The sequence below is a fragment of the Canis lupus genome, chromosome 20 (genome assembly GCF_048164855.1).
Source record: "Canis lupus baileyi chromosome 20, mCanLup2.hap1, whole genome shotgun sequence".
Lineage (NCBI taxonomy): Eukaryota > Metazoa > Chordata > Mammalia > Carnivora > Canidae > Canis > Canis lupus.
This window is the reverse complement of record NC_132857.1, coordinates 27,481,595-27,600,880: the sequence shown is the minus strand read 5'-3', so window position 1 is coordinate 27,600,880 and position 119,286 is coordinate 27,481,595. Positions and strand designations below refer to the sequence as shown.

Below are 119,286 nucleotides of genomic sequence, written 5' to 3'. Positions count from 1 at the left end.
AATAAGAGGGCAACATTTAATTTTCCAAAGGGGCAGAAGGAACATCAGCTCCGGACAGCTGTGTGCAGCCTCCTGAACACAATGCACAGTGACCTAGAGCTGCTGGAGGTGAGGTGGGGAATCCAGCTGTGACCCAGGGACCCCAATACCCTGCCCAAATCAAGTCTGCTTTAAAACTCACCCTGGCCTGGGGAGGCCGGGGGGTATTTTGTGCAGACTTCCCCAGTAAGGACTCATTCTTGCCAGGAGCGGGGGGCTGGCACAGTGCTATGCCTAGAGGTGTCTGCCTCTGCTTGCAGCTACTTGACCCTCTTTATGGCTGAGGCCTGGGGAATCTCCCTTCATAAGCCTGAAGGCAGCAGCCCAGACACGGAGGGCAGAGCTGCCCTGAGTGAAGCCCCTGGGCATCCTTACCCAGATAACAATCCTCTACCAAGTAGTAAATCATCGTGGAGGCTGCTCTTTATCCGGAACTACTGGGTACTAGGCACAGTAGACGAGTCATTTCCAATCCTGCTGGCAAGCCTGTGGAGCAGACTATCATACCCATTTTGTGGAATAGAAACCCAAGGTTCAGAGGAGTGAAAAGAAGGTTCACGTCTGTTCCACCCACAACAGTAGGGTGGATAAATCCTGAACAAAAGCCTGCCCGATGTGCACCCTCATCCCTTGTAGCCTGAGTCTCTGGGCCCAGGATGGAGGCGGCCGGGTGAGCCAAGCTCCTCTCACTCTTATGAAAGTCAGAATTCTGATCCTGGGCTGGCTGGCTTCAGAGTCCAGCCCTTACTCACCCCGTACTTACGTCAGATGCCAAGGCTGAGTGCGGAGCTGTGAGACAGTCGCAAGGGACCCCGCCTCAGCGCCAGCCACGGCCTCTGCGGCCAGACTGGGATGTGGGTGCAGCGTGTTCAAGAGAAAGCTGAACCCATCTGTGCTTGGCTGGGGGTCCTGTCTTGTGACAACCTCATTGTCCCAACGGGGAGCCTGAGGCCGAGAGAGAGAGAGAGAGAGAGAGAGAGAGAGAGAGAGAGAGAGAGAGAGAAAAGGCCCAGCAATGGCTGCCCCTCCTGTGAGCTCTGAGAACCGAGCAGTGGGCCCGGAGGAACGGCCCCTCCAGGGAAGCTGTTGTGTCAGCTTTGCACTGGCCCGGAGAGCTGACAGGGAGCCCCCTGCTTAGCCAGGAAAACTTGTATTCCTAGAATTCTCTTAGGAGGAACAAGTTTCCTAGTTGCTTCAGGATTTTACTTCATTTTCAGCTTTAAGTGCGAAGCCCCAAGGCCGTAGGTGATTTTCTCATGTCTCAGACTCAAGTTCGGAAGCGCCACTGATTCTAAAAGTCAAATCGCTTCCAAGAACCAGGGACATTTGGGAACGGGATGGTGTGCAGACTCTGCCCACCCTGCCCCGGGCGCGGCCTCGACCTCCGGGGTGTTGGGCCCTCCTGTCACCCCGAGAAACTGGCAGAAACCCCAGCACTAAAGGCAGTCGTGGATTTGAGGGGAGGCTGCGGCAGAGCCAGGGCCCGGCTCATTGGGTCCTGGACGCCGCAGCCCAGGTTCCCCGCGTCCGGCCGCAGATTGCACGTGGGGATGGGGGGAATGGGGGGGGATGGGGGGGATGGGGGGGATAGGGAGGGATAGGGGGATGGGGGGATAGGGTGGGATAGGGAGGGATGGGGGGGATAGGGAGGGATAGGGAGGGATGGGTGGATGGGGGGGATAGGGAGGGATGGGAGGGATGGGTGGATGGGGGGGATAGGGAGGGATGGGAGGGATGGGGGGATGGGGGGATAGGGAGGGATGGGGGGATAGGGAGGGATACGGAGGGGTGGGGGGATGGGGGGGATAGGGAGGGATAGGGAGGGATAGGGGGGTATACGGAGGGATAGGGAGGGCTGCTTGCTGGGGGGCAGGGCCCAGCCCGGAGGGTCTTCAGAGTTCCCGGAGAAGCATCTGCAGGCTCCGGGACTATCTTTTGTTCTCGGAATAGCCACTTCTCACATTCTTTAATGTGTGATCTCTGACTTAAGGTTGAAGAGGAAGGAAAGAACACGGTAGGACGCGATGGTCACAGAAACAAGTCTTTGCACTTCTGCGCTGGGGAAGTGCAAGCCGCGATACGATTTCGGCTTCGGGGAAGGAATGGAATTTCTTTTGAATCTCACAGAGCCTCAGAAGCCAGCGCAAGCTCGTCCTCCCTACGCGCCGGTCGCGCTCGGAATCTGAGAACCAGGAGATCAACCGGCAACGTTCCTCCCCCTCCCCCTCCCCCTCCCCCGCCGCGCCCCGCCCCGCCCCGCCCCGCCGCGCCCCGGGGCTGCAGTCCCGGGGAAGGCCGCGCGGGGGCAGCACAGCGGCCGGCCGGCGCCCCGCCGGGGACGCTTGGAGACCCGGGGCCGCCCGCCCTCGCGCGGGGGGGGGGGGGGGGGGGCAGCGCGGGTTCTCGGACCTCCCCCGGGGACGGCTCCGATTCCCACGTCGCGGGGGAGGCCGGCGTTTTGTTCAGGGCCCGCTCGCAAAGGGGACTTTGGATTGCGTGGGCCGCTGTCAGGCCCTGAGCCCAGCGGGGTGCGGAGCCCGGGGCGGGGCAGGGGCGCCGGGGGAGGCAGCGCGCGGCCCCTGCGGTCTGACCCGGGCGCCCTCCTCCGCGGGGCCCTTTCCTCCTGGGGGCCCGCGCCCGCCCCCCGAGCGCCTCCCTCGGCCCGGGCCTCGCGGGGAGCCCTACCCCCGTCCAGGCTCCGCCGCTGGAGCCCTCCTGCCCCGCGCACCTGTCCCGGTGCAGGGTGTGCACGGCGGCCTCTGCGAGCTGCCCGCTTCCTCCTGCCCAGCCCTACACGCAGGCCTGCCGGTGTCTTCAGGGCCCCCGTCTTGTGGGCAGAAGGACTCAGGCTTGAGGAGGCCAGAGGGCAATGGAGAGGCCTGTGCCCCCACCCACCTCCACCCGGGGTGCGCAGGCGGCGCGGAGGGCGCCCCGACAGCCATCTCCATGCCTGTGCCGGGCCCCTGGGCAGTGCTGGGAAGGCCGAGCACAGCCAGCCCTGAGCAGGACCCTGCAGCTGTCTTCCCTCCAGCCCCTCCTCACTGCGCTCTCTTCTGCCGACTTTGAGGCTTCCTTATGCGACCTTTGGTTCCCCGGTGGGAGTATAGATTTGTGAGAATCTGAGCGATTCAGATGGAAAGACCGAATAGCCCCGATCTTCCACCTGCCACCCGGAGCAGAGGTTTGTGACCTAGTTGTGGCCCTGTACAGCCCCTGCCCTCCTGGGCCCGCTGACTGTCTGCCCTGGCTGACCAGTCACGCCAGGCCCCTTGTGGAAGGGGGGGCAGGCCTGACAGTGTGTGTGGGGGGGGGGCGGGGGGGCAGGCCTGGCAGTGTGTCTGCTTAGCCTGTTGCCTGGTGTGGACTCCTTGTCCAGCAGTGGAGGCTCTGTCCTGGGGTCCTTCCTCACCTGGACCACAGAAGGAGCAGGGAGGCCCTCCTTCCTCCTTGGGTGCATTCCTGCTCTTGGGGTTATTGGCAGTGCCTGAGCCAGGCAGGGTGGGTTCTGCCAGCTTGGTGAGGTGTGGCTGGGCATAGTGTTATCCTGAGGGCATCGTCCTCATTCTTACGCTCAGCACTTCTGCTAAGGGACACACCTTTAGAAATTCCAGAGCAAAGTCGAACCTGGCAAAGCCTGTGTCGCAGGGAGGGGTGAAGTGAAGAGTCAGGGTTGTGTCAGTGTAGAGTCCAGCCCCCACTGGTGACTGCATCCCTGATTTGTGCTCTTGTGTGTCCTGCCCAAGCCAGCTGGGTGGAGGGGCCGCCAGGGAAGGTGGTGAGTGTACTTTAGAAAGATGTACTACTGCTAGGAATAATGATCCTAGGGGGGATAGTGGCTCTTTTGAGAGTTAAAGGGTGCAGGTTGAGATGAGTCACCAGGATCATGGGTGCTTGCGGCCTCTGCCCTCCCACCCCCGCCCCCAGCCCTGGTTCCCTGCAGCCACGTGGGACAGGACCTGGGGTGAAGGAGGATCTGTGCAGAGGCCTTTGGCCTTGCAGGGCTGAGGTGGGGGGGAATTGGCACCCTCCAGGCAGCCTCGTGCATAGCTTACGTGAGTGAGCTGTGCCTCTTCCTCTGCCTTTCTGCATTTAGCTGGGCCCCCCCTCGCTGAGGGGCCTACCCAGCACCTCCTTCTCTAACACTCACCCAGTGTGTTCTTCCCGTTGGGTTGCGGTGGCCCTTGCTGGGAGATAGTGGCCTGTGCTCTTCCTTATCTGGCTTGGCTCTTTTTAACTTGATTCATCTTGACTGTTATTAAAGATTTGCCATCTTGTTAGATTAAAGTTGGCATAACAAGTCAGTTGAGTTTTCTGACAGAAGCTGCTTTCCTGGGCAGAGCCACGTGGCCTTTTATGGGGTCAGGGCCCTGAGCACAGAAATCGGGGCTACTGGTGGCTTTACGGAGAAGGCTGAGGTTTTAGAGAGAGCCCACCTGTGTGGCCTGCCTGCCCCCATGGCACTGTGGGGAGAGGGCCGTTTGTCCTGGAGACCAGGCCGTGAGCCTACCTGGCCATGGCACTGCCTCTTGGCTGTGCAGTGGTGCCTCTCTTTTTGTTCTTAACATTCATTTCTCTCTCTTTCCTTCTTTTTACTACCCTCCTTTAAAAAGAGCTTTTGATGGAAATTAGACTCAGGCCTAGCCAGGCTCTGGCCAGATCACTCTCTAAGGCCACAGAGCCATGTGGGAGGAGGCATGACCAGAGGGTGAACTGAGACGTCTCCTGACAGGCGAGGCCAGGAGAGGCCACACCTCAGATGAGGACGACTGGGAAAGAGCGCCTGCACCGTGATGCTTACCTTCCATGTCCTGGCCCACCTGGGGACTGGGTGAGGGCTTCCTTGGAGGTATTTGGCTCCTGACTTGGGCTTTAGGGTCACTTGGGATTGGGACACCCTGTGCCAATCAGGCTGGTCCCTCACCAGGGCTGGGGGCCTAAAGAGAATCTCGGGCTCAGCAGTATGCAAACAGAGTCAATCAAGTAGGGCTGTTAGGAGCAAGGGGTACTTGTTCACACCCCTCTCTATCTACCTGGCTGTGTGGCCCAAGGCAAATTAACTTCTCTGGGCCTTGAAGTCCTCATCCATCAAAGGAGGATACTAATAGGACCTACTTTATAAGGTTGTGAGCCCATACGTATCAAGGGCTAAAGATGCTGCTGACCTGTAATGAGCACTGTGTTAAGTATTATCACAGCCATTCAGATCCTCCTGGGGGCCAGGCCCAGTGCCCGTCTCCTCTGTGCTGTCATTTACTTGGTTCTCCCAGCTGCTCTAGGGGCATCATTCCCCCATTTCACAGATGGGGAAGGTGAGGCTTAGCCAAGGTGCCATTGTCCCCTGCCTGGCAAGAGTCTTGGCTGAGGGCAGACTTCACTGTCCAGCTTCTGGGCAGCTCAGCCCGTGGGGACCTGGGAACCAGGTTCCCTCAGGTTTTCCCTGGGCTGGCTTGACTCTCCCTGGCCTGGCAGGGTTTGGGACTTATGTGTTCCCACCTGGGGCCCTCCTGCTTGTGTCCCTAAGACACTGATTCCCGTCACACAGCCTTCAAATCCCTATGTTACAGGGAGAACAGTTCTTGAAATATGTTAATACATGTGTCTCATTTGCATCTCATGGTCAGGACTTCTCCCTCTGCTGTTGGAGGCATCTGTGTGCCTCAGGTGGTTTGGGCCTGCAAGAGTGAGTATTCGGTTTCAGACTTCCACACTGAAGCTTTCTGAGTTTGCACTTGGCCAGTAGGCTTGAAAGGCAGACTTTGTTGAGAGACAAGGATTTTCTAAATCTTTTATCTTCTGACATTTTCAAGACAGAGTGGGGATTCTTGAGTAGAGAGATGTCCATAAGGGCCTCATCTCTTTGTAACTGCTGGGTGTAGTCAGCTACGCAGGGCAACCTGTGCCAACAGGGTGGAGCCCCAGCAGGATCAAATATGGTGGGCTGCAGGCTTGAGGACAGCGCGTAGCCCGTTTCCTTTCCTAAGCTGTCTTGGTTTTTTTGTGGCCAAGGTGGGGCCTAGAGGCCCCTGATGCCTCAAGTGGAGATGTAGAACCTGACAGACCTGGGCTAGGCAGGAGGCTCCATGTGGACCTCTGTGGGCAGGCTCTTCCTGTGATGGCCAGGACTGGGGGCTGCGGCAAGACCTCTGCCCATGCTTGCCCAGAAGGCTCCACCAGCCTCCTCACGCGACAGTGGCTGACATGCCCGGCAGCTATTTTGCAGCTTGTGAATCTTGCCTACCCTCTTGCTTTGGGGTTTCTTGAGGAATTTTGAATTCTGAAAGACCAAATGTTTATTTGAGCCATGCAAGTAGAGACTAGGCTGTCAGAAGAGAGGATTTAAGGATTACTCTTAGAGACAAAAACAGAAGCACTTACAGAATTTGCTTTAAAATGCCCTATTGGTGAGCACCTGGGTGTCTTGATTAAGCATCTGCCTTAGGCTCAAGTCATGATCCCAGGTTCTGGGATCAAGATACATGTTGTGAGGTGGGCTCCCTGCTCCATGGGGAGTCTGCTTTTCCCTCTCCCTTTCCCCTCTCCCCTGCTTGTTCTCTCTCTGTCAAATATATAAGTGAAATCTAAAAAAAAGATTAGAAAAATGAAATAGAATGCCCTAGTGGTGATGGGGTACATATGTGGCATGATGGGCATGGACTGCTAATTGTGGATGCTGGGTAAGAGCAGGTGAAGATTCGCTATGCTACTCTCTACTTCTGTGTGAATCTAAACTTTTCACAAACCAAAGCTAAGAAATAAAGGCCTAACAATCATTGGATTGGAAGGGAGTGACTAGATGGGCAAAATCGGGTTTTGTCTGTTGCACATTGCGGTGATGCTCTTAGGCAGACCAGAGCAGATGGGGAAATAAGCAGTGTCTCAGCTTCTGGTCCAGACAAGGTGGTATGGGTGCATTTCTCCATGCTCCTCTCTGCTAAGTATAGCTACAAATCTTGGAAATGGCACAACAGACAAGCAAAGGAGAGCTCTGAAAGGTGGAAGAGGAAGGCACACTGAGGTGAGACAGCGGCAGGGCTGCTCATGAGCCCTCTTGACAAAAGAAGGGCCTGGTGTTCCCCAGCCCCTAAGCCAGCCATGTAAGGAGGCCTGCTGGGCTTGTTCTTCTGCCCGCAGTGATGCTGAAAGCAGGTAAGCAGGAAAGGTCATCTGGGAGATGAATGACATCACATGGCCAGGGCATGTGTTCTCTGTCTCTGCTGAGCCTGACACTCCCCTACTCTCCCCAGAAACAATGACACCAGCAAGAGGTCTCCACCTCCATGAGTGCCCAGCCTAGGAAGTCCCTTTATCCCTGTGGGAAGGAAAATCCCTCCACTACCTAGAAGCATCAATTGGCTAGGCCGATTGATGGGGTTTTTAAGGGACAGGGGCAATCTCCTCTGTCCCTTAAACACCAGCAGGGATCAGTGGGAACCCCAGTAGCACTGGGCCAACCAAGCAGACCAAAATAGTTCCATAAGCTCTGAAAATTATATTCTCATTGGAAACACAGACCTCAAAGGTAAGCCAGGACCTGTGTGCTGAACCTAAACTGGCAACTGACTGCTAAAATTAAATGTTTATCTGTATACTCAGTCTCCAAACATAGTAGTCAAGGATACAATAGAAAGTCACCCCTTATATCAAGAACCAGGGAGATCACAACTTGAATATGAAAAGAAAGCTAATTAATGCCAACACAGAGATGAATCAGATGCTGGAATTATCTGGCAACAGTTTTATTTTATTTTATTTCTGAAGATTTATTTATTTATTTTAGGGGGGAGTGAGTGTGCATGAGAGAGGGAAGGGACAGAGGGAGAGGGAGAGGGTGAATCTCAAGCAGATTCCATGCTCAGCACAGAGCCTGATGCAGGCTTGATCTTATGACCCTCAGATCATGACCTGAGCCAAAATAATGAGTTGGATGCTTAACCAACTGAGCCACACAGGCACCCCTTTGACAGGGGTTTTAAAGTAGCCATGATAAAAATACTTCTACAAATAATAACAGATTCTCTTGAAACAAATCAAAAAAATTGAAAATCTTAGCAAATAGAAGTTATAAAAAACATTCATGAAAAATACAATAATGGAAAATTTAAAAAGCCCACTGAATGGACTCAGTAGTAGAGTGGAGGTGACAGAGAATAGGAAATCCAGAACTTGACAGCTGAACAACAAAATTGACCCAATCTGAACCATGGAGAGAAAATTGAAACAAAAACAAAAACACAAAAACAAAGTCAGAAACAAAGCCTCAGGGATCTGTGGGATGAAAACAAAAGATCCAACGTGCGTCATGTATCACTAGAGTCTCACTGATGAGAGAGAGGGACTGAAAGAGTATTTGGAGAAATGATGGATGAAACATACTATACTGTATTTGGTAGAATGTGTAAACACACACATTCAAGAAACTGAGTGAGCCCCAAATATGATAAGCCCAAGGAAATTTATGTCAAAACATCATAATTAAACTTGTGAAAATGAATGACAAAGAAAAAATTCTTAATGGCAGTCAAGGAGAGCCTTGTCTTCAACCTCGTCTTCTTTTCCTTTGCTTTTATCTGAGACTCCTCTTTTAAGAAGATTTCCCCTTATCAGAGAAAGACAAACAAAGAAATGGACTCTTAACTGTAGAGAACACACTGATGGATGAAATAGGTGATGGGGATTAAGGAGGGCACTTGTGTTGAGCACCGGGTGATTTATGGATTTGTTGAATCACAATCCCATACACTGAACCTAATAAACCATACTGAAATTAAAATAAAAACTGAATAAAAAATTCTCCTTATCATTTTGGTGGGTCTTTTGACTTAAAAAAACATTATTTCTCAACTATGTAAATACAAGTGACTAGGAAAATTAAGCATGTTATACAATAAAACAGATAAAAATCACTGTGATTCTATAAAGACATACAGATGGCCAACACACATGAAAAGATGCTCAACATCACTGGTTATCAGGGAAATGCAAATCAAACCACAATGAGATGTCAACTCACAACTGTCAGAAAGGCTAGTATCACAAAGACAAGATATAACAAGTGTTGGCGAGGACGTGGAGAAACGGGAACCCTTGTGCACTGCTGATGGGAATTGATAAATTGGTGCAGCCACTATGGAAAACAGTGTGGAGGATCCTCAAAAAACTAAACATAGAAATACCATATGATACAGTAATTCTATTACACTACTGTAATTACCCAAAGAAAATAAAAATGCTAATTTGAAAAGATATATGCACCATTTTTGTGCATATATATTTATTATAGCATTATTTACAATAGCTGAGATATGGAAACAAGCTAAATGTCCATTGGCGGATGAGTAGATAAAGAAGTGGTATAAATATACAGTGAAATATTACTCAGACATAAAGAAGAATGAGATCTCACCATTTTTGGCCACAGCCACATGGATGTCAGGTTTTATGCCAAGTGAAACAAATCAGACAGAGAAAGACAAATACCATATGATTTCATTTACATATGGAATCTAAAAAATAAAATGAATGAACTAGAAACAGACCATGAATACAGAGAACAAATTGGTGACTGCCAGAAGTGAGGGGTGGGGAGATGGGCAAAACAGGTGAAGGGGATTAAGAGATATAAACTTATGGCAAAAAAAAAAATTATTGCAATCCTACCACCCAGGAGATACTATCATTAATATTCAAATATTTGTATTTCCAGATATTTTTCTGTGTATATAAATGCATATGAACAAACATTACAGTTAAAAGGAATCATAGAATACATATAATTCTGTAATCTACTTCTTCCATTTTATTTATTTATTTATTTTTTATTAAAAATTTTAAAATTTATTTATTTATTTATTTATTTTTAATAAATTAATTTTTTTATTGGTGTTCTATTTACCAACATACAGAATAACACCCAGTGCTCATCCCGTACTTCTTCCATTTTAAAACATGTTATGAATGCCTTTTCTTGTCAAGAAATGGCCAAGTATATCATTGTTTTTAATGACTATATAGAAATCCATTGGATGAACATGCCATAATTTAAATAATCAAAAATGTTGTAAATTTAGGTTACCAGTTGTAAATAATACTGTGATAAACATTTGTGTATGTTTATCTTTGTGCACTCATCTGATTATTGCATTAGGGTAAATTCAGAAATTTTGAATTTTGGAATCAAAGTGTATGTGAGGTTCAAAGCTTTTGATACATATTGTCAAGTTGTTCTTCAAAAATATTTGCCAATGAATAGGTCTGCTAGCAATGTATGAGAATATGAATTTCCAGGAATACCAGGTCCCTGCCTTCATCATTGTGTGCTCCCCTGCGGTTCCAGTCTTTCCTGTTAGCATTCTCAGTGTGCTTGCCATGTTTTCCTCTCAGGAGTCTTTGACTTACTGATTCATCTGCCTGAAATATTTTTTTCCCAGACATCCAGATGGCCTTCATTTTCTTTAGGTCTCTGCTCAGATACCATTTGATTAGAATTGCTTTCCCTGTTCATCTTATGTAAAAGAGACATCTCCCTTCCCCACTACTTCCTAGCTCCCTTTCTTTTCCTTATCTTCTTCATCCCTTACACTTACTACCCTATCTTACCCACTCTAGGTTCTAATGTTCTAAGGGCAGAGACTGTCAATTCATTTCTGGATTCCAACTCCTGGGATGTATATAGATCTTACATGTAGAAAATGTTGAATAGATATTTATTGAATGAAAGACTAATATTATTTTAAAATTATAGTGAGTTGGTAGGTGAAAAATGATATCTCACTTGTTAAAATTTGCATTTATTCAATTACTAAATAAAATGAATAGTTTTCTCTCTTTTTTTTTGCCATTTGTTTTCTTCTTTTGCAAATTACCCATATGTTTCCTTAGTTTATTTTTCTATTGAGGTGTTCATCTTTTTTATTTTTGATAGTTCTTTAACTATTAATAGTATTAACCTCCTATGTATCATAGATCTCAGAAATAATTTCTCACAGATTTTCATTTATTTTTTAAATTTTTTGTCTTATATAAATTCTAATTTTCTGTTTAGTCAAATCCATCTATTTTTCTTTATGTTTTCTTATATTGGTGTTGTGTTTAGACCATATTTCCACATCACTGGACTATGAAAGTCATCTTAAAAATTCTTTTGGCACCTTTATTATATCTTGTTAATATTTAAATGTTACATCTATCTAGAATTCATATTATTATAATATATAAGACAGTGATAATTTTAAGAAAATTATGTGTCAATTTTCTCAATGTTTATTAAGTAATTCATCTTAACAGTGAGAGCAAGTTGTTAAGGTACAAAATTACAGTTTAAAGAAACCTACTGGAGAACTAAGGTTATAAGGAAACTTATATGTACCAAGTTCCAGAAAGTGGAAGAAGTCCATAACTACTTCCATCTTTGGTGCAGTGGGGAAGTGGAAAGAAACCTGTCTTAATTGGGAATAAGAAGGAAATAACCAGATACATAGAAACAGAAGAGAATGATAAATAGAAAATAGAAGACAAATAAGTGGGATAAGAACAAAACAACACCTGGTCTGGTAGAGTGGATTAGAATCCTGATAAGCTCAATCATAGCAGGTCTGCACCCATTTACCAAGTAAAGCTGCACTAAACCCCAAATATAGCTCCACCCTCCACAGCAGTGGCTTGGCAGAGAGGGGAAGTTCCTTTACTGGGAAGTAAGTATCATTAACTTTGTTTCAATGATTGTTTTACAAAGTCTAGTACACCACAACCCAAACCAAATCAAAGCAAAAAAGTGATGATACATATAGAGAAACAACCCATGTTCAAGAGAAGAAGCAATCAATAGAGGCAGACCCAGAGATGGCCCAGATGTTAGAATTCTCAGAAAGCGATTTTGATATAGTTATGATACACCTAATAATGGATCCACTAGGAAAGATAGTTTGTGCACACATATGGGGAATTTCAACAGAGATAGAGGAACGATATTGAATAACCAAATGGAAATTCCAGAAATAAAAGATACTTTATCAAAAATGCAAAATATATTGGCTGACCTTATGAATAGTAATGAAAATAGTCAGTGAACTTGAAGACTAAGGTTACAAGGTAAAGAGAAAAATGTCCAAACTGAAATACAAAGAGAAAGGAATATAAAAATTAGAAGAGCATATACCAAGACTTGTATCAATATCAAATGGTCGAATATATGTGCAAGTGGAACATCAGAAGGAGGGGTGGTAGAATTTGAGGAAGAATTAATATTTAGCATACATAATAGATAATTTACTAACACTGATGAAAGATGTCAACTCACTGATGCAAGAATCTGAGTGAATCTCAAGCAGTATAAACACAAATAAAACCATACCTTGACATGTCATAGGCAAGCTACTAAAACCGAAAGATAAAGATTAAACCTTAACTGCCACCAGAGAAAAAAGACATTTTTTATTCAGAGGAACAAGGAATGAAAAATAATTTACACTGACTCTTTATCAGAATCAATGGAGGGCAGATGACAGTGGAAAAACAAATCCTGCAATAAAAACACAAAAACAAAAATAAACCTTTCCACTGATAAATCATTTGCAAATATCTTCTCCCATTCTGTAGGTTGTCTTTTAGTTTTGTTGACTGTTTATTTTGCTGTGCAAAAGCTTCTTATCTTGATGAAGTCCCAATAGTTCATTTTTGCTTTTGTTTCTCTTGTCTTCATGGATGTATCTTGCAAGAAGTTATTGTGGACTAGTATCCAAGATCTATAAAGAACTTATTAAACTCAACAGCAAAGAAACAAACAATCCAATCATGGAATGGGCAAAAGACATGAACAGAAATCTCACAGAGGAAGACATAGACATGGCCAACAAGCACATGAGAAAATGCTCTGCATCACTGGCCATCAGGAAAATACAAATCAAAACCACAATGAGATACCACCTCACACCAGTGAGAATGGGGAAAATTAACAAGACAGGAAACAACCAATGTTGGAGAGGATGTGGAGAAAGGGGAACCGTCTTGCACTGTTGGTGGGAATGTGAACTGGTGCAGCCACTCCGGAAAACTGTGTGGAGGTTCCTCAAAGAGTTAAACATAGATCTACCTTACGACCCAGCAATTGCACTGCTGGGGATTTATCCCAAAGATACAGATGCAGTGAAATGCCGGGACACCTGCACCCCGATGTTTCTAGCAGCAATGTCCACAATAGCCAAACTGTGGAAGGAGCTTTGTTGTCCATCGAAAGATGAATGGATAAAGATGTGGTCTATGTATACAATGGAATATTCCTCAGCCATTAGAAACGACAAATACCCACCATTTGCTTCGATGTGGATGGAACTGGAGAGTATTATGCTGAGTGAAATACTTCAATCGGAGAAGGACAAACATTATATGTTCTCATTCATTTGGGGAATATAAAAAATAGTGAAAGGGAATAAAGAGGAAAGGAGAAAAAATGAGTGGGAAATATCAGAAAGAGAGACAGAACATGAGAGACTCCTAACTCTGGGAAACGAACAAGGGGTGGTGGAAAGGGAGGTGGGGGGGTGACTGGGTGACGGACACTGAGGGGGGCACTTGATGGGATGAGCACTGGGTGTTATGCCATATGTTGGCAAATTCAACTCCAATTAAAAAAAAACAAAAGAAAAAAACCTTTCCACTCCAGGTCATACAGACATTAAAGAGATAATGAGGGCTATGATGAGTCCATGACAATAAACTCAATAACTTCAAAAGAATACACAAACTTCTTGAAAGTTGCAAATTACTAAACCTCACAGTAGAATAAAAAGTCTAAATTGCCCTGTGTCTTTCAAAGATATTGAACTTGTAACTAAAAGCCTTTCTACAAAGAAAACTCCAGGCCCAATGGCTTCTCCAGGAAATCTATCAAACATTTAAGGAAGAACTAATACTAACTTGACAAAACTCTTTGAAGGAAATAGAGGATGAGAGAATTCTTTTCAACTCATTTTATGAGACCAGCTTATAGCCCTGATACCAAAACTGAGAAGAAAATTATAGACTAGTTAGAGACTAATACCCCTCTTAGACACATATGCAAAATTTCTTAACAAAATACTAGCAAATTGAAATCAGTAATACATAGAATACACAGAAAGAATAATATATAATATGAAGTAGGATTTATCCCAGAGATGAGAAGTTCATCTACTATTCCAAAATAAATCAATGAAATTTACCACCATACAACAGGGAATGAAGAAAACTAGACAACTAAAGGAGAAAAAGCATATCATTATCTCAATAAATGCAGAAAAAGCTTTTGATAAAATTCAACGTATATTCATGATAAAAAAAAAAAAACCTCAGCCAGAAATAGAAGAGAATATCTTCAGTCTTTTTTTTTTTAAGATTTTATTTATTTATTCATGACAGACACACAGAGAGGGAGAGAGAGAGGCAGAGACACAGGCGAGGGAGAAGCAGGCTCCATGCAGGGAGCCCAATGTGGGACTTGATCCTGGGTCTCCAAGATCTGGCCCTGGGCTGAAGGCAGCGCTAAATTGCTGAGCCACCCGGGCTACCCTATCTTCAGTCTTATAAAGGAGGTATACAAAAACCTATAAAAGTGAGATTAAAAATACCTTAAAAAATAACATTAAAAATCTGTGAATAAATCTGATAAAAGATGAGCAAGACTTCCATACTGAAAATTGCACAAACATTGTTAAGAGAAATGAATTAAGAGCCAAGTTATTGGAGAGCTATACCATGTTCATGGATTGGAGTTCATAGTATTGAGAAAATGTCAATGTTCTTCAAATTGGCTTGTAGATTCAACACAATCCCAAACAAAATTCCAACAGTCTTTTTGAAGAAAAATAATTCTTAAATTTATATGGAAAGGTAAAAAATATAGAACAGCCAAAACACTTTGAAAAACAGCAAAATGGTGGAGGTGCACTATCTAGTTTTAAGACTTGCAATAAAGCTACAGTAATCAAGATGAAAAAGCAGTGCCACAAACATAGACAAATGGATGCATGGTACAGAACAGAGTTACAAAATAAACCTACACAGTGTGGCCAGTTGATTTGAAAAAAATCTCCCCCATTCTCTCATGCCCCAGCTGCTGGTGACCACTTTTCCACTTGCTGTTGTTATCAGTTGGCTTTTTTTTTTTTTTTAAGTATACCATGTATAAATGATTTCATGCAGTATTTGTATTTATGCATCTGGCTTATTTCACTTATAATGGTAGGATTTCTCTCTTTTTAAAGGTCTAATAATATTCAATTGTATGTGTGTGTTATATATGTGTGTGTGTATGTATAATATTTTTGTTATTCATCTGTCAGTGGATATTTAGGCAGTTTCCATATCTTGGCTATTGTAAATAATGCTGCAATGAACATGGGAGTACATATGTCTCTTCCTTTCAATTGATCTTTGATCAAAGAACCAAGTTAATTCAAAGGAGAAATGGGGGCAGCCCCGGTGGCCCAGCGGTTTAGTGCTGCCTTCAGCCCAGGGCATGATCCTGGAGACCCAGGATCGAGTCCCATGTCAGGCTCCCTGTATGGAGCCTGCTGCTTCCTCTGCCTGTGTCTCTGCCTCTCTCTCTCTCTCTGTGTCTCTCATGAATAAATAAATAAATTTACAAAAAAACCCAAACAAACAAAAGGGAAAGGAAAGCTTTTAAAATAAATGGTGCTAAAACAAACTAGATATCTGTACCAAAAATAAACTTAATACCACACAGAAAGTAATTCAAGATGGATCATTCATCTAAATGTTAACCTATAAATTAACCACAAGTCTTTTAGAAGAAGATATAGGAGAATATTTGCAATTTTGGGAAAGACAAAAGCACTGACCAAATTAGCATGAAAAAAAACCAAACCATAAATCAAAGAATAATAACTGGACATCATCAAAAGCAACATTTATACTCATCAAAAGATACTATAAAAGACAAAATGAGCAGAAGCCACAAATGAGGAGAACATATTCATAATGCAGATATCCGAAAAGGGATTCATATTCACAATATGCAAAGAATTCCTAAAATCATTAATAGCAACTCAACTAAAAATGAGCAAAATAGGGGTTCCTGGGTGGCTCAGTTGGTTGAGCATCTGACTCTTTGTTTTGGCTCAGTCGTGATCTGAGATCAAGCCCTGAGGTCAAGCCCTGAGATCAAGCCCCTTGTCAAGCTCTATGCTCAGCAGGTAGTCTGCTTGAGAATTCTTTCCCTCTCCCTGTGCCCTTCTCCCCCTGCACCACCCCCTGCTTGCAAGTGCTCTCTCTGTCTTGCAAACAAACAAATAAATCTTTTAAAAAAAGAGCAAAATACTTGTAGACAATTCACAAAAGAAGGTGTATAAATGGCCAATAAGCATGTAAAGAGATATTCAACATTCATAGTCATCAGTGAGAACCACTATGTATCTACTAGATTAGCTGTTAAATTAATCAATTAAAATTAATTAAAACTAAGACAACTGACAATATTAGGTGTAGAGCCTCTGGAACTCTCATACCTTGTTGGTGGGGATGTAAAATAGGACAGCAATTCCTTGTAAAGCTAAACATGCACATATCCTATAACCTGGAAATTCCACTCCTAGGTATTTATTTACACAAGAGTCCTTAAAAAAGCTTGTGCATCAGTGTGCACTGCAGCTTTATTCAAATAACCAAACATTGGACATATCTCAAACCCACGCATATGTGAATGAATGAAACAATTTTGATATATTCAAATAATGGAATACTACTTAGCAATAAAATAAATTGTTGATACATAGCTATGTGGTCGTAGCTCCAAAATATTATGCTGCATGAAAGAAACCAGATACAAAGGAGTTCATGCTGTGTGTTTCACTGATATATTTAACAAGCAAAACTAATCTCTGATGATAGAAATCAGAATAGTGACTGATTCTAAATAAGTGGGGGCAATTGACAGAAAGATAGCATGGGGAAACTTTCTGGGTGATGAAAATATTCTAGATCTTGATTTGGGTGTTTGTAAACTCAAAATTTTTGAACTGAAAGGTGAAGATCTATTCTTTTTTGATGTATATAAATGGTATCAATTAAAAGGAACAGTAGTGTAGAGGGAAATTTATATCTATGTATTCAATTTTTTTGCTGTTACCAATATGACACTTTTTTCTACCATATTTTCTAACTGGTCAAAGCAATTTTATAGTCAAAGTTGGGCAAACTTTTAGCACTTCCCATAGAATTTCCTTGATGTCAAAACTTGATGAAGTCAGCACTTGTGTGTGCATTTGCACACATGAACGCACACATGCACACAACCATAGACCAAGTATACTTGAAGTAAATGTGAGTACACTAATGCAAAATTAATGCTTAATTCTTAATTAATTAATTTAATATCAAAATTAAATCTAGCATCACTACAGCATGACAAAATATGATGGATTCCAGGAATTCAAGGAGAAAAAGTACATGATTATCGTAAAGCACACAAGGTCAACTGTCAACAAAGATGACAGAGGGTGGGAAGGAGACTTTGGGTACCTGAGGGTCTCCTACTATGCTGGGTGTTGGCTCCAGAGGGTGAAGCCTCTCTGTGGGTGTGGCCTCCTCAGGCACTGTGGAGCAGCTATGGGGAGTTAGCAGATGCTTGATAAGCCCTGATTAGACAAAACAATGGCATCAATAACATGCTAGACCTCCACAGCCTTTGTCAATGGCACAGTGATGTCTACCCTCTCCTCATTTCTTCCTTTTGAAAGACTCTCCTCGTACTAGTGAACAGTGTTTGAACTCAGCCACTTCAAGCAAGGGCTTTACTTGGTTTAGCCCATTAGCTCCACAGAGCCTCCTTGCCAGATAGGTGCTGTGGCACTCTCCTTCTCCTGGGCACAGATGGTTGGGGTTGACGTCTACATGGTCAGCAGTGTTGTGGTCACTCACTCTGGCCACGTCCTCTTCCCTGTCTGGTGGTGTTTGGTGGCAACTTCACTCCTCAGAGCCATGGGAATCCCTGGGAAAACCTCACTGAGAAGAAAGTTGGGGAAGAGCACCTAAGTAGTCTATGTGGTCAGACAAGAGATTTTCTAACTGGTCAAAACAATTTTATAGTCAAAGTTGGGCAAACTTTTAGCACTTCCCATAGAATTTCCTTGATGTCAAAACTTGATGAAATGGAAATAATGTTGACTAAGCCCTAGCCCGGTGGGCTCTGTGCTTTGCATCCTTGGCAGCAGAGTACCCTCATGGCAGCTTTAGGAGGGAGATCTTCTGTTGCCTTGGGGAGTGACTGGCTTACACACACAGGTGGTGACTGGACTATTGCTTGAGACTGTGGGCTGTGGACAGTTGAGGACTGTCCTGGTATGAGGGGAGCAGGGCACCCAACTCTGACCCTGCTGAGCTTCCCAAGGCACCTCCTGGGTGGGCCTCAGAACTTAGCTGCATGTGAGCATCAGTATGTGTGGGATGACAGTCACCAGGCCTGTCCTGCTGGCCCAGGCCTGTGTGCTCCAGGCCCCCCTCACTCCCTGCTGGGGACAGAGCCTGGAGGTGGCAGGCAAGTGCCGCTCTTCCTTTCACCACAGGGAAAGCAGCACAGGGCCTGAGTTTTATTGCTAGCCCAACCTCTTGCTAGAGGATGGTCTTGACAACTCACTTAATCTCTATCTGCCTCAATTTTCTTACTAAATGAGGACAGCACCGGGTAACACTTTAGTGCTTTATACATGCCAGGTGCGGTTCTAATGGCATCTCACAAAAACGCTCCATGGTAACGAATGTTTCTAGCTCCATTTTACAGATGAGGAAACAGGCTCAGAGAAGTCAGGTTCTTTGGCCAAGGTCGCCCAGCTACACTATGCTGGCCTCTCTGCTTCTGTACTCCACCAGATGTCTGAGAGTAAGTCTCTCTATCCTCCTCCCTCAGCCCCTCTTACAGATTGGGATGGGGGTGCTGGGGAGGACAGGTATGCTTCCTCTGTGGAGAAAAGGACAGGCTGCCTAGGGAAAGGGGCTGGTGACCTCCATACCGTTTGCGGAGCACTCATGGTACCACACCATGCTGCTCTTCCCAGGCCAAAGGCACCTACCAAACACCAGTTCCAACTCCAAGGAGGCCAATATCCACGTTTTCACTCCACCAGTGTTCCTCTCTTCTTGTTGACTATTTCCTTCTATCTACCCCTCTCTGGAGGCATTACTCCTCTCTGTCAGCCCAGAGCTGCCTCTGCCTCTGCCTCTTCTGTTCCTCCTGCCCTGGACAGGGTCCCTCAGCATCACCAGCCCCAGCATCCCGTGCTGGAGGCACAGCCCCCAGTCCTTGGAATTTCCCCCAGGCACCCAGATTTGTAGCTATGGCCATGAATAACTGTCTTCATTGCTCTCAGTTGTTAAAAGTTAATCCAATCCGTTACCACCTGAATACCATGAAATTTATATTAAAAAATGGAAATAGAAAGGATTTGGAACTTTAGTGGATCGAAGCATGCAAATGTAGAAGTTGTAATGTGTTTTCTAACACAGACTTTTAGCATTTTCAGCAAGTACATTGTCTCCTTGAATTCCAATGGCTCTGTCTTGGCTCTTGATACTGCTCGTCTGAGCTTCTGAGCTTCGTTAAAACGTTAAAACTCGAACTGTTGGGGCAGCCCAGGTGGCTTCAGCCCAGGGCATGATCCTGGAGACCTGGGATCAAGTTCCACGTCAGGCTCCCTGCATGGAGCCTGCTTCTCCCTCTGCCTGTGTCTCTGCCTCTCTCCCTCTCTCTCTCTCTCTGTGTGTCTCTCATGAATAAATAAATAAAATCTTAAAAAAAAAAAAAACCCTGTTATTTGGTGAGCCAATGGGTCATCACTTAATTCCATGCAGGTTTCATGCTCCTACACATCTCAAAATAGCCTTGGGTTTTATAGTCAGATTCCACAGAAGGCTGTGGCCTGGACACAAGGTTAGCATGGACAGCTGTTCCTACCACCAGTGATGTTTATGGGTCAGCTTTTGGAACTTTCTCGTAGTGGTTTTTAGTATCATGCCCGGAATCAGCAAAACCTTGTGTCTTTGAGCCAATTCTGGTGGAATTTTTGACAAGCCTGGAGTATTAACTATTTATAAAATTTTATGACTTCCAGCTAAGCACAAGTTCACCAGCTAACAGCCAACAGTGGACTTCTTACCAGAGACTTTATCTTAAGTTCCCTTTTGTGTAGTCATTGGATATATATATATGGTTCATACTTCAGTGGTAATTATAAACATGGTTGAAGAGTGTGCTTTATTAAGCTGGCTAAACATTATCTCCTATTGTTTTACTTTTAATGACATTTAAAAAATTTCTTTAGCAGGATCCTAAATTCACCTTATGTTAAGAAACTTCTTGCCTGACCCCTGTTGCCATATAGGAGTCTTCTGGAAGGAAGTGCCCTTAAGAGGAGAAGAAGGGTGTCTCTGGGAGTCAGAGAGGGAGTAAAGCATGTGCGGGAGATTATGGAGGATAGCATGCACCTTGGCCTCCAGGACTGGTTGTCAAAGTGCACAGCTTTAAATGTCATGCCAACCTTGGAACCTCTGAGGAGCACCATATGTTCAGTGCCTCAAAGATTCCATGTGTAGGCTATAGGGCATGACGAACACATCCCAGGGATCACTGTGGAATCTTGGATATTGAAGGAGTGGGAGAATAGTTTGAAAGATTCCTCCTGGAAGTTTGATGTGGCCCCCATGCCTCTTCCCTCTATCCAAATCAGCAGAAGGAGCTATAGTATGTGTGCCAGGGGTCAGAACCGGGGGGGCTTGTGGAACAATATTGATTGCCTACACTTAATACTCTTCCCTCTCATCTTTCTTTGCTAAAGGAGTCATAATGTTGTCTAGGTCAGAGATGTGTCAAGTTTCAGGTGACACACTCTTTCACAGCCTCCCTGAGGCTGGTGGTGGATATAAATCGTGGTTCCCACCAGTGAAGTTAAGACTTCAGCAGGTGTGATAATGTTGGTGGAGGAGGTGGCCGTGAAGGTGTGGTGGTGGTCATGATTTTGGTGATGGTGGTGGTTGTGGTGGGTGATTTTGGTGGTGTTGATGGTGGTGATAGTGATGGTGTTGATGTCATTGGTGGTGAGAGTGATGATGGTGGTGGAGATGGTGGTGTTTTGGTGATGGTAGTGATAGTGATGGTAGTGATGGTGATGGTGGTGTTCTGGAGAAGCAGGTGTAGATTAGCTGGCTCTTCACCCTTCACATTTCTTTCCCCCCCTTCCTCCCTCAGTCACAAAATATCTAGAGTGGTAGTAGCCATCCTGTAACCATGATGCAGTAAAGATGAAAATTAAAAATGGTTTACTAAGGGAAGCCAAGTGATGGGGCAGGAGTCTGGACCAAAGATGCCACAGTTGAACAGTTGAACCAGTGTAAACAGAAGCCCTCCTCTGAACTTGTGGTCATATGAGAAAAATCATCCTGGTTGACCTGACCACTGTTGGTGAGCTGGGTTTTCTGTTACTTGTAGTCAAACACAATACTGACAGAGGAACCCTTCTGGAAAATGAGAAATGCCTGATGTCAACACATGCAGCATTTAACATTTTATTTGAGCACCTTTGTTCCTCTCTTTTTACACAATACTTTGTTATTATAATTCTTATTTCTTTCTTCATGTGTTCAGTAATTTTATACTTGTTATAATAATTATTAACTAATTCCATTATTTGAAGTATTTAGAGGCCCAATGCTCTGTTGTTTCTTTTGAGTCTTGCTCCTGATCTCCCACTTCCTCAACTATTTTGTAATTTTGGGAAGCAAGCTTTTCCACGGTGCTTCTTTGTGACCTGGATTAAGGGAATTGACATTTACTTCTGTCAGATGTCCGTGGGGAGTGAGCAGCTCAAGAATACTTTTAATATTGATTTTTTTGGTGTGTGTGGTGCCTAGGCCATGAAGTACAATAAACACTAAGCCTATGTGATATGAGTCTTGAATTTACAAATTCTCAGGTATCATTTTCCCTCACTTTGAGCAAAAACATATAAGCATACCTATTATCCCTCTTTGCAAGGTGCAGTCTGCTCTTTCACCAAATATGGAGTGACATGAGGTGCCACTGTGTGCAGGGATCTCAGCCACAACTTGGCACTCTGTGTGCCCACAAGTTCTGCACATGTATAGTCATGAACCCAAGTCCTAAGTTGCATAAGCAGACCCCATTGCCCTCCTATCCATGCCAGGCATCTGAAGTAAGCCTCTGGTTTCCATAATTTTTTCCATTTTGGGTCCCTGGTATTTACCCTCATTTCTCTTTGCACTCAGCTCTGCATTTAAGCAGGTGTTTATTATATTTTACCCAGCATCTAACACAACCCCAGGTCAGGCTTTTTGGGCACAAGAGTTAGTTAGGTTTTTAGAATGTCTTCTGGGCTGCTATTTATACCATCCCTGTACTGCTTCCTCAGGAGTGAGAACCTGAGGCCCCATCCCCACCCCCGCCAAGAGATAATGAAGAGTGAGCTCCCTAAAGACTGGACTGGGTCTGATTTTTTCACCAATTTATCACTAGCACTAGCTCAATGCATGGCACATAGGGAATGCTCAGTAATTTTGTGGTTGAATTTTGAATCAGGAATTGGTAATTCAACTATTGCACATTCATATGTGCCTTGTTAAGCCACATGAAAATTATTTCATAGACAAATATTTAATAAAGTGGGAAAATGTTTTTGACATATTTTTAGTAACAAAACCAAACCAAAAGGCAGCATAGGTTGCCTTGACAGCTTAAATGTGCAGTTTAAGTCCCATTTGAAAAAGTGAAATGGTAGAAAGAAAACACAAGAGGACATAATGAAAAGTATTAAAAGAGGTTGTCTGCTACAGCATGATTATAGACAGTTTTTGCTTTCATATTTTTCCAAGTTTTTAAAGTAGAGAATATGCATGACTTTCATAGTAGAACTTATTATAAAGGTGGCAGATAGGCCAGTAGTTGTTACAGTGACACTGTGCCAGGTCTGGATCACCTCCAGCGTTGACTGCCCCTGGGAAGACCTGGTCTCCCCCTGTTCTCTACACTCAGTTCTGCCAGCAACTCCCAACATCTCCCCTTACATACTTCTAGTCTGGTCCTGCTCAGGAATTGGGGCTTATAGGGGAAAATATTACAGAAGAAATGAGAGCAAGGACAACATTACTAATGATAGTTAACATATATAATGCACACCCTATGCCAGGCACATATATACTCACTTGTAGGTATTATTAATTTAGTCCTCATGATATATTAGCCCAATTTTATAAATGAGATGAACGAGGCAGATATATGTTATAATAAACCATTTATCTACAAATAAACTGTTTTCAAATATATTATTGTAGCAGTTTGCAAAGGCTGAGTTTGCTGCTGTAACAAACATTCCCCAAATTCTCCATTATACTACATGGCCATCATGCATCAGCTGGGGACTGATGATCTTTACTTAAGGACCCAGGCTCTATCTCTTGTTCTGTTATTGTCAAAGCAGGACAAAAGGGATGTGAAACTACTGTGAATTGTGTCTCAAAACTTCCTCTACTGCTCCCTGGCCACAGTAAGTCACATGGCCATGCCTAACTCCAAGAGGCCAGGATATGACTTTCTGCCATGTTATTGGAAAAAAGAACCAGATGGGTTGGAGAATGGCATTAATAACTACTATGGTCATTACACTGACCCTCATAAAATCTGATGATGTTTCTTCCATTTTAGATTAGAATGGTGAGGTACTTTCTAAAAGAACCCAGACAGATGGTGAGTGGGGATGGGCCCCGTGCCCAAGATCTAAGATCCTAGAGCCTGAGACTATCCCAGTGCATGAGTCACTATGAGATGGGCCCTGCCATTTCAAAAAAGGAGGTCCCAAAGAGGCCATTTTTTTTCTAGTGAAGATCTTTTACAGCCCAGAGGGGATGAAAGGGTTCAGTAGTGCTAGAACGCTGTCACCTAGTTCCATTCTCTTTTGGTTGTTTGAGCTGGGTGAGCACCTAACCCTCAGAACCTCAGTCTCCTCATCTGTAAAATAAACCATCATGACCACTCCCACTTTTACAGGTTCTTGTGAGGATAAAACTAGATAAAAGAGCACATGTAGCATTCTGGTCCCTGGCATGTGTGGTCACTCATGAGCATGTTTCTTTTCTTCACCCACTCACACAAGTTATTTGCTTATATATCCCTCAATTTTTCCACTTATGTCACAGAATTATTAATAGTGGCCTTACTTTTGTCATGGCAGTTGTGATATAATGTAAGTGTAAAAGTGTTTTAAAAAGCTGAAAGCACTTTAGAAAATGCAAATTTAAAAAAAGTGCTCATGATAAATGTAAATGTGTTGAACTTTTAGAAGATGTATCTTAATTAGAGAGTCTAACATTTTTTAAAAATAGGGACCAAAGTTGGGCCAAGCTGGGCTGATATTTTTGCCACCAGTACTAAATGGAGCTGGAGGCAGTCACTCCATTTAGAGTGTGTGTGTGTGTGTGTGTGTGTGTGTGTGTGTGTGGTTCTCTGATAAGACCTAGGAAAGCACTGCTATTCCCCTGTGATGAGCAGAGCACTGGGCTTTCAAGGGATAATCATTATCCATCAGCAGCTTCCCCCAGTTGGGGCAGTCCCTGCAGGAGGGAGAAAAGGAAGCCAGATTGCCCAGGATGGAGGGCTGTATATGAGTTGAGGGGGTGGTGAAGAGGAGTGAGCAGAACAAGGGTTGAGGGGGTGGGTAGTGTGGCCAGTGGGTTTGGGGCTATGGCACTTAGCCTGTTTGCTCCCTCTGGAAGGAAACCTGTGGGGGTGGTGGGGGTCCCTGGCCAGTGCTCTGGATGGTGAGGTGGCTTCTCATTACCCAAGGATGAGCCAGCTGAGTGCACACAATTACCATTCTTTCTCCCAGGAGCTCACATTGGGACCTTCTTGACACCTCATTTCCCTCCTGTCCTCAGTATATGCAGTCTCAGTGGCTGGGACAATGGACACTTGGGACCTTTAGGTGGTGCCCATGTCACCTGGATTCCCTTCCCTGCTAGTGTCACATGTCTATGACCATGAAGATAGATGAGGGACTGACTGGTGGAGTGAGCCCTGGCTGTGATATGTGGACCCCACACAGGGGGTGGGTACCCCAAGCCTCAGCACTCTGGTACAAGACCAGCCTCAGATCACAGGAGAAGATCATTAGGGTCCAGTGAAGCAACTCTAGCTACAGTAGGGCTGGGACCCCAAGAGAAGATGCCACACTGGTGTTTATGCACTCCAACAGTTTCAAGCCATGTATAGGGTTATGCCCTGCTAGGTGAAGACGGTTACAAACCCCAAACTATACCCTACAAAGCCCAGGTTCAGAGAAGTAGCCTGCTCAAGGCTGTAGCAGTGTGGACCTGGGTGCTGTGATCCATCCATCCATCCATCCATCCATCCATCCATCCATCCATCATCTCATTCAATAAAGCATTTAGGAGAATCCAATCTTCTCTGGATGCTGGGGATCTAATGCTGAACAAAACAGCTGTGGTTCCTGTCCTCAAAAATTCACAGTCTGGTAAGGTAGTGGTAGGGTGGATGAGCACTCAACACCTCATGGTAGACATACGTGACTGTTTGTAATTGGGGTGGTGCTGTGAGGCTGAGTGGGAGGGTGTAAGAAGTATGGTTCAGGCATCAGACATGACCAGGGTGGAGGGGGCAGGGGGTTCTTGAGCAGCTGGCCAGTGGGGGTGGTGTGAGGTTGGGACCAGTAACAGACTGTAGGAGGCTGTGGGCACAGGGGGCAGGGCAGGGCCACACCTGAGCAATGGAAGGAAGCCCACATGGCAGAGGGAGCATTGGGGAGTGGGGGGAAGTAGGGAGGCTGAGGCCTACACGTTGTGTTCTGTGAGAACAGGACCCCTTCTTGAGAAGCTGTGCCCCTGAGAGTGTTGCAAGGGAGCAACAAGGGAGCTGCCCAACTTGGCACCCATCCATTTGTTCTTCAACTGAGAGGGATAATTATAATGCTGAGTAACAACCTGCCAGGGCGGGCCCCCTGAAGACTGTCATGCTGTGTAGGATCTGCATGCACTGAGATCTTCTGGCTCCATGGGGTGAGGGAAAGAGAGGAGGCAAGTGCGTGCTGGCTCAGTTATCCGCAGACATTGAGATGCCATTGGGGTTCGGGTCCCAGGCATTCACACAGCAATGAATGGAGCCTCCTGCAAGGAGGACGTGCATGTACAAGTCAATGAGCAGCCAGTTGTGGTGATGATCAGTGGTGGGTGGCCCCATGTCACAGCTCAGGGGCAAGGTCTGGGATGGTGTGTTGTCAGAGTCTTGCGGGGCAAAGCTTGGCATCTTCAAACCTCATGGGCAGCCACAGGATCACCTGGGGAGGGGGGCTGGGGGTGTCCCCAAGCTGCGGTAGTCCAGCATGGGGTGACTGGTGGAATCAAAACCAGACCTCTCTTCTCCACATCTGCCAGTGTTTCCCACTGGCTGAAGGTGACAGGAAGCCAGAGGGCAAAGGAGCCCACAGAGGCCACCCAGTGTGTGGAGGAGGCTTGATCAGAGGGCCGGCAGCTGGCTGGCCAACATGTCTTGGAAGGGGGGAGTGTCTTTACACTCAAGTTTCTGCTTGGTCCTCTTCCCCTTGCCAACCTGCTTTCTCTCAGCATGAGGTCTGTTGGGTGGACTCTTGGCATCTGTATTTACCATTTGGGGCCAGGAGGAGAGAGAATTGGAAAGAGCGGCTCTGGGTGGGTGTCTGGCCTGTTCCAGAGAGCCCCAGCTGGAGGAGGCAGGGGTGTGTGTGGTTGCTGTGGCTGGTGGGGTCCCTGTCAGAGAAGAGGCCTTCTGTGGGCTCAGGACGAGTGCCTGTCATCCTTGGTGGGTCTGGGCCAATTCACAGGGCATCATCTAGGCTGCCAAACCCTCACCTGGGTCTCTGCCTGCCCTATGCCAGGCCACAATCCCTGGCTTCTGCTGGCTGTGGGGAAAGCCAGATCCTTTTAGGACCAGAAAGGCCCATCAGTGGGGTCCAGAGGCAGACAGGAAAGAGGCCAGCACTCTTTCAGTACCACCCTGTTGCCACTGCCTCCTTCCTTGGCTTTTCCTGTTTTTGTTTTTCCCCAAGAATATTTTGACACGAACCTGCCATAAATGTGGATCACCCTTGACCTCAAGCCAATATTCTGTAAGGGTGGGCCTTCCCAGAGCCAGCATTCCCCTGGCATGCGTGTCAGGTGGGGTCTGAGGCTGATGGAAGCAGCCCTGGGCAGGGAGGCCAGGTGACACGGGCTGTATTTGTTGAGCATCTGCATCCATAAAGTGTGTGGGGCTCCTCGTACATGTTGTTTCGTTGAGTTCTCACCACTACCCCGTGTTATACGTCCAACAACTAAAATTGAGCACTGACAGAATTTTCCAAAAGTTCAATGAGTAGGTGGTAAGCAGGGCTGGAATCCATGGGCAGGTGTGTGTGTGTGTGTGTGTGTGTGTGTCACAATGGCTGCCTAACCCTGTCCCTGAAAGCCCATAGAGATGGACCCCTAGGTGAGTGTTCCCCTGGAGGGCATCCAGATGCACGCACACACACTCCTCCGTACGCTCTCATACGTGCCCATGACTCCCCATGCCCTCCACACACCACGTCAGGCTGTTTCCTGAGCCCACGGGTCCCTGGATGCTGACTTGGCTGTGGCAGGGAGTGGGGATTGGAGCCCAGAGGTAAAGAGAGATTTTTCCTAATTCGAACCATGTCCAAGCCATTGTCTGCGGATGCAGCCCTGAGGCCACCACATCTTTCACAGACAGTGTCTTGCCAAGAAAAAGAGGAGCCTCCGCCAGCAGCCAAGAAAGGGGAAATAGCAGGGGAGCTGCAAGGCGAGGCAGGCCTGGCTTCGGCGGGCCTCCAGCAGGGGCTCCTGACGCAGCAGTGTCTGGCGGCCAGGGAGCCTGTGGGGCTGGCGGGCGACAGCCTCCTGCCCACAGTGGGCACAGCCCTCGCCCCCACCCCGGGTTCACCATCTTCCTGGCCAGCCGGGGAGCTGTGCTGATGCACACCTTCGAAGCTTCTTTCCTTCTTTTCTTTCTTTTAAAAACAATTGTTCTGATTTTGTGAACAGGCGGAGTGTCCACATGGCTCAGGTGCCAAGAGTAAAAGGCGTTCGTAAAAGGCATTTGCCCCACTCCATACCTGTCTACCTTTCTACGGCAGCCAGTTTCACATGTTTCTTGCATGTCCTTCCAGAGACCTTTTCTGCATATTCAAGCAAATAGGTGTATAAATTCCCCCTTCCCCTGATTGTGCCAAAAAAGGCAGCACACTCTACAAACTATTCTTCACGTCACTGTCTTCACTCAACATTGTCATGGAGGAGCCCACTCTGTGTCGGGGCATGGGAGATTCTTTCTGAGGTTTTGAAGTTCCATCATAATTCATGCTATGGAGGAATCATAGTCTACTTAACCAATGATGCATCTGTTTTCTAAGTTCCTGTGCACAGCTCCCACCATGTGCCTAGCTCTGTGGCCAGGTCCAGAAGGAGGCAGGAGGCAGGAGAGGCCCTTGGTTATTACGCCCACGAAGGAGAGCAGGGCTTGCTACTGTCCCTCTACTCTGATGACCATATGGAGAGAAGACTCCATGTTCACGTGGGCCAGGTCTGAGAGAGGACGCAGACCACAGGGGAACTACCGTGGGTGAGGCTGGAGGGTTGTTCTTATCCACCCTCCTAAGAGCAACTGTGGTCATGGTGGCAAAGGAATGTTCTGATAGCATGTTTGTAATTTTAACAAATTACATATATATTTTTTTAAGTATTGTCACACAGTGTTACATTGGTTTCAGGTATTCAAGTTCTCTGCACTTTAACCAAGTACATTTTAAAATATAAGGTACATGTATAATGCCCACCCTTGAGACCTCCCTGCCTCTGTGGGGTTGCAACTATCCCTGCCTTGCCCCTCCATGCCCAGGTCTGTGTGAGTACTTCATGGTGGCCGCAAAGGCCACACTACAGGTTTTAATTCCACTGCTTGTCCTTCTCCAACAAAGTTATCAGGATTTGGGGGACTATTTCATGACCCCCCTGTGCCCCTGACTGAAAACCAGCCATCCTGTAGCTCAGTTCTAGAACACTCTGTTTTCTAAAGCAGGGGAAAGGGAGCAAACCAAGAAGTACTGAGCATGTATGTACTGGGTGCCAGAGTGAAGGGGAAATAAGGGCTGAATTATAGGGTGAAGTCAGTGGTATGTTGGTATTCAGAAATCATCTCATGAAATCTGACAGTTACTGAAAGTGGGTAGCAAATTTGAAATTAAATTTCTTGGTGGTCAAAGAAGTTCAACTTAGAAAACAGACTTGTGGATATATGCATTCTTGATATATGACAAAACTGGCAAAGCAGTAGGAAAGGAAAAGTTTTGTTTTTTTTTTTTTTAATAAGCAGTGCTGGGATAAATGAGTGTCTAAGTGGAAAAAAAACCCAACTTTGCCCTCCCCGCCACCTCCCCAATCTCACCAGACTCTATGCGGATTTGGATTTAAATAGGAATGGAAAAACAACACAGAAGGTAGTATAGGTGTAACAGTCAGGGTTCAATTAAAGAAGCAGAACCAGTAGGAGACGGTGTGTGTATGTGTGTGTGTGTGTGTGTGTGTGTGTGTGTGTGTGGTCTGTGTGTGTGTGTATTTAATCCATGGCTTACACAGTGGCAGGACTTGGCTAAACAAGGCTGAAGTCTACAGCACAGGCTGTCAGGAAGGAAGACTCATTGGCTGTTGGAGTCTGGCTAGCGGAATGGTTAAGTCCTTTGAGAAAGGCCTTTCCATTGGTTGAGTCAGGTCCATCCAGGATAGATTAGTCTCACTTTTGATTATCTTAAAGTCAATTGACTTGGAAATTTAATCATATGTGTGAAATCCCTTCCTGGCAGTATGTGGGAGTATGTGGGGCAGTATGTGTGCTCCATGGTTGTTGCCTCCTTTCTGTCCTCTGGCTCTCAGGAAAGAATGTCCCTTGTCACCCTGTAGGCACCCTATCTGAAAGCATAACTAGAAAGGACATTCTGGTGACTGCAGTTCAGCCAAATCAAATTTGACACATCAAAAAGCCATCACAATAAGAAAATAGCTTATAGCTTTGGGGTGAGGAGAGACTTTTAAAGTAGTATATAAAAAGCACAAACCATAAAGAGAAAGTCTAATACACTGGGCTACGTTAAAATGAAGAATGTCTGTTCATTAAAGATATAATTAAGGATGTGCAAAAGCAAGCTAAGAGTGGGAGAAGATATTTGAAGCACATATAACTGACAAGGGGCTCTTTTCCAGAATATATAAGGAACTTTTACAAATCAACAGGAAAACACAAACACTACAGCAGGAAATTGGGGAAGAGAATTGGATAGTTCACAAAAGAGTTCATCCAAGTGGCCAGCAGACACATGAAAAGTCAACCTCATTAGTCAGAGAAATATAAATTAAAACCACAATGAAATACCTCTAGTGGTTTGAAAATATACACAAATTCTCCAATATTCCTCTTTTGAATAGGTGGACCTTAATTCCCTTCCCCTTGAGTGTGGGCTGGACTTTAGGCAACTCACTTTGAATGACTAGGACATGGCAAAAGCAATGGTGTGTCAGCTCCGGCACCAGGTCATAAGGGACAACGTGGCCCCTCTCTCTTTCTCTTGGCTCGAAGCCTGATGTTGTATCAAGAGGACGGTCCAGAAGCCCGGTGGAGAGGCACACGTAGTGAGGAGCTGTGGACTTTGCCGTGTCGTGAATGCGTCATCCTAGAAGCACATCCTCCAGCCCCAGCCAGGCCTTTGGATGAGTGCAGCCCTGGCTAACATCTTGACTGCAACCTAGAAAGAGACGTGAGCCAGAGTTGCCCAGATAGGTACACCCCTCCTGACTTCCTTTCTGACCCACAGAAACCTTGACGTTTGCTGTTTTAAGGTGACTTGTTATGCAGATAGGTACCTAATAGAGCACCTTTATCCACCAGAATGGTTAACATTTCAAAGATGGATAACTCCAAGTGTTGATGAGAATGTGGAGAAACTGGAACTCACACCCTGCTCCTAGGATCAATTGGTACAAGCATTTTGGAAAAGACTTTAGTGTTGCGTCTTTTTCTACTGTTTTTCACATAATTGATGGCCTCCATTTCCAATGCCCCATCCCCAATGATCCAGCAATTTCACTTACAAGAATACATCCAACAACATTCCTGATAGGATTTGTAATCGCCCCAAACAGGAGGTTGACCCAAAGTCAACTTGCAGTTTGTTCATACAACAGGATACTGCAAGCTATGAAAATTAATAAATTGTGGCTGTAGGCAATGACATGAATGGATCTCATAAGGATAACTTTGGGCAAAGGAAGCCCGACACAAAGAATACAAATTGTGTAATTTCACTTAAATGGAGCTCCTTTGGCGAGGTAGAGGGGCCCCAGAGACTTCTGGGGAGTCAGTAATGCTTTCTTTCTTCATCTGGGTCATGGTTATATGGGTGTTCACTACACTACCTGCACATGTTTTTGTTTTGTGTCTTTTTCTGTGTGAATGTACCCTTTAAAAAGGATTTTAAAAACCCCTACAAGAGAACAGCATAATAACAACAAAACCCTGCTTTTATGGGCCTGCTTTAATAGCCCTCAGCACGGTTCAGCAGATAGTCCTGATGGGCCAAACCACACAGTCAGGTGTAAGGCTCTCTGGTGGCTGTGAGCTCCAGGAATACATGGAATGTGTGTTCTCTGGGCAATCCTCTGTGAATAATATTCCTTCAATTAAAGCTGGAGAACAAAGTTTGAGGTATGTTCTCTGGCAAGGGCCTGAAGCACTGCTCCTCAGCCTGGCTGACCAGAGGCTGGTGCACCCACTTTAGAGACTGAATGGTACCCTGGGAGAGCTGACATCCTCTTAAGATGGCCAGGGAGTCTCAGCCTACTTTTCTTCTCTATCCATATGACCTCCTGCCCTTGATGGGCAAGGGGAGAATGGTTGGGGGCGGAGGGGACTTACACTGGACATTGCTGAAGCTGGAGTTACCAATTGCCCCAAGGCCAAGGAAACATTCCAACATGTAAACCCCATCCTGTATTTAAACGGTGTAGCCATCCCTTTTGAGAATAAGGCTATGGAATGAGCTGAGGTGACTCTACCGCCCCTAATGGAAGAGGCCAGAGGCCAATGTACCCACTTATGGAAGCAGCACAAGCTGCTCAGGCCCAGGGCCAGCCACTGCTTATGCCAGATGGGTGTCTGACCACAGGGCTGGCCAGTGACCTATGCAGGGTGAGGATGGTAGTTCATGAGCCAATCCGATGAGTCCCTCTTCAGTCCCTGCCTTCTAGAGCCAGAGGGGGAGCAGCTCTGAGGCAGCAAGACCAAGGAAATTTGGGCAAGAGCTTGGGACTTTGCTCCTTCTCAGAAGTTGGGGGCATCTCTGGTCCTTCATGCAGTTTTTCCAGGCTGTCTCTGGTCCCTGTGGTCCAGATCTCACCCCTATCCCTGCTTCAAGAGAAAGCCAAATGCCTTCCTGGCAGGACAGTAAGGCAGCGAGTGAGGTAGCCTCACAGAGCATCAGATTGGAAGCTTTTGTATGCAAGAAACAGAAAATCTGTCTCGAATTGGCTGAAACAATAAAGATTGTCAAAAAAAGATGAAGTTATATGGTATATTAAGTCACATACCATAAAATTCACCATTTTAAAGTCTATGATTCAGTGGTATATTCACAGAATTGTGCAATCATCCCCACTAAGCGCAGAACATTTCCGTACCCCCAAAAGAAACTCTGTACTGGGATGCCCGGATAGCTCAGTGGTTGAGTGTCTGCCTTTGGCTCGCGTCATGATCCCGGAGTCCTGGACTTGAGCCCTCATCGGGCTCCCCACAAGGAGCCTGCTTCTCCCTCTGCCTGTGTCTCTGCCTCTCTCTGTGTCTCTCATGAATAAATACATAAAATTAAAAAAAAAAAAACCCAAATCCTGTACTGTCCACAACCCATTCCTAGCTTCCCCGCACCACTAGCAGCTATAAATCTACTTCCTTTTTCTTTGGATCACCTATTCTGGATGTTTCATATAAAATGGAAGACTTCTGTCTGGCTTCATTCACTTAACAATAGATTTTCAAGGTTCATACGTGCCGTAGCCTTTGTAAGTACCTTGTTCTTTATTCCACTGAGCATAGATGTATGAGTTTATTTCTGAAATATCAGTTTTGTTCTATTACTCTCTGTCTCTATCCTTATGCCAATACCATACTGTTTTGATTATTGTAACTTTTTACTCAGTTTTGAAATTGGGAAGTGAGAACCATCCAAATTTGTCCTTTTTCTAGATTGTTTTGGTTATTCTCAATCCCTTGCCTTTTTATTTATTTATTTTTATTTTTAAAGATTTATTTATTTATTTGGGAAGGAAGGGGCAGAGAGAGAAGGAGAGAGAATCCAAGCAGACACCACACTGAGCCGGGACTGATGTGGGACTTGATCTCACAACTCTGACATTGTGACCTGAGCTAAAACCAAGAGTCAGATGTTTAACTGACTGTGACACTCAGGCGCCCCTCCCTTGCATTTTTATATGAGTTTTAGGATCAGCTTGTCCAATTTTGGTAGGGATTGCACCGAATATTGACATTTTAATGATATTAAATCTTCCAATCCTTGGATGCCAGGTGTCTTTCCATTCACTTGGATCTTCTTTATTTCCTTTCAATGATGTTTTGTAGTTTTCTGTGTGTAAGTCTTACACATTTGTTAAATTTATTCCTAAGTATTTTCTTACATTTTTTATTCTATTGTTAATAGGATTGGTTTATTACCTTCATTTTTGGATTTTTTGTTGCTAATGTAGAAAAACAACTGACTTTTGTAAGTTGATCTTGTGAAACTTTGTTGGACTCACTTATTAGCTGTAATTGTGTGTGTGTGTGTATGTGTGTGTGTATTCCTTTGGTTATTGTATGCACAAGAGCATGTCATCTGCAAGTAGTTTTACTTCTTCTTTTCCTATATGGAAACATTTTGTTTAACTTTCTTGCCTAGTTGCCCTGGCTAGAACCTTAGTACAGTGTTGATTGGAAGGGCCTCCTTTTGAAAGAAGCTTTAGTGGAAGCCCTGCCCAAGACCTTCTACCTACATACCAGCAGCCCAAATTAGTCACATGGTCACTTCTATCACAAGGGACACTGAGAAGCATAGTTTTTCTTATGGGCACATTGGTGTGTAAACAAAACAAAACAAAACAAAACAAAACAAAACCAAGTTTCTTTTATTAAGAGCAATAGAGGAAAGAATGGATATTTTTGCAGGCAACCAGTGATTCCTCACATTGTGTCCTATAAGTAAAATGCAAGAATTCTTGCTTAATTTTTCTGATTCTTCTGTACTTAACTCTATGGCTAGTCTCATTTCTTTTTTTTTTTTTTAAGATTTTATTTATTTATTTATGAAAGACACAGAGAGGGAGAGAGAGAGGCAGAGACACAGGCAGAGGGAGAAGCAGGCTCCATGCAGGGAGCCGGACATGGAACTCCACCCCGGGTCTCCAGGATCACGCCCTGGGCTGAAGGCGGCGCTAAACCGCTGAGCCACCGGGGCTCCCCACCAGTCTCATTTCAAACTGACTTCTGCATGGTTAACAAAAGGACTTGTGCAGTTCAGGCCTCACGCCTGTGCAGTTACATGATCTAGAGCTAGAGAAAGCACCTTATCTCATGATTTCTGCCAGAGTATCCTGAGATTGGCTTGATTGGATGAATTTAGGTTCCATGCTCATACCTGAACTAGTCACTGAGGTCAGTGGATTGAACATGCTGTTTGGACCAGCCTATATGCCCCTTTCATGTTCTAGAGCTGAGGGCAAACTGAGATATTGGTCCTTCTATATCCACTCTGCTCCTGAGAGTCTGGTGTTGGCTTTTTCAGAGGTACATTAGTGTTATTTCTGATTGTGTGTCTAGGATTCATGGGTTCTCACACTTGCCCTCCAGGTTTTGGTGGCTGTGAGCCATGGAGTCAGGCAGGCCAGGCTTCCTTCTAGCCATAAGCTTGGGCTCCCTTGTGCTGGCCTCACTTTTCGCTTCTTCCTTGCAGTGGGGGAAGATGGCTTTCAGCTGCTCCAGGCTTACCTCCTCCCAGCTAGCCCCACAAGGAGAGAGTGTGGGGGCAGAGATGAATCCTGGCTCCACTGTCTGCCAGCCGGGTGACTTTGGACACATGACTTAGCCTCTCTACACCTTTGTTTTCTCCATTATAATACATGTTACGGGTGGGTGCTGCTTCTCTTTTGGGGGTTGGGAAAAATGAATGGGATGGGTTGTGTAAAAGATACTTGGCACGTTTTAAAGTCAGTAGATAGGGTGACAATGACAAAGATGAAAGTGAGGCAGTGTCAGACATCCGCTGTTCACTCATTCACTCTCAGCCCCAAGAGCTGCTAATTCCTTCTGCTCACTGATCTGTTTTCTCATTTCCTCATTGCTGACTGTGCTCCAGCAAGTGAAAATGGAACTTTTAATTACTGATCCTCAAAATCGAGGACCTTCACGCTGCTCGGGCAAGGAGGGCATTTAATTGTGTTCACCTGGGACAGTCAGGACCTCGTTCCTTATTCCACTGAGCATAGATGTGTGGGTTTATTTCTGAAATCTCAATTCTGTCCTATCAATCTCTCTGTATGTCCTTATGCCAGTATTATACAGTTTTGAATATTGTAGCTTTTACTCAGTTTTGAAATTGGGAATTGTAAGTCACCCAGATTGGTCAGGTGGGCTCCAGGGATGAGGCCTGGCTTTGTTGTAGCCCGTGAGCTTGGGCTCCCTTGTGCGGGCCTCCCTTCTAGTTTTCTCCATGAGCAGGAGAAGATGGCTCTCAGCTGCTCTGGGCTTACCTCCTCCCAGCTAGCCCCACAAGGAGAGAGAGGGTGGGGGTGTCCCAGGACAGGGGAGAGCGTTGTGCAGCTGGGGGGTCATGCCCTTCAGTGGTGCTAGAAGTGGGTGATGGGAGCACTTTCTCAGTCTAGCATGTACAACAAACAAGGACCGGTCATCTGGTTCCCCTGGGACAGGAAACCTGGCAGCTTGGAGATTCTAGATGAATGATCAAAAGGAATTTATACTTCAGAGCCACGGTCTTCTGCATAGGGTGCCCCTCAGGGCATGTCGTGGCTTCATCCTCTGAGCCTTCCTCCCCTGATCATGCTCCAGATGCCTGGAGGTCCAGCCGCAGAGGCCCTGGGCTGTTTCACACCTTTGTCATTGCCATCACCTACCCTGGGGCACTTGTTTATGCTCATGGGCATGGGACATTCTTGCCACTCTTTCACAGCCTGGCACATGTTCCCTCCTGAACACTCCCTCATATTGCCATTTGACCATAGGGATGACCAGTGTCTCCCTTGGGCCCTGCTGTCAGCACCCCGTGGCCCTGCGTATCCTCAGAGCCTCAGAGCTTCCCTGTCTGCCCACTAGTTCAAGGGCAGGGCAGCCTTATTCTTCTCTGGGTTCCCAACTCCTAGACCAGGGCTGGGCCAGTGGAGATGCTGGGAAACACAGTGGGCAGTGGCAAGATCAGAATGGTCACAGGGCCCACTAGGCCTTGGGCTTGACAGCTCTCCTACAGGTTAGTTTTGGGGTCACTGTACAAACTCACATATGATCTGTTTGGTTTAATCTGGCTACCTTCTGGAGGGGTCTTTCCCCTGTGAATCATTCTTCAACCCTCAGGCTTTCTGCTGCTCTATTTGTGTTCCTGCTCAGCAGCCCCACTGGCCAGGGGGCCTGGGGTCCACTGCGAGGAATGTGGCTCAGCAGTCAGGGCAGTGGTGCTGAGAGGCTAATCGCAGCCCATTCCATCAGAAACCCGGTCTCCTTGACAATGGAACCAGACTTCCCCACTACCCTGGCCCCTCCAGACCCTGTGGCCCCGATCTCCTGCTCAGCCTTCTCCTGAACCTTCACTTCTGCATCTTCTACCAGGGTCTCCCCAGTGACGGTGGAGCTTCCAGAAGGCAGGACCAGGTCCTCCACCTCCTGGGTCCCCATTCTCCCTAATGCCATCCTCTGCATGTTGTTTGGTTAGGGGTGACCTCAGGGAAAAAGAGCTTCAACTCCCTCTGTTCTGACTTCAGTCGGTACTTCCTAATTGATGAAGTTCTTCTTTACAGCTTATATTTCAAGTCAGGCAAATGACCCAGCGGGCAAAACATCCCCCAATGGGCCCCCAAACTACCCCGAGACAGTGATGAACCTGAGCTTCAACTGCTAGGTTTATGTAAGAAATGTTTGCAATGCTGGAGATCGTCTTAGGGACACCAGTCCACTATCGTCCTGGTGTTGGCCTCCCTGAAATAAATTCCTTTCTTTTTCACCACTCTCTCTCTCTGTGGATTTTGTCCTTAATGAGTGGCTGGTCTGTGTGGGACTCCTAGAGCCCAGTTACATTAGGATCCTTTTGTGTTCTTAAAGTTTACTGAGGACCCCAGAGAGTTCCTGCCTCTGTGCCCCCCCCCCCCACGTGGTGTGCTGCGTTGGGGCCATCTCTTGCCAAAGGGACTCATTGCTGGGCTGCCTGGCTGTTTAACATTTCCCAGCACATTGCAGTTTTGCCTGTCTATGTTCTGTCCCACAGTTTAAAATTGAGAACTTTGTAAAACAGAAATATACAATATACATTTCATTAGCTATGAGTGTGAGGATGTATTATATGTCAGTGACCTCTGGAAAACTGGATATATTCATGAGAGGATGAGAGTAAAAAAGGCAGATAATGTCTTGGCATTATTTTGAAAATAATTTGGGGCGCCTGGGTGGCTCAGTTAGTTAGGCACCTGCCTTTGGCTCAGGTCATGGTCTCAGGGTCCTGGGATAGAGCCCTGTGTCCTCTTCTCCCTCTGTCCATCTCCCCCCCACACCCCTGCTCATACTCAAGCTTGTTCTCTCTCTCATCTCTCTCAAATAAATAAAATCTTAAAAGAAAAGACAACTAAACACCTTTAAAAAAAAAGTAATTTTGACCTCCGAATTCCCCTGGGAAGGCCCTGTGTCCAGGAGATCCCAGGTCACATCACAAATTTACAATACCATGGACAGCTGTCTCTCTTGTGGAGTGAATGTTTGTGTTCCGCCACCCGGAGTGGCCAGGGTCCCGACTCCCTGTGAGGTGGCATGCCCTCCGCTCAGCCTTGTCGGGCATCCTCGTAAGGGGAGCGCAGAGTAGATGGAGCCGTATCCAGACCAGATGCCGGGGTGCTTCTCTTTAGGCTGGAGATTCCAGCGTGTGCACATATCCGCGGAGAGTCGTCACACGGGACCGAGGGGAGTGACAGAACGAAAATAAAAGCCATTTTTATTTGTACCACTGACATCAGACTCAGAGGCGACCTTAGACACCAGGTTTCCCTGTCGCCTCCCTGGGCAATGGTGGAGGGTGCAGGGGGGTCTCAGGGCTGGTGGAGGGGCCAGAGATAGGATGCTGTCCTGTCGGCTGTCCTGTGTTCTGTGTCCTGTCTGCTGTCCCCTGTCTCCTGTCCATCCTGTCCTGCTTGCCATCCCCTGAATACTTTGGGGGGTACACACCTGCCTGCCACAGGTAGTTCAGCCTTGTCTCAGGTACATAATTTATCTTATAGATGGGTTCCTCCTTACCCCCAATGCCAGACCAGTTTCTGGCACGTTTATCAGAGAGACATGTTTTTAGTGGGTGAGGGTTTTTTCCCACCAGTCTCTGACTTCTATCTCAGGGTCGATGTCAGGGAGGGCCTCTGGATGAGCTGAATTCAGAGCAGCCCTTAAGGAAAAAGCAGGAATTTGCTAGGTGTCAGATGTTGGGGCCTGACTAGGATTCCCTCCCCATCCCCTTGCACCTGCTTCTTGGGTCAGGAGGCTGACCTGGGTGGGGGTCTTTCCTGAAGACCATGCCCTGAGGTGGGGTCCCTGATAGCTGCATGATCAGGAGTGACAGGGGTCAGTCAGCCTTCCTCCTTGGAACAGGCAGGTGTGGAGTGTGCAGAGGAAAACTCTCAGCTAGACTGGGGCCGGGGTAGGAGTTCTATCCCATCTCTGGGAGGGGTGGGGGCTGGGCCAGGCTTCCCAGCCCTACTCTGAGCCCTGGAGGCCTGGGGAAGCAGGCAGAGGCTGAGACAGGGGTGCATTTTTTGAATTCCAGGCATGTCTGCTTCCTTTCCAGGCTGGGCTTCGCCTAGAAGCCAGGAGCTGTGCAGACTTTGGCTCTGGGCTCCTGGTTAGTCCCAACCCCAAGGATGGTGTGGGTGGGTCTTTCCCAAATGTTGCCAGATGAAACCCTCTCCACCCTGTCAGGCCTCCCAATCCCCTACATTTTTCTGCTGGGGGGGTGGGGTGGGGGTGGGGCAGCGGCCCCCTCCTCTAGCCTCTTCCAGACCCTGGTGCTGGACTTAGCCCCAAGGCACATGGTTACCAGAAAAAAGCCACAGAGAATGACATCAGTTAATTTAGGGATCAAAATATCATAGGGAGTTCTTTTAAAAGAGGTTTATGGGGGCCTTGTGTAACCATTGAAATGTTAAATGTAAACATTTTTTTTTTAAAGCTCATTTTACCTTATTCTTCACTTCTGGTTATGATAACTCCTGTGCAAAGATGATATGTATGCATGTGTGATGTGACTGACCAAGCTGGACATCTGGCTCTTGTGATATAATCACAGGAAGGGTCTCTTTTGAAAAGACAAATCTGCCAGCTTGTCCATTTGCCTGTGCATCCTGCGAGTCTTGGCACCTGGTTGGTGGCCTGGTGCTCCTCCTTCCTGCTGTTGGGGGCGCAGGGACCTCCTCTCCGCTGGTCACCTGCCCATGCTGCTGACCCCTCTTTCAAGGGTTTGGGCTGTTAAGGGCAGCTGCTTTCCACTTTCCTGCATTTTTCTTGCAAGGTTTGCAATTTCCATCTGCAAAATGTCTGTCGGGTATGTGCATTGCCTGGAGAGGCTGGTGTTAAGACACCACGGACATCCAGTCACCCGCAAGCAGTCCCAAGAAGTCATTTATGAGAGGGCTTTCCTGCACTGTGACCTTGGCTTTTCCATCCCCACCTACGTGGAAATAGGTGCTGGAGACTTGGATAAAGAGGGTCTGGGACCTGCGGCTCCTCCAGATTCCATGATCTCCACCCTCCTTGCCTGGCCAGACTGGTGCCCAGGCTGGAATGCTGCTCCCGAGCACTCCCCCCCCGCCCCGCCTTCAGGCCAGCAAGAGAGGCCCAGTCCCCACTTGAATGTGACTGCTCTCCACTGGAGCTGTCCCCAGGCAGCCCCCTCCCTGCGGGAACCTGATGTCCCCACCTGTCCGCAGGCCTGATGATGGCTGTCTGCAGCTGAAATTGAGCTTGCATTTCAAGTCAGGTCCTGCCCACTCTAGCCAGGGTGCAGGTCTTCAGGGAGGCTGCTATGAGTTCCCTGCAGAGTGGTGGGCCTATCTGCTGTGGCCTTCCACTGGGCTTCAGACTGCTGCCTGTGTGACCCTGCCCTGGCACAACCCTGCACGTCCAGGGTTCCTAGACACTGGGTGACATCCCATTCCCTCCTCCAGCAGCCCTTTTGGCCTTGGCTGGACCTACAGCTTGGTAACTGTGGGATACTGCTTGGCCACACCTCCCTGGCCAGCTCCATGAGTTCTTCCTGCCAGCCTTGCCTGGGGGTCCCTCAGGTTCATCCCTCTACTGGAAGGGGGCATTTGGTAACTGTACCAGCTATCTATTACTATGTAATAAGCCACCCGAAGATTAAGTAGTTTAGAAATAACAATATTTTGTCTTCCTTGTGAATCTTCAATTTGGGCTGCTCATAGCATCAGGAAGGTTTCCAAGATGGGCACTCCCATGGCCTGCTGGTCCTGGTTATCAGCTGGAAGCTTGGCTTTAAACCTCCAAATGAACATGGGTCATACTAACAACAGCTAAAAACGGTTTGAATGAAGAGTGTAGGAAGGAAGAAAAAAGGTATTTTGGTGAAAAGTTTTTGATATCAGGAAGGAGGTATTTTTTACCAAGCTCCCTGCTCTCCACCAACTGTCTGGTTCATTCACATGATCCCCCCCGACATCTGCCGGGCACCATCCCTGGCCATACAGTGTTGGGGATACACTCACATTCCTTCAGTGCTGGTAGTGAGGCAGATGGATGAGTGTCCCTCACAGGACTGGAGGGAGGGTGCTGTAGGTCCTACCTAGGGTAAGGTCACAGAGGAGAGGTTCCGGCTGGGTCTGCAAGAAGGCACAGGTACCTGTAGTACTTGCAGTGGTCAGGCTGTTTGGAACTTGAGGGGGAGGGTGGTTCAGGCTCGGAGAAGGTAAAGCTGCTTGGCTAGGGAGGTGGCTGAGGCTTTCCCTCAGGGTTGCCTGTCCTTAGCAGGGGAGAAGCTGGAGAGAACTGAAGGTGCTCTTGCTGGCCTACACTGTAGGTGATGATTTAGGAGAATTGTAAGGCAGCCGGGTCTGGGCTATGAGTCAGAGGCTGTCATGGGTAAGTAACGATGCAGTAGGTGCCAGAGGAGCCACAGCTCCTCTCCAGGGCATGGAAGATGCTCTCCTCATGGGGAAGCTATGAGGGGAGACCAGCTTGAGAATCTTTCTCCTGTGAGGGGAAGCCCAGAGTCTGGGCTCAGGTTCGGCTCAGAGGCCTTGCTGCTCCGGGGCCAGCCCCACCTTGGCTTCCACCCACCAGCTTTGTCACCCTGACACCCATGCAGTGCTTGGACTGGCCAAGCTGTTCCAGATGCTCTTTGCAGATAATGCTCCCACTCCGTGGAATGCTCTTTCCCAATTTGTCCCTATGACCTGTTCAGGTGTCTCCTTCCTTCTGAGATGGAGGGGATCCTACGCTATCCTCCTGGCCTGGCAGTGCCTACTGCCCCCTCTGCCACACATCCTGGTGTCCCAGCTCCATTGCTCAGACCCCTGGTCTTAGGAGCCACCACTGACTCATTTGGAAGCACTTCTTTGCATGAGCACAGAGTGTTCTGGAAACTGGAGCCAGCCAGAACTGAGATGGGCCTCCAGGTTTCCTGACTCCCACCCCACCCTGCCTGCAGTGTGCACTCCCCTCTGCCCTTGACACCTTTACTTTGCTTTTTTCCCATTTGTAGTTTGGACCTTGACCATGGGGACCAGGCCTCAAGGTTCTGTATCTGAGTCATACCTATTGAGTCATACCTATTCTGCTGACAGAGACCCCAAATTTTGCCGATTGCTGGAGTCCACATGCCTGGGACCTCCTGAAGGGACATTAATTAACATTTGGAAGGATTGCAGGGGCCCCTTGTGGAAAGGTGCTATGTGTAGGAGATATTCTTTTAAAAACTGATTATAGATCCCCTCCTGAGACCTCGTAATTAGGCAACTGTTGCTGTACTTGAGTAGCTGCAACTTTAAGATCCAACTAGATTGCAATTAAGTCGAGCCTCCTGGAATCAGATGGGCCTTACTTTGCAATTGGGGAGAGAATTCCACCCGTAGCAACTCATTACAGGAATGTGCTTGGATTCCAGGAACTCTGCCAAATTATTTTTTTCTATAATTCAAATGTGGTTTTAATCTTCCTCCTTGCAATTTCCTCTCAGGTGAATGGAAATGTCTTCTCGTCTCTTTACACTTCTCTGGTATTTAATTGATCAAACATCTTGTAGCCAAAGCCACATGTGGGTGTTTCTGTTTGAAGTCTTGATTCAGCCCCTGTCCCAGAAGCAGACTCAGAGGGGACATGTGTGGGGAAACCCAGTGGCAGGGTGGGTGGCGGGAAGAGGGGAGCCAGAACCAGGCAACTAACCCAGGGCTGGCAGGAACTGACCCAATGCCCCCAGTTCCTCTTTCTGGGCCCACTTGGACTTCATTTCTGAGCCTCTTTTGTAGGAAAGATGGGTCATGTGACTGTGTTGGGCCAATGAAACAAGGGGTGAGCCAACCTTCAGATTTGGTAGAATCATATCCTATAGGCTTCTCCACACTGTCACTGACCAGCACAATGTAGGGGTTCAGGTGAAGACCCTAAAGACCCTTGAAGACAGTGCCCCTACTAAATGGCAGGAACTGGCCAGCAGAGCCACAGGCCAGAGCATCTGCACTGGTTTTTGCATCAGTAAAAATAAGCTTTTTTGTGTCAAGCCAGATTTTTCAGTTGTGAGAGCGTCCAGCATTAACAACCCTTAACCCGTGGAGACTCGATTTTCTCACCTACAAAATGGAAAGAATGACACTTTCCCCAGACCACACCACAGAGCTGCTGAAAACGCAGACAATGGATGAACAAATACTTTGAAATAGGGAAGTGTCCTCAAAGATGGGACTGTGGGAAGCCCTTAGAGTTCACGGGTCACATTTACATGCTGTGCTTTTGCTTCAAAATGATGCTGTCTGTGGGGGTGGTAGACTGGCTACACAGAGATGGGGCCCGAGGTTGGGGTGGGCAGAAGGCATAAGCCTGGGCAGCTGAAGCCCCAGGGTATGTGGAGATGGACATAATTGGTGTCCCACGGTGGCGGGGGTCTGGCCCCTGTTCTCCCAGGTGCCGCCCTGCCTTTCCAAGTGCCAGCCATCCCAAGAACTGTGGCCTTACTGTTTGGGAAGCTCGGTGATGGGAATTTCTGCAGGGGGCCCTGCCCTTAGAACCCCCTGGTGAGGGGACAGTGCAGCCCTGAAGCTTCCCTCGGCCCACCTTACCAGCTGTAGGACACCTTGTTGAGGACAATTTGAGAAGAGTCTGGCCCCCGGGTTCATCTGGCTTCTCTCCCTGTGCACTCGCCTGGTCTCCAGCCCAGTAGCCCCCTCCTTAGCTTCCCTGTAAGGTACTCCGCCTTGCCTGTTGAGGTGGCTACAGTTCCCCAGTTCTCACTGCACCCCTTCTTGGTGCCTCTTGGGCCTCTGGCTGGTTTCCTTCCTTGGGCCCTGAGTTTCATGGAGCGTGATCGAGGTGCAGGGAAGGCAGAGCCCACAGCTGATGTCCCTTCCTGCTCCCTGCAGCATCCCAGGGCACTGCCCACCAGGCTGGTTTGTTCTCCATTCTCAGATTGCCCACATGGCCTTGCGTCTCAGAGTCCCATTTTCCTCATTTCCTGTGTTACTGATAGAGCTTTGCAGGGGTCACACAAGCATCTAATGAGACTGCGTATGAAAGCGCCTGGCACAGGAGTGCCCGCCAGTACTGGCCCTGCTGTGTGCACACTCTGCTCCTCCCACCTCCTTGGGAGCTGGACCTACCGCCTGAAGCCTCATTCTGCAGTCAAGGAGAAAGCCTCCGAGAGGTGCAGGGTGAGAGCCACGGGCATACAGGGTCAGTTACCCCACCAGCATTCAGCTCTCAGTGCCTGCTGTTGGGTGAAGGAGTGAGTGTGGGTCACGGTCAACACTACGTCCAGTGGCCGATGCACTGTTGACACATCGACAGGACTGAGGCCCCCGCTTGGTGCCACTGATCTGTCCACCCATCTGGGAGGCTGGGAGCGCCAAAGAGATGGGTGCCTTTGGGATTCTGGGCTGTTCCCAAAGGCTGCACGTAGCCAGTGGGAGATGGCCTGGGTTCAGAAGCCCTGGGTTCACTAGGAGGCTGTGAGAGCACAGAGGCAGGATGGGGGCCTTTCAGAAGCTTCTCCCCTCCCCCTGGATTCTCAGTGGCTGTTGAAGGTGAGTGTCCTGCCCAGGAAGGTTGTGAGCAGGAAGAAGAACAGGGCAGGGAGGGACTTCCTCAGCCTCCTGAAGAGGTTACAACCCCCTTGTTGGGGGAGGTCAGGATCTTCAGTAGGGGCAATGAGCCGTGGACACAGGGAGGCCCTTCCAGATTTCTGACTGTCCAGAACCAGCGTAAGAACAATGTGTTTGTCTCCTTGGGCTGCCAGAACTCAATATCAGAGACTGCGTGTCTTAAACAGAAGACATTTTTTTCTCACAGTTTTCAAGGCTGAAGTTTGAGGTCAGGGTGCTGGCAGGGTGGGCTTCCGGTGAGGAGCCTTCCTGGCTTACAGGTAGCTGCCCTCTTACTGTGTCTTCTCATAGTAGGGGCGAGAATGAGAAAGGGAGAGGGGGAGGGTGAGGGGGAGAGGAAGATGGAGGGAGAGGGAGAGAGGGGGGCGGAGAGGAGGGAGGGATGAGGGAGAGAAGGAGATAGAGAGGATTCTCTGGTATCTCTTCTCATAAGGGCACTAATCCTATCAGACCACGTTCCTACCTTTATGACTTCATTTAACCTTAATTTCACGGCCCTGTGCTTAAGTACAGTCACTCTGGGGGTTAGGAATTTGGGGGGCACACATTTCAGTCAGTAGCCAATGGTGGCAGTTTCATGAACATAGGAAAATGGAAGCTTTACGAGTCACTTCTGGGCTTCGATGGTTCCCTGCCTGTGATCGCCACATTGGGGTCCAGAGATCTGGTTTCGGATTCCGGCTCCACCCTAAACAACCATGTGTACGTGGCCACAGTTTAGCCCCGTCGGTGCCTGTGGCAGGCATTGCTCATGCACCACAGAGCACTTCATCTGAACTGACTGGCAGGCTCGGCCTCCTTTTCAACAGACCGTTCCAGGCGGTTCTGGTCAACGAGTGCAGGCGGCTGGGGACTTAGAAACGACCTTTTTGTCTTGTGTTAAATCAAGCATGAGTTTGCTCAGGGCAGTGCAGGGGCTTCTTATCTCCGTGCCCTGCAGGCCCAGCCCTTTGCCTGGAAAGGGGTAGGCCCAGCAGAAGCTCTGGTGAGTGACCAGGTGGGGGCTGCTCAAGCTTCTTATCTTGCACACGGTGGGGGTGCAGCCTATCTTGCTGCCCCGAATTGTAGGGAGAGTCCCAGGCAGAGATGAAGGAGCAGATGTTCACTGTAGCAGCTGCTTCAAGCGCAGAGACTCAGATGGGGCTCCGTGTCTGTTTGCTTAAGGGCAGACTGTTCCTGTGTCCAGTGGTGACCATGGCTTCATGGGGTCTCACCATGAGCCAGATCCTGCTTGGGCCCTTTCCTCATTTCTCCTGCTGTACAAGGTACATGTTACTGTTATTCCTATGTACAGATTGGGAGACTGGGGTGCAGGCAGGTCAGACTACGTGCCAGGTTCATGAAAGGAGGTAAGAGCGAAGGCAAAGAGGTGAGGGGCACCCAGACTCTCTGAGCAACTGGCGAGGATGCTGGTATGTCCACCTAGTCCAGAGCCTGGGGGCCAGGCTGTCTGGAGCTTGAGGGTGGTAGGGGAAAGAGGAAGAGGGTGCACAACTGCTGCTGGAGGTGGGGGTTGGCAACGGGAGGGGGATTGGATGTTGGCAACCAGCCAGGGCTGAGTTTCTGGGCTGTGATTGGAATACTGCTGTGGTTTCTCTAGGGGAGGTTTGTGCCTGCTCTAGTGCAACATCATTGTTCCTGCAACAAGAAGGGCTTTTTATGTGGGTTCCCTGGGAAATTAGACATGTCCAGGCTCTCCGCTGCATGTCGACATTCCCCACAGGCTGGTGGGAGATGCCTGAGCGATTCTTAGCACTTGAGAGCACATTGCCTAAAAACAAAACAAAACGAAACGAAACGAAACGAAGCGAAGCGAAGCAAAGCAAAGCAAAGCAAAGCAAAGCAAAACAAAGCTTGTTGTTTTCTTTTATTTCTTCAATTAAAAAGTTGAGACTTTGCAGAGACTTTGGACACATACAGATGAGAATAAGGAGCCAGCGAAGTGGTTGGTAAGCCCGCCAACCCGAGGTGCATGCAGGGGAGCATCCTCTGCTTCCAGGGCACTGGTTCTCCATCCTCCCCGAGCCGGCCTTTCTGGAGCACCTGGCAGGGCTGCCTCGAGCTGAGCTGACGGTGGGAAAGGGCTGCTGGCAGGACCCAGGCGGGCGGCATTGTCTCGCGTCCCTCCCACCCTGTAAATCCTCAGTCAGAGCCTGGAGTGTCCTGTGAGAAGATTGATGGGGACTCTGCCCCTGTCAGCCATTCCTGCCCTGGGATACCTGTGATTTAAGTCCCTCAACAGCCTGGGGGAGCCTCCGAAACTTTCCCTTGCAAAATAGATGCCATTCCTGACCTGGAGAAGGAGGAATGTGGAGGATTTGGGGTCACCCCCAAGGCCAGAGATGGCAGAGGCCAGAACCTGCCCGGATCTGCTTGGAGGGGGGCATTTCTGCATAGTGAAACATTTATCTTCTTATAGCCACCTAGTCACCCGGTAGAGAGGGTCAGGGGGCACGAAGGGACTCCCTGTAAACATTTGGGGGGATGAGCACCACCTTCTCAGAGAAGTCACACCTCGCCTTGGCCCCCTGGTCCCCTGGCCTCCTGTCTGGGCTGTGCGGTTTTGGAAGAACTTCCTGGACTTTCAAAGAATGAAAATGTGAACATTGGAAATAGCTCTGCTGATCTCCACCGAGGAGATGTGAATCAATGGGCTTATGCTAAACAAGTGGCTGGGGTACAAAAAAAGAGTCGAGTCATTGGAGTCTGAAGACTGCTTTCTGAAGAAAGCAGAAATGGGAGACTGTCGCTTCCCGTAGCCTCTCTGAGCCTCTGTCCTATCTGTAAGATGCGAATGACAACCACGCTACCTTTGTATGGGAGCCCATCAGAGGCTTTCAGTGACCAGGAGCTGATATTATCTGTGCCTCATGGGCAGATGTAGGATCTCTAATGATCTTAGGAGCCCTTCTGAAGGGAAGGAATTCTCAGTCCTGCCAGAAGGATGAGGAAAACTGGAGAGGTTGAGCAGCCTTGAGGTCCCATGGTCAGGCTTGAACACAAGTCCAGTTACCTAAAGCCCTTCTGGCCTCCTCACAATCTATTATTACTTCTCTGCATCACATCCAGGATCGTGCTGTCCTGTGCGTGGGGCAGCAGCTGCCCCTGGTGAGCTGGCCTCCCAGATGGCCCTCCAGTGACCCTGCCTCCAGGCTGACCCTGCATGAGGACAAGCGCCTCTGTCCCCGCTCAGCTCCTTCAAGCAGCCAGGTCTCACCTGCTCACGCCTCTTCCATGATGGGGCCACAGGGTCCTGTCACCAAGTGTCTGTCGTCCATCAAGCTCACTGTCCTCTTCTCTCCCTCCTCTTCACCCCTTCCCTGACCTGACTGTCCCGAGAGCAGCTGTCCTCACTGGTGGGTGGGTGGGCTGCCCTTCAGGGCATGTTTTTCTTCCCTCCCCTAGACACCTTTCATCCTGCAGTGAGATAGTCCAGGGCTTGTGTTTCAGGAAGTAGTAGCCTGTTGCAGATCACAGCTCCTTGGGGCTGGGGACCTTATCTGGTGGTGGCAGAGGCCCAGGCACAGTGGCAGCCACTTCCCCTGGCCTTCTCCACAATGGTTGTGGCCACCCTGGGGACAGCTGCAGGATGCTCCCCACCCCCTCAGAACCTGGCATGCTGGGGGCCACAGACAAGCTCTCAGTCTGGTGGGGCAGGAGATCCAGAAAGTTCCTCACTCTGCCTTGTTGAGATTCCTCCTCGGCCTGTGGCTGCATGTGGCTGCCCATCCATGTGTGGGGAGAGGAGTGCTTTGCTTTCTGTTGGCTCTGGGAACTTTAAAAAAATTATCTCTTAAAGTAAAATATTTGGTGCATGCAAGGGAATATCTAAGGCATGACCATGACACTAATAGGAAAATCTATACCCAGGCATGCTCTGTTGCCTGATTGTCACCAGCATAGGAGAAGCAGCTGGTGGAAAACCTGGGTGTTGGTCCATCAGACATGGCTTTGAACCGTCTTTACTATCTTTACCATTTATTACCTGCTAAACCTTGGGAAGTTCATGGATGCCCAGACCTCAGTGTGTCCAGCTGAAAAATGGGCAGACAAAAGGTTCAGGGTGTCTTGGAGGACTGTGTCCTGAGACTTGCAAAGCTTTTTCTTTATTTCTCTTCCTTCTGAGCATCGAGGTGCATCAGGTGTGGGGGTTGGGAATGACATGAGATCTGTCCTCCAAGTGTCCATGCTGCCCTGCACCAGGGTCATCACCCTGGCCTGAGTCATGTCCCTGTCTCGGGGCACCTCGGATACCTACTGCTGCAGGGAGGGCTACGTAGAATCTGCAGGGGCTCCTGGTGTGCTGGGTGGCTGGAACCCACTCAGCTGGTGCCTGGTGACAGGTGGCCCGGTGTTCTCTCTGTGTGATGGTCCAGGACATCCTGGGGCAGGGCCTGTGGGATGCGCCACCTTTGCAGACACTGCTCACAGGCCGTGTCCTTCGGGGTGTCCCCTGGCTGAGTAATGCCATCCTCTAGAGCCCGTTGGCTGTGCCTTCTCCCTGGATTCTGTCCCCTTGCAGCCATCTCCTTGCTCCTCAGGGGCTTGACGCCACTTGCCTAGCTATAAATCACACACATCTAGTGATTTTGTGAAAATTTATGAACTCCTCCTTTGGCTGTGAACACACAACTTCTTTTTCCCTCCTTTTGAGCTGTGAGACTGGCAGCTTCGTTAATTCCTGGGATGATGTCGGCAGAACCTGTTGAGATAATTGAAAACCCAAACATGTGGATAAGAAATGGGAGAAGTGTCACCAAGGCATGTCTGTGGCAGTTCTTTGGGATGCAGCGTGTGGGCGGATGGGGGTAGAGCCGGTCTGGGGAAGTGTGTGCTGCTCAGCTTCCCTGTGCCTGGTTGGGATCTTCCCAGGTGTCCCTGGGCCTGGTTGGGGTCTTCCCAGATGTCTCTGAGCCTGGCCAGGGTCTTCCCAGCTGTACCTGTGCCTGGTTGGGGCCTTCCCAGATGTTCCTGGGCCTGGCCGGGGTCTTCCCAGCTGTGCTGAGGCCTGGTTAGGATCTTCCCAGCTGTCTCTGAGCTTGGTGGGTGTCTTCCCAGCTGCCCCTGGGCCTGAGAGCCAGGGTGAGGGGCAGGTCCTGGCTTGACCACCCACCATTCTGCTGTAGACCATGTGTTCTTACTCCGAGCACTTCACCTCTTTGCACGTCCTTCCCTTGCCTGTGTGGTATCCATCCATACCTAACTGTGCCATGAGCTTATGTGAGAGAAATGATGGCCACAGGCAGGACACTGTGGTCTGGGTTGCTGTTTGAATATATTTTTCTTTGTCCTCTGGGGGCAAGGTTGGGAAGGCCTGGGAAGGAAGAACCCCTTGTGCATGGGGCCTCCTGCCGGATCCGGTAATGACGCCAGGACCGGGGACCACGAGCACTCTGCCCTTCTCACTCCGCCTGGATCGCTCACCCCCACCACGTCCTTTTGGTTTCATGGGCTTCTTTGGCTGCAACCCCTGATTGTCACTTGAGCTATATCATTTTTCCATTTGCATCTTGTGTCCTCGTGCCAGGAGAGGCCTGGGGTGGATGGGGCAGGACAGGGTTTTTCTGCTCACCCGGTCTCCTAGCATGTTCAGCAGCCTCCCTGCATGCGGCTATTGCTCAGTAAACATTTATTGCCTTGGTGTCAGAGGATGAGCCCATTCCCTTCAACATCATCCACTGAGGGCTCCCCGGGTGTGCAGGGGCCCCTCCCGAGGCCGAGGGTCACTCCCTCCCTACATGGTCTCTGCCAGTCTGCTGGTGCTGCCTACCTGCCTCCATGAGACCCTGTCTGTGGGACCACACAGACCCAGGGACAGGGCAGGCCTCTGTGTGGGGAACACCTTTCAGGCTCTTCTTCAGACTTGTGTTTCCCACTGTCTCCAGCATTTCCTCCTGGGCTGGCTTCTTTCAGCCCTCCATGGCAGCCCCATGGGTGTCTCAGTTTCAAACTGGGGCACGTCCTTCCCCCAGGCTAACATCGTGGCTCCCATGGCTCTTGAGCTGAAGTCTGTGCTTTCTTGGAAGCCTTGACAGGCATGCATTTACTCCATTCTAGTGCTTTCTGCTCCAGTCCAGTGAGTTGAGCCAGGTGCCCCTCCTTCCTCTGATCCTTCCCTCACACCCGCCTCTTCCTGAATGCTCTCTAACCTGCAGACCCCTCTCCAACGCCACCGTCTCTGGGTACCGTCTCCTGTTCCCTGAGCAGGCCGCCCGCCCCCTCTCTGGGACCGGCTATGTGGGCACAGACTCCACCACAGCACAGTACACGCAGGCACAGCTCCTCATTGTCTGGTCTCTCTCCACGGGCCTCTGGGTGACTTGAGGCATCCAGCATCCCTGGAGCACGGTGTGGAGTTGATGGGCCTGCTTGCTGGACCAACGAATGGCCTGGCCTTTTGTTCCCTTCCAGGCTGCAGCAGGAGCTCAGGGCTCCTATCCAACTGTTAGATCTTCTACTGAAGATGCAACCGTGTAGCTATGCTGAGTGTGGGCGGGAGCAGGAAGTGCACAACCAGAGGCAATTAGGGAGGGGAAGACCAAGTGGTCTGGGGTTGCAAGGCTCTGACATGTGCAGAGGATACCTGAGGCTGCCTTGGCTTGGTGTGATGGTTGGAGAGGTATGTGTGCTAAGTAAACAGCAGGTCCACTCAAACCTACTAGCAGGTGGGTGGGTGCCACCCTGTCTGTCTCCCTGCCATCCCCGGGGGAAGACTAACCTGTATCCCTGGCTCAGGCCACAGCCTTCCTTCCCAGAGATGCTGGGCATCTGCGAGAGAGGGAGTGCTGCCATGGCCCTCTGGGCCCTGCTTTGGACAGGCAGACAGACCCTGAGTCCCATGGGGAAGCCTATTCTAGGAAAGGGGACAGGATTTGGACCTGGTTTTGCCCTTTGTCACTTCTGAAGACTTTCCTTTAGACCACGCTGCACCTGGCTCATGGGGAGCTGCCTCTGAGCCGGGGTGCCAGTGTCACTCCCATGCTGAAGCAGACCCTCGGTGGGGGCAGGGAGGCACAGCTGCCAGCGGCCAGCCCTTGCCTCTGTGAGAGCCCTGTGCGGGTTGTGCAGCCTGGTGGCCCTGTCCCATCCAGGCTAGTGGGACAGGAAGAGAGCCCTCTCATCCCAGGGGCAGGGCCAGGAGGAGTGGGGAAAGAGATGGGGCAGGGGTCAGCACGCTAGCCAAGGACGTTAGAGAGCCGCTGGTATGGGGTGGGAGGCCGGGGATGGCCAGCTTTTACAGTTCACCCAGCTGACTCTGTTTCTCCATGCCATGCAGATTTTCTCATTTTCACCCCAGACTCTTTCTTCTTTTCCCTCTCACCGTGTTGATCGGGCCTAGATTGTGGCATCTGGTAGCCCTGGTCCAGGGCCGAGGGAGGGCTGGGCACAGGCACCACAGGCCCAGGAAGGCCCATAAATAAATCATGGCGACACACTTTCCATCTTGAGGAATTTGGAAGAAAAACAGATGGTTGTCACTGGGCGACATTTACTTTGCTGTCTGTCAATATTTGAGAGGTCTTATTATTTTGCAGTGCTAGGTTTTAGAATAAATTAAATGGCTAATGGAAATATTAAAATAGAATTAATTTAACTAAACAAATAAAACTTGGAGGGTTGGTATGATTTGTTTAGAAGTTACTAAATTTATTTTCAAAATGAAGCCTCAGGGAAGTGAGTAATCCCTTATTCACTGGGTAGGAGCCTCACCAGCCAGACTTTACCCGGCACATTCTGGGTGCCAGGACCTGGGCTGGCAGTGGTGCCAAAGCCAGGCAGGCCCGGGCAAGTCAGCCCCTGGAGGGCTTGCAGCATGGCATGCTGACGCGTGGGAGACAGATGTGTGAGTCCTTTACTTGAGCGGAGCAGGGAGGGAGTTTGGCGGAGGAGGACTCCATCGGCCACCCCTGTCCCTTCATCCAATCCCTGGGCACTTGCTCAGTGTCTGGCTGGAGGGTAAGGATTCAGAGGAGAATGTGTCACACACTTCTCAGCAAGCTCACAATATAGGGAGGAGTGTGGGAAGGACAATGGGCAACAAGTAAGGAACTTTTAAATAACATGATGCTAGAGATATCCCCAGGGTGTCTGGGGAAAGGAAGGCGAAGTCTTTAATTTTTTTAAAGATTATTTATTTATCCATTCATGAGAGACATACAGAGAGAGGCAGAGACACACGCAGAAGGAGAAGCAGGCTCCCTGTGGGGAGCCCGATGTGGGACTCCATCTCAGGACCTGGGGGTCATGCCCTGAGCCAAAGGCAGACACTCAACCACTGAGCCACCCAGGCATCCTTGTTTTATTTTAGTTTTTAACAAACACTGACTGGGTGCCTATTGAAAGAACTATGGAAACAATTCTTGCCAAATTGCACTTGACTGTCTCATGGCACTGCCCCCCCTTTTTTTTTTTTTGCCAGAAATCACACCATTAGAAAGTCTTTCCTTGGACTAGAGCCTTTATATGTCTTTGACAATACAGGGGGTGAGACTCACGGTGCCCACACCCTAATGGCTTCACTCAGAAACAGAACATCAAAGGTTGTGGTTCCTGACAGCTCTCCTTTATCAAGGAAAAACCACAGAATTTCTTTTTTTTTTTTCTCCCAAAAGGTTTATTTGTCACATTTGAAGTACAAAATCATATACACAAATATTGAACCATGTATACGTATCTATACATATTACTTAGACCTACACAACCCATCTGTACCTTCTAATCTAGTCACCAACACTATCTTCTGAGTAAAAAGCATCACCTCTAAAAAAACAAACCTTGTTATTAGTAACACTGCTAAATGTAAATTATTTGCACTTTATCATTTCGAAGGACAGAACAGATACTGCACAGGAAGTGGGGAATTTCTAAGTATAAATCCAGTATGTCTACATGGGCTTCTTAAAACCTATTCTATAGGAATAATCAAGAGATGAATTTTGCCAAAGTCTTTGGGCATATTAAGTATAAAAGAAATGTAAGTTATGAGAAAAAACTTTGTTAATTAGTTACATTCCAGGGTTTTTATTTTGGTTTTTAATGCAAAGAAAGGACTTTATTTTGTCTAACAGTATAGCATTTCTAAGTCCTATTTTCTATAGAGTTGTAATGAATTTGGGGGGAGATACCTATATCTGCTCACTAAAGGAGATATATGATTTTTAACACTGTGGATTATTTCAACCCAAATCCAAGAGCACAGTTCTTTAGGAAAAGGCAGAAATTTTAGGCTTGCCAGATAACAGAATATATGCTGTCATTGAACACACAGATGTCCTGCTGATCATGGGAACTAAGTTATAAAAGCTTCTTTGTTCTAGGATGTCATCTACCTCACAAACAGACCACAGGATACTAAGCCTCAGATGCCTAAAAACATCTCCATTCTAGGCACAGGATTTTATCAGTGCTTACTCCCATACCTGGGAACACAACACACACACACACACACACACACACACACACACACACAGATATGGGTCATTATCAAAGTCAGATTTATATTAATGGCTTTACAGTAGCAACGCAAAATGTACTCAGCATCACATTTCCATAGGAAAGTTTATATTTACACTCTACACTTCAGTTTTGAAGTGTGGACCCAAAAAACATTCAATTCTCTAACCAGTGAATTTGCTGAGGGTCCCATGCCCTCAAATCACCTTAATTCGGCAGAGCAAAAGCCCTTCCTTGGCTGCCAGGCGCTGGCGGTGGACTTTGTCTTGCTGCAGCTCTTCATGGTTTGGATGCCAGAGTTTCATGATGATCCTTTCAACGTTGAGAGCGTATACAGTGTGTGTAGGAATGACTTCCCTGTGTACCTGCAAAGGTCACAAAGGTCGTGCACGTTGGCCGGAGGCAAAGACGCAGGGACGGTAGCCCCAGAGCATGCCAGGCGTGCAGCTTGCTGCTCCGCGCCATCGGGGGGGCGGTGGGAAGCTGGGTTCTGACCTGCATAGGAGCAGAGGCCGAGGGCTTGCCCTTACGCTGTTGTAAGCGACTACACCACTCTTCAGGGATGGCTGCGGGTTACGTTACTACCCAAGGCATACTTAAAGTGGCCAGCATGTGACCGATAAGCTTGCCTTCTTGACACAGCTGATGTCAATATATCTGTAAGGTGATTCTCCACCGCATAGACAACAGCTGAGACTGCCTCCTCGGTGACGTTGTCCAACCCCTGCTCCTAAGCAGTCACTATCATCCTCCCTTCCAGCTGACCCCGAGTGGGAAGCATCATTGTGTGGGAACAAAGTTTCAAGTCATCATCATCTTGGGGATCCTTTGCCACAAACTGCTGGGCTCCCGAGAGGGGATTTTGAGGCTGGAATCTATGATCAAATTTCTGACGAACAGAAGAAAGTTTTTTCTTTCCCTTTGGTTTTCCAGGGTTAGCTGCAGAACCCCCGGTCCAGGGCAAAGATCCAGCACCCTCTGGTGTAGACACCAAAATCTGACAACGCGTAAGAATAGCCAGGAGGAAGTCGTTGTGAGAATGGACATTATCCTGCATGAGAAGTCAATGGGCTTCAAGGTCAAACTCTTCTTTGCTGATCTGCTGCTTGAACCACAACTTTAACTTAGCCCAGTGTTGTTTCACGTTGTCCCCCAGGGCCTCGCCCAAGTTCTTCTTGGCCGCTTCCAGCTCGCTCACAGAGGCCGCCGTTGCTCCCCACGACTCAACCACAGAGTTTCTATTGAGTGCTCACAACTCCCTGGGCTGGGGAGCCGGGCAGGGCCTGGGTCGGAAGGACGTTGACAAGCTACAGCTTGCCTTTGGATCTCATTCCACAAGGCTGGGGACCCCGGGAAGGATGGGGTCTGACCTGTGTTTTATTTTATTTTTTTGACCTGTGCTTTCAGATGACTGGTTGGGCTGCAATGGGTGGGTGTGCAGAGGGGCATGCGTGGCAGCAGGGAACCTCTGTGGCAGACCTGGTCAGGGAGCTGGGACCTCGGACCAGTGAGGAGCTGGTAAGCAGAGTGGGCGGCAGCCCAGGTGGGAGAAGGATGAGTGTGGATGTGCTGCCTTTGAGATGCTTGTGAGAGATGGTGAGATGCTGGGGGAGGCGAGGAAGGAGTGTGGAGGGAAGTCTGGGAACCCATTCATGCAGGATGGCCTGGACAGGACTAGGGAGGGTTTGGAGAGGAAAGGCAGGGGTGTGGAGTATGCCCTGGTGCTCAGAGGAGGCCCCAGCTGCCCGTCGAGATCAGGCCACGGCTTGCTCTGACACGGGGGTGTGATGGCCCAGTCCCAAACGCAGCCCCAGCAATGCTCCAGGGCCTGGGTACTGCCACTTCCCCAGCATACACTTACCTGAATACATGGCTGTAGGAGCCCTTTGGGAAGGCCAAGGAAGTTGACTGAAGATCCTGCCACGGTGTTTCAGGCCTTGCTCTTAGAGACTCACCTTCTCCTCTAGTAGCTTCTGGATTGAAGAGAGGCTGTGATGGGAAACCCCCTTTCCTCAGAGGGTGTGTGTTTGTGCCAAATAGTCATGAGGGTCCATGCACCCACCTGTGGGCCCAGGGCCAGTGCAGATCCTTGGCCCTTGACATGTGATGCTGACAAGTAGCCCTAGATGGGGTTCCTGCTGAGTCCAGGGAGGTGAGCCTGGGGTGGGAGGAAGGACAGGGACGCAGACTGCCAGGCTTGGGGGACAGGGAACATTAGCACCAGCCTGGGCAGCCCACTGAATCCAGGGATGGTCTCCTCCAGGTGCCCATACAGAGTACACGTGTAGGTGACCTGTTTCCTGTCCCCAGTGTCTGGGGGCCAGGCTGGAGAAAGGATGGGCAGTGCTACCACAGGGAGCCAGGATCCCAGCTCCATCAAAGCCAGTGAGCATAGGGGGTTGTGGAAGGGGAGGTGGACAAGGGGGTGGGGTGACTGGGTGACGGGCACTGAAGGAGGCCCTTGACGGGGTGAGCACTGGGTGTTATACTATACGTTGGCAAATCAAAATCCAATAACAAGTATACAGAAAAATATAAAGTTGGAAAAAAATAAAAGCCAATGAGCAGTGTGAGACGTGAGCCAGGAGAAGGGGAGGAGCCCCCACCAGCACAGAGCTTCTTACTCTGCTTTGTTACAGCTCAGGTCCTTATCTATAAAATCCGAAAGAGGCTTGCAGGGTTGTCAGGAGAATCACTTGGCAGGGGACAGGTATGGGAGTGCCTGTGTCCCTCTCTTCCCCCTGGTGACTTCTTTGGGTCAGCCTTGGCAGGCTCCCATTTCTCTTCTGTCTGCCTGGTACCTGGGGCTCGCCCACGGTGGCTGAGCCGTTTAATGGCTATGCCTGCGGGTCCCCCATGGCTCTGAGCACAAGGGTCTCTCCGGGTGGGGCAAAGGCCTCTTAGATGCAGACCGCAGCTCCTGTTTGCAAATCACCCTGCATTCTTTATACACCCACTTTGTGCCAGCACACACTGACTCATGTCCTGCATGACATTGTTAGATTTAGTTCTCACAACAATTTGACCAGGTACCTATTATCCTTCCCATTTTACAGTTTAGGGAACTAAAGCCCAGAGAGGTTGAGGAACTTGCCCAAGGCTGAACAGCTACTCACAAGTGGAGATGAGATTTAAGCAGTTTGTTGCTGTCGGTGAGGATGCTCCATGGTGAGCTCTGGTGAATATGTCCACCTCCTCTCTCATTTACCTATGCTTCTTTGAAGTTCATCTGTTATGACAGTGCTGACCAGTGGCTGGTCACCTTCAGAGTGTGGATTCCAGCCGTGAAGACGTAGATAAGTCTGCCTCCCACCACTGACCACTTGGCCTTTCACTCCTGTCTCAGGTGTCACCGTTACTGGTTTCTCCTACTTCCTTCCGAAGTCTTCTATTCCTCTGCAAGTCTTGGTTTTTCGCTCCTCAGTGCATCTTGGGGTGGTTGCCGGTCGGCAGGGATTGACCGTGTGATTTAATTCACCTGCCCTTTGGATGGCATCTGGCTTGGTGACTCAGTGTGGTAAGGGTGCATCCCCATTCACAGTGGTCTAATCCAGGGACAGGCATTTCTCAGGCACAGAGGGTCCCAAATGGCATCTGGGTCAGCGGTTGTTTCATCTTTAGGAGGGTGCTGAGGGCCTTCCACTGGCGGCTCTGCCGTCATCTCCATGCAGCTCTGTGGGTGGCCACAGGAGGACTGAGTTAGGGGAATTGGTGTAGGAGCCTTGTAGGGCCACCCACGTGGCACTACCAGTGCTCTGGGGTCTCGCTGCCTGCTGGGAGGCACACCCGGGTTTGGCTGGGTGCCCGGTGGGGAACTGGGAATGTGTTGGTGACGGATTGTTTCTCCCATCACTTGCTTCCATCGTTTGCTTTAAAGCCAAGGCTGCAAAGTGAGATGGGAGCACTCCAACTTCAAACATGCAGCAGGATTCCTTTTTTAAATTTAAATTTTTACTATTTTTTTCTTCAAATTTTTATTTAAATTCTAGTTAGTGAATATACAGTGTAATATGGGTTTCAGGAGTAGAATTTAGTGATTCATCACTTACATTTAACACCCAGTGCTCATCATAACCAGTGCCTTCCTTAATCCTCATCACTCAGTTAGCCCATCCCCACCCACCCCCTTCTAGCAACCCTCAGTTTGTTCTTTATAGTTAAGAGTCTCTTATGGTTTGCCTTCCCCTCTGTTTTATTTTTTCCCTTCTTCTATGTTCATCTATTTTATTTCTTTTACTTTTTTTTTTTTGAAGATTTTTATTTATTCATGAGAGATGCACAAAGAGAGGCAGAGACACAGGCAGAGGGATAACCAGGCTCCCTGCAGAGAGCCTGATGTGGGACTCAATCCCAGGACCCCAGGATCATGACCTGGGCCAAAGGCAGATGCTCAACCACTGAGCCACCCAGGCGTCCCTCTGTTTTGTTTCTTAAATTCCACATATGAGTGAAATCATATGGTATTTGTCTTTCTCTGACTGACTTATTTCATTTAGCATAATACTTCTTGCTCCATTTACATTGTTGCAAATGGCAAGATTTCATTCCTTTTTATGGCTAATATATATATATATATCTCACATCGTCTTTATTCATTCTTCAGTTGGTGGACATGTGGACTTTTTCCAAGGTTTGGCTATTGTGGATAGTGGGAACAGTGGTATTCCTAATTTCAATAGTGAGGCTGCCCCAAGATCCCAGCCATAAGGTGTGGGCCTGAGCTGGTACACCTGCCCCCCTCAGCTAGGTCTGCAGAGCAAAGCACTGCCGACTGTATGTGGGAATGTCCTTTGCTGCTCGGGCATGCTGATTTCATGGAAGAAGCAGGTTCTGCTTAGGTCCAGGGATAAGTGCACTTACTACACTTCCTACAGCCCAGGAAGCCCCATGTTAACCAGTGCCTGAGACCCACAAGGAGCCAAGGGGCATGTTTGCCACAGAGAGATGGGAAAGCACAGGTCTGTCTCTCTCTAATCTGCTGTGCTCTAATCCGACCTAATCTAAACCTATATTTTTATGTATATGTTTATGTATAATGCAAAGCCTAGGCATTCAGGCACTGAGAGTGAGTAAAATATGTAACTTCTCTTTACAAGTTCATACTTCACGGCCACTCTGGGTATGTTAGGGTTACCTGCGTGCCCCACCCCCTTTACCATCCACCCCTCAGCCCTTTGACTCATGCACTTGGTTTGGGGTGGGCCAGGATTTTGGCATTTTCCATGAGCCCCAGGCAATTCTGATGTGTAGCCCAGACTAAGAACCATTGCCCTAGGGAAAGAGGCAGATACAGGCTGCTCCACTTCAAAGCAGGTAACAGGGATTATTATAAAGACAAGGTTTCTGAAAAGCCCAAAGGGATCTGCAAGATGGATATAAGAACATTGGTATCTGCAGGACATCCTCTTTATGCCAGGAAGTTTATACATTGTCTCCTTAATGGATATCCCTCAGGGGGCTACCACAGTATACAGATGGCAAACTGAGGCTGCAAGAAACCCATGGCTCCTGTCCAAGGTGCTAATCCTTGGTTCTGTGGGTTTGGCCCCTTGCAAATGGCCTTAGTATGGTGGCATTTTGGCACAGCTTTGGGAAGTGGAGTGAGAGACTGCATGTCAGAATCACTGGGTAGGAGGGGAGGTTTGATATCCTTGGAAAATACAGATTTCTGGGTCCTCTTCGAGCTCTGAGGGTTTGGCAGGGAAATCTATTCTAAAGCAGCTGGTGTGCTGACCTACACAGAGATCCCTGAGATCTTTCTGTGTCTGGAAAACCGGGGTGCATTATTAACAAGCTGAATCTTGTCCTAGGACAAAATCTTCCTTCAGTCAAGACTGAAGGAGCACAGGGGTGGTAGCACACTGGAACCCCGAGGGGTGGGTGGGCAGAGAGTGAGTTGGGGGTGGGGAGGAGGCCATGCCTGGCTGCTGAGCACCTGCCAGGATCCCGGTGCCAAGACTGGCACCTCTCACACCTTACTGGATGGGACCATCACAGCAACTCCACAAGGAGGATCGTATTTCTCCCCGATTTCCTGATGAGGAATATTTTCTAGTTATATATTTGCCACTTAACAAACCATTTCAGTGGGGCACCTGGGTGGCTTAGTGGTTGAGTGTGCCTGCCTTCAGCCCAGGTTGTGATCCTGGAGTCCAGGGGTCAAGTCCCGCATCGGGCTCCCCACAGGGAGCTTGCTTCTCTCTCTGCCTGTGTCTCTGCCTCTCTCTCTCTCTCTCTCTGTGTGTCTCTCTAAAAAATATTTATTTTATTTATTAAATTTTATTTATTTATTCATGAGAATAAATAGATTTTATTTGGCTGCAATAGATTTATCACAGCTCCCACTCAGGAGTCTGCCATTTGGGCAGGGCTCAGCTGGGCCGGCTCACCTCTGCTCATTGTGACTTTCAGTGGAGTGGCTCCACTCGGGGCTGCTTTCAGAGGGCTTTCCCATATGGCTGGCAAGGTAGGTGCTGACTCTTGGCTGGGGGCTCAGCTGGCTTCAGGGGTGGCCTTGCTTCTTCTTCATGAGGCCTCTCCATGGGGTGTGCGTGCTTCCTCCTGGACCTGTGGCTGGGTCCCCAGCGTGAAGGAGCTGAGAGCCGGCACTTACAATGCCTGGTGTTTTCATGGTACCGCCTTGGAAATCACGTCAAGTCAGGTCTGCTGTGCTCTGTTGCTGGAGGTGGTTCAAAGACCTTCCTGGGTTTATGGGAGGGAGGTACAGACCTACCACCATCTGATGGGAGCAGTGTCAAGGTCACAAGGCAAGATGAGCATGTGGGACTGGAAACAGTGCTGCAAACCATTTTTGGAAAGTACAACCTGCCACAGATGTGAACATCTGGAGAAGTTACTGGCTGCCTAAAGCTACTGGTTAGGGAATGAAAGTACCAACAAGATGGGAAGCTTTTCCAGTGGAGCTCCTTGGCAGGGAAGGCCCTGGATTCAATCAGTCAGAGATCATGTTTTATTTCTAACCTACAACGTGCATGTCTACATTTCCACAGTTAATATTTTCATTGGGAAGATGGGTTGATAATGCCTGGTCTCAAGTGTTCAACTTCCCTAGAAAAACAAAGGCCTGGGGGACAGGGCAGCATGATCTGTGGCTGGCTCTTCCCTAATTTGCAGCCTTTGGCCATGTTTGAATTCGGCTACCACTGATTTCAAGCTACTAACTGTTTGACAACAGGCTTGCACAACTCCGGAATATTTAACATTTGCTGCCAATAAACCACTGGCTCTTATCATTGTAGAGGAGGATAAGATGGTGACTTCACACTCCAATCCTGCCCCCCCAACAGTGGGAGATGTCCCTGAACATGCAATCCTCTTTGGTCTTTGCCCTTTCTGTTCTCTCTGCCTGGAATGCCTCCTCCCCTGAACTCCCATCCATATGGCCCAGCTCACATGCAACCTCCGTGGGAGGCTGACTTGGGATATCCTCCCTACATCCATGTGCTCTTTGGTTGGAGAACTAAGCACACCCGTCCCCCCACCCCCAACCTTGGTGCATGCAGTGCTTTGGGTGGAAAGTGTTCTTGTGCTTCCAGTACTACTTATTAAGGGCTTACTGCATGCTAGGGGGTGTGCTGGCTTCTGGGAGACAACTTACCCCTGGGGTATTTATTGTACTCCTGTTGTATCCAGCCATCATCTAGCCCCTGGGTCAGCAGTGGTAGGGCTATGTGAAATGCCCGGTCCTACAATGTGGCAGAGGCACCTCGCTGAGATGGGGGGAGGCACCTGGAATCCCTAGGGCAGCTGGCAGAGCAGGGAGATTCCTTATAGGGGGCAAAACTGAAGCCCCGTGTCTAGAGCACCCAGAGCCCAAGGAGGGCATGGCTGGTGGCCAAGAAAAGCCACACAGAGGCTTAGAGTTAGCTTGGGTTGCAGCAGGCAGGCTCTGCAGCTTTGAGCTGGGGAGTCTTGGGGTCTGCTGCCTGGGGTGAGAGATCTCCTTGCTTCTGTCTGGGACCAGGGTGGATGGGGCAGGGCAGCAGACAGAGGGTATCTGGGGAGGCAGATGCAGCTGTCAGGGGAGGGGCAGGTCTGGTCGAAGGGGCTGTAGCAGGAGCGGCTCTCCAGCGTCCTTGAGGCTCTGGCCTCTCCTCATGATTACTCACTCATCCTTTTCCTGAACTATTTAAAAAAAAAACAAATACACTACATTTGTTCAGATGTTGTGGCTGAGGGAACTGTGCTACTACTGATTAGAGTCCTTTTGTACCTGGGGGGCCACCCATCAGGAAGTTCTGCATCTCTGGGGCTGCTTACCCGGGCTGCCTCATTCCTGGCTCCTGTTAGTGTCCTCTACCTTTGAGCTCTACTTTATCTGCTCCCATGTTGTCTTATTTGATCCCATGTTGCATTATTCTCTGCATTTTTGTGAACGGATTTCGATCCTTTCGGCTGGTGAAATCAAATCAGTTAAAAATGTCAGCTGCTTGGTTCACCCAAGTGTCCTGGGAAGGACTAGTGTGTGTGTGCGCGTGTGCATGTGCACGTGTGTGCATGTGTGCACAGACATGATTTGGAGGTGTGCTCTTGGCTCTGGGGTGTTAAAAGGCAGAGGAGACAAGGTTCTGTCCTCAGCTGCCCCTGTATTAAGAAGTAGTTTCTTTCTTTTTTTTTTTTTTTAAAGATTTTTATTTATTTATTCATGAGAGACAGAGAGAGAGGCAGAGAGACAGGCAGAGGGAGAAGCAGGCTCCATGCAGGGAGCCCGATGTGGGACTTGATCCCAGGTCTCCAGGATCAGGCCCTGGGCTGAAGGCAGCACTAAACCGCTGAGCCACCAGGGCTGCCCTGGGTAGTAGTTTCTAGTGAAGTTCATTTTTGTTACTAAGAATCTTGTAGACACCTGCCTCCTGTATGTGTCCATGGAGCAAGAGCGAGCTCTTTGGGGTCTCTTTTTTATAAGAACACTAAACCCATCATGAAGACCCTACCATGACCTCATCCTGCCCTAATTACCTCATTAAGGCCCCATCTCCAAATATCATCGATCTGGGGTTAGGGCTTCAACATACGAATTTGCGGGGGAAGAATGCAAACATGCACAAAGGAGGGATAATTTCAGCTCAGTAACCACTGCAGTGTGAGGACGCCCCACTGCATCAGCAAAATCACCAACGTTTGGTTGCCCTGTGGTGCTGGCACTGTTTGGGTGACTGGTTGACAGTGTATTTACACTCGCACATGCATAAGGCAGAGCTCTCTGATGTACCACACATGCACATTCTTCCTGCAGTGCGAGCTTGGCATGATGCTGTCTGCCACCTCTTAATCCCAGCGCTTGGGGAGCCCAGGGGTCCCCGCCTGCAGCACTGCCTAGCTGTGCATCCTCTGAGGTGCGCGGTGTTGCTCAAAGCTGCATCTCCCACAGGGGTCCTGTGGCTCTCCAGGGTGGGAGGTGTCCCAGCTGAAAATCTCCTATCTAGATTCCCCTGGATGGCTCTCTTTGGGGTCTGTTGGTTGGGGGAGAGGCCAAGCTTGCAGAGCCTATCCAGTCCTCACCTCTCCCCCACCCTCAACCGGATTTTGCTTGGTGAGTATGTATGAAGATCTTGCTGCTTACGATCTTGTGGACTTGAACCTGGGGGAGAACTTCCTTTCTCAGTTTGTATAAGCCCTGCTGGAGTTTCTGAGCCTGGGACTTAAAGCTGAACCCCACTTAAAGCGAGGAGTTTATTCTTGGCAAAAATGCATTTTCCTCTTCCTTGAGCAAAGAGTGCTTAAAGGACTTAGAAGAGGTTAAAAAAGAACTTTGTGGATGTTAAACATTCTTGCAAAACATGTTTTTTATGATTTGTAAGTTAATAAGAAACAAATGCAAAGTATTTTCTTTCCTAGACTATGAAAATGAAAAAGAAAGTATAAGAAAGGTCTGTGGGGAAATCACATGGGGGGGCGGGTTGGCCTTTTCTATGTGGCTGAGGACGCCTGAGGGTTGCCCTTTGGAGTCCCACCCACCCCCTCTGAATCCTAGTCAGTGCAGATGTGGCTTGGCTCCCAGGCTGGCCCCAGGCGATTTCCAGCCCCCCAGCAGAGACTGGGTAAAAGGGGGCTAAGGCCCTCCCTCCGCAGCCTTTGTTTGTGTCTGTCCGGGCCAGAGATAATCTTGGACACGAGGAGATGGGCTGGCCACGTTGGTGTCCTCAAGGAACTCACTGGGGGTCACTTTTCCAAACAGATACGCTGTCTTTAAAGGTCCCAAACTGTACGTCTGCACGTAAATCATGAGTGAAGTTCTTTTTTTTTTTTTAAATGATAGTCACACAAAGAGAGAGAGAGGCAGAGACACAGGCAGAGGGAGAAGCAGGCTCCATGCACCGGGAGCCCGACATGGGATTCGATCCCGGGTCTCCAGGATCGCGCCCTGGGCCAAAGGCAGGCGCTAAACCGCTGCGCCACCCAGGGATCCCCATGAGTGAAGTTCTCACCAGGCACTTTGACTTCCGTGAATTGGGAGTTGGAAACATTCTCTTGTCCCTCCTATACCTATCCATACCTATCCATGCGTGATGGTCACCCCACCTTCCCTCGGAGTGATGGCTCCTTCCTTCCCCCCATGTTGGGCCCCTGCTAGTTCTTTGGCCTGGTCTTCCCTGTGCCCACCCACCTGGAAGTCCCCGATGCATGCTGAATGCAGTTTACCCTGGAAAAGGAGACCCACAGAGTCTCCCCACTCAGACCTCACACCACATCAGTAGTTTGCAAGAGGGATTTACCTTTGCCAAGCAGGGACATCTTCCATGGCTGGGCTTGCAGGGAGAGAACTTCTATCATGACCGCCATTCTGTCACTGTTGGCAGTGTGACCTTTGGCAGCTTATCTACCTGGTCTGAGTCATGATACAGCACCTGTAGGTGCAGGGTAAAATGAAATGAGGCAATGTATGACAGACCCACTGTAAGGGGTGGCTCTTGCAGTGTGCTTTACTGCTATGAGATAGGATGCCTGAAGTTGGAATATTCTGGAACTGGCTTATTGATCTCAACAGCTGGCTGTTCATAAGCCTTTTCCAGGCAGACCTATTACATCTTCAGTACCTTACACTTAAGCCAGAACTCCCATCAGGGAGGGGGATTCAGGAGGCTGTGTAGCCCTGTGGCTGAGCGTGCAGGGCCCTGATCACCGCTGCTGGTATTATGATGCTGATTTGTACAATTGGGGTATGATTTAGACAGTTAATACTTGAACGTTATGTGAACTTCTTGACCAGTTTCTTCTTGTGCCATTACCTTCTTCTGGCTTTGGTTTTCTTCGTCAAGTTCTTTTTTTAGTGTTCTTTCAGTGAGTCTATGAGTAGTAGTACCCTCTCCCAAGGGATAAGTTGATTGACATTTTCTCTTGGGCTTTGAGAGCATTAATAGTCCTCTGGCCCTTGTCGTTACTACTGTGCAGTCGGCTGTCTGTCTGATTCTTGCTCCTTTCTGGGTAATCTGCTTGTTTTCCCGGGCTGCTTGTAAGAATGTGCCTTTGTCTTTTGGTTCAGCAATTCTTCCTTATGTGTGTGTGTGGCAAGTCTTTTTTAAATTTATTTTGCTTGGGGCTCTGATTCACTATTATGTGGCTTAATATCATTTTGGAATATTTTTGGTCTTTATTTCTCAAATACTGTGTTTCTGTCATTCTATGAGTTTTTAACTTCAGGGTCTTTGCTTCTTGTTTGTAGAGATTCTATTTGCTCATCTCTTTTTCTAATCGATCTGTTGTTTTAAAAAATAGCCTCTTGGTTTTGGGGCACCTGAATGGCTCAGTTGGTTAAGCATCTGACTCTTGATTTTGGCTCAGGTCGTGATGTTAGGGGTGGTGAGACTGAGCCCTGCGTCAGGCTCTGCACTCAGCACAGGGTCTGTTTGTCCCACTCCAATTCACCCCTGCTATACTTTCTCTCTGAAAGGAAGGAAGAAAGAAAGAAAGAAAGAAAGAAAGAAAGAAAGAAAGAAAGAAAGAAAGAAAGAAAAAGAAAGAAAGAAAGAAAGAAAGAAAGAGAAAGAAAGAAAGAAAGAGAAAGAAAGAAGGAAAGAAAGAAGAAAGAAAGAAAAAGAAAGAAAGAAGAAAAGAAAGAAGAAAAGAGAAAGAAAGAAAGAAAGAAAGAAAGAAAGAAAGAAAGAAAGAAAGAAAGAAAGAAAGAAAGAAAGAAAATCTTTAAAATCGTAGTCTTTGGGCTTTGAATTCTTCTTTTGCTTCTTTAATAATTTTAAATGTATTTTGTAGTCCCTATAGGATTATTCTAAAGTCTGAGCCTTTTGGGTTAGTACTCTAGTTCGTAGTGTTTGCTCACTCTCACTCATGGTAGGTGATCTTTATTGTGTGTGTCAGTGTTTTTCGCTGCAAGCTTATCTTTGTGGTGGCTACATCTTTGAGGCTTTCACGGACTCCCAGATGAGGTCATGTCCCTCCAGATCCCATCTTCATGTTTGCCAGGTGCTCCAGGGACATCCCTGGCCTGTTACTTCATTTTTATGTCAATTTCTTAGATTGGTGGTTTGTGGATCCTGAGGTTAAGGTAATTTAGGCTCATGTGTTTCAGATTTCCAGGGAAGGATTTTAAATTCATGCTCAGAGATCAGGAAGGATGACAGACTTCCTGTCATTGCCTGTGCCCACGGGCAGGCTCTCCCAGAGTCTACCCTTCTCTGGGTCTGCAGCCCATCTGGGCTTGACCTGGATCCTATTCACTCAGTGTGGGCCTTCTATTCTCACTACATATTCACTCATTGCGGTACTTCCAGGTTTCCCCAAGGCGGAGCTTTGTTTCCATATTTCTGACCAAATTCAGTTCCATTCTTTCAGTGTGTGTTAAGTACCTACCGTGTCCTGGGACCTGGAGTGACAGACCTTGTCCTGCTGGCTCCTGCAAACATGTGGGTGAGCCCCCAGCTTTGGGAGCATCATGTTCCCACATTTCTCCTCCCTTTGCCTCTGAGGTAATCCCTGAGTTCATTCACATTCTTACATCCTAATGGGAGCAGTAAAGAGCAAAGATTTTGGTCAGACCATGCATCTCTCTATACTTCAGTGATGTGATTTTTTTCCTTTTATCCTTGATCTCTTTTTTCCTTAGGTTTGGAAGGGACCTCAGAAAATTTGACCTAGCTCCTTTCCGGGTTTGTGAGGTAATAGGAGTCCACTGTGCTTATTATGACATAATTTTGCTGTTGGTATAAAGATGGCCCTAGAGCCACAGAAACCTGCTAGCTTACCAGAAGCCCACTTCAGCAGGAAGGTAGGCCATCAGTGTGCTAATGAAGCTAACTAGAAGGGAGGATTGAACCAAGTAAATGAGCCTTTTCCTTCACACTGGGTTGTGAGCCAGAGGAATTTGGAAGCCTGAAATCCAAAGTCTAGTTTAGTGTAGCTTTGACTTTTGTTCTCTCTGTGGCAGTCAGGGTTCCATCACCTGTTATAATGGCGCTGAAGTGTTGGCCAGCCAGTTGTCGGTTCTGAAAGAAGTCAGCAGGTATGGATAATAGGATGTTAAGGAACTGTGTGGAGGCAGATCTTGTGACAGTGGGACCTGCACCAGGTAGAGGCAGGAGACATGGTCTTAAGGCCATCACTTTGCTGTGTGATCTTGGATCCTTTAACTTCTCCAAGCCTTGGTGTGCTGTCTGGGTGGTTTACTCCTGCCTTGCAGGGTTGTTGTGCAGTCAAATAAGAAAGAATTTTTTTGGGTGACCAGCTTATAGTATTAAAAAATGTGAAAGGGTCTAAAGGAACCTGATTTAACTTGAAAAGGTGTTTGCATGAAAGCACTTTTAACATAGGACTAAGAGGACAAATAGTCTCTGGTCTCTGTCATGCTTTTCTCTGGAGCCTGGTGCTCTTTACCTTGAGAGTTTCTGTCCTTTTCTGTGAAAAGGACTTCTAAGCCGCTTCATTTTAATTGTAGATGTATCCAAGGTGCACTGGACATGTCTTAATCAGTTGAGAGAGTAAACAATCATCTCTTCCCTTTGCTGGGAGCTGAGCATGGCTGACACTGCTCAGCCTTTGGCTGCCTACGAAGTGAGGGTTTCTCTGGGGGTAACAAGCACTGGTGCCACTTGTTAGTCTGATCCCCACTGGATGTCCCCATGCTAGGGCCTCCGCTGAAGGGCAGATGGGCAGAAATCCTTGTGGGGACCACAGCCTTGGTTCATGCAAGCTTTGGAGAGGTAGGCACAGAACTAAGATTGTAGGTGTTGGCTCAAAATTTAAGTGCATCAGAGGATGATCTTTTATACTGCCAATGATTATTTCATTAAACTGCCAATGATTATTTCATTAAGAGTTTTAGTTAGAAAGTATCTATCTTCCTCTTTGGAATATTCTAAAATTGGGCCCCTCCAACGTTGGAGGTGTTAAGAGTTCCCATAGAGCTGAGGGTGCTGGGGGTATCTTTGGGAATGTGGGGAGGGTGGGTCCTGAGCAGCCGTACTTTCTTTCTTTTTTTCCCATGGCCACGGCCATAGCCACGGGACAGGCCTTGAGTGACTGAGGGCCTTTCCCCAGTCTGTGTTCTCCGGCCTCAGTAGTCTCATCTCTAAAGCCATGGGATTAAAATACCAGACAGGGTGGGTGCCTCAGTGCCTGAATGCCCCTGAATGAAAGAACGCAGAGGTACAATTCCAGGAAGTTATTACTGCCTGTAAATGATTGCCACCAGCTTGCTTCTGGGGTGAGGCGGAACACCATGCATTGTGCAACCAGTGTTCTCATCATTGCTGTTTCACAGGAAGGAGGGATTGCCAGGCCGCGTAGCAATGGGGTGTCTCTGTCAGGATCGGGTCAGATGTTCCCTGCGCAGATGATCCTGCTTCTCCCACAAGGCTCCGCCTGGGGGCATCTCTGGGCCTCATTGTCTGAGCCCCTTCCCATGCGCTCAGCCTTTCCTCTGTTTCCTATGGGACAGCTGCTAACTCTCCAGTGGCTTGCACATCTGGTCAAGTTCTGGCCCATTTCTCTCTCAACAAATGATAGGAAGTGCAGTATCTTTTGTCAAGCACTCTTATGATTGCACGTTAGGCGCTCGAAACTTACTAGTGTTTTTCTGGGGCCAGATTATTAATTTGCTCAACAGTCATTGAAAAAGGATAGGGAGTGCTGTGGGGGCTTGCTAGTACTCTCATCTATGGCCTGCCTAGTGAAACCATGGAAGGGCATAGACAGTCCTGAGGCTGGGCTTTGAATGGCTCCCTATTCCTTCCCGGCTTTTCCTTCTGCCCAGTGTGATGGTGGTCATAGCAGGCTCTTCCTTCTCTTCATTTCTAACTTCCAGTTGGTGAACAGAACCTCATGGCTGGAGCTACTGAGCAGGTAGTGACTAGGAATCCTGGTCTATATTGTGCTTCTCCAATGGTTGGTGGCATTAAACATCTTTTCATGTACTTGTTGACATCTGAATATCCTTTTCTGTGAAATGTCTATTTGTGTTTTTTCCCCCATTTTCTAATTGGATTATCTGTTATTTTTAATAAATTATATGTGGTGTTCTTTTACCCTGATTTATTCCTTCATATCCGTCACCACTCTTTGAGATTTCTATTTATTTACTTGATTTTTGTCCAAATCCCTCCCAGTCCCTCACCTTACCCCATTACTGAAGAAAGAAAAACAGTGTTCATCATACATTTTCGAAGCAAGTCACATATGCAGTTTGCAAATATTTTCTCCCATGCCCTCTCTTTCTCAAATAAATAAAGAAATCATTAAAAAAAATCTATCTTGAGTTAGGTTTTATATAAGGTACGAGGTTTAGGTTGAGATTTTTTTTTTGCCTATGGATTTAGAATTGCTCCAGCACCATTTGTTGAAAAGACTTGACTCTTTCATCCATTATTTTTGCAACTCTGTCGAAAATCAGTTAGCCATATTTGTGTACATCTATTTCTGACTTCTCTATTCTGTTCCACTGATTTATGTCTGTCCCCCTGCCATACCACATGGTCCTAAGACTGGTAGCTAGAAAAGTCTTAATGTTGAGGAGAGTGATTTCCCCCACATTATTATTCTTCTTAAATTTCTTTTAGCTACTAGTTATTAAAACCTACTTCTTTAGACTCTCCATATAAATTTTAGAATAATCTTGTCTATGTCTCCAAATATTCTTGCTGGGATTTTGATAGAAGTTGCTTTAAGTTTATAGATCAATTTGGGGAAAATTGACATCTTTGCTAAATTGAGTCTTTTGATCTATGAACACTATATGTCTCTTCATTTTAGATTTTGCTTTCTTTTATTGCCATTTTGTAGGTTTCAGCTCCAATTAAAGTTTTATTAGATTTACATATATTTCTTTTTTTTTTTGCACTGTTGTAAACAGTATTGTACTTTTAGTTTTGGTTTCCATGTGTGCATTTACCAATATGTAGAAATACAATTGATTTATGTATATTGAGCTTATATTCCGCAACCTTGCTGAAATCACTTAATTTTTCTAGGAGTGGTTTTGTACATTCCTTGGGTTTTTCTACAAAGGCCACTATGTCACCTGCAAATAACTTTATTTCTTCTTTTCTGATCTGCATCCCTCCCCTCCCCTCCCCTCCCCTCCCCTCCCCTCCCCTCCCCTCCCTTCCCTTCCCTTCCCTTCCCTTCCCTTCCCTTCCCTTCCCTTCCCTTCCCTTCCCTTCCCTTCCCTTCCCTGTTGTTGCCTTGTGGCAGTGGATAGAATTTCCAGTGTCTTGTTGAATAGCAATGGTGAATGACCATCCTTACTTTGTTCCAGTCTCAGGGGGAAATCATTTACTCTTTTACAATGAAGTCTAATGTTAGCTATAGGGTTTTTGTAGATGATCTTTATCAAGTTGAAAAGGTTCCTTTCTATTCCTGGTTGTTTGAGAGTTTTTATCATTAATGGGTATTATATTAGATTTTGACAAATAATTTCTTCTGTATCAACTGATATATGATCATATGATTTTTCTTCATTAGTCTGTTAATATGCAGTTACATTGATTTTCAAATATTGAACCAGCCTTGCATACCTGGAATAAATTTGTTTATTTTGTTTGTTTATTGATTCTTTGAGTTAATACAGTATTAAGGATTTTTGCATCTATGTTCATGAGGGATATTGAACTATAGTTTTCTTTTTTTGTGCTCTTTTTGTCTTATTTTGTTTTCAAGGTAATACTGACATCATAAAATTATTTTGGAAGCATTTTATTTTCCAGAAAAGATTGTGTACAATTGGTATTAATTATTTTTTAGGTGTGTGGTAGAATTTCCAATGAAACCATCTAGGCTGGAGATTTCATTTTGGGGAGTTTTTAGCTTACAAATTTAATTTATTTAAGTTACATAGTTATTCAAGTGATCTATTTTGTATTAAGTGAATTGTGGTAGTTTGTGCTTTTTGAGGACATGGTCTATCTCATCTAAGTCATATATTTATGCGTGGAAAGCTGTTCACAGTATTCTCTTAGCCTTATGCTGGCTGCAGGTCCTAGCCCTGCGGTGATACGATAGCACCTGCCACATTTCTGATACTGGTAATTTCTCTCTTTCTTCCGTCAGCCAGTAGAGGTTTGTCAATTTTAGTGATCTTTTCAAAGAACTAGCTTTTTGCTTCATTGATTTGATCTATTGTTTTCTGTTTTTAGTTTCATTGATTTCTGCTCTCACCTGTAATATTTCCTTCCTTCTGGTTACTTTGGGTTAAATTTGCTCTCTTGAATTTTATCTAGTTTCTGAAGGTGGGAGTTAGTTTACTGATTTGAGTCTTTCTCCCTCTTCTAATGTAAGCATTTAGTGTTGTATATTTCAGTCTTTGGTATCAACATCCTATTAGTTTAAATGAAATATGGAACAGTTTCCTCCTGTTATGTTCCTCTACACTTGTCCATTTATAATATAACTTTTACATATTTTTTCTATATACATACATTGAGAACCACATCAGTCCATGATGTAAGTCTTGCTTTAGCCATCAAACATAATTTAGGAAACTCCAGAGAAGGAAAGTTTATTGTATTTATCTACATTTTTACTTTTTCTGTTGCTTTTTCTTTCCTGATTGTCCAATATTCTTTCATCATTTATTTTTCTAGTTCCATAATTTTCTTTAAGCTCTTCCTTAGGCTGAGTCTGCTGGCTCAAATTCTCTTGCCATTCCTTCACTTAAGAAATGTCTTGCTTTCCTCAAAGTTTTTTGCTTGGTATAGAAATCTGGTTGACAATTCTTTTCTTTCATCTCTTGAAATTGGTCATGTTACCTCTTTCTGGCTTCCTTGCATTTGAGGAGAAATCTGCTCTTATTCATAACAGTTATTCCTTAGAGTAAGCTGTCATTTCAATCTTGATGCTTTCAAGATTTTGTATTAGTTGTTAGTTTTCAGAAGTTTGACTATGATATGCTTGATATGGTTCCTTTGGGTTTTTCCTATATGTTTAGCTTCTTGAATCTGGAGGTTCATGTATTTTGCCAAATTTGTGGAAATTTGAGCCATTATTTCTTTTTTTTTTTTTTTTTTTATGATAGTCACAGAGAGAGAGAGAGAGAGGCAGAGACACAGGCAGAGGGAGAAGCAGGCTCCATGCACCGGGAGCCTGATGTGGGATTCGATCCCAGGTCTCCAGGATCGCGCCCTGGGCCAAAGGCAGGCGCCAAACCACTGCGCCACCCAGGGATCCCCCCATTATTTCTTTCAATCCTGTTTTAGTCCCATCTTCTTTCTCTTCTGGGGCTCAGATGACACAAATGTTAGATACTGTGTTGTAGTCCCATACGTTCCTGAGTGACCATTTTTTTCACTCTGCTCTCTCTCTATTGTTAAGTTTGGATAGTTTTTATTATATCTTCAAGTTCACCAATACTTCCTCTACCTTCTCTATTCTACGTTTGAGCCCATCCATTGAGATTTTTTTTTCAGTGATTGTATTTTTCAGTTCTAAAATTTCCATTTGGTTCTTTTTTTGGATATTCTATTTCTTTGCTTAGATTTTCTGTTTTTGATTTATTTCAAACATGTTCAAAACTGCATTTCTGTATTGTAGCATTTTTATCATGGCTACTTTAAAATCCTTGTTGGGTAATTCTAAGACCTGTGTCATAGCAGGGTCAGTATTTTTTGATTATCTTGTCTCATTCAAGTTGAGATTTTCTTTGTTCTTGATATAATGAGTGATTTTCATGTGGACCTTGGGTATCTCAGGTATTATAAGACTCTTAATCTTGTTTAAAACTTCCATCTCAGCAGGACTTGTTTGGCTCTGTGCTGGAGGGGAAGGAGGATGCTGCCTTGTTGCCATTGGGTGAGACTTGAACCCGGGTTCTTTGTGTGGCCTCTATGGACACTTTGGGTGGGACAGGGTGCCTCATCATTGCTGGCAGGGGAGGGACACCTTCTTATGTGGTCTATCTGGGCATTTCAGAGCAGGGATTGGGGATGAGCTACTCACTGCTGGCTTCTGACACACTCTAGGCCCCCTCTGATACACTCCAACATAGAGAGGAGAGATACATCAATCTACTGACTGGGGGTAGAAACCTAAGATCACCGCATGGACTCCAGGGACACTATCAGGAGTAGGGGTAGGTGGACTCATTACTACAGGTGGGCATGGAAGTCCTGAGTCTCCACTGGGCCTTTACTGTTGGGAGTGGGGCCACAGTTTTTTCTCTCTGGTTGGAATAAGGCAATGTTCCGTTTTGCTAGGTTGCCTTTTCCTGGTCCTTTGGCTAGAGAGAGCAGGCTTTCACTAGAGCCTTGTTTGTCTGTGCCCATTGGTACTGCCAGGTGGCCCCTTCTTCAGGCATGCAGTCTGGGATATATGTGGCAAAAAAGAAAATTGTGGGAACTCTTGAGGAACACTGCCATGTTATTCCTCAAGTTCCCTAGCTGAGCAGACTTCTCTCTCCTTTCCAGAGTGTTCTTATGTTTGGCTTATAAGTAATATCCAGGGTGTTTAAGCTATGCTTTGTGGGCAAAATAGGGAGAAATGTGTTTACTCCATCTTGTCTGGAACTGGAATGCAAATGGGTTTTAAAACCATCACATGAGGGAACCTCCCTGTTGTTTTTATTGCCTTTTAGGGTTGGGTGTGAGAACTCACTTAGGGTGTTACTCTTCTGGCTGAAATTAGGACACCCCCCTTCATTGCCTGGCAGATGACATCCTGAAGCAGGCATGGCTTGTATATTCCCCCAGAATACTCACTGCAGTGGGAAGAGGGCTGCTCTGTTGTGGGCCTCTCTTTCACACCTGGCTCAGAACCCTTGACTCCACAGGGTTTTCTGTTTTTGACAGCCCAAGGATAAGATACTCTCTCCCCTATGCTGCCTGCCCCTTATACAAGTATCATGTGTCTCCCTAACTGCTTACCCATCCAGGTGCCCATGACTGGGGAGATTTATTTCCTCTTATGATCCAAGCCCAGCCCAGGTCTGTTACTCAGGAGCCATGAACTGAGCTGGTTAGAGCTGGACAGGCTGAGAGCGGAGGCTCTGACTAGTTGTGTGTGTGTATGGGGAAGGGTTGCTGGGAACAGAGACTTGGAGGCTCACAGTTGGGAAGGGCATGTGTGAGGTCATTTGGCTTCCTGCAAGTGACCTGTGGAATTCCCCCAAACCTCAAATGACAGAGATTTGGATAGACTTTTATCATGGTTAAGACAGTTAAAGCTTCTATGTGGTATATGTATACAATGGAATATTACTCAGCCATTAGAAATGACAAATACCCACTATTTGCTTCAACGTGGAGCGACCTGGAGGGTATTATGCTGAGTGAAACAAGTCAATCGGAAAAGGACAAACATTATATGGTCTCATTCATTTGGGGAATATAAAAATTAATGAAAGGGAATAAAGGGAAAGGAGAGAAAATGAGTGAAAATATCAGTGAGGGTGACAAAACGTGAGAGACACCTAACTCTGGGAAATGAACAAGGGGTGGTGGAAAGGGAAGTGGGCGGGGGGTTGGGGTGACTGGGTGATGGGCACTGAGGGGGGCACTTGGAGGGATGAGCACTGGGTGTTATGCTATATGTTGGCAAATTGAACTTCAATTAAAAAAGAAAAGACAGTTAAAGCTTCTATCTTTCACTAAGTCTCAAATTCAGGGAATGTTAAATAAAAAAGAACAGTATTTAGGATTAAAGTAAATAAATGAAAGATTAGCTTCTGTTTGAACTACCTAGGTGATTTGAATATTCAGCTTTTCTCAGTGGAATGTCAGAGGATTTTCAGGAAATACAATCAAGATTATCCAAAGTTGCTGAAGACCTTAAAATAAGTTTGTTAAACAATTATATGCATCTGTCAAGGGTTAGAGTGGCATAAGTGAGGGGAGGAGATACTTCTTTGGGATGCTTCTTTTCACCAGACAGTGGTTTCACCAGACAGGGCTAGGGGACAGGAGGTCTGGGTCTAAAGTCTTCCTTTTCCTCTGAGTCCTTCTGTTGTGTGATGTTGGGTGATTTCTTGCTCTCTCTGAGCTTTGGCCTCATCATTGGCCAGCTGAGGCAGTTGGACATGGTCCTTATACTTAGTGTTTTGAGATCCTTAAAGTTGACTCTTAAAATTCTTCAGTGGAAGAATTCCCCATGAACATTTGAATCAAGTCCAGACTGTAAGGGGCCTCCTGGTAGCTCAGAAATACACCCATGCACATATAGTCAACTAGTCTTTGACAAGGGTATGAAGAACACACAGTGGAGAGAGGACAGTCTCTTTAATAAATGGTGCTGGGAAAACTAGATATTCAAATGCAAAAGAATAAAACTGGACCATAGCTTAACACTACTCCCCAAAGTGAACTTGAAATGGATTAAAGATTTAAGTGTAACACTTGAAACCATAAAGCTCCTACAAGAAAACATACAGAAAAATCTCATTGACATTGGTTTTAGTAATAATTTTTTTTTAAAACGAGACATCAGAAGCAAAAATAAACAAAAGGGACTGCATCAAACTAAAAGGTTTCTTCATAATGAAAGAATCCACCAACAAATGAAAAGACAGCCTATGGAATGGGAGAAAATATTTGCAAACCATATATCAGATAATATGTAAAGTACATATGGAACTCAAACAACTCAATAGCAAAACAAAAACAAAGACAAAAATAAACAGTCTGATTAAAAAATAAGCGAATGACTGAAATAGACGTTTTTCCAAAGAAGACATACAAATGACATAGCAGCACTATTCGTGGTAGCCAAAGGGTAGAAACAACCCAAGGTCTATCAAAAACAAATGAGTGAATAAACCAAATGTGATATATTATACAATGGAATATTATTCAGCCATGACAAGAAATAAAGTATTTATACATGCTATACCATGCATGTACCTTGAAAAAACTATGCTGAGTGAAAAAAGCCAGACACAAAGTCCTTTTACATGAAATACCCAGGACAGATAAATCCACGAACACAGGAAGTAGATTAGTGGTAGCCAAAGGGTAGGGCGTGGGGAATGGAGAGACTGGAAATGGGCATAATGTTTCCTTTAGGGTACGCTAATTGTTCTGGACCTACAGACGGTGGTGATACAACATTGTACAAGTAACCGAATACCGCTGAATTATAAATGGTTTATATGATGACTTTTGAGTTATGTTAACTTTACTGTGATAAAAAAAAAAAAAATCCTGACTTCTGGGCCCCACTGGAAACTTCTGAATTCTAAATCTCTGGAAGCAAGGTCTAAGCACCATGATTCAAAGCTCTCCAGGTGATTTCCATGTGCAACCAGAGTTGAGATTTCTGGGTGTCTAGATCTAGTTACAGGAGGTAGATTCATCAGGGTTAATAAGATTTTGTACAGTTCAGGGCCCCGTAATACTTAGAGCAACTGAAAGATCAGTATTTATAACATATAGAACCCATGTAAATACAAACAATCCAAAATGTGTCCAAATATGAAAATCATATCTGAATTGGGCAATCACAGGAGAGAAGATCTTTAAAAAGCAAAAGAAACAAATGGAAAGAGGTTCAACCACATTAGTAGCCAGGGAAATAAAAATGAAAGTAACATGGCTAGCTAGATTTCATTCATCAGATTGATAATAATGAAAACAAAACAAAGCAAAACACACAGTACTTGCAAAGATGCTTTGGAATGGGCACTTCTGCAGATTGTTAGCAAAAATGTGACTTCTTATTGTATTTTTGGAAAGTTAATAAGATGGTTGAAATCCCATATCTGGGACTTTACCATAATAAAACAATGGTTACTGAAGAATTGATTGTAGATAACAAAATATAAACCAGAAATAACTTGCAGCCCTTCAAAAATGGAATTGTTGAATAATCAGAATATACTCACATCATAGGATATTATGCAGCTATTAAAAATAGGGAGTTAGACATCTATCTATTCACTTGAAATTCCAACATTGTAAACGCTGCCAAGTTAAAAAAAAAAAAAAAGCCAGTTTTAGAGAAAACAGGGCCTCCTGTGTATGGCCTCTTTTTCTGTCTTTGTTTCCTCCATCTCCCCCATTCTGCTGTGGCCTTCACTTCCTGCAATGGGCCAGGCTCAGCCACACCTCTGGGCCTTGCCCATGCTGTTCTAGTTGCCTAGAATGCACTTCTCAGCCGCAACCTTGTAAAACCTACTTACGGCTCACGTTAAGGAGGTATCTCCTCTTCCAGGAAGTCCTCTCTGACCTCTCCTCCCTCCAATGTGTGTTCCAGTCCCCCAGGCTTCTCTCTGACCTGTCCTTACTATGGTTTCTGCTACTCATCCTTTGTCTCTGGCCTGGGGCCTCCTTGTGGGGGAGGGACTGTGTCTTGGTCACTCTTGAACTCTGCATGCCCAGCACCAGGTCTGGGGAGGGCGGAAGTGGAGGAGCAGTGGTGTTGAAATGGAATTGAAGGGGATGTGGGCCACTGCCTGTAGGGATGGGCTGACCATTGCGAATCAGACTATGTGAGCAGAAGTGGTCAGAAACTTTCTTGGCTGCTTCTTCAGACCTGATTTTGGGAAACATTGACCCATTTAAAAGGAATGGACTTAACAGTATGTTCTCTGTTATTGAAATAGTTGAATGAACCATTATGCATTTTCTAGCTCTTTAAAGGTGATTGGACATAGGGTGATCAACTGGTCCTGGGTTGCCTGGGGTTTTCCTGGCTTTGGTGCTAGAAGTCTCATGTCCTAGGTAAAACCTGACAGTTGGTTGTCCGACTGTGTGGGTTACCTGCTGAGGTCTCTTACTGTCCTTTCCCAGGGTCCAGCTTGCTGTGTGAAGAGTGGGGTCAGCAGGAGTTGTTTTCTAGGGGAGAATGGTACTTGGTACATCGTGGCCAGGTCTGGCCAGTATCCTGCCACTTGCAGCATATGCAGTTGACCCTTGAACCACATGGGTGCACACTGCATGGTCCACTTATTTCAGATTTTTTCAAAAGATACAATATAGTTATGTAAGTGTATTTTTCTTATGATTTTCTTAATAATATTTTCTCTAACTTACTTTATTATAAGAATACAGGATATAATACATGTAGCATACAGAATACATGGTAATTGTTTATGTAATCAGTAAGGCTTCTAGTCAAAAGTAGGCCGCTTAGTAGTTAAGTTTTTGGCAAGTCAAAGTTATATGTGGGTTTGTGACTGTGAATTCCTGGTGTTGTTCAAGGGTCAGCTGTAATCTCCATTTAACTCCAGAAACCTAGGTTTTCTAATACTCAAAATGAGCATAAAAATCCTAAATCCAGTTGGTGGGAATTTTCAGCATGATATAAATAAAGTCACTGGAGTGAGGTGATCATAGCATAGCCACTATACACTATATACCTCTAGTGTATAGTGGGCGCTATGCACTGTGGTTTTAACTCTCAACATCTTAGAGATGGGGGCTCATCTAACTCCCATCTGACAGACTAGGAGATTGGGGCTCAGGAAGGCTGAGCAATCTGCCCAAGGTTACACACAAGCAGGTGGCAGGGCTAAGCAATTGTTCAAATGCCCTGGGGCTCGTGTCTGTTTCTGACTGCAGGCTTCAGGTGCTGGCCAGGTAGACACGAACGGAAGCTTTCTCTTGGACCAGGCCTCCCCACCAATGTTGTTGGGCAATCCTGCTGGGGAGCCTCTGGCCTAAGGCTGTGGGAACAGCTAATGAAACAAGCAGTCCCCCTGGGTGACCATGGTACATCACCCAGGGCTTCATCAGAAATGGGGAAGGGATCCAGTAAGGCAATCAGGGCAGTGATTCTTTCATTCTGGCAATCATTCCTGCATGCGTTAATTCACACAGGTATTCACTCACTGCCTCTGCCACCTGAAGGGAGGGAGACTCCCCCCACCCCAACAGCAAATACACTGGTGCTTCTAAAGAGAGGTGCACCCAGGATTGTCTGCCTGGGGTAGTCAGTGAAGGCTTCCTGTAGGAGGATGCATTTGAATTATGCCTGGAGAGAGTGGCTGCCACTGGATGGGCAAGCTGCTAACAGCATTCCAATAGAAAGGCCAAAGCCATTGTGCAAGTGCGGGAGGTTGGGGCAGTTTGACATTACTGGGATTGAGGAAGTGTGGTGGGGGTGTGGTGGGGAGGAGGTCATATCAGCTCTGGGGGCCAGGGAAGGGATTGCAGTCATCCTGAGGCCAGGAGCAGTCACTGGAGAGTTCTGAGGAGTGGCAGCCAGTTTTGTGGGCCAGGAAAGCACAGCTGGGATTACTGAGGGACTGAAGCATCCCAAAGAGGGAGGTGAAGGCCAGAGCAGAGCAGGGCAGGGGCCCAGTCTCTCCCGCCCCTGCTCCCTGCACCAGGTTCTTGCTGACCCCAGAGGGAGGGGAGGGAGGTGTCTGGCCTGAGACCCAGGGCCCAGAGTTGGGGATGGGTGGAGGGGGAGATGAGAAGAGAGGTGGAAGCAGCTTTCCTGGTAAGGGGAGTGATGAACACTTGGTTTGAATTTGGAAAGACATTTCCCCCCCTGCCTTCTGCAGAAGGAGCAAGTGCCTTTCAGACGCCCTGACTGCTCCTCATCCCACTGATTTGCACAATATACAATTTCTTTGCATAACAGACAGAATAATCTCATTTTCTCACTGGCTACACAGCTTAGCTTTCAATCAATTATTCCAAATACATTAAAAAAAAGTCTCCATGTCACTTCTCTGCCTGCTCAGTGCTCAGTTTTCCCTGTCAAGGAATTTGCAAATCAATTGCTTTAACAATACTTTCCACAAATTACCTTCGAAGGCCTGTGATGTCACCCACAGTTAATGTGCTCCTGATAAATAATGCATCAGGAAGTGGTGAGGCTTTTTCTTTCTCCGGCCTCCCTGAGATACAATAAAGGAACTGTCGTGTTTTGTGTTGAGCAGCCTGGCTTCAGCCTTGGGGCCCCAGCGTGTGGTTGGGTGCTGGGTGGCAGTAGTGGGTGGAGAGGGGACCAGCTGGGGGCATAGGGTGGCTCTGTACCCACTGTTGTGGCCTGGCCAGCGCAAGACCCTGCACCTCTTTGCACCTCAGCTTCTGTGCTTGGACTTGGGAACAGGCGGTCCCACATCCTTACAGCCTTGTCTGGAGTCCAGATCACTCCACCCAACCGCTTGCCTGTGGGAGGTGTGGGAATGGCAGCTGTTCTCACTGTGGGGCTTGGGTCTGGTGCAGAGGCTGTGATTTTGGCTCCTGGTTCCTGAGAACTGTGGAGAGTGGCTGGAAAGCAGAGGGCATTCTCTTGAGCTGGCTAAGATCCCAGCCCAAGGAACCCCAGTGGTCTGCATTCTTGAATTCACCATCCCATGTACGGGGCTACTCCGGAGAGGCTTCTGTGCTCTGAGTGGGGCTGCAGACCCTGAATGCAGGCCTTAGGAGTGCTTAGAGGAGCTATGGCCTTGGGGGAGAGCTGTGTGTTCTGGGGGCTTAGGCAGCACCGGAGCTGGTCTTGGCTGGGGGTTGGGATGACAGGAGGGTCTGGGCCTTTGGCTGGGGTCTGTGCAGTTCCTTCATTATATGCTGTGTGCAGTGTATGCTTGTGTGCACATGTGTGTGCAATCACTCTATGAGTGACATGAGGTGGGTGCTCTGTACTGAGGCTTTTGCAAGGGGCAACAGGACATCCCCTGGGGGCTGCAGAATTTGCTTATAGGAATAAAGTTCATTTTTTCCTCTGTATGAGTCTTACTACTGCTGGTGTCTTCATGACTCTTAAGTGTGTTTGATATTGCAAACTAAAAATCATAGTTTCAGCGCGGTTAAATAACGAACCACGAGCCAAAAATTTGGAAGTGGGCTGAGCTCCCATGTACATAGAACAAGGACCTGGTTCCAGTACTACTTGTCAGCCCCATGTGTGAAACTTGGGCTCCTGTTGCCTCTGCATTTAACCAGAGCCCTGTGTGGAACGCACACTGTGTCTCTTGATTAACCGATTGCACTGTGTCTAATTCACATCACAGGGTACACACTACAGGAAGAAAGACTGTTTGCAGGGCTGCCAAGATGAGAGGGAAGAAGGGCCTGACCCTGCCTAGGGAAGTTAGAGAGGATTCCAGATGGAGAGGACTCAGGGTGGAGTGTGAAGGGCTCGTGGGGTGCGGGGAGTTCCTGAGGTATCTGGCTTTTGGAGAAGTGTTATCTGGAGCGTCCTGGATGTAGCCATGGGAGATGGAGAAGGTTCTCTGGTAAAGGTTGAGGAGTCTGTGTTCGCTCCTGCAGAGTGGCTTTCTGACTGTGTGTCTTGAGATGTTAACTCCAAATGGCGTGCTTGGGTGGGCAGTCAACAGGGCCTTGGTGGTTTGGTGGCCTGTGAAGTGCTGCCCACTGCACTGCACACCCTGGAGGTGGTGGTGTTAATGCAACGAACAAACCTTTGAACATTTTAAGAAGAAAAGAAGAGAGTTTTATTTGAGCCCAAGTTAGGACAGCTTCATAGGATACACAATCCTCACAAAGAAAAGATGCTCAGAAGAAGCAACATTTGGAGCAGGGTTGTGTACATTTTTTACATAAAGAGTTACAAATCATCAAGACAAGGGACATTCCAGAAAGCTACAGAGGTTATCTTCTGTTTTAGTATGCGCAAGGCTATAGGACTTTAATCTTATGGGAACCTGGTCTCCCATCCAAGTACTAACACTTGCCATCAGGGAAATACAAATCAAAACCACAATGAGATACCACCTCACACCAGTGAGAATGGGGAACATTAACAAGGCAGGAAACCACAAACGTTGGAGAGGATGTGGAGAAAGGGGAACCCTCCTGCACTGTTGGTGGGAATGTGAACTGGTGCAGCCACTCTGGAAAACTGTGTGGAGGTTCCTCAAAGAGTTAAAAATAGACCTGCCCTATGACCCAGCAATTGCACTGTTGGGGATTTACCCCAAAGATACAGATGCAGTGAAACGCCGGGACACCTGCACCCGATGTTTCTAGCAGCAATGTCCACAGCAGCCAAACTGTGGAAGGAGCCTCGGTGTCCATCGAAAGATGAATGGATAAAGAAGATGTGGTCTATGTATACAATGGAATATTCCTCAGCCATTAGAAACGACAAACACCCACCATTTGCTTCGATGTGGATGGAACTGGAGGGTATTATGCTGAGTGAAATAAGTCAGTCGAAGGACAAACATTATATGGTCTCATTCATTTGGCGAATATAAATAATAGCGAAAGGGAATAAAGGGAAAGGAGAGAAAATGAGGGAAAATATCAGTGAGGGTGACAGAACATGAGAGACACTTAAATCTGGGAAATGAACAAGGGGTGGTGGCAAGGGACGTGGGCAGGGGGATGGGGTGACTGGGTGATGGGCACTGAGGGGGGCACTTGATGGGATGAGCACTGGGTGTTATGCTATATGTTGGCAAATTGAACTCCAATAAAAAAATATATACCAAAAAAAAAAAAAAAAAGAATCTTATGGGAACCTGGGAAGTTTCTTTCTTTTCCTTATCTCGTGTTCAGAATGCTTCTATGTGATTGGTTGGTTGGTTATTTGTTTAATGAAGCAGACATACAATGTGTGCTCAGAGCAGAAAATAGAAGACATGCTCTGAGTTGGGCCCAGTCATTTTGACCTTGGTAAATGTTAAAGTATAGCTTCCCTGGGAGTCCAGGGACAAGGCCCCAAAACGTTAAAGGTTGAAAATTTCCTTTACCAGTGGCACATGGGGACAGTCAAGAGGCTCTGGGAGGTCCTGAAAAATGTCCCTCAGACACAGGGCTGCTAAGCCACTTTTATTTTGTAATTTGTATTAATGTATTAATGAAATGGGTTTTGGGGAACATACTCTGGGAAATATCATGCAGGCAGAGAGGAGCCATTGAACCGTTCCTTGTTTCTTGGTTGCTCCTCTGGCTGGTTTCTGGCCCCGTGAAGGATCAGATGCCTGATGTTGGTGAGCTGGGCCGACTCAGGGCAACCCCGTGGCCCTGGGCTCCTACAGTGAGATCCTCTGAGGACCAGCAGTGCTTGGGGCCAGGTGCACGTGAGGTCATTGTGGCCACAATGTCTTGCTTGAGGCCTTCTCATGGAGGCTCCTGATCTGTAATTTCTGAACCAGAAAACAAAGTGGGGAATAGGGGAAAAATAAAACTTGAAATGTATCAAGTCAAGATTTTTTTAAGCCCCATGAAACCTGAACCTACCCTGGAGGATTTGGGGCCACTTGGGGCCCCTGGGGAGGAGTTAAGTCCAGTGGGCTGTCTGCCCTGTGTGCCCTCCTCTTTCGAAGCTCCCTAAGCTCTCTTTGAGGGTGACCAGTCAAGGGTGGCCAGACTTGCTGGGGCAATATGAGCTCAAAGCAAAACCCAAGGAAGCAATGATGAATCTCAGATGGCTAACAAGCAGAAGAAAAGCTGCTCACCTGGCCAGGACTAAGATAGACAGGAAGGTCCTGCTTCCTGCCCGATCATACTGGAGGATAGGTCAGATAATGGCAGGTGTTTGCTAAGATGTGGGGAAGTGGGTCTCCTGTGTTCTGCTGGTGCAAGAGCAATCTTAGACTGTGTATGGCGTGGGACCAATGGTCCCACACCCAGATCATTTCTGAGAGACCTGCTTACAGTGGGGGGAGTAGGTGAGTGAACTGCAGCAGTGCCATGGGCACCATCCAGCAGTGGGTGCCATGGCTGGGTATAGGTAAGCCCCTCAAGTGGTCTGAGAATGGGAGCTAAGCACAAAAGTCAAGGGCAGGAATGAAATTTGCAGTATAATTTCATTTGTGTAAATTACAATGCAAACACTCAAAAGATGGATTCAAGGAAGCCTCCATCTTCCAGAAAATCTATTCACATAAGGCAGTAGATGCCTTTAGCAGGAAGGAGGATGGAGGGTGGTGTTGAGGACAAAGGAAAATACAGGTAAACACCAAAGTGTTATCTTAGCCTGGGTTCCCTAGGAAGCAGAGCCTTGCAGCAAGGATTAAATACTAATGCTTTATCAGGGTGAATGAATGGGAAAGCCAAAGGTGAGCCTGGGCAGAGGTCCCGCCATGTGGGGTGACATTGCTGGCCTTTGGCAGGACCTCATCTGTGGGTCTGGATGTGACAGGAGGAGCCAGGAACTCTGGGAGCATGACCTATTGGCTGCAAGCATTGGAACTGCAGTGTGGTTGGGTGCGCTGGTGGCTAAGGGGACAGGAGGTTGAAGGATAGGAGAACAAGAGGTAAGAGACTGAGAAGATGCTCAGGAGGAGGCAGTCACCTGATGACAGAGCAGTGCCATAGGCTTGTGGGCTGAGTAGGAGCAGCCTGAATCTCCTTGTCAGAATACATACATGTGTTACTTAGATTTAAGTAGACCTGGGTCTGAATGCTTGAGCAAATTACGTGCCTGGCTAACCTGGGTTTCCATGTTGACAGAGTGGATATAGTGAAACCGTTACTTCATGAGAGTTTTGTGAATATAAAGTGCCCAGCATACTTGGCATTCAGCAAACATACACTGTGTTACTACCTGGGATAAGCAGGTCTGCTGGGTGGCACTCAGCTGCTCAGTCACCTGTCTGAAGCAGGACTGTCACATTTCCCATCTGGCAGGATCTCTTTCACATTGTAACAGTCTGGGATCTGCAGCAAGGGTGCCCTTCCTCCAGGGAGAAAACCCACCAGAGCAGTCTCCCCTTCATAATCAAGCACATGATTTATTTCTCTCCTAGGTTTCTGTGTTTTGACACCTGGTTACATCCAGCTTCACACTCAGAGTTCTCTGTGTACTGAGCACTAATTATTTCATGCATCCTGAAATAGAGACAACTAAATGCCACTTACTGCATTAATTGGGATTCGTTTTACTCCTGGGACCCTTGTTCTGTACAAAGATTTTAGGCTGTGTTTATTCATTAATTCAGCCATCTAGTCATTAGAGTCATTAGGCAATTTTTGAGAGTTTATTACACACCGGGCATGTTGTGGGCACTTTGTTCTAGAAGTAAGACCCTGGCTCCTGGTCTTTGGCACTACCTCATCTGTGGGTGTCACCAGGGCCTGCGGGCATGGAGGGCAGATAGGTGGCACCCACTGGGATGACCCCTTGGGAGGGCCTGAGGGAGCAGACGAAGTGCTAAGGGCCTTGGGAGGCCACTGCTCCTCGAGAGCCAGCTGGCCTGAGTTATAAAGCATGGGTGGGATTTCTCAAGGTGGCAAAGTGGGGGCTTGCTTGGTGGTGTGGGCTGATGAGGTGCTTGGATTTGAAGCGAAGCGTCTCTAGGGTGAAAGAGATAGCAGGAGGTGAAATTGGGGCCAGATGAGGTAGGCTCTGAATGCCAGCCCCTGGTATCGTTCTGTTGGATATCAAGCAGCAGTGGGCAGGCTGGGAGGTGGAATGGGGTATAGGGTGGCAAACCTGGGGGTGGGGAGACTGATGGGAGGCAGTGATCACAGATTGTACCAGGTCTAAGGAGCGCCTGGCTATGTACATGTATTAGATGTCCCTGAATGATCACTGCAGGGATACCCCGGCACTTGGCACCTTGAAGGGCCATTCTCACTGAGGGCAGTTTGTTCATTGTGGGAATCTGGCTTTGCTGCTGTTGTAGTGTTCAGAAGGATGACATTTGCTTATGTAAATCTAGCTTTTTGGCTTGCAAAATCTGATCTCCTTTTATTTTAAAGAATATGCTTATTTTATAAAACAGGACAGATTTTATGTGTTAATGCAGTATATTCAAAATATAGCATAAGGTTTCTTTTTTTTTTTAAAGATTTTATTTATTTATTTATGAGAGACACAGAAAGAGAGAGAGAGAGAGAGGCAGAGACACAGGCAGAGGGAGAAGCAGGCTCCATGCAGGAAGCCTGACGTGGGACTTGATCCCGGGTATCCAGGATTAGACCCCAGGTTAAAGGTGGCGCTAAACCGCTGAGCCCCCCAGACTGCCCTAGCATAAAGTTTCTAAACAGAAACTACATGAATTGCTACTGTGGGCTGGGGGTTTTGATGGAAGTGTTGTGATCCTCTGCAAAGATGTGTGCATTTTGGCTTGTCCTCCAAACAAGTGATCCCTCCTGCCCAAGAGATGAAGCCAGGCAGGAGCTTTGGTGCAGAAGCTGAGAGAGACAGAGTGAGAGACCCTATATGGAGAACGAAGACTACATGTCCAGTGTGGATGAACAAGTGTGCTGGAACTGGCTTGCAGGTGGCCTATGCAGGGGTCTCCCTGGACAGCCCTGCACATCTGCTCTGGTTTTCCAATCTAGAGAGAAGGTTTGGTGCCAATAGCCCACCCTTCGTTTTTATAGAACATTCGTAACTGCATATTGGATATGTAAGATTCATGCAATTCTGGTACTTTTTTGTTACCTATGGATGTTAGATACTGGGGGGCCTTGGAGGGATCTAAGCAATAGTAGTGCCGAGGAGACTGAGGCAGCAGATTCACTGGGGATTTCCTAGTGCTCCCAACTACATATTGTGTATCATAAAGTAAGGCAGTGGGTGAGATGAGCACATGGGTCCTCAGGACAAGAAATTTTGGGTCATCCCTCTCAACAAGGGCCCTACTGCTGGTAGTGGTTGTGTTGGTGACAGGAGGGGATGGGCAGTGAGCATCTGAACTCCTCAGTGCTGAGCACAGGCACCATGTCTCCTCCCACAATGCTGATGGGCAGCAGGAAATCAAGAGTATGTTCTGAGATTCTGCATGTCAGACTCTTGTCTAGCCCTGGCCCAGTATTGGCTCCTGGACTTCAGAGAAGCCATCGCTCCTGATGGGGTAGGGGTGGTCAGAGGCTGCAGCATGCCAGGGATTTCCAGAGCATGGTAAAGGAAGCCAACCCTTAGATAAACCAAATGATAAGAATTGGTGTCTTGAAGTAAACATTGGGCATTGAGCATTGAGTGAGCTTGAGAATTATTTGCAAATTGTTACAAGGGCTTGCTGAGATCACACACCTCAGCACAGGCCAAGAACTGCAAGGGACTGGAGAGAATCCAGAGAATTCGGTATGAAAGGAATGCAGACTGGCCACATGGTTCTAGATGCTGGTTTTAGAATCTTTGCCTACCCTTCATTGTTGCTGCCATTGATGTAGGTCAACTGTTCACAGATCTCCTCAGGTAGTACGTCTCCAAGCAATGCTGATTAATGATTAATGCAGTTCCCTTGGTAAACTGCACTAGTCCTAAATTAAAAAGCCCTCTAGATGGATAGCTGTTTACCCATAGTCAAGATTATGGCTTGGGGCGCTACTTGCATGGGGCATTACTCTGTCATGCATGGAAACCACATACTCTCTCAAAGCATGGAGATCTGTTTGTGAGAAAGTCTTGTAGTTAGAAAGGGCACTGTGTGGCCAGCCAAGCATTGCTTTTGTGCTCAGTCATTCAGGAGCTAAGGCCTCTTGGGTAGGTCAGTGCCCCTCTCTGTGTGGCTATTCACTCACCCATGAAATGGAAGCTTAAAAGTGGACCCCAGTGGACTCAGTGAGCTGTATGGTCCTTGCAATGTGCCTACTGGGTGGTGGGGATCATGTCCTGGTTTGGGTCTAGCTCAGGTGTTTGGGACGCATTTTTTTTTTTTTAAAGATTTTATTTACTTATTTTAGATAGAGAAAGAGAGAGAGAGAGAGAGAGAGAGAGAGAGAGAGAATGCATGGGGGAAGGGCAGAGGGAGAAAGAGAGAGAATCTCAAGCACCAATGTAGGGCTTGATCTCACAATCCCAAGACCATGACCCGGCCCAAAATCAAAGAGTTAGATGCTTACTGACTGAGTTACCCAGGTGCCCCAGGGGCTTAGGAAACTCTTAGCATATCCAAATCACCTGCTGGCTCTCTCTGGTTGGGGCTTGTGTGGGAGAGAGCATCCACGTCTATTTTCGTGGAGGGACTCAGGTCTTTGGCTGACAATAGAGGACTGTGGGCAGTTCTGTGTACTCTGGGATGTATGTCTTGTGGCCTTGTCGTCTATTAGAAGTAGAACAACTGGCTTGGCTCAGGCATTTAGACTCCAAACCTAGTGCTCTTTTTGTAGAATTCCAGGGCCTACCCCCAGGGAGAAGTGAGGTCTCTGTGTAAATCAGTGAAGAAGACAAGCCTTAGAGCAGCGTCTAAGTGAGGCATGCCTTGCAGGGTCAGTGCTGAGAGCTCTTGGGTTCTGGTTCATCATTTAATTCACAACTGACATTTGGGAAATGGCTGGTGGGCCTGTGTTTGCTACAATTCCAGTATGATTGAGTGTCATTTTCTATGCCTCCTGACACAAGGTCTGGTGCACAGGTGGTGCGGATAGAACTCCCCTGGAAGGGTGCTGTAATGGCCAGTGTAGATGGTGGCAGATTATGCATCTTAAAATGTGATTGCAAAATCAATAAGCCAATTACAGTGGTTAAATCTTCACTTTTTCAGAGCTGCTTGTGGAGCTGAGCTGCTTGCTGTTGCATTAGGTGGCTGTGCAGCCCAGACTGCAGGGCTGGAGGGGTGGGGAAGGCTGCATGGGAGCCTTCTTGCTCTCCTTGGAGCCCTGCCCTCACTCTCTGGTCTCCTCAGTAGAAAAAGCAGTTGCTTAAAAATTGTTTTACATTTAGGCATTGGAGATGGGGGTGGAAGGTAAGGAATATTTTTTGAGCTCCTATGGTAACTTCACATATCACCATTGCATCTTAACAACCCTTTGAATCAAACGTTGACATCATCATTTCACACAGAAGGCCTATCTGTTTTCCTTGCTACAGAGCAAACCTGCTCCATTAAAAGAAAGTCCCACTATCCTTTTAGCCCACAGTTCTACTGGGTAGTTCCTTCAGGCTGGGCTGGGCCAGACTGATGCTGGTGGGTTGACTGGGGGCCTGTTGGTCCTGAGTGGCCTCATTTCCAAGTCTGGAGGTCAGCTGGTGATTGGCTGAGGTGTGGGGGGATAGTACCTCTCACCATGGCAGGGGAGCCTGAGTGTGTTCCCATGTCAGTAGAGGGTTCTGACAGCAGCAATGATGGAAGCTGAAAGGTCTTTTTAGATCTAGACTCAGGGTGGACACAATGTCACTTCTGTCACTGGCTGTTGGTCAAAGCAAATGACTGGGCAGCTCAGAATGACAGGAGGGGCTGCCAAGGATGGTGGCCATTTTGGTGACCCACCACAGGGAGAAACTGAGGCTTGGAGACTTGAAACCTCCTTCCCAAGCCATGCAGTGGAATGGGAACCCAGGCTATGCTTTCCTGATACTGCATGTGGTGTGCAGCCTGGGCAGGAAAGTGTCACTCTTGAAAATAGAGCAATGCTCAACTCAGATAAATGAGTCTGTACTGTGGAATTTGAGGCAGCAGTAGCTGATGGTGGGTGGGAGTTTGCTGATAGAGGGTGAGTATTTAAATTTCTGAGTATGGAGAGCATCCAGTGTTGTATGGGCTGTTGAGTCCTCCTTGGTGGTGACCCTTGTGGATCCCTGAGTAGAGGGCTTCTGTATGTTCTCTGTACCCCACCACCCCTCTCTATCCCCTGCCGCCAAGCCTCATTTGTGGTGTGAGAAGCATGTGTGTGAGTGTGTACCTTCTGTCAGAAGGAATGCTTCATCTTTTTGGGAGTAATGAAGTTTAAAAAGACAAATTCATATCAAATACATTTTTGTTTGCAATGTTCACAGCTGGTATTTACTTTCATATTTTGAAATAATATGCTGATCCTGCTATTTCTTGATTAATTGATTTTAAACATTGTCTATTAATTGCAACGGAAGATGGTGATTTAGTTTTGCACACACGTCTTGCGTTGGCCCTTCCTCCATCTTCTGATGTACTTTTTATCACAACTTTTGGTTAAATCAATAGTCAGTGTTTCTGTTCCTATGATAATACATTTTGCTTACTGCCAAATGAAGTAGAGTATGGATGTATTACATGCATGTTTCCTCTTTATTTGGTTTTCTATGTACGTATATTTATTTCTCCTAAATATTTTTTACCAGATCATTTCTATATGAACCAATATTATATCAAAAGAGTCAAACTGACATTATATCAATTTCTTTTTTCCCCAGACCCTCCCATGTGGGGTTTCTGGTTCTTGGTTGTTCTCAAGATTCCTGAGCAGCCTGTCATCCCAGGGCTTCCCTTTGCAGCACACTCTTGATGGACTGCTAGGGCTCATGGCTCCCTTTCCTGCTTCATACCATCATTTTGCTGAAGCATGCTCCCTAGTGGCTCCCTAAGTTATGAGAAGTAAATTTTTAGGGTCTCTGTATGTCTGAAAATATTTGACCCAAGCACGATTTGAATGAAGATGATTCATTAAGAAGATACTCCCAGGTGAAAGTGAGAAGGGGTGGGGAAAGCAGGGCAGAGAGGAGGAAGCCAGGCCAATTGCGATTTCATGGGGAGTGCCCGACTCAGCCCTACCAGGGAACCCTGGGATGGATACTATCCTGCAGAATTTGTCCTGCGGAAGGCAGGGGCCTGGTGTAGGGGAACTTTAGCTCCTGGCACTCTATTTGGGCCCAAGGGTCATCACCTGGAGCCCACTGGAGCCTACCCAGCACACAGCAGCTGGTGGCATAGGCTGGAAGAGGCCAGCGGGGGAACAGGAACGTCACCAGGGCAGCTTGACAGCTGTGTTGTCAGAATTCAACATTCAATGCAGGAAACGGAAATCATTATAGGTGTTCACACCATTTTTAGAAAGGCTAAAGAAACGATTTCTAGGTGGCCCCTCATGGGAGGATTTTCAGAACAATACAAAACTGCCCACCAGCGAGCTATACCCACCAACCCCACCCCCCAGCCCTGTTCCGCCCCGAGGTAGTCTTTGGTCCCCTGTAAGCCGGAGCATAGACCTCAATTCTTCCATGCAGGCCGAGTCCTACAGAAAGAAGCCATCTCTACCACTGCCATAGCTTGGTGTCATATGAAGAAAACAGCAAGAAGGAATCTGGGGACCTGTTAAAGGAAAGTGACCCCTTCTTAACCAGGATTGACTGCTAGAAGTTTCATGAAAACTGCCTCCCCCTAACACAGAACCCAATTTATATCCAGGAGAGTGGCTGTGAGCAAGTCCGGGAAATAGTTTTATCTATCTAATCTTTACAAATAGGAGGAGGGTAAACTGGAGGTTTAGAAAGCAGTACAAATATCATACAACTGGATATACAATTCTAGATTAAACAATTTTTCTGAGAATTTCGAAGGCATTGCTCCATCATGTTCTAATTTATGGTTTCACTGTTGAAAAGTCTAATGCCATTCTCATTCCTTTCTTTCTTTTTTTTTTATAATATTTTTTTAAATTTATTTATGACAGTCACACAGAGAGAGAGAGGCAGAGACACAGGCAGAGGGAGAAGCAGGCCCCATGCACCGGGAGCCCGACGTGGGACTCGATCCCGGGTCTCCAGGATCGCGCCCTGAGCCAAAGGCAGGCGCCAAACCGCTGCGCCACCCAGGGATCCCTCTCATTCCTTTCTAAGCGACTTTCTTTCTTTCTCCTTCCCTCTGGAAGCTTTGAGGATCTCTTCTTTCTGCCTGGCATTCTAAGATATTATAATGATGTAGTTGGTATGAGTTGTTTTTCTTGCATTTTGCTGGATGCTCAGTGGACCCCTTCAATCCGAGTCTTATGACCTGTGCTATGGACTAAAATTTGTGTCCCCCTCTTTCCAAATTTACATGTTGAAACCTACTCCCCAGTGGGACGGTGGGGCCTTTGGGAGGTGCTTTGATCACAAAAGGGAGTAAGATCCTTATAGAAGAGGCCCCAGAGAGCTCCGTCACCCCTCCACCATGTGGGGACACAGTGAGACAGAAGATGGATAGCAGTGAATCAGGAAGAGGGCCCTCATCAGACCCAGAATCTGCCTGTGCCGGGATCTTGGACTCAGCCTCCAGCACTGTAAGGATAAGTGTTTGCTGTTCATGATATTTTTCTTACAGCCTCCTGAACAGACTAACATGACCTGTAAAATATTTAGTATCATTTCTTGATAATTTCCCTCTGTAACTTTTTCATTCTTTCGGGATTCATATATTAGTCAGGTTGAAGATTTTCTGAATTGACCTTTTCAGTTTCTTGTCTTTTCTCTTCTGCTTTCTATCTCTTTCTGCTCTAGTTTTTCTCTTCTTTTCCTACTTATTTCAGCCATTATTATTTGAATTCCAAGAGTTTTTCGTGCATCTGTTACTTTTCCCACAGAACTCTATTCTTGTTCTGTGCCTGCAAGATCTTTCTGATTTAATTTTTTCCTCCCCTTTTTTTTTCTATTTTGGTTTCATTTTTTCTCTGTTAGAAGATTGCCTCAAATGTTTGGTGATTGCTGGCTGCCAATTCATATTTAACAATGAAGCACTCAAAGAGAGTGAGGAGCCCTTGGGGCATGGGGGTACCAGTCAATCAGAGGCTTTGCTGTATGAGAGCAGGTGGCAATGCGACCTTATCATTGGGGATCCCCGACATTAGGACTTGGTGTCTGCACAATAATCCTTCTATGTCCTCTCTCTGGGTGCAAGCCAGGAGTGGGCTGTGTGGTGGTGGTTCTGCTGCTGAAGTTCAGACTTTCTCTCATCCTCTGTTTCCCTTCTGCATCTCACACCCACCCTCTGTTGTGTCTAGGTCCCCCAGGCTGGAGCCTTCTGGGTTAATTTCTCCCAAAACAAATCTTTGGTGTCCCGAGTCACGGGCTTTAAGAAGTGATGGAAAGCCCCAAGTTTCTGGGACCATTGGACATTCATCACCTTTCACCAGTCCTGGGATTTTTCCCCCCTAGGCCAATTGTGTCTATTGCCTGGCAGAATTGTTGATGGTGGCCCTCCCAAGTTGTCCCATTTGGGATAATAAATGTTGTGGCCCCCACCCCATGCTTCCTTCGAGCCTTCAGGTGTGCCCTGGGTGTTCCTATCCTGGGCCCTGTGGGGGGTGTTTGGTGTCAGCCAACTACTTTCCCTGTGCACTGCCTCTGCGCTTCACCGAGGGCAGCTTCCTGGGTCCTCTTGGGCCAGTTACCCTCTCCAGCTTTTTTCTAGATTCTAAAATGTTCTGCAGTTTTGCAGGTGCTGCTGTCCCCCTCCCTCATTTTTCCAGTCCTTATGGATTTATATATTAAAAAAATCCATTGATGTCATTTTAACAGAGCATTGTGAGGGACAGCTGATGACAGGTATGATCAGACTTCCACGTTCACCTGCAGTCTGGAGGGGACACGAGGGAAACGCAGAGCCATTAGGAAGAAACGTGGCTGCCACACCTCCTGGGTAAGCTCTTCCCTGCCTCTCTGTGGCAGCTCACAGATTTGATGTTTAATTATTTTACACATGGGGATTGCTGGATCTCTGTACATTTGTAGTGTACCAGATGCTTGTTGGTGTCTTGCAGGGCCTGGCATTGGGCTGAGGATGGGGTAAGACATAGATAACCTGCCCACCTAGGCTTACACTGTTGAGAGGACAGATCTTGGGTATAATGGGTGCCAGGGCAGGTTGTGCACTGGGTCAAGGGGAGGGCTATCTAAGAGCCTGCTAGGTATCTTTGGTCACTGGGGCCAGACAGGAATAGAGGTGTGAGGTGTAGTGGGTGCTTCAGCAGCATGGTATTTGAAGCTTTGTAAAGGATAAAGTGTAAAGAAAGTGCAAAGAAGCTTTGCAAAGCAGGCAAGCCCTCCCTTCCTTTTTCTCCCCCGCCTGCTGCAGTCTGCAGAGACACCATGAGGGCCTCTTTCTGCCTCCTTAGAAAAACCTGCAGCAGCATTGGGTGAACTCATCACGGCCAATTCTAGTTCACATGGTCCTAGAGCATAATGAGGATTTTCTTTCATTGGGTCAGATTTGCATAAGTTGTAACAAGAACATGTCAGTGGATACTGTCTCTCCCCAGTGTCTAATAAAGCAGAATTCAATTCAAGGTAGATCCTTCTCTGCCCCACCAGACCAAGTGCGATTCAATTTAATTCACCTGAGATTAATTCCTTGTGCATTCATTGCACGTCCTCCCTCTATTAGTTTTCTATGCTATGTAACAATTACCACTGCCTTTGAAGCTATATTAGTTCCCAGCTCTGTAAGTCAGAAGTTCAGCATGCTGTGTCTGTGTTCTCTGCTCAGGGAATCTCAAGGCTGAAACAGAAGGTTTGGCCAGGCTGAGTTTTCTTCTGAAGGCTCTGGGGGAGAAATTGCTTTCTTGCTCATTCTTTTTTTTATGACATAGAAAAATTATATATATTTAAGGTGTACAAAATGATGGTTTGATATATGTGTACATTGTGAAATGATCACCACAATCAAGTTAACACATCTATCAGTTCATATAGTCACCATTTGTGTGTGTGTGTGTGTGTGTGTGCATGTGGTTAGGTTTGAGATCTATCCTCTTAGCACATTTCAAGTACACAACACGGTATTGTTGACTATGGGCACAATGCTCTACTTTATTTTTTAATTTTTAAAAAGATTTTATTGATTTATTCATGAGACACACACACACACACACACACACACACAGAGGCAGAGACACAGGCAGAGGGAGAAGCAGGCTCCATGCAGGGAGCCCGATGTGGGGCTCAATCCTGGGACCCCGAGGTCACGACCTGAGCCAAAGGCAGATGCTCAACCCCTGAGCCACCAGGGTGTCCCACCATGCTGTATTTTAGATCTCCAGAATGTATTCATCCTGCGTAACTTCAGTTTTGTACCCTTGACCAGCATATCTCTATTCCCCTCGGTCCCCAGCCCCTGACAACCTCCATTTTACTCTGTGTCTGTAAGTTTGACTATTTTAGATTCCACATCTAAGTGAGACAATGCAGTATTTGTCTTTCTGTGTCTGGCTTATTTTGCTTAGTGTAATGTCTTCCAGCTGCCTCTGTGTTGTAGCAAAGGGGAGGATTTCCTTCTTTTTAAAGGCTGAGTAATATTCCGTTGTATATGTGTACCTCATTTTCCTTATCCATTTATCTAAGGAACATTAGGCTGTTTCCATGTCTTAGTTATTGTGAATAGTGCTGCAGTGAACATAGGAGTGGAGGTATCTTTTGAAATCCTGATTTCAACTTCTTTGGGCACATACCCACAAGTGGGGCTGCTGGGCCATATGATAGTTCATACCATTTTCCATAATGGCTGTATGGATTTATATTTCCCATCACCAGTGCACAAACTTTCCCTTTTCCCCACCTCCTCACCAACACTCAAATCTGGTCCTTTTGAAAACGGCCACTGTAGCAGGTGTGAGCTGAAAGCTCCCTGTGGTGTGATGGGGCACTTCCCTAATGATGAGTGATGTTGAGCACCCTCTCACATACTTGCTGGCCATCTGCATGTCTCCTTTACAGAAGTGTCTAGTTAGGGTGTCTTTGCTTGCTCATTTATTTTGTTCGCAGAATTCAGCTCCTTGCGGTAGTAGGACTAAAGTGTCCTGCTGCTGTCCCCTGGGGACTGCTCCTAGCTTCTAAAGGCTGCCTGTACTCTTTGCCATGTGCCCCACTCTCTTTTCAAGCCAGCAAAGGTGCATGAAATCCTTCCTATGCTTGGAACCTTCAACTTCCTCTGCTTTTACCAGCTAGAGAAAGCTCTCTGCTTCTACAGGGCTCATGTGATTAGGTTAGACCCTAATAATTTCCCAATCTTGAAGTCAGTTGTGCTAAGTAACATACCCTAATCCCAGAAGTAACCCCCAGAGGGTATGTACGCACCAGGCTCCCTATGGGAAGGGTCTCTTCACAGCTGCACTCTGTCCTGGGACACGAGGCTGATACACACAGATGAACTCAGTCTGGGTGTGGAGAATGTCAGGAGAGACATGCTCTGCTCCTGTCACTGTCACTGTCACTAACTAGCTGCCTCTCCCTGGGGCTCAGTTTGTAAGTGGTGATATTGGGATTGACTGATGGGCTTTTATCTCGGATGCCAACTCTGGCTGGTTGGCAGTGCTGCTTGAGATGTTTCTTAAGGCCTGTGAAGTTAACCTTAGTGGGGAAGAGGATGGTGATTGGTGTCTGTCAAGGATACTCGACGGGCCCTCCTGCCATCTCTACACCCTTCCAGCTCTTTGTTCAGCATATATTTACGGACGCTCACTTTCCACAGCATTTCAGCCTGCTGTTGAGTTCACATTGAGTCATTAGGGAGGTTTTTTTTGTGTGTGTGGGGAATAACAGGAACTCAAGACTGGGGCACTAGAGGGTAAATGGAAGGCATGAGCCTGTGTGAAACCTCTGAGCAAGAGGGACTCTTCTGGAGATTAAAACTTCATCCTGTTTTTTTGTTTTGTTTCATTTTTTTTCTGAAACAGAAACTGCATTGAACTATTGAACTGGGCAAAAGCATATGACTGAACACAGAGCTGCTGCACCCACATTCTTGATAAAAATTGGGCACTCCGCAAAAAATATTTTCCTAGTAATAGTCATAATGTACTCAGATTTTGTACGTTGTAAGATATAATTATATCTTCCAGTCAGAATTTTTGGAAGACAACTTGTGCAAGTTTCTGGAGACTTCTGTAATTTGCTAATAAAGATACCAGGCTTTTACTCCTCAACGGGGACACAGTTTGGGTTGCTACCTAAATCTACATTTCCCGAATTGCAATTCTAAGCCCCCAGGTAAATGCTTTTGTTTTATTTTGGTACATCCTCTTTTCTCCACCAACAAAGGGAAGGAAGAAAATTGACATTCTGCCGATTATGCCTTGATGCCTGCTGCGTGGGTGGTCTGTGCCACCATGGGGTGGTCTTCCTCTGCTGGGTGGGTGCTATGTCCCCCCTTAATAAGTAAGAAACCCGAGGCCCAAAGAATTCATGTCACTTACCTGGGACATACAGGAGGCCAGACACATAGTACAAACCATTGCCCTTCTGATGGAATTAAGCCGTGGGCTGCTGGATTGAGAGCCCAGGAGAGCAAGAGGAAGCCCCTCATGCCCCGGCCTCCCCCAGCCTCCTGCCCTGACAGTCATTTTCCTGCTAACTTGGTCATCCCACCTCAGGGAGCATGTGGCCTGGATGCAGCGATAAAACATCCTCATCGCACCAAGGAAATTGAGAGCAGAGGGTCAGGGGCTGGTTGCTTCTGGGTTTGATTCCTAATCACTTTTTAAATCCCTGGTGCCATGAAATAAACATGATTAAGTTTGGGGGCTGGATTCTGAAGCCTTGTGAAGAGGAGAGGCCTGAGCAGCCTTCGGACAGCTAATTTGATCAGAGGTTGCGATTTCTTCTTTTTGCCTCCATGTCCAGGGCAGATAAAATGGAAGGAGGGCAGAGATGCTTAATTAACCCTGTAATTCTTGCATGGACTAATTAGCATATAGATGAGGGTGGCACTCCAAGTCTGTCTCTGAGCTGTCTCCTGTCTGTGTGAGGAGCGCTCAGCCAGCCCCACATTACCCAGTCCCCTGTCCTTCCCACATTCTGCCTGAAAGAGGCCCAGGACAGTGGGGTGGTAGAGGGGGATTGGAGGCCTCTTATGGACCTAGGAATTTTTTTTTGGACCTAGGAATTTTTAATACAATCTCTCAATCAGTGCTTGAGGACAATATTACCAGGGCTGCTTGGGCTTCTGATTATTTTGGCCTGGTTCTGGCATTCTGGACAGTCTGGAATCCACTCCCACCCTCCCTGGGGTCTCTGCCCCCTGACTCTGTCTTCTTCGGCTGAGCATGGAGCCTGGCTGTGGCAGTTGCCCAGAGGAGTGGTTGGACTCAATCATCTGTCATGTCTTTCCTGGAGGTGGCTCAGTTACCTCTCCTTTCCTTTGTCCAGTTGCTGGGTTCAAGGCTTGGGGCATCTCAGAAGCCCTCCTGGAATTTCCTCTGGGGACTTCCTGTTCCATCCACCCCACCAACAAGGAGGCTCTGGGCATGGACAAGCATGGCTGTTCATGTAGTGGGGGGTTGAGGGTTCCAGCCAGGAGTCTAGCAAAGGTGCTATGTGGCCCAACATGTTGGGGAGGGGGTGGCAGAGCAGAGGAGGAACCATGGGTGAGCCCCTTTGGCACCCTACCCTTCCTGTGTCACAACCTTGAGCATCTGCCCCTGAAGCTCTCCAGCTCTCCCCTGCCTTCCTCCCCACCCTGCGGCTCCTGGAAGTCTGCCTGCTGTAGCATGTGGGGCTGGGGTTTTGAAGAATGAAAACATTTGTTTAACAAAATCCAGATTTGAATTTGATCTGGGTTGAGCATGTGTCCTGATGCACACAGTTCCATGTGGGTTTCTGATGACCCAGATACATGGGAGGAGGGGGCGCACAAGACAAAATGGTCAGGGCAGGGATGCTGACCCCGCCCTGTCCTAGTGGTCCCCATCTATGAAATGGGGATGATGATATGCGCTTCACAGATGCTCTGGTCTCACAAGAAGCCTGAGGGTGGAACCATATCCCCATTTTACAGATAAGACTGTTGGGGCTCAGAGTGGGCATGTCTAGCTCAAGAGGCCAGAGCTGGGAACTGAACCCAGGGTCTTACACAGGCCTGTAGGACCCTGACCTCCCTGGAAGGCATGAGCTAAGCTAACTTCTGCTGGGTTCTGCTTCTGAACCCAGCAGAAGAGGGTGGAGGGCCCCTGTGTAGGGCCTGTTGGAGTGTGCATGTGTGTGTGCCTGTGTGAGCACGCATGTGGTTCATTGCTCAGCAGTCCTGTAGGGCTACTCTGTTGAAGGTGTGAGTCTGTCTCAGGCCTGAGGAAAAGGCCTGTTCATTCTCTCACTTATCTTGGTAGGACAGGTGGAGGCAGAGCTTGCAAATAGCCAGAAATACTTTAAGAGAAATTTTTTATTGAAATAATTGTAAATTCACATGAAGTTGTAAGAAATATTAATGTTCCCTTGTATCCTCTACCAGATTTCCTTCAATGGTAACGTTTGATAAAACTATAGCATAATATCACAAAGTACATGCTGATACTGACACGACCCTCTGCTCTTATTTAGATTTCCCCAGTTTTCCTTGCATTTACTATGTGGGTGCATATAGGCACACACACACACACACACACACACGTGTGTGTGTGTGTGTGTGTGTGTGTGTGTGTTAGTGGTTTGAGGTGTGAGGCTGATCAAGGGGAGGATGTGACCTTGACAGGCAGTAACATACAACAGGCTTAATTGGGCAGTTCTGAAACAGGGCTGCATGCGGGGGAACCCCCTCCCAGCAGAGATCTCTCTAGATGGTATGAGGTCCAGAGCAAGGGTGGGGGTGGGTCACTTCTCAGAAGGAGAGAAGGGTTAAGCACCTTCTGGGAGAGAAGGGGGTGGGAGAGGGGCTCATGTGTCCAGGTGATGTCACTCAGCAGCACGCCAGGTGTCTCTGGATCACAGAGCTGGAAAGGGCAGCACAGCTTTGGGCTTTTCATCTTATCAATAGGGAACAGCTATTGGGAGAGTTTCCATGGGGTGGGGTATGCAAAGCAGACAGTCTCTAAATGGCTAAAACCTTGCTTGTTTGGGCTATTTTTAAAAATAATTGGATATATGAAAATTGGAATTTGGCGCCTGTGGGCTTTTGACCTAATGGGTCCCAGCCAGTAGTAAAGAAATAAACAACTGAGAGACGATACACACAGGCCATCTTTGGCTCATTTATATGAATGTGTATGTGCATGTGTGTGCGGGCATGCACACCTGCGTGTTTATCTAATTTTATCACCTGTGTAGGTTTATGTATCCACCACCACAGTCAAGGTACTGAGCAGTGTTAATGCCCTAAAGTTCCTTCCTGTTGACATTTTATAACCCACTGCTAGCCTTCACCTCTCCCCACCATGGCCACCCACTGGCAATGACTAGTTTGTCCTCCATTTCTTAAGTGTTGTTATTTCAAAAATGTTTTGTGGAAGAAATCATGTAATCTCCTTGAGGTTTTTTTTTTCTTTTTGTCAGCATAATTCCCTGGAGATTCTTCCAGGCTCTGTTCCTCATGCCTTATTACTGGTTAGCATCCCATGGGCTAGAGGTATCACTCTTTATTCACATAATGGAGGGACTTTAGCTGTTCCAATTTTGGCTATTACAATAAAGTTGCTGTGAACATTTGTGTACATTTGTGTATATGTTTCATGTGAACATAAGGTTTCATTTCTCTAGGATAATGTCCAGAGGCCAATGGCAATCACATGTTTACTTTTTAAAAGAAACTGGTCTCTGGGTGACAGGCACTGAGGGGGGTACTTGATGGGATGAGCACTGTGTATTACACTATCTGTTGGCAAATGAACTCCAAAAAAAATATACAAAAAAAAAAAAAAAGAAATACTGGGACAATATTCTTTAGACGAGAGAAACATTTTTTAATAAAAGGATTCTTGGAGTAAGAAAAAAAAAATAAAAGAAACTGCCAAACTGCTTTCCTGAGAAGCTGTGGCATTTGATGCATTCAAAAGTATGAGACATCTGGTTTCTCTGCACGCTCCCCTAGTATTTGGTGGTGTCACTATTTTTTGCCATAACCCCATTCTCATAGGTATATAATGATATCTCCTGTGGTTTCAACTTGCATTTCTCCAGGCTGATGATCATTGACTGTCTTTTTGTGGGTTTATTTCCCATCTGTATACCTAATTGAGTGAAATGTGTTCTCATGTCTTTTGTTCATCCTCAGACTGGATTTATTTTTTATTTTTTATTTATTTTTTAAAGATTTTATTTATTTATTCATCACACACACACACACACACACACACACACACACACACACACAGAAAGGCAGAGACACAGGCAGAGGGAGAATCAGGCTCCATGCAGGAAACCCGATGCAGGACTCGATCTTGGGTCTCCAGAATCACGCCCTGGGCTGAAGGCAGGTGCTAAACTGCTGAGCCGCCCAAGGAGCTCCCCTGGATTTATTTTTTTAATGTTGCGTTTTGATCATTCTTTATATATTCTAGATACTAGTCCTTTCTTTAAAGATATGTAGTTGGCAAATATATTCTTGCAGGCTGTAGTTTGTCATTTCACCTACTTTATGTAGGTACTCACAGAGCCAAAGTTTTAAATTTTAATAAGGTCCAATTTATTAAATTTTCCTTTTATAGATGATGCTTTTAGTGTCAAGTCTAAGAACTCTTTGCCTAGCTCTGATCCTGAAGATTTTCCCTTATGTTTTTATTTTTCCTGAAAGTTTTATAGTCTTATGTTTTGCACTTAAGTCTATGATTCATTTTTGATCATTTTTTGTTGTTGCATAAGATGTGAGGTTTAGGTCAAAGTTCATTTTTTTTAAAGATTTTATTTATTTATTCATGAGAGACAGAGAGAGAGAGAGGCAGACACACACACACACACACACACACACACACACACAGACACACAGAAGCAGAGACACAGGCAGAGGGAGAAGCAGGCTCCATGCAGGGAGCCTGACATGGGACTTGATCACGGGACTCCAGGATCACACCCTGGGCCGAAGGCAGGCACTAAACTGCTGAGCCATCCAGGGATCCCCCATTTTTTGTTTTTTGAAAAGATTATTCTTCTAATTGGTTTTGCACTTTTGTCAAAAATTACTTGGGCAGGTAATAGATACGGGTTCTATCCTGTGTTCTCTATTCTCTTCCATCAATCTATGTATTCATTCCTCTACCAATGCCACATTAATTACTGTAACCTTAATATTGGATAATGAGATTACCACTAATTTTTCTTATCTCAAGATTGTTTACTATTATAGTTTCTGTGCCTTTCCATATAAACTTTAGAATAAGTTTCTGTGTCTGCAAAACCCTTGCTGGCATTATGTTAAATCTATCAATCAACTTGAGAGAGAATTGACGTCTCACTACTTTGAGTCTTCCAATTCATGGAATATCCAAGAAGTGGAATATTTAATCTTCCTTAATTGCTTTCATCAGCATTCTGTAGCTTTCAGCATAGAGATCTGATACATGTTTTTTGAAATGTATATCTATTTCACTTTCTTCAGAGAAATTGTAAGTCATATTGTGTTTTAAAATTTGCTTTCTGTATTTCATTTGAGAAATGTAATTGATTTTTGTGAGTTATAGGAGGGTTTTTTTTTGTAAATTCCTTGAGATTTTCTATGTAGTTAATCATGTCATCTTCAGATACAGACTTTTTTTTTTCCTTCTTGATGCCTTTCATTTTCCTTTTCTTGCCTTACTGTACTGACTAGAACTTCTTAGGGGAAATATTCAGTTTTTTGCCATTGAGTATAAATATTAATAGTTATAGCTTTTTTTGGGGGGGAGGAGATGTTCTTTAACAAGCTGAGGTAATTTGTCTCTATTCCTGATTTTCTGAGAGTTTTTTCTTTTTAAATTGTGAATGGGTGTTGGATTTTACTAAATGCCTTTTCTGTATCAACTGATACGTGGTTTTTCTTTAGCTTGTTGATAGGGTGAATTATACAGATCAATTTTCAAATTTGACTTAGTCTTGCATTTTTGGAATAAATCCCACTTGATCACAGTGTGTGAGTTTTTTGTACATTGTTGGATTTCTTTTAAATTTCACTGTGGGTTTTGTATCTAAGTCCATGAGAAATATTGCAGCGTAGTTTTGTCTTTGATCGTGGTTGAGAGTATTCCCTCCTCTTCTGTTTTATGGATGAGATTGTTTAAAATTGATGGTAATTGTTAATTTTTCTTTCAAATGTTTGATTGAAATTTCCAGGGAAACGATATGGTTCTAGTCATTTCTTTCTTAGAAGCTTTTTAATTATGAATTCAACTTAATTGATGGTTATAGGGCTAGTTAGATGTCTATTCCATCTTGATTGTGTTTTGGTACTTTATAGTTTTCTATGAATTGGTTTATTTCTTCTAAGTTGTCAAATTTATAATCATAAAGCTGTTCACAGTATTTTCTTATTACCTTTTTTCAATGACTGTGGAATCTGGAGTGATACTGGTGATTTGTGTTTTCTCTCTTTTTATTAGTCTTGCTAAAGACATCAATTTCACTGATTTTTCTAAAGAACCAATTTATTATTTTTTTAAATAAATTTTATTTATTCATGAGAGACACAGAGAGAGAGAGGTAGAGAGAGAAACAGGCTCCACACAGGGAACCCGACATGGGACTTGATCCCGGGTCTCCAGGATCACGCCCTGGGCTGAAGGCGGTGCTAAACCGCTGAGCCACCGGGGCTGCCCAAGAACCAATTTATTGTTTCATTGATTTTTCTATGTTGTTTTTCTATCTTCAATTTCATTGACTTCTCTTTTTATTGTTTCATTCCTTGTGCTTGCTTTTTACATATTTTGCTCTATTTTTGCTAGTTTCTTGATGTAGGAACTTAGGTTGATATGAGGTTTTATTTGAGATTATTGATTAGGTTATTAATTTCTAATGTAATCTAAATAACAAATACAAATATAAATTGTGCTATAAATTTCCCTCTCAGCCCTGTTTTAGCTGCATCACACAAATGTTGTGTTTTCATTTTCAGTGTGTTCCATGTATTTTTAGATTGCCTTTGAGGTTTCCTTTTGACTCATGGATTATTTAAAAGTGTGCTGTTTAATTTCCATGAAATCTAAAGATTTCCTTGTGTTTTTATTGATTTCTAGTTTCATTCCATTATGGTCTAATATGGTCTAAGAGCTCAGTCTGTGTGATTTTAATTCTTTTAAACTGGTTGAGACTTAAAACCATTTTTTTAAATCTAGTTGATGCACAATTTTATATTAGTTTCAGTTGTCAAGAGTTTTTTTTTAAGTTTTTATTTAAATACTAGTAAGTTAACATAATACTAGTATCAGGTGTACATTTTAGTGATTCTACACTTCCATTCAACACTAGGAACTCATCACAACAAATGCACTCCTTAATCCTCATCACTTATTTAACCCATTCCCCCATCCACCTCCCCTCTGGTAACCATCTGTTTGTTCAAGAATGGTTTTATAGACCAGGGTATGTTCTGTCTTAGTGAATGTTCTATGGCCACTTATAGAATGTGTATTCTGCTATTTTGGGGTGGAATGTTCTACATATGTTAGAGCTTGTTGGTTGGTTGTGTTGTTTGCAATCCTTTTATATCATTGCTAATTTTTTGTTTAGTGGTCCTGTAAGTTGCTTAAAGGAGAGTGTTGAAGTCCCAACTGTAATTTTAGCTTTTTTTTTTTTTTTCCCCGTTCTATCAGTTTTGCTTCATGTGTTTTGAGGCCCTGTTGTTTGGTGCATACACATTTAGAATTGTTATGTCTTCCTGGTAGTTTGGTCCTTTTATCATTATGTAATATCCCTCTTTGTCTTTAGAAATTCCTCTTCTATGAAGTCTGTTTTATCTGATATTAATATAGCCACACATACTTTAAGGTTTTTTATGACCTTGGACAATGAATTCCCTTCTCAACTTTGGGTCTCAGTTTCTCCATCTGTAAAATGGAAGGAGAAGTTTGAGGTCAAACAAGGATGCCTCAAAGACCTAGTAGTGATGTCTTATGACTCTCACTTCCCACATGTTCTCTGTGTAGGTATTGCTGTGTGGTCCTTCTGTGTGACAGATTCTTTCTTTAGTGAGGGCAAGCCTAGGGGGTAGGCATGAGGGCCAGGACAATGGAGCAGGGCAGGAGGGGGCCTGTGGGAGGATTCTCACTGATCCGGACTTGATTGAGAGTCCAGGGCCTCTAAGAAGCTGGATAGTCCAGGGCTATCCCTTGAGGTGCGGGAAGAGAGGCGCAAAGAAGAAACCTGCCCATGGCTTCCTGTATGCCACTGGATAAAGGTTAATACCTTGAGGTATTAACCCCTGGCTCCTCCATGCACTTGTGTGTAATGGTGATGGCCTCTCTGGGGATGTAAGTAGGGAGGCCCAGGTGGCAGAGGTGACAGGGGCAGGGGTTGGGGTAAGCACTTCATTTCATCTGGGTGAAGTTGGTCTGGGTGAAGCTGGTCAGAGACCAGATAGAATAGGAACAGAGACAGGAGGCCGAGAGGACCTGAAGTGGCACCCTCAGCCATCTCTCATCTCTCCATCAGTGGGGTGCTCATTCCTTCCTTCTCTCAATGATTCAGCTGAACATTGTGCCATATATGATGGCTTGATTATTCTTGGACCACTTCTTCAACACTCAGGCACATAGGATTCCCTCCTCCCTTTTTCCCCCCTGAATGTAACCATTCCAAGCAACTGGCTCCCAGCTCTGGCATGGTGAAGGCAGGGCCTTCTGCCTTCTGTGATGCAGGGTGAGGCTCGGCAGCATGCCATGTTATCCTCTACCCATTGCTGGTCCAGGAGTTCTGTGATCTCGCAACTGCTGGGGCTCCAGCGCTTCTGTCATGTTGGAGTGTTCCACCAGGGGAACCCTAAAAAGGACCACCCCCCATCCATTCTGAGCTGCCTGGAGTGGGGACCTTGCCTGGCTCAGCTCTGATATGCCCATAACCATCTGCATGACAGTTTCTTTGTGCAGATTTGTTCAGTAAATTGCCTTGTGTACTATGGTGCATCGTCTGAAAGATCACCATTAATGCAAAGGTCTTGCTAGGTTTCAAAGATGTTCCCATGGGTCCCTAGCCTGTAGGATGATAGCAGATATGAAAACCGGTGAGGGCAGATGATGGAGCTGTTGGGAAAATCCCAGAGTTAGAGGGAAGACATTTGCCTGATAACTGCTCCAGTCTGTAGGAAGTCAGGAAAAACCTTTCTGCTTCTTCTTCTTTTTTTTTTTTTGGCTTGCCTTTCTCTTTTTTCTTCTGGCAAGTGGCAGTTGATTCAGGCTATGTTTCCAATTAGGACATATGGTAGAATTAACGAATCTCTTCCACCGTACGTTGCAGGCCATATTTAGTATGGAGAGGATGTGAAGTTTTCCTTGGTGATAATAATGCCAGCAGCTGTCATCCTTCAAGCATCTACTCGGTGTCAGATTGTGGCATGCATTGTCTCATTTTATCTTCATTGAGGATAGGTGAGGGTAGGTGTCACTATCCAGTGTTACCTATTCTGAGTGGGGGTTTTGGAAATTCCTTTATTCATGTTGGGGGTAGAAAGGAACTGGGTCCTCTCAGTTGCTCTGAACTCAGGCTGTGGATGAGGCCTGTGTGAGCAGTGGGTGCTATCAAGGAAGATCATGGAGGGATGAGGATAGGAGGGCCAGTACTCCAGGGAATAGAAACCCCAGCCAGGTGGTGGAAGGGGAGGTGGGCGGGGGGTGGGGGTGACTGGGGGACGGGCACTGAGGGGGGCACTTGATGGGATGAGCACTGGATGTTATTCTATATGTTGGCAAATTGAACACCAATAAAAAATAAATTTATTAAAAAAAATAAAATCAATTCTCAGTTAAATGACTACTGGTTAAAAAAAAAAAAAAAATAGAAAAAGAAAAAAAGAAATCCCAGCCAGTGGGGTGGGTCACAGAAGGGTCAGGATGCTGGCACTGGCCTGACCCCTGGGCAGACCTGTGATTGGGACCTCTAGTGGGACTTGGGGACAGTCATCCTTCTGGAGGCAGAACTTCTATCTTAGGCTGTCCAGCTTTTGGAACCATGGAGCTCCTTTGGAAGTAGAGTTTGAAGAACTGGGCCTGCGTTTTCTCTCATGATCACATTCCTGGGCCTGCATAGAGCATCCATTGGGGCTTGACTCTGTGCAAGGTCCTGGGGAGACAAAAGTAGAAAAGTAGAAGACAAGGAGTGGGTTTGTGTAACCGGGGTCCTGCTGCAGGTGGTCTGAGGCGAGTGGCCCTGAGCTGCTCCACCTGTGGCTTCAGATGGGGCCTCCTGTCCAGACCCCAATTCTTTAGCAGGGAAAGACAGGTTTGAGATAGATGATTTCTAAGAGCTGCCCCTTTATGATATGGAGGTCACCAATTCAGGTGCTGGGACTGGACAGGCACCCTGAGGTGGGGGGTGGCTGTTGGGGTCCTGCAGACGCAGCACTCAGGCTGGTATCACGTGAGTTCCCTGGTCTTCCAATTTTTCAAGAGAAACCAGAATTTAGATTTTGTGTGGTAACTCCTGGGTTTTCAAAACTGGTAACCAATTAAAAAAACAACAACACTCAAGGCTAAACAAGGCCTCTTTGCTGGTGGGATGTCCCATGGGAACCTCTGGCATGTCTGGGCTGAGGTTTGAGTTCGTGGATTATGAGACCAGATCTCTACAAGGAGAGAGGAGGTATCAGCATCTGAATTGACACTGCCCCTCCCACCCGTGCACTCTGTCTCCTTCCTTCAATGCTGCTTCCCAGCTCCTGGCACAGACTTGGTGCCTGGTGGACTGTCAGTAATTTCTGAGGAGGTGATTTCTTTCATACGTCCTCTGTGACTTTCCACCAGGGGTCCATAGCTCTGTGCTTCAGTGTCATGTGTAAAAGCATGTGTGAGTCCATGAGAGTGGTTGCATGTGTGTGTGAGATGTGTTAGTATGTATGAGTGGGTACGACTGGTGTGTATGTATGAGGGTGATTATGTGTCAATGTGAAAATGTGTGAGTGTGAATGTGCATGAGTTATGTGTAATTATGAGTGTGTATATGAGGGAACTTGTGGGTAGGAGCAGGTGTGAGTGTGGGTGAGTGTGCACGAGAGACTAGTAGTAGGAACAGGTTTGAGTGTGGGTAAGTGCAGTGCTGTTTCCTTCAGAGTCTGGGGTTGCTTTGCAAGCTGAGCACTTTTGCTCAGACTCCTGCTGGTTGCTGACAAGAACATAATTGTTCCATGCTGCCCATTCCCTCGGCTCCTGTCCAAGATGTTTTCCCCACAATGAAAGGGACTAAGCACTTTCACCACCTCTGGTGTCAAGTATGGGCCTGGATCCCAGTACCTCTGCCTAGACTGTTGCCCTTGGAGCTCTGCTGGAGAGGCCATGTGGGAGGCCCTGAGACCATGATAGGAGGGACACAGGCCTGGGCATGTGAGTGGGGACCTCCTGGACCAGCCATACTGCCAGCTGAGCACCATGGAGCAGCCCTAGTCAACATCACTCAGAGTAGAAGAATCACCCAGCCAAGTCCTACCTCAATTCCCAACCCACAAAATAGTGAGATATTCTAAAATGGTATTGTGCAAAGCCACTAAATTTTGGGATAGTTTGTAAAACAGCAAGAATAATCAATTCCTTTAATATTTCCCACATGGTAATGTGTCATATTTGGTAAAAGATTTCTTTCATGCTGCTTCAGTTTAGGGAAAACTATGGCAGCAAACTGTGACAATTAAAAGAAGAAGAAGAAGAAAAGAAGAAGAAGAAGAAGCAGCAGCAGCAGCAGCCGCCGCCGCCACCCAAATCTGAGTGAGACCCAGGCTAGCTCATTCATTTGGATTCAGTTCTAATGATGATTACTTATTTCCCCTGTTAGCAGCATCACTGTAACTAAAGTTAGCCTTGGCTCAAAACTCAATGTGTTATTTAAGGGTCCAAAGTAGGCAGCGGGGTGTCTGATGATTGACAACAGGATCTGCTGGAGCTCTGGCTGGCTCTGGGCCTGGCTCCCTTCTCTCTGGCTGCCTCCTGGGTGGCAGCATGGGAGCAGCAGCCCGTGGCCCTGGTGGCGCACAGCCCATGCAGACGCAAAAAAGCTTTCAGGCAGTTTCCATCCTCAGGCCAGGCCTTCCTTGATGCAGTGAGGCAACGCAAGCCCATCTATGCTTGCTGTTCTGAGCTAAATTGAGTTTCCCCCTTTCACATGTTGAAGTCTGAACTCCTAGCACCTCGGCATGTGACCTTATTTGTGTATCCGGTGTGCCTGGAATCCTTGTGAGAAGAGGAGGTTAGGACATAGATACACACAGGAAAGACGATGTGGAGACACAGGAAGAGGATGGGCATCCATAAGCCAAGGAGACAGGCCTGGGACCCATCTCTCCCTCATGGCCCTCAGATAGAACCCACCCTGCTGACACCTTGGCTTTGGACTTCATTGTGACAGGCACAGACTTGTATTGACCTGCATTCCTGGGCATCATGTTTGGTTACCCACTCACTCCCTACCCATCCATGGCCCTGCCCATCTTCTCAAGTCCCTTCCAAGCTTGACCCTACTCCTTCCCAGGATGGCACTCACAGGACTACACGTCACTCATTCCAGTGACTCTTTGTGTTACTCATGGGTTTTTGCCCTTTGTGGTATCATTAATGTGAGGTGGTGGTGGTGGGGTCCCATTAATTGGGACAAGCTGGAGTGACACTCTAGCTGGGTCCTTGGTTCTTCCACTTCTGTGTCTTATGGCCAAGAAATCCCCAGGGTGGGACAACCCAGCAATTCTAAAGCAAAGCTCTGCTACTAACCATTACTGGGCCACCCCCACATTACCTCTGACCTGGTCAGAGCTGCCCAACCTGATCGAGCCCATTTGGACCCACTGGACCCATTTGTCCTTTGTTCCAGCCAGGATCCTCAAGGCACAGTTGTCCTGCACATGAAGGCCAAAGCCAAGGCTGAGGCAGGATGGGGCCAGGCTGCTCTCTGCACCTGTGACCCACCCTGCAGTGGCTAACGGCACCCCAGCAGCCTAGCACACGGGGTTTCCTGCCTCTGCCTCTACTCCTGCAGGCCCCTTTTATGCTGTGCCCTCCACCTCCCACCCCACAAGGGCTCCCTTTGCCTTCCTCCTTCCTTTGGGTCCTGGCTGTCTCCATAGATGTCACAGCAGAGGCCTCTAGTACCTGCCCAGCTGTGTGGGAACAGCTCTCTGCTGATGCCCTGTGCCTGGTGCCATCACAGGTGTGTGGGCTCTGCTGGGCCCTGCTCAGCTCATCCAGGAGCACAGTCCCTTCTGCTGGGCGCCACCATAGGTAGGGTGTGCTTCATGCTCGGGTCACCGCTCAGCTGTGTGTGTTCCCAGCCCTTGATGCCACAGACCCTTGAGGCCAGTGTCCTTATTGCCTGTCACACCTGTGGTGACCCCTTCCCGAGGGCATCCATGGCACTAGGTCACTGGGGTTAGGGCTGCTCTTCTCCCTCAACTTGAGACAAGTGACCAGAGGAGGACACTTGAACAAGGAACCTATTGGCATCCGACCAGCCACCTGGGCCCCAGAGAAAGCCACTTGAAAGGGCTTGAGCTGGGCCAGTCAGGTTCCAGAAGTGGACACGGAACCAAGAAAACTAACAATCCGTGGTGAGAAAGGGATGGGGGAGGGGCTTCTGTGGTGCTGGCAGCCCACTTGGTGGGAGCGGAGGGGAAGCCAGCAGAGCACAGAGAGGGAGAGCAACCCTGTGGCCAGGGACCGCCTGCCTCAGGGAGGACCCCGCAGCCCATCTGTCAACCCCTCCCAACCCCCCTCCACAGGGCCTGCATGTGCTTGTAGGAAGGGCAACCTGGACCTTTCCCCAAGGTAGCCTTGGTTTTCTCCAAACCAGTAACCAGCTCATCCTCAGGTATTGCTCCTGCACAACTGGTGCGTGGTGGACCAGGACCAGCCCTCTGCAGAAGGGGTGAGGAGAGGAGGGATAAGGAGCACTGGGGGAGAGCTCAGCCTGGGGAAGTGCCGCTTGCAAGCACCTGTCCCTCTTCAGGCCCAGGAGCAGCTGGGGGAGCCCGCACAGGGGCGTTTTCTGGGCCTCCTCCCAAGATGGAGCCAGCTGTGTGCCAGGTTACAAGACTTAACAAAGGCAGGACTCTGAGCAAGGAGGCCAGGTGAGAATGTATGTGCCCCGGCAGGCTTGGACATGCAGACCACGATTCGTGCCCAAAAAGAGACCCTGAGGCTTTACATGGCCTGAAATCGGCAACCACCTAATGTCCATGTTAGAGGAAAGGCCATGGAAATTACGCAGCAATTCAAATGAATGCCATGCAGCCATTGCAGGGTTTATTAAACATATGAATTAACACCATAAAGTGCTTGCAATATGATGTCGAATATAAAAACCAGGCTATAGAATCATACCCAATCTTTGTAATTTTGCTTTGTTAACAAACAGAAGCTAAGCATAGAGAAGAGCCTGGAAGGAAATATATGAATGTATTTCCAGTGACAGTGATGGTAGTCAACAGTGAGTTTGAGTTTTAAATTTTTTGGGATTTTATGTATTTTCTATTGAGACAAAAGTTATTTAAAAAAATTAAGAGAATGTGAAAAGTAATAGCTTTTCTCTCATACTCTGTTGGTATGAGGTGGGTGTGAATGAATTCATGCTTCACATCCTATAAACATCCTGATCACGTCGAGGCAGAGCCTGTGCTGGGCTCAGAGGCCAAAAAGGGTGATACGGGGCCCCTGCCCTTGGGAACCCGCTATGTACTGGGGGCAGCTGACCCAAGACCAGGCCTTCCAGCTGTGGTGAAGGGGGGCAGGGGTGGTCAGGGGGTACAGAGAAAGCTTCGCAGAGGAAGAGGCACCAGAAGGGCCTCACCTGAAGGCAAGCCAAAGGTTTCATCATCTTCTTGGGATGGAGGCTCCCATGCGTGTGGTTCTCCTGGTTCCCTGAAGGAAAATGCAGCGAACTGCTGGCTGCTGTGTATTCTCTTTTCTCCTGAGACGGGTCAGCTGGGCCTAGTCCTCACTGGGCAATTCACCAGCTGGGGCCAAGAAGAAAGGCCTCTCTTGTCTCACCTGTGTAACTGGAGTGCTCGCCCACCTGCTGCAGAAGGCTTCCGCCTGGCTTCCAAGGAGGATGCCACGTCATACCAGGCTAGGGGGCAGCATCTCATCCCAGGGCCTGGTGCTGGGGAATCATGGAAAACATAGGAGGATGCTCCGGTCAGGGCTGCAGGGTCAGGGAACACCTGGGGTTAAGAGCTTAGTCCCTGCGCCAACTGCAAGTGTCCAAGGGAAGAGGCTGGCTACTGCTCACGCCTGACACCTATTTCACTGAATGAGTGAAGGGCGAATGAATAAACAGTGTCTGGTCTTTGGCAGATGTTGGTTTTTGCCTAAGGCTGGCCTGCTGAAAGACGCAGTAAATATGGCCTTGGGATGGTGACTCTAACTGCCTAGGGCCATCCCTGCAGTTCTGCCGGGAAGGGTCTCCCCGGGCAGCACTGGGGCGTCTGGTCTCAAACTCTTGAGCAGGAGGCAACGTGAGCAGCACTGGTTCCCAAGGATTAATTCTGGCCTCATAGGTCCCTCTGACCTTCCCCACCCTCACACCTCTGCATGTCTGGGGTCCCCAGGGCTCCAAGGTGCTTGCCGGTGGGGTCTTCCCTTTCCTGCTCCCCTGAGAAGCTGCTCTGTACATAGGGCCCTCGTGAGGGTGCTCAGATCCCAGAGTACACCCCATACTTTCCACAGGCCCACAGAATTCCCAGGGGAGCCTGTATAGGTGAGAGTCTCCTTCCTCCCTGTTCAGGGCTCAGAGCTGGACAGGTGGCACCTGTCTGCTCACCTCGTCCCTTGTGGCCAGGCAGCCCCACCTCAGCCCCAGCCTGGGAGACACAGGTGTAGGTGGTGGTCAATGGGCTGTTCCCCAAATGCCTGGTTTTCCACCTTCTGGCACAGGGCAGGGGAAACTTCCTGGCTCCCCTGCAGTTTGTGGGGAGCGGGGAGGGGCGGGAGGGGGCCCAGTGCCTGATTCTGGCTTAATTGTGTGCAGAAGTGATGAGTGTAACACCCAGGCTGGGCATTTCATTTCTGATGTCAGGCCCTTCTGATTCTTTTCCTCTTTCAGTGACCAGCAGAATTCCAGCTGGTAGCCCTAAAACTCCACTTGGGGCTCAAAACCGCATTCTGTGGCTTTCACAGTGTGAGCAACGCTACAGCTCTCGGGTTTGTAAGTTTCTAAACGTAGACTGTCACCTGTCCCAGCGCAGGCACGACCCTGACTGCAGGAGGCCCTGTAGAAGTCACATCTTGCCTGGAAAGGAGGAGCTACTTCTGCTGAAGGGGCCCTGGTGACTTCTCTTGTTGAACCTTTTCCTTTTACAGAAGGGGAGACTGAGGCAGGAGATGGAAGGACAGCGTTTTAGGCCACAGACTGTTGGCGGTACAACTGGCACCGGGTCTAGGCATGTAGTGTTGGCACGCCCTCACCCCTTATTTTTTGCTGAATCATGTTGCCTCCGGAGTGGGTTTGTGGAAATGCTTCCAAAGCAGAACAGAAAAATGAATGGCCTGACTTTGGGGTGAGGGAGAGTTAATAAAGTAAAAAGAATTCTCGTTGAACACTCATTATTAAAGTTAGCCTGAGGCCAAGAGGGTGTGTGCAGCTGTTGTCACACAGGCTGCAGGCTTCCTGGCAGGAGGGACAGCCGGGTGAGGCCAGGACAGTTTTGCACCATGTGGACAGCACAGACAGGCCAGTGAGGAGGGGAGACAGCAGACCCCAGGGGCCTGGCAGCCTGGAGGGATGGGTGAGGGGCTGCCTCGCTCACAGTGTGCCTTGGCTCGGCCCTCCCTGGACAGCCCCCGGCACTGCATCCAGGAGGCTGTACCAGTCCTGTTTGAGAGGAGGCTTGCAGAGGTTAGGTGACTTGTCCAGGCTGCACAGCTTGTGGGTGGCAGAGCTGGAGTTTGACACTGGGTGCTGTGGCCCTAGGATCTGTGCATTCTCAGGGTCAGCCCATGGTGCTGTTGCAGAAAGCCTGGTTTAGCATCCAGGTTTTGCCACATTTGGGCACTGCTTTGCTTCTCTGAGCCTCTTTCCTTGCCTGCCTGTCAGGTGGAGGTGCTCCCACTAGTTTTGCAAATGATGTGTGGGAATGCCAGGCACTGCCCAGAGTATGGTAGGCCCACCCTTGATGTAATTTCAGAGGCTCTAGGCTGGGGCAGTGCAGTTACTGGGTTCCTTGGAGGTTTCTCAAAAGCACAGACTGTCCTAGAGATCAAGTACTTCTACCCAAGGGACCTGTGCGGGTGCCTGCACCCAGCACTTTCCCCAGAAAAGAAGCCTGTTTTCCCCGAGGCTCTGTGGGCAGTTTGGAGAAAGGAACAGCCCCTTCTGGGAAGGAAGGAAGAGAGGGTGGTGGGAAGAGCAGCTGGGGCCTGAGCACAGAGGTCAGGTGAGGGGAGCAGATGATGCCGGGAAGAGCATATTGACTTCCTCCTTTTAAAAATGGACTCAAGTGCAATCATTTATAATGTGCTCTCCCCACTGCTGATAATACCCATTTCCATCACTGTCGGGGAAATGGATTTGCAGCACTCTCAGAAAAAGAAAACACATTGCTTGAGATGTGCGAAGAGAGCTTGGTTCCATTCCCAATTCTTTCTGGATAGCCTGCTGGTGGCTGTCTGGGGACAGAGGGCAGTGGGCTGTGCTGGCAGGGGCTGCTTCCAGGAGGAGGGCTGCATTGAGAACTGTGGCCATACCATATGGTCAGCCCATGGTGGGCAGGGCCTCCGAGGGGGTATGGATGGAGCTTGGGGGTCAGGAAGCCACCTGGGAGAGGCAGCATCTGAGCTGAGTCTCAGAAGCAGGAGTGGCCATGCAGAGCATTTTCTGTGGAGAGATACCATCCCCAATGCCTAGGACAAGAGGCTCCTAGCAGGGAACCAGGGGAAGCCTCATGTGCCGGGGACCCAAAGGGTGAAGGTGGGAAATGGGGTGGCTGGCCAGGTGGGCAGGGATGGTCCTTTCCTTGCTGCCACTCTTCAGGGGCTGCAGCAGTCCGGTGTGGATCAGAACACCTTGGGAGACCAGAGTGGGTGTCTATGTGTAGCCCTTGCTGATCAACCCAACATGCTAATCCTGGGCCTGGAGCTGGTCAGAGGGAGACTGACTCGGGGGGTCACTCTTCTGTTTTCCCTAGGTTTGGCCTGAGGTGGTGGGGGCAGTAGTCGGACACCAGGCTTAGGCAGCCATGGCCCCAGAGCCCATCCCCTGCCTAGCCACTGTTTCTCCTGCCAGCAGGGGTCAGGAGATGCCACATCAAAGGAGTGTCTTGGTGTCCGTTAGTTCATTCACTCATTTATTCATTCATCCTCCAGAAGGTCTGCCAGGTAAGCCCGTGGTGAGCTGGACTCCCAGCATTAAGGATGGCATGTGGACAGAGACAGGCTTTGGAACCAGCCAGACCTACAATCAAGTCATACACACTAGCGAGTGACTTTGGAAAGCAATCTGAGATCTCTGAGCCTCAGTTTTCTCAACAGCAAGATGGTATTAACCTTGTTTAATGGTTATGGGTGACTCTAAAAGTCGCTGGCAAGTGCCAGGCCATCATCTGGCCACAAGGAGCTCAACAGGGTGTCCTCCATTTCCCTAGACACAGTGGGAAGGCTGAGCCTCAGGGCCTTGGCACATGCTATGTCCTTGCCTGGAGCAATCTTATTTCCTGACGCCCTGGGGTCAGCTCCTAGATTCCCTTCAGATGCTTGCTTAGCTGTCACCTGCTCTCCTCGCTCTCTTCCTGGTCCTGTGCACATTGCCGTCTGGTGTACTTATGAACCTCATGAGGGCTGGGGTTTGTTTGTTCCCTGGGTCTCCTCTATACCTGGAACAGTGCCTGGAACATCGCAAGGGGTGAAGGGACATTGTGCAAGGGCACAAGCACGCTGCTTGCTACCCCCAGAGCCACAGAAACAAGGGCCCAGTGTCTTACTGGCAGGGGCTCTGCTAATCTTTCTGAGCCTCAGTGATGTGAGCACAGAAAGCACTGGGCTTTGAATCAGACAGAGGTGGTTTGTCTGTGTGTGTGTGTGTGTGCGTGTGTGTGTGTGTGTTGGGGGAGGGGTGCAGTGTACTCTAGGTCTCAAATGAATGAGGCTCTATCCCTTGGTCCGAGGGAATATAAGGCCTAAGTGAGGCAAACCCTCCAGGATGACACCAAGCCCAGGCTCAGGCAGTGACTTTCCAGGAAGGGATGCCCTGGGAACCTCAGAGGGGAGCTTGGTGGCAGCTCTGCTGGGGAGGGCTCCTCCTTCACCCCAGTTTATGTCCATGAGACCTGGGCTCCTTACCGATGTTGTCCTGGGGATCCTGAGAGCTGTTCTCCCCTGGACATTACAGGGGACACACAGGTGAAAGAGGGCACCTCCCTTCTAATGGAGGTGAGGTACAAAGGGACAGAATCAGGACCCCGCCCCCACCCCCTCTGAGCACACTTAGCCCTCCCCTCGATGATGAGCAATATGGTTAAGAATACAAATATCCTGGGAGAGGGGACCAAGCTGGTCTGAATCTCGCCCCCGCTGACATGCTCTGTGACTGTGAACTAATGACTAGGCTCACTGAGCTTCAGTTTCTTCATCTGTGCAATGAGCCTGGTAACAGCACCTGCCTCAAGGGGCTCTTGGGTCAGGAGAGCACTGTTTGCATGCATTGTGCTCATTAACTGTTACTTATTCCTGTTATTACCATAGGGATTCAAATTCATGGTACAGTTTAAATGAGAGGTACTAGAGCTGTTCCTGAGGCCCTTTTGGGAGGGAGAGACCGTGAGAGGAGATCAAGGCCATGAAAGGAGGGCTGTGGCCCAGGCTACCTCCGTTCACCTTCTCAGGCACCCACTCTGTTTCCATTCTTTGGGAGAGGAAGTTCCCAGAGTTAGCCTGACGGTAGACAGAGGTGGGGGAGTGCAGGGCGTTTTTCTTGGGGTTGCTGAGGCAATGCCACATTTGCCAGGTGTCCATGGTGTGTGTCTGGTTCAAAGCTGGGGCTTCCATCCCCTCCTCTCAGGTACCCAGGCCTCTGGTTTCTGGCTTCCCCCAGACTCCTGGGCAGGGCATCCAGCAGCTCCAAGCTGGGCAGTGACCTGTTTCTGTTTCTTGGCTCAGAGAGCTGTAGTGAAGATTCACTCCCAAGCTGGGCCGGAGGAGAGCATGAAGGAGAGACTGCTGGTGCCTGTCCATAGGACGGAGCCGCCACAGGGCCTGTGCTGAGCAGCACCACGCGTGTGCACACATCTCCTGGAAGGAGCTGGGCCGGCCTTGGAGGGTGAGAAAGGTGGGCTGCATGAGGGAGGTTGGGGAGATGCAGTTGGGAAATGTGGCTTCAATGCTTGGGCCCTGTGGCCCAGCTCATGGCTGCCTCTTCTTCCATTGGACGGTGAATTGGAGAGCCGACAACACGTAGAGAACTTTCCTGACTCAGTTCTGAGGCCCGGAGTCCCTCTGTACACAGCGGTGGTTTTTCCCATTCCCCCAGGGGTCACTGGTGAGGGAAGCCAGTCTTGTTCCTGTATCCTTGAATCATTCTAACAACCCTGTGTCACCCCTCACCCCCGCCTCTCCCATCTTACATGAGAAAGTGGGGGAGGTTGCTTGTGAGCGGTAGATGAGGGCCACAGTCCCGGGCATCCTGCACTTGGAGGCACCGCCAGTGCAGCTCCAGGCTCCAGCAGTGGCTGCAGCTTTTGGAAGGACTGTATTTGGATCTCTGTCCCACCTCTGCTCCCAGCTTAGGCCCCTACCCAAATCCCCAGGCCTCTGCCTTGTGTAAAGAAAGGAGTGCCACAGAGAGCCAGACGTGGGCTCTGGGGAGCCATTTCTAATGGGAAAACATGCCCATTTGCCTAAATGAATCAAATCCATTTCTCTCCCATACATATTTCATGGGCTTCCTCTCTGTGTAATTTAATTATCACTGTTGTTAGTGTTAATGTCCTGGTTGGTGCAGCTCTGCTCCTCAGATCCTTGGAGCCTGATAGTACAGCTGGGCTCCGAGGAGGAGCCAGAGGATGGAACCATCTCTATGGCAACAGGATGCAATAATATTTCCCAGTGATCTATTGCTTTAATCTTGAGGGCTCTGAGTATATTGCCAGCATCAATAAATAAGTCTAAATAACACCCCGGTGAGATTGATATTATTCTATCCATTTTACTGATGAATAAACAGTGACTCATGGGGGTTAAGTGCCTTGCCTGGAGGAAGAAGTGAGAAAGATGCTGATGTGGAAATGTAGGCTGAATACCACCCTGGCTCCTGGGAGCCCCAACATCCCTGCTGGAGGGGCTCCACCCCATGCATGGAAGCCTTCAGGGAGTCGGTGGGACCGTGTTGGCCAAGTGCAAGCACCCTGGATGTGCTCTGTGACTCTCTGGCTGGGTGGGAGCCGGGCTTGCTCTTACAGGCAGCAGGAAGGACCCTGTGGCCCTCAGCATCGCTCCCTTGCCTTCCTACTGCGGGTAGGCCACCCTAAGGGCTCCCATCCTTTGGTCTCTGTATGTTCAACAATACATTTCCCGGAGGAAATAGCCTTTAATCCAACACCAATCTTGATACTCACTGTGAGTTACCAGGATGATTCTTGAGATTGTTTCCACAGTGAAGAAGCAGGAGTGAGCAAGAAGACGGGGTGCCTCCTCTGTGATGAGGGTAAGGCAAATTGTCACATGCCCACCTCTCCAGCAAAGACATGCCAACATGTGTTCCCACTTTGTCCACCTGTGGGCTCGACCCACTGCATACATTACTGGGAGGAGACCTCCCTGCTCGTGGTGGCCCTCAGGCTTACTCAACCTGAGGAGGTGGTTCTGTGTCCAACTGTACCATGTGCTTCCTGGCCCTGCCACTACGTGTCACAGGTCCTGTACCACTGTTCTGTAAGGCTGGTGGCTGGGTGCCAGTGCTGCTGCTCTGTGCTCCAGTGCTTCTCTTTCCTCTCTCTGAAGAGCATCACCCTCTGTCCCTGCTGCATCTGCATGGAGGTCAAAGTAGCTGCATCTGGCATCCAGCCTCATGCCCTTGGCCAGCATAGCCCTCCTCATGGGCTCTTGCCTACCCATTACCCAGGCTCCTTCATCTGCAATATAAGGATCTTTTTGGGGGTGGGGTGGGGTCAATGGTGCCCTTTTTCCTCTGTGAGCCACAGACAGAGCCACTTAGTCCATCAGATGGGGTCCTAATAATGTAGGATCAAAAGATAAGGGGTCTGTCACCCCATCCCTTTCATTAAGGTGCCTCTTTTGCTCCTGTCCCCTTTCTCTGAAACCAGTTATGTCCACCTAGGGGATTTAGGTGCTTATAGGGCAGGTGGCCCGG

At 47.4% G+C, this 119,286-nt stretch overlaps 2 long non-coding RNA genes and 1 pseudogene across 12 annotated transcripts; 1 reads left to right on the top strand and 2 right to left on the bottom strand.

The window, feature by feature from the left end:
* Window positions 1-48,570: 48,570 nt before the first annotated feature.
* Window positions 48,571-67,298, bottom strand: LOC140611799 (uncharacterized). The gene is made up of 3 exons (XR_012013036.1): window positions 67,027-67,298; window positions 64,938-65,069; window positions 48,571-49,450 (listed from the first exon to the last, which is right to left on the bottom strand). It is a non-coding gene; the product is annotated as an uncharacterized lncRNA (long non-coding RNA).
* Window positions 53,341-56,072, bottom strand: LOC140611565 (transcriptional adapter 1-like; annotated as a pseudogene).
* Window positions 67,074-118,061, top strand: LOC140611797 (uncharacterized). Of its 11 annotated transcripts, none has more exons than XR_012013034.1 (6): window positions 67,074-67,441; window positions 73,395-73,452; window positions 91,387-92,420; window positions 93,655-93,775; window positions 108,601-110,799; window positions 110,938-112,282. It is a non-coding gene; the product is annotated as an uncharacterized lncRNA (long non-coding RNA). The 11 variants fall into 11 exon arrangements; XR_012013033.1 differs by lacking the exon at window positions 73,395-73,452 and adding an exon at window positions 67,605-67,675 and having other exon boundaries at window positions 67,075-67,441; XR_012013029.1 differs by lacking the exon at window positions 73,395-73,452 and adding an exon at window positions 67,601-67,675 and having other exon boundaries at window positions 67,075-67,441.
* Window positions 118,062-119,286: the final 1,225 nt, after the last annotated feature.